This window comes from Lithobates pipiens, unplaced genomic scaffold (assembly GCF_037356315.1).
Source record: "Lithobates pipiens isolate NorthernLeopardFrog02 unplaced genomic scaffold, aLitPip1_a1.2 Scaffold_57, whole genome shotgun sequence".
Classification (NCBI taxonomy): domain Eukaryota; kingdom Metazoa; phylum Chordata; class Amphibia; order Anura; family Ranidae; genus Lithobates; species Lithobates pipiens.
The window spans coordinates 1,466,357-1,610,535 of record NW_027507879.1 but is presented as its reverse complement, the minus strand read 5'-3'; the positions used below and the strand labels follow the sequence as shown (position 1 = coordinate 1,610,535).

The 144,179-nt window shown below is 44.2% G+C and overlaps 2 protein-coding genes and 1 long non-coding RNA gene across 4 annotated transcripts; 1 reads left to right on the top strand and 2 right to left on the bottom strand.

The window, feature by feature from the left end:
- Positions 1-16,418: 16,418 nt before the first annotated feature.
- LOC143958149 (uncharacterized) lies at positions 16,419-17,791 on the bottom strand. Its single transcript, XR_013270094.1, has 3 exons — positions 17,315-17,791; positions 16,612-16,734; positions 16,419-16,508 (listed from the first exon to the last, which is right to left on the bottom strand). It is a non-coding gene; the product is annotated as an uncharacterized LOC143958149 (long non-coding RNA).
- Positions 17,792-43,015: 25,224 nt separating this feature from the next.
- On the bottom strand, positions 43,016-99,072 carry BAG5 (BAG cochaperone 5). Of its 2 annotated transcripts, none has more exons than XM_077467594.1 (2): positions 98,931-99,072; positions 43,016-46,589 (listed from the first exon to the last, which is right to left on the bottom strand). In XM_077467594.1, exon 2 carries the CDS (start codon positions 46,556-46,558, stop codon positions 45,200-45,202), a length of 1,359 nt encoding a protein of 452 aa, XP_077323720.1. In that variant the 5' UTR covers positions 46,559-46,589; positions 98,931-99,072; the 3' UTR covers positions 43,016-45,199. The 2 variants fall into 2 exon arrangements, with proteins under 2 accessions (XP_077323720.1, XP_077323721.1); XM_077467595.1 differs by lacking the exon at positions 98,931-99,072 and adding an exon at positions 84,944-85,085.
- A 14-nt stretch (positions 99,073-99,086) lies between these two features.
- COA8 (cytochrome c oxidase assembly factor 8) lies at positions 99,087-125,382 on the top strand. The gene is made up of 5 exons (XM_077467596.1): positions 99,087-99,224; positions 110,008-110,205; positions 112,214-112,277; positions 116,437-116,527; positions 125,002-125,382. Exons 1-5 carry the CDS (start codon positions 99,123-99,125, stop codon positions 125,087-125,089), a joined length of 543 nt encoding a protein of 180 aa, XP_077323722.1. The 5' UTR covers positions 99,087-99,122; the 3' UTR covers positions 125,090-125,382.
- The last annotated feature ends 18,797 nt before the right edge of the window (positions 125,383-144,179 follow it).

Sequence of the window (144,179 nt, the reverse complement as noted above, 5' to 3'; positions counted from 1 at the left end):
GCCCATCTGTGTCCAATTGGGGAGATTTCCCTTCACTTTCTTTCCAAAAGTCAAAATAGGAAGTGAGAAGAAATCCCTACAAATTAAGGGTTGCTTTTAGTTATACTTTATAGGAGCTCGTTTGGCTGTACTTCTCCTGTGGATCACATGAGTGCAATTCGTTCTGCACTCCTGTGACTCATTTTCAGCAGACAGTAGGCTGAAGCCCGCTGTCAGCTGATGTTACAGAGTTGGTCCTGGCTGGGGAAAAATCCCAACCATATGGTCAGAATCCCCCAAGGAGCCTTGACCCACACCTGGCTGAGAAACTGAGCCAGCCACGCCCACCCCCTCCACAGCCCAGCGCACCAGTGTAGCACGCGCGCGGGGGGGGTGGGTTGTCAGAGCAGACAACAGTGACTAAAAGTCACCAGCTGTCTGCTCAGAACGGCAGCCATCGCAGTTTGATCGCTCAGTTCTCACCCTTAGAAATGGCGGGGAACATAGCTCTCAACTCATCCCTGATTTTGAGGGGCTGTCCCTGATTTGGAACCCCTCTTTCCTCATCATTTGACCCTCATTTTGGTCTGATCTGATCTATATAAATAAAATGCACCACTTATTTATCAAAAAGTGTTTTTCAGTGCTAAACCTTTCATCTCATTTCTAAATTGGTGCATTTGTAAATTCCAAAAGCCAAAATTAAGGAATAGTAGTTGTAAAAAAAAAACATTTGAAGGTTTATCCATTCATATTATTTTGCACTATTCTACTTTAAGAGGGCGTGAGAGGGGGCGTGGCAGGGGCGTGCCCTATGCCTACATACTTTTGCTAATAAGTGTCCCTCGTTCTCATCTCAGAAAGTTGGGAGGTAAGTTGGGGGACAGATGCAGCATCAGATTGATACTGCATTCACCTAGGTAAGTATGGTTTAAAAAACAAACAAACAAACCCAAACTTCTCTTTTACCATCGAAAGTAAAAGAAAATCCCCCATTTTGGGTTGTCTCCAGAACAGTAAAAGAAGGGAAATCTTCCAATGGGTACACTAGAACTGGTGACAGTCTAGGATTCCCTCATGTTGGAGGGATTTTCTCTCACTTCCTGTTTTGGCTATGGGACAGGAAGTGAAGGGAGAACTCACCAATAGGACACAGATGGCAAAAAAAAGTAAGTTCTACTTTAAAGTGTTACTAAACCCACAACAGTAAAATCAGTCTGTATAAGCAGTAATGCATGCTTGTTATACTAACTGTGGAACCAAAGGTGTTAATCCTCCGCATTGTGTAAAAAGGCTGTTTGCTCCTGCCTTCTCTGATCCTCCCCTTCTTCCACTGTCCCCAATCCGTTTCTTGATAGTACAGAACCTTGGGGTCAATCTGCACATGCTCATTTTGGTGTATATTTCTAGAGCAGGGATATGCAATTAGCGGACCTCCAGCTGCTGCAGAACTACAAGTCCCATGAGGCATAGCAAGACTCTGACAGCCACAAGCATGACACCCAAAGAAAGAGGAATGATGGGACTTGTAGTTTTGCAACAGCTGGAGGTCCGCTAATTGCATTTCCCTGTTCTAGAGAGTTTTTTTTTTTGAGAGGATGCATATCATCAGCACAGGGCCAATCAGCACTGGCTAGTAGGGATGAGCTTCGTGTTCGAGTCGAACGCGAAATCCGAACAGTTGGTCCGTTCGTGTCAAAATTTGCGTGGCGCTCATGGCCCACAATGCCCTGCGATGGCGCAGTGCATTGCTGGCTCATGATTGGCCAAGCATGCACTGTGACCCTGCATGCTTGGCCAATCGCAGCGCCAGCAGCGAGGAGAGCCATGATTGTCCACAGGCAGGATGCCTGTGGCCAATCATAGCTCAGGCTGTGTAGTGCACGCCCCACACTATATAAGGCCGCCATTGAGGCGGCCTCGTGTAGTATGTTGGCATCTGAAGCAGTGGGTGTTCTGTGTACCTTCAACACAGTACACACCGATCGTTTTTGGCTGATTTCCTATCTTGCTGTTGTGTAGTGGTTATTGTCTGTGCCCTGACCGCAGTATACACCACTATATTCACCTCACCTATATAGCTAGTGATCTAGCTTTAATAATAGAGCTTGCAGTCAGTAGTGTTAGGAGATAGTGCGTGCTGTCTGCGTGCTCTGTACCCAGTACATACCGCTATAATCCACCTACATAGCTGTTCTCTATTTGAGCCCAATTGCCATCTGCAGGAGTTATTGGAAGTTGTGTGTACCTCCAGCACAGCACAGTATACATCTGTATATACCCCTTTATCTCTGGTGTTCTATAAAAAAGGCATCTGCAGGAGTTAGTGGGTGTTGTGTGCCTCCAGCACAATATAAACTACCCAACTGCTGTTTTACCCAACTCCCTTCAGGCCATTACCATGTCTGGAAGGCCAGCAAGGAGAGGCAGACAGGCGCGAGCCGATAAAAGAGGGCAAGCAGGCTCTGTGTCTAGAGACAACAGTGCTGGTCGTGGACGCGGTGCATTGTCATCAGCACGTGGCCATGGGACATGCTTGTCCTTCTTTTCGGCAGCTGGACATGTTGAACCGCAACATGCCAACGACTTGGTAGAGTGGATGACCAAGCCCTCTTCATCCTCCTCATCCTCTCTCACCCAGTCTCAGGGTAGTAGCAAAGCAGCTGCCAACGCATCGTCTTCCCTCCTCTCAATGTCATCATCAGTGACTCCTTCCCTAGACCCACCACGTCCTCCTGACGAGTCTCCTGAACTCTTTGAGCACAGTGTTGGGTACATGCTCCAGGAGGATGCCCAGTGTTTGGTGGGCTCTGATGATGACACTCAGCTAGAGGAAGGCAGTAGCGTGAGCACAGAGAGAGGGGATGCTCAAGAAGGACAGCAATCTGGCAGTCATGTTCCACAAGCTGCAGCATACTGCCAGGTTTACTACAGCGATGAAGAGGGAGGGGATGATGAGGGCACTGACTCCACGTGGGTGCCTGGAAGGAGGGAGGAGGAGAAGGAGGAGGCACATGTCCAACGAGGCAGGATGCCCTCCGGGGGCCAGCTTAGGGGCAGCACACCGACTGAATCACACCGCAGAGCTCCGCCTGTGCAGGGCGCTGCCTCTGCGCGTTATTCTAAAAGTTCTTTGGTGTGGGCCTTTTTTGAGACGAGTGCATCAGATCGCACCGCTGCTATTTGCAACATATGTCTCAAGCGTATCTCACGTGGCCAAAACATCAGCCGCTTGGGCACCACATGCTTGACCAGACATATGTTGACCTGCCATGCAGCTCGTTGGCAAGCGTACCTCAAAGACCCACACCAAAGAACAAAGCGGACCTCTCCTTGCTCCTCATCAGCTGGCATCTCCAACCCCACTAGACCTTCAGTCCTCTCTGAAACCTGCTCTGAGAGGAATGAAGGTGTAGAATTAGGTGTGTCACAGCCAAGTGCTTCCGGGAACTCTGCTAGTGGTACACCCACGTCCGATTATAGCAGGCAAATGTCCCTGCCCCAGCTGCTGGACTGGTGGAAGAAGTTTACTCCCAGCCATCCACATGCCCAGCGGTTGAATGCTAGCTTGGCTAAATTGCTAGCACTTCAACTGCTGCCTTTTCAGTTGGTAGACTCGGCCCCCTTCCGTGAGTTTGTACAATGTGCGGTTCCTCAGTGGCAGGTCCCCAAACGCCACTTTTTCTCACGGAAGGCGATTCCGGCTCTCTACCGGCATGTGGAAGGCAATGTCCTTGCCTCGCTGGACAGGGCGGTCAGCGGTAAGGTGCATATTACCGCTGACTCATGGTCCAGCAGGCATGGACAGGGACGTTACCTGTCTTTCACGGCCCATTGGGTCACTCTTCTGGCTGCTGGGAAGGATGCAGGACAAGGTGCAGTAGTGTTGGAGGTTGTTCCGCCACCACGCCTCCAAAATGCTACTATTGGTTGTGACACACCTCTCTCCTCCACCCCCTCCTCTTCTTCTTCCTCCATGGCCTCTTCCAGTGCTCTGTCCTCAGAACCAGCGGTGCTCCGTAGGCGTTCCAGGGGCTACGCAAGTACGCAGGCAAAACGATGCCATGCCGTGCTTGCGCTGGTTTGTTTGGGGGACAGGAGCCACACTGGGGCGGATGTTTTGTCAGCTCTGCAGGGGCAGGCCGAGAGGTGGTTGACGCCACGCCAGCTTAAGCCAGGAATGGTGGTTTGCGACAATGGCACCAACCTCCTCTCCGCCCTCCGACAGGGACAACTGACCCATGTGCCCTGTGTAGCTCACGTCCTTAACCTGGTGGTACAGCGGTTCTTGGGCAGGTACCCCGGCTTACAGGATGTCCTGAAGCAGGCCAGGAAAGTCTGTGTGCATTTCCGCCGATCATTTAAAATGGAAGTAAACCCTTCCAAACAACTTTGACCTACAGGTAAGCCTAGATTAAGGCTTACCTGTAGGTCCAAGTAATATCTCCTAAACCTATATGGTTTAGGAGATATTTGCCCGAAAATGGGCACCGCTGTCTACGGCGCATGCGCCGTAGACAGCGGCGCGCATGCGCACTAAATGCGGCAAGTCCAAGAATGGATTTGCCAAATTTGTCGACTCCCGTGCGCATGCGCGGGAGTGACGTCATCGCGGCCTCGCCGTATGACAGCGGCGGAGCTGCGAGGCGCGACTCCCGTGCGCATGCGCGGGAGTGACGTCATCGCGGCTTCTCCGCTGTCATTGGTCGGAGCTGCGAGATGCCACCAGCAAGATGGACGCGGCGGACTACAGGGATCAGCGGCGACTTCGCTGGCTCCTGTGTCAGGTAAGTGACACATAATGAGCTACTATGCGATGCATAGTAGTCCATTATGCTTTACCTTTGCAGGGAAAAAAAGAGGAAGTAAACCCATCAGGGTTTACTTCCTCTTTAATGCCTGTGCTCGGCTGGCTGAGCTCCAAAAGGAGTTGAACCTGCCCAAGAACCGCCTTATATGTGACATGCCCACCAGATGGAACTCAACATTGGCCATGCTGCAGCAGCTGCACACGCAGCAGAGGGCCATCAATGAGTACCTGTGTGACTACGGCACCAGGACAGGGTCAGGGGAGCTTGGTTTTTTATCACCACGCCAGTGGGGCATGATCAGGGATGCATGCACTGTCCTGTCACCGTTTGAGGAGGCCACAAGGATGGTGAGCAGTGACAGTGCATGCATCAGTGACACTGTACCTCTTGTCCACCTCTTGGAGCATACGCTGCGTGGAATAATGGACAGGGCACTTGAGGCAGAACAGAGGCAGGAAGAGGAGGACTTCCTTGCCTCTCAAGGCCCCCTTTATCCAGACAGTGTTCCTGCTGTGCCACCCATCACACAGGAAGAGGATGAGGAGGAGGAAGAGGAGGAGGAGGATGATTGTGTCAGCATGGAGGTGGAGGCTGGCACTCAGCATCAGCATCAGCAGCAGCAGCAGTCTTATAGGGATGATTTACAGTCCCAAGAAACACGTGGACTTGTACGTGGCTGGGAGGAGGTAGCTGCGGATCATGTTGTCCTTAGTGACCCAGAGGACTCCGGACCGAATGCCTCAGCTAACCTACGCTGCATGGCCTCCCTGATCCTGCAAAGCCTGCGGAAGGATCCTCGTATTCTTCGGATCAAGGAGAGGGACTATTACTGGCTGGCCACTCTCCTTGATCCACGGTACAAGGGTAAGGTTGCCGACCTTATCTTGCCATCGCAGAGGGAGCAGAGGATGAGACATCTCCGGGAGGCCTTGCAGAAAGGTCTGTGCAACGTGTTCCCAGAGACTGGGAGGTTACAAACTCCTGGTCCTGGACAACGTGTTGCTGAGGCATCGGTCAGAAGGAGCGGTGGAGAAGGTGGCCGTCTGACTGATGCTTTCAGACAATTTTTTAGTCCGCAGCCCCAAGGTATGATTGGTTCCAGCACCCATCGCCAGCGTCTGATTTACATGGTGCAGGAATACCTAGGGGCAAGGTCAGACTTGGACACCTTTCCCACCGAAAATCCTCTGGCTTACTGGGTCTTGAGGATGGATCACTGGCCAGAGCTTGCACAGTATGCAATTGAGCTACTGGCCTGTCCTGCATCCAGCGTTCTTTCGGAACGCACCTTCAGTGCTGCTGGTGGCTTTGTTACCGATCACAGGGTGCGCCTGTCCACCGATTCAGTTGATCGACTGACCTTCATCAAGATGAATCAGTCTTGGATCACCCACAGCTACCAAGCACCTGAAGCTGATGTAACCGAATAATTTTTTTTGAAATACCACATCCCTTCAAGACTGCCTATGCTGATGCTGAGTGACTGTCCTGTTATGTTGATTGTCTATCCTCTTCCTCCTCCGCTGATATGTTGGAAGAACATTTTTGGTTTTGGGTGATGCCAGCAGCCCAATTTTTCTGCCCCTGTTTAACAGGGGCGTTTAATTACAATTTTTAATGCAATGCTTTGCAGCAGGGCTAATTCCTGCAATAAAACTAGAGTATATGGCAGAGGTTGCAGTGTGGTGGCACCAGCACCAGTGCCTAAGGCCCAATTTTTCTGCCCCTGTTTAACAGGGGCGTTTAATTACAATTTTTGATGCAATGCTTTGCAGCAGGGCTAATTCCTGCAATAAAACTAGAGTATATGGCAGAGGTTGCAGTGTGGTGGCACCAGCACCAGTGCCTAAGGCCCAATTTTTCTGCCCCTGTTTAACAGGGGCGTTTAAATACAATTTTTGATGCAATGCTTTGCAGCAGGGCTAATTCCTGCAATAAAACTAGAGTATATGGCAGAGGTTGCAGTGTGGTGGCACCAGCACTAGTGCCTAAGGCCCAATTTTTCTGCTCCTGTTTAACAGGGGCGTTTAAGTACAATTTTTGATGCAATGCTTTGCAGCAGGGCTAATTCCAGCAAAAAAACTAGAGTATATGGAAGAGGTTGCAGTGTGGTGGCACCAGCAGCAGTGCCTAAGGCCAAATTTTTCTGCCCCTGTTTAACAGGGACATGTAATTACAATTCTTGATATAATATTTCACAGGAGGGCCCCTTCCTGTGCCCACCCAGAGTAACGGTGAGGACTTATAGTGTTGTGGCACCAGCACCACAACCACCAAAGGTCAATTTTTCTACCACTGTTCAACAATGGCATGTAATTACAATTCTTGATATAATCGTTCACAGCAGGGCGCTCCAGCGCCCACCCAGAGTCACTTTGAGGGCTTACAATGTTGTGGCAAAACCAACACCTTGTTCCGCCATTTCTGCAGAGCATATAGGGCAGGCCCCTACTTTCAAACATCCAACTTACAAACATCTCCTACTTGCAAACGCAAGGAGACAACAGCAAGTGAGATGAAAAAAGATGGATGACAAAACAAATTATACAGGGGTGATAACCCTTCCCTATGTTTTCCAAAAAGCTTAAAAATAGTTTTTTTGACTCGAGCTACACTTTAAAAATGTACCAGTTGAAAATTACAAACAGATTCAACTTAACACAACAAACCTACACAGTCCCTGTCTTGTTTGCACCGCCTGTATACTGCTGTTCTGAGTATATAGGGCCTGGGGGCCACACGCATTTCCTTTTTTTAATATGGGTACAGGGTTCCCCTTAATATGCGTACAAGACCCAAATAGGCTGGTAATGGGCAGGGAGGGCTACCCATGCCATTTTTCTGAATGATTTTCAACCATATTGCAGGAACCAGATATAACATTAAAACCGCAAGCAGTTTTAAATGGTGTTATTTCCGTTAAATGTCATTTTGTGCAGGGACTGTTCTAAACACGGGAAAGACGTGGCACTTCTCAGGCATACTACAGACACCCCCCAGGCACCATATTTAAAGGAATATTTCACTTTTTTTTTTTTCACTTTAATCGTCATTAAAATCAGTGCTCCCGCCAAAACGGCCGTTTTTAAAACTTTTTTTTGCATTGACCTATGTCCCCTGGGGCAGGAGCCAGGTCCCCAAACCCTTTTTAGGACACTATCTTGCATATTAGCCGTTAAAATTAGCACTTTCCATTTCGAACGTTCGAGTCCCATAGACTTCAATGGGGTTCTAACGTTCGTAACGAACGTGGGGTCCGTTCGAAAGTTCTGGTGCGAACCGAACCGGGGGGTGTTCGGCTCATCCCTACTGGCCAGACAGAAAGTCAGGGGTCCTGCAGCCTCATAAGACAGCCAGAGGAGAATGAAAACCCCTCCTACAAGCTTTAACCAGACTCTGATAGAAGTCACAAGACTGCTATATTTACTATTTTGTATTATATTTACTATTTACTAAAATTATTGCATTTCTATGTTCTGTGTACTGTGGGAGACCGGATATAGTGAATGCAGGGTCCTGGGTTTAGTAACAATTCACACAGACAGACAGAGAGGTGGTAAGAACAGAGAGTTGATCTGTGTTGTTACCTCTCACCTACAAGCAGACATAGCAGTCACTCTGGTCTGTTTATATGATGCTTACAAATGTGGCAATCTTAAAGAGGGATTCCACCTACAAAAAAAATATTAAAAGCCAGCAGCTATAAATACTACAGCTGTTGACTTTTAATAAATGGCACTCACCTGTCCCAGGGTCCAGCGATGTCGGCAGCTGAGGCCGATCGATCTCTCGACTCTCGGCTGCTGCCGCCACCATTCCAGGTGAGGGAATCAGGAAGTGAAGCGTTGCGGCTTCACTTCCCAGTTCCCTACTGCGCATGCACGAGTCACGCAGCGCAATAGGAATGGTCCGCGCTGTCTCTGGGACCCGTGTGTGTCCCAGCAGACAGCGCGCAGGGACAGGAAACAGCATAGACTCCCATGGGAGTCTATGCCCGGGAAGTGGGTGAAAATACCTGTCTTAGACAGGTATCTGCACCCCCCTCCCCCCTGAAAGGTGCCAAATGTGACACCGGAGGGGGGAGGGTTCCGATGAGCGGAAGTTCCACTTTAACTTGGTGGTCGGGTTTGACAGGCAGTGCCGCCTATTAAACTCTTCCATTACGGTTAACAGTGTGCCAAATACGGCTATAGTGCTTGCAGCGTGTTCATTCAATGGAAAATGGAAAAAATGGCATTCAGCAGTCAGCAGTATTACCTCCTATCGTTTTCAGCCAAGGCAGCCGCCATCTTTGCCTCTGTTTAATCTTCAACTGCTATGGTGCTGCACATGTGATTCATTATGACACCAGCCATTGGATGGTTTGATAGTTTGGCTGAGAGCACAGCCAATGTGCAGTTAGCATTCCCGGCATGCCTTTTTTATTTTTTTTTAACTGTTTAAATCGATGGGTTTACTTCCACTTTAAACTCTGAACCGTCTCCATCCCAGATCACTTTTCAGAGGGGTGGTAGAGCCTGCTGCTCATGTGTCCTAACGGTGACCCCCTGTCCCAACTCAGATAGGAGATATACAGTGATACAACATTACAAATCACTTTATAATTTCTATTCCTCTGTCCTAACTTCCTGGAAGGGGCCTGGATGGCTCCGCGGGAGGTCCTGGCCTTCACCCAACAACATTTACAAGACCTTGGATTACCAAATCCACTTCACAATGACATTGCATCATCCGTAGTATCCTGTTTCTTAAGCCATTATGGGTGAGTGAAGCGACAGATTTTACCACCTAAATGAAAGAAAATCGCCCCAAATACAGCGGCTAAATGTTGCCGTGCCCTTCAGCAGACAATTGTCATCCTTTGCAGGAGCTAAAATGCAATTAACGTCCTGCCCTCTGAAGACAGCTGGTCTCCATTTGCTTCTTCTGAAATGATGTGTAATATTTCCCAAGTGATTAGGCAGAAGTAGAAGACACTTCAATGAGAGCATGTGATAAGTGCTTCATCAGACGGAGCACTTCCCACGACTAACCGATGAACCAAAAGTCAAACTCCAGGCAGATATAAAAGACACATATTAATGCAGCTGTGTATTCAATAATGTATCATTACACATATTTTTTTTTTTATAACTTAAGATGCATAAGTAGCTCAGTTTAACTTGGTTTCAGCCTTTAGCAATTCCATGTACAGCAGAGCTTAGAAAGGAGAAGGCAAAAGCAGCACAAAGAGTGAATTAATTACCTGTGTTGCATTGCAAAGGGGCATGCCAATATGAGGAGAGAGCAGAGTGACGGAGCAATGGGCTCATCAGTGTGTTGCTTCTTCTTCTCTGTGCACTCGCAGGGTGGACCTGAAAGCTAAACTGCACTAGAGGAAGTTCAGGTCTTTTTTTACCGCCAGACAGGTTTTTGTGGTATAGCTGTGTAGATCTGGGCACTGACATAAATACAAATCCTTTGGCAGGTAAAACAGGTCCATTATATGTGGTTCATCTTTGTATTTAGCTGTTTGACTGGGGTGCAGCTTTTTTTTTTCTGGGGTGCAGCTTTAACCACTTCAGCACCAGAAGATTTTACCCCCCTTCCTGACCAGAGCACTTTTTGCGATTCGGCACTGTGTCGCTTTAATTGCGCGATCGTGTGACGTTGTACCCAAACAAAAATGACGTCCTTTTTTTCCCCACAAATAGAGCTTTTTTTGGTGGTATTTGATCATCTCCGCGGTTTTTATTTTTTGCGCTATAAACAAAGAAAGAGCCACAATTTTGAAAAAAAATACAATATTTTGTACTTTTTGCTATAATAAATATCCCAATTTTTTTTTTAAAAAAGCAATTATTTTCTCAGTTTAGACCGATATATATTCTTCTACATATTTTTGGTAAAACAAAACAATAAGTCTATATTGATTGGTTTGTGCAAAAGTTATATTATCTACTTAATAAGGGATATTTTTATAGCATTTTTATGATTTTTCTTTTTTTTACTAGTAATGGCGGCGATCTGCGTTTTTTATCGTGACTGTGACATTATGGCGGACACATCCAACAATTTTGACACATTTTTCGGACCATTGGCATTTATACAGCGATCAGTGCTATCAAAATGCATTGATTACTGTAAAAATGTCACTGGCAGTGAAGGGGTTAACAGTAGGGGGGCGATCAAGGGGTTAATTGTGTTCCCTAATGTGTGTTCTAACTGAAAGGGGAGGGGACTGACTAGGGGAGATGACAGATCGCTGTTCATACACTGTATGAACAGACAATCTGTCAATTCTCAACTCAGAGAATCAGGATCTGTGGATCTCTGTGTTTACACACAGAGATCCCGGTTCTCGCCGTGTTACGAGCGATCGCGGAAGCCCGGTGGTCATCAAGACTACCGGGCACTCTCATCGCCTCCAGGGGTGAGCAGCAGGAGCGCCTCCCCTAGTGTCCGCCCTAGGAACCGACGTAACATAATGGCGTTTTGCCTGCCTGTGCCATTCTGCCGCAGTACAACTGCGGCGGCTGGTCGGCAATCGGTTAAAGGATTGACCCTTTGCATGAGCTCTTATGTAAATCTGTGTTACATGTCTAATGCAACTGGAGCTAAGGATTGCAGCATACGCTGTATTGTAAACATAGCAAATGTTACTTAAACCTGGATTTCTCATTAGCATGACTGTAATGTAAAGGTATATATATATATATATTTAACAAACCTGTTCTACTCACCTGCTCTGAGTAAGGGTTTTGCACAGAGCAGCCCCGATCCTCCTCTTCTTGGGTCGCTCTAGGCCCCTCCCCTCCTGCCAAGTGCCCCCTCAGTAAGCAGCTTGCTATGGGGGCAGCCGAGCCGCTGCTCTGTGTGTGTAGTCGCACACACACAGCCATGGCTCGGCCCGCCCCCGCTCTCTCCTCATTGGCTCATTGGCTGTGACTTACAGTAGCGGGAGTATTCATATTTCACTACTATGAGGGTACAATTAGTTTGGACATCTGCAAGTTAGTGTCATAGTCAGGGCCGTTTTTAAGGCAGGGCAAAAGGGGCAGCTGCCCTGGGCCCTGTCATTGTCGTGGGGCCCAAAGCTGCTGCCTCATAATTGGCAACTATCCCAGTTTAAATTCCCTTGTTCCTTGAGGTTTTAGTCCCATGCTGTGTCCTGATATCTCAGTGTGAAGTTATGTTACTAATGCTGCCCAGCTCTGCCCTATTGTTGTGTACAGATGACTCACCTGCAGACCCTGTGCTTATATGTAAATACCGACATTGACATGTAAATAGTGACGTCATTCATGTGTAAATAGAGGCAGACCGGCAGGATTCATATGTAAATAGAGGCGGTATTCATATGTATATCCCCCCTGAAGTCATATCCACCATCACCTATACTGAATGCTGCCCACTGGGGAGGTGAAGGGGCATGCTTGAAAGTCTGCACTGCCACTGAGCCAGAGAGTCCTAAGATCCCTAGGAGTTTAATGTCTATTAATGGGCCCCCTCATCTCCCCAGTCCATGGTGTGCCGGAAGTGAGGAGATGATGTGCTGTAACCTCTAGAAACCAATCAGTAAGCAGTAAGGATGTACAGTAATCTCTAGCAACCAATCAACAAGCAGAAATGATGTGCTGTAACCTCTAACAACCAGTCAGTGAGTGGTAATGATGCACTGTAACCTCTGGCAACCAAATGCAATCGCTGTCTGATCTGATTCAGTAAACTGATTTTGAGTCTTGCTGCTTTTTATTATATGTCTCAAAGCAGGTGGAGAGCGAAACTACATGGGGGGGGGGATCCCAAAAAATTTTGTTGCCCAGGGTCCAATCAATATTAAAGATGGTCCTGGTCATAGTGACAAATGCTAGGGTAAGACGGATGTGCTGACAGCTGGTGCCACCACCCCCCCCCCCCCCACCTTTCCCTTTTGCAAAAGGTTTGCTTATATTTACAAATATAACAGGCAAAGCGAGACTCCCCCCTTGCAATTGCCACAGAAGGTAGGCAGACCTGGAACTTCGCCCTAACAAATTACAGAGGAAACAAGTAAATTAAGTAACTCTCCGGCACCTGGCAATGGCAGAAAGCCTAGTTTTCGGTTTACTGTCCCTTTAAATATTCTCCCAGTTCAGCAATTTCTTATTGAGTAACATTGGTTTCACTCTTCTATATGCACCAAGCAGATGTATCCCGCAACTCGTCTGACTTTCATTCAACTTCCTGCAAGAGGTCAAGAAAGATTTTTGCACGAATACAATTCTAACTGCAGCAGCAGATGTGAGTACGGTGCGGCCCATCAACGCTGTAGACCCAGTCCAAAAAAAAAGACTACGTTTATAAGGCTATTCCTGTCATGATTTGTCTAAAGCAGGGGAGTTCTCCGTTTAATTCCCAACATGGAAATTGTCCACATGGAGTTTGTCCTATTTGTACAGGTTTGCTCCTAAATACACACACAGGCAGGGCCGTCTTTAAGGCAGGACAAAAGGGGCAGCTGCCCTGGACACTGTCATTGTTGTGGGGCCCAAAGCAGCTGCCTCATACTTGCCAACTATCCTGGTTTACATTCCCTTATCCATTGAGGTTTTAGTCCTGTGCTGTGTCCTGATATCTCAGTGTGAAGTGCTGCTACTAATGCTGCCCAGCTCTGACCTATTGTTGTGTACAGATGACTCACCTGCAGACCCTGTGTTTACATGTAAATACTCTGCATTTATATGTAAATATCAGTGACATGCATATGTAAATAGATGAGGTCAATGGCATTGATATGTAAATAAAGGCGGCATTCATATGTATATCATGCCCCCCTGCAGTGAGGAGATGATGTGCTGTAACCTATAGCAACCAGTGAGCAGTATTACTGTACAGTAATCTTTAGCAGCCAATCAACAAGCAGAAATCATGTGCTGTAACCTCTAGAAACTAATCAGTGAGCCTTAAGGAGTGCTGTAACCTCTAGCATCCAGTCAGTAAGCAGTAATGATATGCTGTAACCTCTGGCAACCAATCGCAATCGCTGCCTGATTTGATACAGTAAACTGATTTTAAGTCTAGCTGCTATTTATTGTATGTCTCAGAGAAGGTGGAGAGTGAAATTGCATGGGGGGACTGGCGCCCTAAGAAAATTTTTGCCCAGGGCCCAATCAATATTAAAGACGGCCCTGCACACAGGTATGGGAACTCACTTCTGAAGTGTCCCTCAAGTCATATCTGCCATCCTACAGGAATGTCCTGGCTTATTTACCACAATCCCAAGGTCCCATGGATCCGGGCTGGTGTTCCGTTCCAAAAGTTTGTGCCAACACCCAGCTTCCACATCTTTGCTGCTCTTTTGGGTAAAGTCATCTCCATCCTGGCAGGAGCACTATAGTTCTGCGAAAGTGAGGCAGCGGTGCAGGAAGCAGAGTAGCAGAGTAAGCAATGTTGATGTTGAAGGTCCATCACTGACACCAACACTCCAACGTCTCCCCACCAAGCACCAGTGGCCCCTCATTTAAAACAAATTCCCCCTTTCCCTCCTTTACTTAGCACCAATACCCTTTCCCTCCCCCAGGGCCGTCTTTAAGGAAGGGCAAAAGGGGCAGCTGCATTGGGCCCTGTCATTGTTGTGGGGCCCAAAGCAGCTGCCTCATACTTGCCAACTATCCCAGTTTAAATTCCCTTGTCCCTTGAAGTTTTAGTCATGTGCTGTGTCCCGATATCTCAGTGTGAAGTGCTGGTACTAATGCTGCCCAGCTCTGCCCTATTGTTGTGTACAGATAACTTACCTGCAGACCCAGTGTTTACATGTAAATAACCGGTGTTCTGCCTAATAGAGTCCGGCCATCAATATGTGTCCGCTCCGTACTGCGCATGCGCAGTACGGAGCAGACGAAGCTTCGGAAAATCTCCGAAGCTGAACGGCGCCTGCGCCGTGAGAGGAGGTGGTAGCCCCACCATCCAAGCGGACATAGGGTTGTGAATTTTAGAGGGCCCCTCGCCACGCTTCGGGCTCGGCCTCGCTGCGCTCGGCTCTTTTTTATTCTAACTCTATGTCCACTTGGATAGTGGGGATAGAACCTGGACTCACGGCGCAGGCGCCGTTCATCCTCGGCAATTTTCGGAATCTGTGTTCCTGTGTACTGCGTATGCGCAGTACGCAGGGGACAGCATCTGATGGAGGACCCTATTTGACAAGACACCGGCATTCATAAGTAAATAGCTGTGGCCAGCGGCATTGATATGTAAATAAAGGAGGCATTCATATGTATATAATTCCCCCCCCCCCCCTGCAGAGGAGATGATGTACTGTATCCTCTAGCAACCAGTGAGCAGTATTCCTTTACAGTAGTCTCTAGCAACCAAATAACAAGCAGAAATCATTTACTGTAACCTCTAGCAACGGAAAGGTCATAAATGAACTGCGCATTATCTGGACAGAATGCTTGGGGAGATAGTGATGTGTTCCTGCTTAGGAGATGTATGTTAGCTTGGGGGAGCTGCAAACTCTGCAGGGGCTCCAACACACACTCGCTGCTATTCCAAACCTTCACATTTTTCCACATAAACTTCCCTCCTGGCTTTAAACTTTGCCAGGTATTGTGCTCAGCTTACCACCCCAAACTGATGTTCCTCTCTCAGCTCACCTCTCTCCCTGCATGTCCTGTGAGCAGAATAGCTGTGATCCTTCTCTGGGTTCTCTCATCATATGGCACTGAAGATACAGGAGGGGGGATTCAGCGGGACACACAGGGCAAGTATGCAGGAGACTGGGGGGGGGGGGATGAGGAGACAGAAAATCAGGAGGGGCCGGCGGGGAGGAACACATCACGAGAGGTCTGACTAAATACAATCTCTTAGCAGCAGGGACCTGATCTACCCATCAGCTAGCTGTGATTGACAGGTAGATCGAAGCGGAAGCTGTCATGGGGCCCCCTACTGGCAATACCTGAATGTTTAGGTGTGCGGCACTTACTATTGCGAGCTGTGTCGGTGGCTGCTGGTGTAGCACTTGCCACACAGCTCACATACTTCAAAGTCTTGCAGGACACGGCTGCTAATGGGAACTGAGTTCCTGTTGTGGAAAAAGTGCAGGAACTCCGTTCCCATGAGTTCCTGCAGGATTTGAGCCCTGCACCCACCTCTCCCCATAGAACACCCCCCCCTCTATTTTCTCCCCACTGAGCACCTATGCCCCACCCTTTCTCCCCAGTGAATGCAAATGCCCCCCCCTCCTCCCCAGTGAACACTTATCCCCCCCCTTTCTCCCCACTGAACACTAATGCCCCTTTTCTCCCCACTGAACATTAATACCGCTTTTCTCCCCACTGAACACTAATGCCCCTTTTCTCCCCACTGAACACTAATGCCCCTTTTCTCCCCACTGAACACTAATGCCCCTTTTCTCCCCACTGAACACTAATGCCCCTTTTCTCCCCACTGAACATTAATACCCCCTCCTTTCTCCCCACTGAGCACCAATTCCCCCTTTTCTCCACACTGAACACGAATACCTCCTTCCTGCCCAATGAACACAAATGCCTCCCCCCCCCCCCTAATGAACGCTAATCCCACTAAAGTTTTTTTTGTGGGATTTTTGGAGGTGCTTTTAACACAGGGTAATACCAAGAAAATATAAAAAATTGAACACATTTTATTAATACAGATGGGTAGGTGATGATATGATGTTATTATCCTGATATGTTTCGCCCCAAAAGGGCTTCCTTATGGGGTTGAATCAAAGGTTCATCACTATTCAGAAAAAAGAATAAGAAACAAATACCATAATAGAAAAACATTATGGAAAAACAATACACAATAACCAATACTTTATACATCAAATTATAATATTCACCATATCCAGCCATTCAATTGCTTACCTGGACAGAAACTCCCAAACAGCCAAAATGGAACCAAATGTATGCCGCAGAGGACACAGGACAAATCGTGTGGCCACAGAGGGCCCAAAAAGACCGAGCTACAATATACATAATTATAGGTAAGTTACTTGGGTAACATAAAGGAATATGTAATAAAAAAGATGTAAGTAATGCACCTTAAGCCGGCCATAGACAATGCGATTTTCTTTCCTGCAACTACACATTGCAGCAAAGAAAACTGCTTGATTTCCCCCATGAGGGATATCCCTCCCACCAAACTAACGTGTACTCCTGGCGGGGGGCACAGTGGGCCGTCCCTGCTGGAAAACCACAGTGATTATTTATTACCCTGTTTCCCCCGAAAATAAGACCTAGCGTGATTGTCAGTGATGGCTGCGATATAAGCCCTACCCCCCAAATAAGCACTAGTTAAAGTCCTTGTAGGTCTTATTTTCAGGGTTGGGCTTATTTTCGGGGAAACAGGGTACTAGTGGCTGTATATTTGCATGTAAATATCTCCCATGTTGGTTGTACACAAGTTGATCAATGGACCGACTTGGGTACAATCAGCTTGCCCATGGATGGTTTGAATCTTGGCCGGTCCCTGCAGAAGCGGCTGAAATTCAAACCACCTATGGGCAGCTTTTGACACCTATGGCACGATTCGTTAAAATTAACCTGTCATAAGGAATGTATAGAGGCTTCTTCTGAACGTAATAGCTGCAGTCTGATATGTCGATCCACTGGCTTCAGTATTTTCTCCTCTGATGTAGAGGAAACATGCAGATCTGCGGCTGGGACATCAGAACCTTTGTGTATGCCATTTGCTGAAATTAAAATACAGCTTGCACAGTCATTATTATACCAGTGTTAATCCAGTAACTAACAATTATTACACGTTCATGTCTGGCTTCCCCAGTCTCCTGGGCTGGTTGCTGTCTATATATGATTCATTGGTCTATGATGCTCAAGCACTTGTTTACAGCAATAATCTGGAACACCATGCATGCAATCTTCTAAAGGTAACTGACATTTATAGACGTACACTGCCTCCTGCTGCAAGAAAGGTGTTGGTGTAACTACATAGCAGAATAACTGAATATTTGGTATAAGGGAGGTTAAAAAACAAAAAAAAAACACACACACGCACACAAAAAACACACACACACAAAAAAAAAAACAAAAAAAAAACACACACACACAAAAAAAAACCCCCAAAAAAAACACACACAAAAAAAACAAAAAAAAAACAGACCTTAACCCTGGAACAGATTTTTGAAACTTTAGCATGAGGTACTAAAACTGTACACATCTTTGCAACTAGTTTGTGTATCCAGATGATTGATACCTGATTTTTTTTTTTATATACCGTATTTATCGGCGTATAACACGCACTTTTTCCCCCTTAAAATCGGGGGAAAGTCGTGGGTGCGTGTTATATGCCGATCCCCACTGTCTGCGAGTCAAAAATACCGAACGCCGCCGAAAAATACCGAGTGCCGCTGAAAAAGCCTGAGCCGACTTGCACAGTACAGTCGGCTTGGTCTTTTTCGTCAGCGCTCGCTAGAGAAACAGCAGGGAGGCGGGACTACGAGCGGAGCCGAGCAAGTCGGCTCGGTCTTTTTCGGCGGCGCTCGCTCGGTCTGTCTCGGCGGCGGGAAATTTAAACATGGGCAAGGCCACTTTGTTAAAAAAAAAAAAACATGGGCAAGGCTGCAAACGGCGCTGGCCAAGCTGCAAATGACACTGCAAAGCTGCAAACAGCGCTGGGCAAGCTGCAAATGACACTGATCATTCTGCAATTATGGACAAGGCTGCAGATGCACACTGATAAGGCTGCATTGATGGGCATTTAAATGTAAGGTTTTTTTTCCTTAAACTTCCCTCCTAAAACTTTTTTCCTTAAAATGCCCTCCTAAACTTGGGGTGCGTGTTATACCCCGATAAATACGGTATACAGTGCCTTGCGAAAGTATTCGGCCCCCTTGAACTTTTCAACCTTTTGCCACATTTCAGGCTTCAAACATAAAGATATAACATTTTTATTTTTTGTGAAGAATCACCAACAAGTGGGACACAATTGTGAAGTGGAACGAAATCTATTGGATTTTTGAAACTTTTTTTAACTAATAAAAAAATGAAAAGTGGGGCGTGCAAAATTATTCGGCCCCCTTGCGTTAATACTTTGTAGAGCCACCTTTTGCTGCGATTACAGCTGCAAGTCTCTTGGGGTATGTCTCTATCAGTTTTGCACATCGAGAGACTGAAATTCTTGCCCATTCTTCCTGGCAAAACAGCTCGAGCTCAGTGAGGTTGGATGGAGAGCGTTTGTGAACAGCAGTTTTCAGCTCTTTCCACAGATTCTCGATTGGATTCAGGTCTGGACTTTGACTTGGCCATTCTAACACCTGGATACGTTTATTTGTGAACCATTCCTTTGTAGATTTTTCTGTATGTTTGGGATCATTGTCTTGTTGGAAGATAAATCTCCGTCCCAGTTTCAGGTCTTTTGCAGACTCCAACAGGTTTTCATCCAGAATGGTCCTGTATTTGGCTGCATCCATCTTCCCCTCAATTTTATCCATCTTCCCTGTCCCTGCTGAAGAAAAGCAGGCCCAAACCATGATGCTGCCACCACCATGTTTGACAGTGGGGATGGTGTGTTGAGGGTGATGAGCTGTGTTGCTTTTACGCCAAACATATCGTTTTGCATTGTGGGCAAAAACTTGGATTTTGGTTTCATCTGACCAGAGCACCTTCTTCCACATGTTTGGTGTGTCTCCCAGGTGGCTTGTGGCAAACTTTAGACGAGACTTTTTATGGATATCTTTGAGAAATGGCTTTCTTCTTGCCACTCTTCCATAAAGGCCAGATTTGTGCCGTGTACGACTGATTGTTGTCCTATGGACAGACTATCCCACCTCAGCTGTAGTTCTCTGCAGTTCATCCAGAGTGATCATGGGCCTCTTGGCTGCATCTCTGATCAGTCTTCTCCTTGTCTGAGCTGAAAGTTTAGAGGGACGGCCAGGTCTTGGTAGATTTGCAGTGGTCTGATACTCCCATTTCAAAATGATCACTTGCACAGTGCTCCTTGGGATGTTTAAAGCTTGGGAAATCTTTTTGTATCCAAATCCGGCTTTAAACTTCTCCACAACAGTATTACAGACCTGCCTGGTGTGTTCCTTGGTCTTCATGATGCTCTCTACGCTTTCAACAGAACCCTGAGACTATCACAGAGCAGGTGCATTGATACAGAGACTTGATTACACACAGGTGGATTCTATTTATCACCATCAGTCATTTAGGACAACATTGGATCATTCAGAGATCCTCGCTGAACTTCTGGAGTGAGTTTGCTGCACTGAAAGTAAAGGGGCCGAATAATTTTGCACGCACCACTTTTCAGTTTTTTATTTGCTAAAAAAGTTTAAAATATCCAATAGATTTCGTTCCACTTCACAATTGTGTCCCACTTGTTGGTGATTCTTCACAAAAAATTAAAATTTTATATCTTTATGTTTGAAGCCTGAAATGTGGCAAAAGGTTGAAAAGTTCAAGGGGGCCGAATACTTTCGCAAGGCACACCCTTTCTTTGGCAGTCCCTATCAGATACCTTCTTTCATTGCTCTGGGAACAAGGTCAACAGCGCAGTCAAAGGACCTGTGAAGAACACATCCCACAAATCGCTATATGCAGAGGGAAGAGCAGAGGATACTGAGGTGGTGGCAACAGGAAGCCTCTTCTCTCAGGAGTGCACCGCTAAGGTAGTGGACCCTACAGCTGACTGCTGTAGATGGAACTCTGGGTGGTTCAGGAAAGCACATCCACTGGAGCACCAACACAGATCCCACTGGGAGCTAGAGCATAAGATTCCCCAGGGCATGGAGTCTAAGCCCTTGTACACACGGTCGGAGAATCCGTCGGAATGTGTCCTATCAGACCGTGTTGTCGAATAATCCGACTGTGTGTGGTATGCATCTGACTGATTCCGTCGGACCCAATTTTCCAACTTGTTGGAAATATTTCCCGACCAACTGGTTCGATCGGACATACTCCGATCATGTGTAGAGAATTTTGATCGGACCAAGTGCCACGCATGCTCAGATCAAATTCCTACATCAAAGCTATTGGCTACTAGCCTGAACGTAGTCCCATCGTAACGAAATTACGTCATCACGTTCTGAATAATCAGATTTTTCGACAACTTAGTCCGACCGTGTGTATGCAACAGTTTCGGACACAATCAGACGGACAAAATCCGACAGGTTTGGTTGTCGAAATCTCCGACCGTGTGTACAGGGGCTAAGAGCCAGCAGGTGATCACCAGAGCCTCTAGTGGTGAGGTTGGCTGCGCTGCAACTTGCTCCAGGTTGCGGCCCCCAGGGTCTCCCAGCTTATGCTGACAGTAGGCTACCGGAGGATGGAGAGGAAGCAGCAATCCAGGATGACAAGGAATAGTCAGGAGATGACCAAAGGTCAGGGCAACTAGCAGACAAGGATAGAGAAAGAACACGCCAAAGGTCGGGGTATCAAGCAGGCAGGGATTGTCAAAGAACAAGCCAAGATCAGTAAACAGAAACAGACGTAGAGCACACAGGAAGCCAAACACACAATAATGCTGGGGCAAGACGGGCTTGGAAAACAGTGTTAAATAGTGGTTCCTGTTGGAGGCTAGGGTGGAGCCACTCTGAGGGAAGATTACTTGCCATGCATGTGTGAGAGTGCAGGCCCTAAGGCTGATACACAGAGCAGAGGTAAGCAGACAGACAGGGCATGAAAGTATTACTGCAGATTTATGACTATGAGAATCTTGAATAGCCAATGATAATGAATGGTGGGGTATATAAGGCTTCAAGAAAATGGCAGCGGGTAAGCTTCCTGATGACGTGTTAATCACGAAATGCATTGAAGCTGCGCACCCACCCTTATCAATGTCACTTCTGGTTACTTGGTTCTGATCTCCGGTGTCTTGGAACGTACGCTGTGACTTGGAGAGGCGGTGAGTCTATTGAGTTGGCTGTACATGTTGGTGCTGACTTATAGCACCTGTAAATGTAAGTGGGCATATGTTATTCACTTGCTGGGATGTTTATTTTAATAAACCTACTGCACTACGATATCCAGTATGTTTCTCCCAAGCTTTTATGGTACATCAATGTAAGGAGACATCTCTGGAGCTGAGACCCATCCCCTTCAGAAATACGGCTGGTCAAGGGAATCCGATTGTCATAAGGCTTTATTAATTTGGGTTTCTGGTGAGTTTGCATTTCTCACATACTGTTGATGGTGGAGCATGGACAAAATATTGCACATATTTTTCTTTACCACAGTGATTGGAATATCCTGTCAGGATTGTTCTTCAGTGCCTTCAAAAAAATAATCTGTACGCCAAGCTGGAAAAATGTTCTTTTGAATCTTCTGAGGTCCTGTTTCTGGGATGTTTTGGCTCCAATTTTGGTCTTTGTATGGATCCTGGAAGGTCTCGGCCCTTACCAACAGGCCTCTTCCCACAGATTTTAAGGCCACACAGCGCTTTCTTGGGTTCACTAATTACAGTTCATTAGGAATTACTCCTCCTTTGCTGCGCCTATTATCGCCTTAATCAAGAAGGGTGCTAATGCCAAGGAGTGGTCCCCTGAAGCTGTCTCTGCATTTCACGATTTGAAACAGGCCTTTATGGCTGGACCTTTGTTGAGCTGGCCTGACCCTGGGGATCGATTTTATATTGAAGTGGACGCTTCCTCAACCGGAGTGGGAGCTGTGCTTCTTCAATCCTTTGAGGAAAAACGTCAACCACGTACGTTTTTCTCCAAAAAAAAAAATCTCAGGCAGAGAAGAATTACGCTATTGGTGATCAGGAACTTCTTGCAATTAAATTGTTGTTGAGGAGTGGCTTCATCTCTTGGAGGGTTTTCCACATTCTATCACAATTTTCACTGACCATAAAAATCTGCAGTACTTACAGAATGCCAAACAATTGAATCCCAGACAAGCCAGGTTAAGCCTTTTCTTTTCCCATTTTGATTTCACCATTACGTTCAAACCTGGTTCCTGCAACAGTCGGGCTGATGCACTCTCTAGGTCTTTTGACATTCAGGATGAGGAGCCTATCCCTGAACCAAAGCCGATCATCCCTACCTTATGCATGCTTGCCCATTCTAGCTAGTGGACCTGCTTTCCTGAACCACCCAGAGTTCCATCCGCAGCAGTTAGCCGTAGGGTCCACTACCTTAGCAGTGCACTCCTGATCCCAAGGGTGTGCATCTGTCACCTGGACTCAGATGTCCCGAAATCGATTTAAAATTACCCAAACATTGAAGTATTAAGATTATCAACATTAACCACTTCAGCCCCGGACCATTTTGCTGGTCAAAGACCAGACCACTTTTTGCGATTCGGCACTGCGCCGCTTTAACTGACAATTGCACGGTCATGCAACGTGGTTCCCAAACAAAATTGGCGTCCTTTTTTTTCCCACACAAATAGAGCTTTCTTTTAGTGGTATTTGATCACCCCTGCGGTTTTTATTTTTTGCGCTATAAACAAAAATAGAGCGACAATTTTGAAAAAACACATTATTTTTTACTTTTTGTTATCATAAATATACCCCAAAAATATATAAAAAAACATTTTTTTCCCTCAGTTTAGGCCGATACATATTCTTCTACATATTTTTGGTAAAAAAAAAAAAAAAAAATCGCAATAAGCGATTATTCATTGGTTTGTGCAAAAGTTATAGCGTTTACAAAATAGGGGATAGTTTATGGTATTTTTATAATAATTTTTTTTTTACTAGTAATGGCAGCGACCAGCGATTTTTATTGTGACTGCGACATTATGGCGGACACATCGGACATTTTTGACACATTTTTGGGACCATTGTCATTTATACAGCAATCAGTGCTATACAAATGCAGTGATTCCTGTGTAAATGACACTAGCAGTGAAGGGGTTAACCAGTGGGTGACAGTGTAGGGGTTAAGTGTTCCTAGGGGTGTGTTACTAACTGTTGGGGGCTGGGCTTTAATTTAGTGAACACTGATCTCTGCTCCAATCACATGGAGCAGAGATCAGCGTCACTAGTTGCTAGGCAGAACGGGGAGATGCTGTTTACAACAGCATTTCCTCGTTCAGCCGCCCCGTGAGACGATCGCGGATATGCCCGCGACCGGACTCACGGGGGTCCCGACCAGCACGTGAGCGCGCCGCCACCAGCAGGGTGGCAAATTTGAAGGAACATACAGGTATGCCTATTTGCCTGCCCGTGCCATTCTGCCGCCGTACATTGGCGTGCGCTGGTCGGGAACCGGTTAAAAAAGCCACTGTACATGTCTCACCTTTACAAGTATATACAACCATACTAAACAAAAATTAAAACCATTTATTAACAAATCCATTTAATAGTTTAAAAATGTATTTTAAAAAGATCCAAGACTCAAAGAACCCCAGACCCATAGAAAAAAGTATATACAACCATAATAACAAAACATTAAACCCATTTATTAACAAATCCATTTAATAGTTTAAAAATTTCTTTTAAAATGATTTAATTGCCAAGATCCAAGACTCAAAGAACCCCGGACCCATAGAAAAAAAATTCATAAAGTCGAATTCAAGATAAAACGGGAAAAACTAAAAAAACTAAAATAAATAATTCCCATACAATATATCTATTGTGCCATCTTGTGGTTAGATCACACATTACATTTAAATGTTCCAACCAGCAATCTCATTCAACAATATCTAGGATTTTAATGGTATAAGATTAATTTATTCTTTGTAATAAATAAAGAAATGAATGCTAGTTAATTCTCTAAATTAGGTTAATTTAAGTAAAAATAGGGGTGAGGTCTTAATAATCACACTAGGGTTAAATCATGATTGCCACGACCATTAACTTCAATATGAGGTGACTACCCTAATCTATATATCGAATAGTTAGAAATGTAGCAATTTAGATCAATAGCTATATTGAGTTCTGATGGAAACAAAGAACCAATTTCATGTATTCACCAGGTCTCGTACTGGGATATCTGTCTACGGAGATCACTTCATCTCCAATGTCTGTAGACTAGGGGTCTCAAAGTACCGGCCCGCGGATCGGTTACAAATGGCTAGCAGGCAGGGCCGATCCTGGGCAGATGGCAGTGGCCCACCCACCTGTTCTGTCGAGAAATGCCCCCATCGCATAGTGCCCCTCTGAAGGCACATGCACTGTACGTAACATCACAACAGTTGATTTTACCATCGTGACGTCAAGACGGCGCAGGCCCACAATAGCCAACAGAATTATTTTTTCTGTCAGATTGTGCTCCGCACTCACCCGCGCTCCAGTGGCGAGTTCCTGTCTATGATGGGTGGATTTCTACATGTTGTGGGCAGATTTATGGGCACTTTGGGGCGGAATTAGATGGCCAGTGCTGCAAAAAAATAAAACCTTGTGATATTCCAATCCAAAGTACCCATAAATCACCCACAAGAAATGTTAAAATCCACCCATCAGAAAGTTTTTTTTTTTTTGCAGCAGTGGCTATCTAATTCCGCCCCAATGTGCCCATAAACCCACCCACAAGAAATGTAGAAATCAGCCCATCACAAAGTTTTGTTTTGTGTCCCCTGACACCAGTGCTGGGGGTTAATATTGCGTCTGCTGACACCAGTGCTGGGGGTTAATATTGCGTCCGCTGACACCAGTGCTGGGGGTTAATATTGCGTCTGCTGACACCAGTTCTGGGGGTTAATATTGCGTCCGCTGACACCAGTGCTGGGGGTTAATATTGCGTCTGCTGACACCAGTTCTGGGGGTTAATATTGCGTCCGCTGACACCAGTGGTGGGGGTTAATATTGCGTCTGCTGACACCAGTGATGGGGGTTGATATTGCGTCCGCTGACATCAGTGCTGGGGGTTAATATTGCGTCCACTGACACCAGTGCTGGGGGTTAATATTGTGTCCGCTGACACCAGTGCTGGGGGTTAATATTGTGTCCGCTGACACCAGTGCTGGGGGTTAATATTGCGTCCGCTGACACCAGTGTTGGGGTTAATATTGCGTCCGCTGACACCAGTGTTGGGGTTAATATTGTGTCCGCTGACACCAGTGCTGGGGGTTAATATTGTGTCCGCTGACACCAGTGCTGGGGGTTAATATTGTGTCCGCTGACACCAGTGTTGGGGGTTAATATTGTGTCCGCTGACACCAGTGCTGGGGGTTAATATTGCGTCCGCTGACACCAGTGCTGGGGGTTAATATTGTGTCCGCTGACACCAGTGCTGGGGGTTAATATTGTGTCCGCTGACACCAGTGCTGGGGGTTAATATTGCTTCCACCAACACCAGTGCTGGGGGGAAAGGACAGTTTGCATGCCTCCGCCATTAGATGTGAAAATTTGTCCTGTGGCCCTCAGGTTTGAGTTTAAGACCCCTGCTGTAGACTATCTATGCCCACAAACCTTAGACCTGATGGATCCCTATTGTGCATTTTCCTAAAACGACTGGACATATGTTTGATACATCCCTTTTTTATGTTATTAACATGTTAATTTATTCTTTTAAAAAGGGATCTAGTGGTTCTACCCACATATTTTAACCCACACGGACAAGTAAGTGGATAGGTTACATGTTTAGTATGGCATTTTATACATTTATTAAGATAATAATTACTTCCTGTAACACCATGGAAATTCTCTACCTTCCTTTTTTTAGCACCAGCGGTTCTACAGGAGGTGCACCTACCACATCTAAAGAAGCCTTTTCTCTCCAAGAAGGTGGTAGGTCTTTTAGGAGGATCCAAAACATTTTTAGCAATTCTATTTTTTCCATATATAAACATTTTTTTTTTTTTTTGTGGAGTATTTTACTCAAACTAGGGTCTTTCAACAGAATCAGCCAGTGTTTACGTACAATTTTTTTTCTAAACTTTTATATTGGCTGTTATATCCTGTAATTGGCCATATCAACCTGTTTTACCTTTTTTTGTTTTTTGTGTCAAAAAATTATTCTCTCCCTTTTACCAATCTCATCTCTTATTCTTATTAGATCTTTTTCTTTTATAACCCTTCTCGCTAAACCTATGAGTTTATTTGATGCACCATTGTTTATGTTATTTGAGTCAGCGTCTTACTTTTATATCTTTTTACTCATTTGCAAGGTGGTGTCATCCACTTTTAAAGGGGCAGCTGCACTCACGTTTTTTTTTATGCGATTATCCTTCTAGTAAATATAATATAGCTTTCTACCTATTTATTTACTAATGCTATCAGCATAAGGATTAAAAGTAGTTAATTTTGATCGACAGTTTAGTTCCGCTTTCAGGATCTAGTTTACAAGGCAAAGAATGATGCAGTAATCCATAACTAACCAAAGTTTCTTTCACCCATCTGAGTGCAGAAAACTATATTATATACAGTTATATTTTATATTAGGTATATTTTTGCTAATGCTGCAATACTTATCTTTGATTGTAACCTACTGAAATTGTTATCATTTTGTTCACACAAATAGAGCTTTATTTTGGTGGCGTTTATTCACGACTTCGTTTTTAATTTTTTGTGATATAAGCACAAAAAAAGCGGAAATTTGGAAATAAAAAACAATATTTTCTTTCTATTTTAAAAGAAATCAAATTTTGTCGTAAATTTAAGCCAAAATTTATTCTGCTACATGTTTTTGGTAAAAAAAAAAATCCGTTAAGTGTATAATAATTGGTTTGTGTGATCACAGACATATGTACGCAAATGATCATGTACATATGTGTGCAGATAATCATTGGGACATGTGATTTTAGTGGGACATATGTGGGGGACATGTGTGGTGTGGGGACATGTGTGTATTACACTAGACTGATGATCAGTGAGTAAAAAGCTGTAAAAACAGCTCATATTTACTGATCACCAGCCGGCTGCAGCGATCTGCTCTCCTCTCCTCAGTGACGACTTCCGGTGAGGAGAGGAGAGCCGATTGCCTAGCAACCGGCTGTTTGTTTACATCATATGATGGCTGTGATTAGACACGGCCGTCATGTGATCAGGAGGGCGAATCACAGAGCCCTCCTGCCGATCCGAGATGCGCCATGTCTGGGTGACACGAGCGCATCGGGATCGCGTGGCTGCGTGCGATCCCCCTCCTTCTGATGGACGTTCCTGAATGTCCAGTCAGAAGGAGGCGGCTCCCACCCAGCCGTATATGTACATTGGCCGGGTGGGAAGTGGTTAAAGTGGAGTTCCAACTGGACCCGCGTTTATTAAAAAAAGTCAGCAGCTAAAAAAAGTGTAGCTGCTGACTTTTAATAAACACACACTCACCTGTCCCACGGTCCAGTAATGCAGCCACCCCAAGCCTCCATTCTCTTCCCCCCCTCCCCCATCTGTGGCGCCGCCATTGCAAGCGTAGGCACCCGGCTGTGATAGCTTGTGGCTTCACAGCAAGGTGCGCACTACACATGCACGAGTCACGCTGCACGTCCTGAATGGCCAGGCAATCTTCTGGGACCTGTGACATGTCCCAGAAGATTGCAGGGAGGGAGAGGAATAGCCACCTAGGCGGTGCAGGCAGAAGTGAGAGCTGGGTACCTGTCAAAACTAGGTACCCAAAAAAAAGATAATGACATGCCAAATGTGGCATGTTAGGGAAATAACTTAAAGTAGACGTTCAACTTTTGGGTGGAGCTCCACTTTAACTATATCTAAATCCACGCCGGTTCAAATTGGGATGTATCTGCGCCCTGTGATTCTGTAGTGTCTGGTGGCTCCTGAGACCTGAAAATTAACCCTTAACCTACACCAAAAAAGGTCACTTATCACTTAACACAGTGTTTCTCAACCTTTTTTCAGTCAAGGCACACTTTAAAATTCTGCACAAGCTTGAGGCACCACCTTGTTTTTCACATTCTAAAATGTAAATAATGAAACTAATAATTTTTTCATAACACGGCAGCATCTACACACATAGGACACCCAACATGAGAGGTTATTTATTCCTCCAAAACAAATACACCTTTGCATACTGCTACCGACTATTATTTCAGAATTATTATAAAGATAAAACCGCGCTGGTCAACACTGGGTACTGGACAGACAAAAAAACAACAAATCCAGGATGGGTACTCTATGTGCAAATAATTATAGGTTGCTGCCCCCCACAAAAAGAAAATCCCCACTAGGGGTTCTTCCACCAGTAAAAAGAATCTAATAATCGGGGTAACTGGCGCTACCTATTTAACATAAACAAATATTGACTCTTATTGATGAAACAAATGAAAAAGAGAAAATGAGAAATGCCAAGAAAAAATAGGAGTAATCTATCTCACCAGTAATAGTATTCATATGTGTAATCGTACCTAAATAAAAATGAAGCCTCCCTAAGGAAAGTCCACTTATTTCAATCCAAGCCCAAAAAAAAAAAAAAAAGACACATACAAGAGGCTACTTCCAGAGGTGACATACAATCGCACAGATTCCCTACTGCGACTCCAATGTGACAATAAGCAGTGTAATAATTTAGGACCTTATCCTGAGAACTTAGTATAATCTTGAACAAATCATATATAAATTCTGTGAAAAAACACCAGATTAATATACAAAAACTTGTACTGAGTGCGACTTTTCCTTAAAATCGCATTAGTGCCACATTATGATAAACCCACCGATCTGTCGGCTGGGAAGAGAAAAATATAAAAATCGACTCCAATTACTACATGTGAAAAAAATATATATGAATCTAAAAAATATATGAATATATAAAACAAACTCTAATAAGTATATGTGTAAGTGAGACGTGCAATTGAAAATACCGAATTAGATGACACAATTCAAATTCAAAAACAAAAAGTTCCAAACATATGTACTAGCAAAGCATCTATGAAAAAAATGATACAAATAAAAAATGTAAAAAATGTGTTATAGTGACCCTTAGAAAAATGATAAAAATAAAAATAAAAAAATAAATAAAAATAAAAGTCCAACTCTCCAAAAAGTCTTCAATAGTGCAAATTCAACATTAAATGTTCATAAAGTGACTTTTGTGCTTCTTGTGTGATCTTCAAAGTGACTTCCGTGCTCCCCCGCAAGGTACCCCACTCACCAAAAAAATTCACCCCTACAGGGGTAGTTCGCCTTTAAATCCAATCTGCCGATATCCAGCTCTTTGACCTTCTGACCTCTTTATTTATAATCGTTCGTATCCAAAAGGAGATTCCATTTGTGCCCTCACAGGAAAAAAAATAACAGTCTCCATAGTGTAATCCGTATCAGAACCAATTTATTTCCACAAAAATAGTAGTAAAAAACAGCAGTAAAAAACAATTTTCATGTAATATAAAGTAAAAATAAAAATAGAAGTAAAAAAATATATATAAATGAAAAATGTGGAAACGTAATTCACCAATAAGTCCACTTCACATAGGTTCCAATGGTCCAAGCTCCAGTATTAGACCAGAAAAGCAGACTAAAAATTATAAAATAGAGCTATGGAAAAAACGCTGATGGCTCTCTACCCTAAGAGAGACAAAACATAAAAAACACCCGTCTCCAATGTACCGATCGCTTTATGCAATGTACCGGGTTTTTTCTGTTTAGCTAGATAGCTCTAGTCTTTTTGAGTCCCCTTAGGAAAGAGCCCTTATAGCGCAAATTCCACTTAACTCGCGGGTACCGTTCGGTGGGAACGCAGCGTGCGCTCCAACTGCGTTCCAACCCCCGTAGGCAACCCTGAACTGACGTGGTAAGCGTAACTCCGTCGAACGCGTTTCGTCATTGACATCTTCAGCGGCGGCGATGTCCGATGGGTCCATGTCCGATGGGTCCCCCACAATGTCGCAGTCACAATAAAAATCGCAGATCGCCGTCATTACTAGTAAAAAAAAAAAATTATAAAAAATTATTAATAAAAATGCTATAAAACTATCCCTATTTTGTAAACGCTATAACTTTTGCGCAAACCAATCAATAATCGCTTATTGCGATTTTTCTTACCAAAAATATGTAGAAGAATACGTATCGGCCTAAACTGAGGGAAAAAATGTTTTTTTATATATTTTTGGGGGATATTTATTATAACAAAAAGTTAAAAATAATGCGTGTTTTTCAAAATTGTCGCTCTATTTTTGTTTATAGCGCAAAAAATAAAAACCGCAGAGGTGATCAAATACCACCAAAGGAAAGCTCTATTTGTGGGAAAAAAAAGGACGTCAATTTTGTTTGGGAGCCACGCTGCACGACCGCGCAATTGTCAGTTAAAGCGACGCAGTGCCGAATCGCAAAAAGTGGTCTGGTCTTTGACCAGCAAATTGGTCCGGTCTGAAAGTGGTTAATGAAGGTGCAACATTTAGCAACATTCCATTATTTCTTATGGAGAAATTTGTTTTGATATACAAGTGCTTTGGATTACAAGCATGTTTCTGGAATGAATTAAGCTCGCAAATCCAATGTTTTACTGTACACTAAAGGGGGTCAAACCCCTTTGGGGGGGCACAAACAGGGTGGATTGAGCTGGAGGAGGTATATACTTTTTTTTAAATTAAGGATAGATTTGTGCAGTTTTAGCAAACAGCGCTATTGGACATTTGCACTCTATGAAGTTTTTGAACTTTATTATTTGCATACACAATTCAATTCATGCACTAACCACTTCAGCCCTTTAGGATTTTACCCCCTTCCTGACCACAGCACTTTTTGCAATTCGGGGCTGCGTCGCTTTAACTGACAATTGCGCGGCCGTGCGACTTTGTACCCGAACAAAATTGACGTCCTTTTTTTCCCCACAAATAGAGCTTTCTTTTGGTGGTATTTGACTCTGACTCTGTGGTTTTTATTTTTTGCTTTATAAAAAAAAAAAGACAATTTTGAAAAATAAATAAATAAATAAATAATAAAAAAAAAAAAAAAATATATATATATATATATATATATATATATATATATATATATATATATATATATATATATATATAATTATTTATTTTTGCTATAATAAATATCCCCCAAAAATATATTTAAAAAAAACATTTTTTCCCTCAGTTTTCAATGTGTATTCTTCAACATATTTTTGGGGACAAAAAAATAAAAAATAAAAAAATCGCAATAAGCGTATATTGATTGGTTTGCAAAAAATGTATTGTGTCTACAAAACAGTGGATCGTTTTATGGCATATTTATTTTACATAATTTTTTTTTTTCATTAGTAATGGCGGCGATCTGCGATTTTTATTGGGACTGTGACATTATGGCGGACACATCGGAAATTTTTGACACCATTTTGGGACCGTTGTCATTTACACAGCGATGGATGCTATAAAAATGCACTGATTACTGTTTAAATGACACTGGCAGTGAAGGGGTTAAGTGTGTCCTAGAGAGTGATTCTAACTGTAAGGGGACTGGGCTTTAACACACAGGACAGTGATCATTGCTCTTGATGACAGAGAGCTGTGATCTCTGCCCTGTCACTAGGCAAAACGGGGAAATGCTTTTTTTACAAAAGCATCTCTCTCCGTTCTACCTCTCTGTGACGCGATCATGGGCACCCGGACATAGAGTCCGCGGGACCCGTGGTAGTGGTCACGGAGACTGCGGCGGGCGCGCCCCCGCAACACAGCTTCTTAAACGAGACATACCTGTGTGCCCTTTTGCCTACCAGTGTCATTTTGTCGATGTACATCGGTGTGCGCTGGTTGTCGAGCAGATTTTTTTTTGCATAATATGGTTTGTAGAGGCATATGGTTTTATTTTCTGTTTCAATGTATTTATTGTTTTTGTGCCAAAATGTAAGAAATCAGAAGCAAACATATAGGTCGCCCATGATATAGGGCCTAAAGAATGATCAGGTATTACAAAAGGAATATACGCAGGGCAATAATAGTTTAAACCTTCATGCAATTGGGATGATTTTGAAGGATAACTAATACAAAATAGGAAGGCAGGAAAAAAGGCTAAGGGGGAGTTTATACTTTATACGTCTCACTAGAAGAATAGAGGGAAAATGCAGCACTCATTTAATATATATATATATATATATATATATACACATATACACACATATATATATACACGGGTCTGTTAGGAGTCCAGAAACTCATTGACCTTCTATACACACACTAATTACAAGCAAACAGATCACAGGTGAGGATGGTTACCTTTATTAGCCATTCAAACCCCTTTGTGCCAACTTGTGTGCATGTTATCAGGCCAAAATCACCAGGGTATGTAAACTTTGATCAGGGTCACCTGGGTAGTTTCTGTTGTGATTATAATTTAAAAAGAGTAAACACAGTCGATAATAAATGGCTTCAGCCAAACCCTAACCATGAGTGAAAAATGTTTTTGTGTTATCATTCACATTCCCAGAAAAATGGCCAAGAATTCATAAATTCTGCCAGGGTATGTAAACTTATGAGCACAACTGTGTGTAAATATATATATATATATATATATATATATATATATATATATACAAAAAAAGGATGGAAGGAGAAAAACAAACTACAATAAAACAAATGTCACTTTAAAGATATTAGCCCTTGTACACACGGTCGGAGATTCCGACGGAATGTGTCCTATCGGACCGTTTTGGCGGATAATCCGACTGTGTGTTGTCTCCATCGGACTATTTCCGTTTGAGTATCTGACGGACCAAGTTTTCCAACTTGTCCGTAAAATTTTCAGACAAAATGCTCCGATCGGACATACTCCGATCATGTGTAGCCTACTCTGACGGACAAAGTGCCACGCATGCTCAGTTCCTAGACCAAAGGCTACTAGCCTGAATGTAGTCCCGTCGTAACGAAATAAAGTCATCACGTTATGTACAATCGGATTTTCCGACAACTTTGACCGTGTGTATGCAACAGTTTCAGACAAAATCCGTCGGATAAAATCTAACGGATTTGGTTGTCAGAATGTCCGACCGTGTGTACAAGGGCTAAAAGCCTACCTGGCTTCGGTGAGAAACTTGGTATTGACGTTTTGACTCTGAAGAGTAATTGGCCACCCCAAATCTGATGCAGAAGTCCATCATGACAGCAGAACAATTGGAACTGTTGGTCTGATTTCTGGACAGCTGAAATAGTATGTAGGCCATTGCCTCGAGGTCAATAGTATGTACAGCTGTGTTCACGGGTCAACAGTATGTAGGGCAGGGTACAAAGGTCAGCAAGTTGCAAGGTAGTGTACAGGGGTCAGAAGGTTGTAGCATGGTGTAGAGAGGTTTGTAGGGCAGGGTACAATGGTCATGCATTTTTTAGAGCAGATTACAGGGTCAGCAATTCGCTGTATAAGGGCATCAGAATGGCACTGCACAGGTGGGACAACAGTTTTTGCAGGGCAGACTGAAACTTCCCCCACATGCAAAGCATTGCATGGAAGTGGCAGTGACACATCACTACCTGTTCTGGTGTGCTGATCCCCGCCATCCTTCCCTTCTTGTCCAACCCATGTGATGTCACATACAATCATCTTAGATGGACGGGAAAGGAGAGCTAGTGGATTCTGAGCAGGACGCATAGCTATGCTGCTTACCTGTGCAGCTCTGTATATGGGAAAGAAGCATTTCAGGAGGGATAGTTGGCAAGATGAGGATGTGATCTGTCACCTACCAATGATGGATGAATAGATCACAATTGACAGGTTGCTGGCTCCCAATTTAAACCTATAGATTTATATTTCTGCCTATGTGTCCTGTACAAAAGGATCACTTTGTTACAACAAAAATATTAAACATCATGATAAAAAAAAAAAAAAAAGTACTTATCCTTTGATGTGCCTAGTTGAAAGCAGGCAATATTTTATTTCATACACAGAGGAAATACATTTTCAGTCCAGTAAAACATTTTATTTAATAATCCATGCCAGAGTCCAAGTAAACACAGTTGGTTTGACATTCTTCAGTAAGTACAATTTATCGTACTGGACAGTGCATCAAAATGAACATTAATTAAAGCAAAGCTTTGAGAACAGCACAAAATCAGTCATTTCAGCTGCAAGTAGCAGTTTCTGACTTTTTTTTCCCCAAAAAAAACAAACAAAAAAAAAAGATAAAAACTCTATAGTACATCTACAAAAGTATCAAATGGTCTGTTTGCATGAAATGTTAGGACAGCTGTAGGATTCAGCTCAGAGAAAATGACTACAGTCATACTGCATTATTAAAATAAGCCACACGTTAATGCAGAAAGCCATTTACAATTACTGATTTTCAGTAAGCCAAAAAGCAAGAGGACGTTCATTTCTTAACGGGATGTCACTTGAACCACGTTTGCGTGGTCCCAACACTGTCCTCAAGATAGACTGCAGGATTGAATTCAAAGCAGACCTTTTTAATAAAATAAGATCCCCTTCCGCCCCTGCATAATTATGTAAAGGGAGTATATTTGTATTTCAAGACAAAAACTGCTTAGTGAAAAAAAAAAAAAAAAAGCATCAGAATTGCCTCCTGAACGCCTGGCAACCGCTGCTCTACTACTCTTTGAACAGCGATTCACTGCGGAAAGCTTTTCAGAGGGTTGTACACACTGCACCCCATGCAAAAAAGGCCCTTAACCAGTTCCCAACCGGCTCACGTCTTTTTACAGGAGCAGAATGGCACCCCTTCGTGAAACCCCATACAGGTTTCCCTTTAAGAGCCGCCAGAGGGCGCGCACGTGCCAGCTGCACAGTGGGGGACCAAATGCAGGTGGCCGGCGGTCGCGTGCACAAGAGCCAGCATGGGGATTTGTGTATGTAAACACACAAACCCCTGTTCTGTCAGGGGAGAGGAGACATGTCGTTTGTTTCTACTAAGTAGGTACAACGATGTGTCTCCTCCCCTAGTCAGTCCTATCCCCATACAGTTAGAACACACTGAGGGAAACACAGATTTAACCCCTTGATCGCCCCCTAGCATTAACCCCTTCTCTGCCAGTGACACTGATAAAGTAATCAGCGCATATTTATAGCACTGATCGCTGTATAAATGTCAATGGTCCCAAAAATGTGTCAATCAAGTGTCCGATCTGTCCGTCGCAGTACCACAAAAAAAAAAAAAAAAAAAAACACAAAAAGAAAAAACGCAGATCACCGCCATTACTAGTAAAAAAAACAAAAAAATGTATAATAATGCCATAAATCTTTCCAATAGTTTGTAGATGCTATAACTTTTGCGCAAACCAATCAATATACGCTTATTGCGATTTTTTTTAGCAAGCATATGTAGAATAGATGAAGAAATTATTATTATTTTTTTTTTAATTTGGGGATATTATAGCAAAAATAAATAAATAATACATATACATATATATATATATATATATATATATATATATATATATATTTTTTTTTTTTTAATCGTCACTCTTTTTGTTTATGGCGCAACAAATAAAAACTGCAGAGGTGATCAAATACCACCAAAATAAAGTGCTATTTGTGGAGGGGGGGGAGGGATGCAAATTTAATTTGGGTACACGTTGCATGACCGCGCAATTGTCAGTTAAATTGGCACCATGCCGAATTGTCAAAAGTGCTCAGGTCAGGAAGGGGGTAAAATCTTCCGGGGCTGAAGTGGTTAAAGTGCAACAGAATTTTCAGATTAAAGCAGAAAGTCTTTTTTTTGTTCAAACACTGTAAAATTTTTAAAATGATGCATACATGTACACTGGCAAAACTGTGTCATGTGGCTTTTCCCAGTTGCTGTGCAGGCATAGAAACAGGGCCTGAATTCTCTGTGACCTCTTCATTTGAACTCTGCAAGCTGCACAACCCAGAGGTTGTTGGCTTTGGAGAAGTACGGCCAAATCTTGTTTGTCTGTACTTCTCTTGTGGTTCACAGCGTTCTGCACTCGTGACCTATTTGCACAGAGGCCTGAAGCCTGCTGATGTCACAAAGATGTTGGGATCTACCCAGATGCCCCACCACTGAGAGCCTAAGCTGGTCACTCCCGCCCCTCCACAGCCCAGCGCTGGGGCAGAGCAGAAAGCCAGTGACTGACAGTCACCAGGGAGCACCAAGAACTGAGCGATCAGCATGTTTGATCGCTCTGTTCTCAGCCTTCAAGCCGGTGGGGGACAGATGCAGCATCCACCTAGATTAGTGGGATTCGAAAAAGATATATAAAATCCCATACTTCTCTTCTAAACACGTCTCTTTAAGAATATTTTTTATGCTTCTATACATGCCCTTGTACACACAGTCGGACATTCCGACAACCAAATCCGTTGGACTTTGTCCGAAACTGTTGCATACACACGGTCGGACAAAGTTGTCAGAAAATCCGATCGTTCTGAACCTGATGACGTTATTTCGTTACGACGGGACTACGTTCAGGCTAGTAGCCAATAGCTTTGGTCTAGGAATTTGATCTGAGCATGCGTGGCACTTTGTCCGATCGGAATTCTCTACACACAATCGGACAAAGTCCCATCGGATCATGTCGTCGGAAAGTTTTATAGCCCAGCTCTAAAACTTTGTCCGTCGGATATTCCGACGGAAACAGTCCGATGGAGCCCACACACAGTCAGATTATCCGACAACACGGTCCGATCGGACATTTTCCATCGGAATGTCTGACCATGTGTACAGGGGCTTAGGGGTAGAGACCATACCTGCACAAAACTGTTCAATCTACAAATCTCTAGATTTAATACAAAAAAATAATTACTGGAATGAAAAAAAATAAAAAATACATGTCCTCAGTAAACTTGCACTACGCTTTCCCTTTAACATAAATATCAGCAGAATATGTAATATACGGATGTTAGCTGGAGATATGACATCCTATGGTATTTGGTCATAAGATCTTCACTTACAAGTGGACTGGCCGATCCTCGCATTCAGCAGCAAAAATCATGTGAAAAAAAATATGTCAAGGCATTTGGAGATATGGCCATCTGCAAACGGGATTCAGAAACCACGGTTTTTCCACCCAAGGTATTTCAAGCCTACTGCTACTATTCATTAGTGCAGGGGAGCAAGATAGCCAAGGGTATAGGGCAGGGGTCTCAAACTGCCAGCCCTCCAGCTGTTGCTAAACTACAAGTCCCATCATGCCTCTGGGAGTCAGGCTTGTAACTGTCAGCCTTGCAATGCCTCATGGGACTTGTAGTTTTGCAACAGCTGGAGGGCCGCCAGTTTGAGATCCCTGGTATAGGGGATCTTATATTAACAGCATGTCCACAAAAAAAAAAAAAAAAAATCGGCCCGAGCAAGCTTACAGGACATGTTAACTGCGGGGAAGGGGGCAACGTGCCTTGGTTTACATTCACTGAACTTCGTGTGCTTCCCCAGTAAAAAGAGAGTATAGTGCAGGCTGGAAAACTGAGGCAGAGCCTGGTGAACTGGCCGATAAGATATTCCCCTAATGAAAAACAAAATGTACTTATCTTGATCAGTATAGTACAAACATTTGGAGACTATGGGCTGGTTACTTGAGCTTTTTGTATCATTGGCAGTCTGGTGAGTGATTATTCCAGCTCCAAGACCCCTGAGGAATTTCACAGCATTACATAAAATACTACTCCAGTTGCATTTTGAACCACATAAAATAAATGACAATTCTAACATGGTAAATGTGTTTTTTTTTTACTTGCCAAGGCAGATGTACGGACCTGGAGCACGAGAGCAAAGAGACGGCCACTGGAATGCAGAGATGCAAGATTCTGTACCGAAAACTGGCATATTATTGGGTGGACTGCTCTTTTAGGAAATTCGATAATTAAACTAATTAAACGTCAATTCTTATCGCCCCCACTATTTTAAGTGTGGAACCAGCATTAAATAAAGAAATATGAATCAGGTGTACAGGTAACATATCTGCAAGATAAATATGAGAACTTTAGTTACTGTTAAATATACACAGGTTATGGAGATCATTACACATTGTGGTAGGACTCGATGTAAAATAAGTTTGTCTTGTGACTTAGCCCTTGTACACGCGGTCGGACATTCTGACAACCAAATCCATAGGATTTTGTCCGAAACTGGTGTTGCATACACACGGCCGGACAAAGTTGTTGGAAAATCCGATAGTTCGTAACGGGATGACGTTATTTTGTTACAACGGGACTACGTTCAGGCTAGTAGCCAATAGCTTTGGTCTAGGAATTTGATCTGAGCATGTGTGGCACATTGTCCGATTGGAATTCTCTACAAACGGATCATGTTGTTGGAAAATTTTACAGCCCAGCTCTAAAACTTTGTCGGTCGGATATTCAGACGGAAACAGTCCGATGGAGCCCACCCACAGTCGGATTATCCAACAACGCGGTCCGATCGGACATTTTCCGTCGGAACGTCTGACTGTGTGTACAAGGGCTTAGGCTATTTTAAAAAATTGTAGACTATAGATGTTACCTGCCAGGGTTTTTAGTGTTTGTGAAGCAACTGATGCTTAAAGTAAACCTGCCACTGGAGAATTATGGGGGAATAGCCATTGCTGACCTACTTCTAAAAATTCTAGTTGCCTGGCTGTCTCTGGCTTCAATTGTTCCCGATTCATTGACATGAAAAGTAAGCAATAGCAAGTACCAAAGGCAAGAGGGTCATTTAGACAGACAAGCAAATGCCATTTTAATAAGCAGAGGTCAGCCAATAGCAACTTCCACATCGCACAATGTCTCCACATGGCTTTTTTGTTTTTCTCTGTACAACCACAAAGAGCCTTTGTACTCAGGAACACAATGATCAAATTCCACAACTTGCCCAATCTTGGGTACTGTTGGTTTGTGGATGGTGGGGTGGAGTTCTAACATAGGAAGTCAATGATCTAATGCAGGCTTTACTTGAAATTGTTTCCTTGTCAACCAGGAAAGGACAATGGAACACAACAGAGGTACCTGCATAGGACATTTTCTATACCTGCTGAACTTTTACTTAGAAGGGGCCTACTCTTAGCCCTTGTACACACGGTCGGAGATTCAGACAGAATGTGTCCTATCGGACCGTTTCCGTCGGAATATCCGACGGACCAACTTTTCCAACTTGCCGGTAAAATTTTCTAACAAAATGCTCCGATCGGACATACTCCGATCATGTGTAGCCTACTCCGACGGACAAAGTGCCACGCATGCTCAGATCATATTCCTAGACCAAAGCTATTGGCTACTAGCCTGAACGTAGTCCGGTCGTAACGAAATAACGTCATCACGTTATGTACAATCGGATTTTCCGACAACTTAGTCCGACCGTGTGTATGCAACATCACTTCTGGAATTAATCCGTCGGAATTACTCGGATTTGGTTGTTGGAATCTCCGACCGTGTGTACAAGGGCTTAGGATTAACCAAGTACAGATTTTTAGGCAGCAGGTTTATTTTTTATTCTTACAAACATTGCAAACTCAAGACAGGTTTGCTTTAAAGTTATTACATTCTAATGATATTATACAAGCAGTTATTAAAATCACGAGAAGAATCACCCATTAGCCTCTTGCACTGATCAGACACACAACAGGACAAATTATCTTGATGTTTCCACCTTTCAGTTTCATTGCAGCCATTAATTACAATCATTTGAAGAATTCTTAGGAATGTAAACTAAATTGGAATCCTGCAAAGAAAATGTGATCTCCTAGTAATGGCCAAAGAAGAGAAAGGGGAGGGGGCAGCTGGGTACTAAGACACAGCCACCTGAGAAACACAAGTCAGTGGGTGACAACATATGTTTTAGGTGGGTTGACCTTTTATAGTAAACCTATGGTAAGGAGATTCATATAGTTACACATCTTAAGACAGATGGTACAAAGTGCTTTAAAACAAGCTCTCACTGTCCTCTGTAGCTATAGGCATTGTGGAGAAATGTATCCTCAAGGTTCACAAGAGAAGCTGTGAAGTCATTCAAGTTAGGTGAGCTGAGTGGCTAAAAAGGTAAAAGTGCTTTGGCTGTAGACTTTGAGGAAGCGATTTGCCACAGTGCCTGAAGGTATAGACATCAGGGAGGGCTTGTTTTAAAGCTTGTTAACTGCTTAAGAATGTGCAAATATGGAAATGTTGATAGCTTAACCACCGTTCTATTCCAAAATAAGCAAATGAAGGTGTTCAACAGGCAACACTACAAAGAAGAATAATACGAACTGTAATATCATTAAACAGCATAGCAATGATATGTTCAGGCATTTGTGGGCTAGTCGGCAGAAATACATGTAGGTTCCACACTTTTTAAATAAGTTATTATACAGATTATATTAAGTTCCCGACATACTTGTCTCTCTACTGTAGTGTGCACCAAGGGGCAGAAGGAAGACAGACGCAAAGAACAGAAAAAAACTGTCAAAGCCCTTTTCTAACACATTATCTAACCCCCTTGTGATTGAAAGTACAGATATTAAAGAAATGTAATGACAGCCAAGGAGGAGAAAGGGGGCAGGCCCCGGTCGTGGCTCCGTGTCTGAATGGACACAGGGAGATGTGACTCAGCTTGGGTGCCACCATAACAAGCTGCTTGCTATGGGGGCACTCACTAGGAGGGAGGGGCTAGTAGAGCAGAAGAGGGAACCAATAAAAGGAGGATCGGGGCTGCACTGTACAAAACCTACTGCACAGAGCTGGTAAGTATAACGTGTTATTTTTATATTTAAAAAAAAAACACTATAGACTTTACAATCACTTTAATTTATCAGGAGAACTGCAACATTTTCTGTTGAAGAGACTGGACATTCCATCTAGCCATATGTGCGCTGAGTGACCGGTCTGCTTAACACCCCACTGGTTCTTCAGAGTGCATCTTAGTGACTCAGGGGGGCCTACAGACTCCTTCCCCCTAAAGATAAAGATTAGGAACTCAGAAATGATATCACCCAGACTTCTCTCACAACAGAAGAAAGGCAAGTAATAATGGGAGGAGGAGGTGTGTGAGGGATGCTCATTTTAAAACACAGAAATAAAGCTCATAGGTTCCAATGGGTTTTCTGAAAATTTTGCTATTCTTTCTACTAAGGACAGACTCAGCCTTTTTAAGCTAATCTATAAATAATTTCAATAATCTGGTAAGTGTTTCTTTATACACATTCTATGTACTAATAATCAAGAATTAGTAGGAAGAAAACGTATTCATTCAACTACTCCTCCAGTCATATCCATGCTTTAATGTAAAGCAGCCATTAAGCTTAAAAGAAGAACGTGTCATTTAATAAACAAAAGGCAGATGCAAAAAAAGATTGATGCTGCAGCTCAGAAAGTAGTCAATCAAAACATTGATCAGTATAGTAAATGCTAATCAAAACAGGCTTTGAGATTGCATTAGAACACATCTGCAGTATTTGAACAAGTCATGCACACACGAAAATCAAGGCTTCTTTTCTAGGCATTCTCCATGACAACACCACTTAAAGTGGCTGTAAACCCTTACAAACCACTTTGACCTACAGGTAAGCCTAGATTAAGGCTTACCTGTAGGTCCAAGAAATGTCTCCTAAACCTACACGGTATAGGAGATATTTGCCAAAACAAAGGCACCGCTGTCTACGGCGATATGCTGCGAGTGGCGGCTCCCGTACGCAAATGCGGGAGTGACGTAATCGCGGCTTTGCCGAATGACAGCGCCGGAGCAACAAGACCCACTGAGAAGATGAAAACTCCGTACACAAGGGGACAGCGGTGACATCGCTGGCTCCTGTGTCAGGTAAGTGACACATAATGGACTACTATGCGATGCGATGCGATGCATAGTAGTCCATTATGCTTTACCTTTGCAGGGTTTACTTCCTCTTTAAAGGTTGCCTTGGCAGTATAAAAAGTCAGGAAGGGCACATCCTACCATATCCTGTGTTTTCTCAAACAGTTTCAGATTAACATAGAGGGCAAATAGAGAGGTTTCCAGAAAAACATTACCAATTCACTCTCCTTTAGGGTTTGTATAGCTGGGAAAATGGGGTCCAGTGCATTCAACTTATGTTTGAGAAGCTTTCGAATACCTTTATGGGAACAACTAACTTACATTTGATCTCCTAAGCTGCATCACACTGCTTTTGTATTCCTGGTGACTTGAGAAGAGCAGTTCTGAAGCAAATGAGTGTACACGGGCCCTTACAGAAGCACCAGGAATAAATTTAGCATAGGAGACATGGCAGGGTAAACAATTACTTGAAAGCATCTAAATAGGAGGTTAGTCCATAGACACGCAAAGCATGGCTCTGCCTCGACCCCTACTTACAGAATTTGATTGACAGCAGCAGGATCATCTGGGCCTCTGTGTCTTATGAGAAGAGAAAGAGAGGAGAGCAACGCTGCAGACTGGTACAGTGCTGGATCAAGGGGAGGGGCAAGACCACTGCCGGGAAATTTTTTACCTTAATACATTAGGGTAAAAAATGTCTACACCCCATCCCAATTACAGCCAGGGGGGAACAAAATGCATAAAACAGAGTTCATGAAAGCGAGGTATTTGAAAGAAATTGAAAAATGATTTTCTCAACAAAGTGAAATAATCCACAAAAACCAACAATTTATTATCTTACAACTGTTAAGTCATGAGAGGCTAGTTCTGATTGTTAGCTATGTGTTACTGCACTGTATACATCATCTTTGCTCATGCAATTCCTTAAGAAATAAATCTGGATTTTTTTTAAAGGTATTTTACGCTTTCGCTATGCTCACAGTCTTTACTTAGTTTCTCCATGAGAAAACTACCCCATTTGTGTTATACTTGGGACTTTATATTATGCTATACTGAAAAGACCTCCACTGACAGGTTGCCCCACCAGTTTAAAGGAAAACGCCAACTGGTTAAAAGCATACATAAACTATGGTAACCGATCGCTTTCTTTTAATAGTAACCTCACTATGGGTTATCTCTTGATGTGTTTGATTGCTCATTGCTATAGAGGCAATTCAATGCACTTGAGGCCAACTTACAGGGATGAGTTAATACAATATGTTCTGCTTATAGCAACAAGTCAGGATTTTACCAATGCATATTAAAGCAAACCTGTAACTGAGAAAGTCTTCCTCCAGATTGCCCTGAACCCAAGATTCTGTACAATCTGTACTTCCAAAGCTACACATTTGCTACCCCCCCACACCCCTTCTTGGTTTATTTACCAGTAGGGAAGTTCACAACATGGGCATGGTCCAACCTTAACCATCTGGCTGTAAAGTCTTTATATGCCGACAGTGTTTATGTTCTGGGGCTTCGGGATTATTGTAGAAACTAAAGCTTTGCAGGAACCTCTAGCTGCCTACTTTTAGTTTTTGTTATCATTTCAATAACTTTATTCATGTGAAAAGCGTGCTTTTAAGAAATCCAGTACTGAGACAAAATTAAGGGCTACCATTGCTGACCTCATTCTTCTTGGTTGGCTCTGGCTTCAGTGCTTTGAGACAATGACCTAGAGAAGAAGGCAAATTAGGAAAGTCAAAAATTCCAATATGCAGACTTGCTTGATGTCATTCAAAGTAATGAAACCATTGCCATAAACGTAACAGCCAGTGTTCGTATTTTCAGAAGGAGATGTAAACAATGGCAGAGTCCATACCCCCTCACCACAGGCTTTCATAAAAGCCATTCTGTCTTGATAGTGAATACCCACCTCTTAGCCCTTGTACACACGGTCAGAGATTCCGACGGAATGTGTCCGATCGGAGCGTTTTGTCGGATATTCCGACTGTGTGTGGTCTGCATCAGACTGTTTCCGTCGGAATATCCGTTGGACCAAATTTTCCAACTTGCCGGAAATATTTTCAGACAAAATGCTCCGATCGGACATACTCCGATCATGTGTAGAGAATTCCGATCGGACAAAGTGCCACGCATGCTCAGATCAAATTCCTACATCAAAGCTATTGGCTACTAGCCTGAACATAGTCCCGTTGTAACGAAATAACGTCATCACGTTCTGAGCGATCGGATTTTCCGACAACTTCGTCCGACCGTGTGTATGCAACAGTTACGGACAAGATCCGTCGGACAAAATCCGACGGACAGAAACCGACGGATTTGGTTGTCGGAATCTCCGACCGTGTGTACAAGGGCTTACACTGCCTGCGCTGCCAGTTTAGGCTACAGTGAAAAGAAACTGCTGGCTGAAAAATATTGACAATCTGACACTTTTGGGAATGTTTATTTCAAGGTCCCCCTCTGTGCTCTGTGGTTTCTTCCACGGCAATGACATAAGGGCTTGTAGAAATGAACCACTGAGTGCTGCAGGGAACTGGAAAATTGACACCCCAACAGTCGTTCTTCACTATAGCAGATATTAGTGACAGCTGGAATGGTACATTTTTTTTTTTTGCAGGAAAAACTATATTTTTAGCATCTATTTTAGAAGCACAGTCACTTTAAGAAAACCAGTATCAGCAACACAATTTTTCAGTTGTTATAAGTAAGGTTCTGAGTAATCATTTCAATTCCAACCTCTTGATACGTCAATATAAGTGATAAATAATATGAACTATAATGCAACACATTGTAACTTTTTTCGTATGGCATTATATGTATATTTCTGCCTTCTGAATGTGAACACAAAGAAAATCTGAGGCGGAAACTTAAAAACATATTTTGTACATCCTGTGTACAAATAATAAACTTAAAGCTTGATGAAACTTGATAAACGACCACAATCCACTCCCATACAATCATAAATCATGTGCGATTTTAGTTGAAGAAAAATCTAATACTCCCATTCATCGGTTTTCATGTCCAGATAACTAAGGATATTATTGGCAAACTTTACAGCTTGTTTTCTGGCTTCTTTTGAGCGGTCGTCTCCTTGGGAATCAATGGCATCTAGAGCAAGGAGTTGATTGGTGAGAAGTTCTTCCAGTCGCATGTAATTTTTATCTGCTCGGTTGCCATCAAAAGAGATGACTTCTTTCTGAAGATCTGAGAGGTTCTTAAGAACTATCCAAACATTGGTGTAAGATGGATGTTCTGGGTTGGCCTGATTACAAGCACTCTGTCTCCTTTCAAGAGCTTCCTTGAGGTCGATATAGCTGATAACAGTTTGGACTTCCACCACTGCTCTCCTTCTTGCTTCTCGTATACAAGGATTTTTCTCTACACTTACTTCATCCAGCTGGGCAATGAGAACCTGAAGCTCAGACTTAGTTCCAACATGAATGTCAGACATATTGTGCCCTCTCTCTAAAATGCTGGCTTTTATTTCTGTAGATCTTTTACGAATGGACTCAATTTTGACAATGGACTGGTTTTTGGCCAGGTCATAAGCACTGGTAAAACAAGCTTCCTCCTCAAGATCTAGATATTTCAACAAGTTGTTTATTTCCTCCACTACCTCTTTTCTATAGTTCCTTATTTCCACATGGCCAGAAACATCTAATGCATCCAGGTCTGCAATGAGTCCAGAGAGAATGCAAGATAGATGTCTGTAGGTTTCACATTCATTTACACCAGCAAGAAGTGCAATGAGGCTGCCTCGTGCTTTGTTTACCTCAAGCAGAACAGAGTTAATTTTAGAGATGGATGGATGTGCATCTGTAGAGAGAGGAAGTGCCAGGACCTGTTGTTTTAAACAATTCTCTAATATCTCTTGAATTGCAAGAACTTTAGTAAGGGTGCGATATCGGGCTTTTCTTAGGGATGCTTTGCCTTCTGTTTTGACTTGTGTAAGTCTCATCAAGATATTCTGAATACCTTCTTCAAATTCCTCTGTGATACATCTTCTACCTCCATACATAGGGGCTATTTGCTGGGCTACAAGACATTGTGCCTCCTTAAATATCTTCTCAATCGCCAATCGGCAGGGATGGTTTGCATTCTCCTCTAATTCTTTGAGAAGCCTCTCAACTTCTTCTATGGCTCTTTTACGGGCTTGTGAAATATTGGCCTTCCCTTCCGTATCAATAGACTCAATTTCAAAGAGCTGCTTGGTCAGGGCTTTTTCCAGTTTTCTGAACTCTGGGTCGCTCTGCAACCCACTGAAGGTAGCCACGCTTTGCTCAAGGTCTTTGACTTTCCGTTGGATCTCTTGAAGCGCTGTGATCGAAGGATGTTGGTTGCCCATATCCATTCTCAGAAAGACTTCCCTGTTATAGGCAAAACTGTAAAGTAAAACAAAAGTGTTAGAAACATAATTTGTTTTATATAAAAAGGCACCAGAATAAGCAAAAGCAGATTTATAATGTAGAACATAAAATTCCCCTCCCCTGATGTTCTATAAAAGTCTTTAAACTTTCTAAACAAAGGGTAGGTTTGCTGGCATTCAGAATTTAGGGGTGCTGAACTGTGGCCAGTGGGAGTAGAAAATGTCCTGGCATTAGTGGGAGTAATCAAGGGTTCATTTTTTTTTATTGAGGGAGCAATAGTCCCCATCATTGGCATCAGTGGAACAAATAGTGCCCCATTCTAGGCGTCAGTGGAAGGAATAGAGTCCAACGGGTCCCTTCACATGGGCGTTCCATACGTCCCTTTTTCCTCCATCCGCTGGTGGATGAAAACAGATATACATGTAGGACTATGGGCTAGTAGATGTCAGTGGATGATCTGCTGACATCGGCCTCTGTTAAAGTTGAAGTAAACCCATCGATTTAAACAGTTTAAAAAAACGGCATGCCGGGAATGCTAACTGCAGATTGGCTGTGCTCTCAACCAAACTGTCAAACCACCCAATGGCTGGTGTCATAACGGATCACATGTGCAGCACCGTGGCAGCTGAAGATTAAAAAGAGGCAAAGATGGCAGCTTCCGTGGATGAAAACGATAGGGGAGTTTACTTCCACTTTAAGTTCTGTTTTTTGAGATGGAGGAATACCCTATTTTTCTTCTGTTTAAAAAACAAAAACTGACAAAAACAGATTTTAGCGGACGGCATTCGCCTACATCCGATCCGCCGACATCCATTTTTTTTACCCAAAAGTATGGGCATTTCGTTTTTTACTTCAGTCCAGTCACTTTTTTTCTTTCTTTTTTAAACTGATGAAAAATGGATGTCAGCCGACATGAATACTAATGTAAAAATTGACATACATATCAGTTTTTTTTTTTACCAAAAACAAAGTGACTGAACTAAAAAAACTGAGGCCCATGTGAAAAGGCCCTTAGGTGTTAGTGGGAGGAATAATGCCTCATCATTGGTGTCAGTGAAGAAACGGTGACCCATCATTGGTGTAAATGAAGGAATAGTGCCCCATCATTGGTATCAGTATAGGAATATTTTCCCTGTTGTGGAAGCGAGAGTGTCCCAAGGGCCAGATAAAAGGTAAGCAAAGGGCTGCAGTTTGGAGAATATTGTTCTATACATTTAACACCATGATGGGATCTATTACAGCCAAATACATGCAACCATAGAGAATCAGCCAGGAATCATGTGGGACATGCGGAGCAATATTCTAGTGAGCCACGTTAACAGAAGAATCATCAAGACACAGTAGCACTCTCATAAAAATGGAACATCTTTTCTTGCCCTCTCAAAGCCCCATTGTAATTTTTTGTTTTAAAGAAACAAAGAACGAAAAACCCCTATACATACACTTTCTTGCAACTTTTAGACCAGTCCAGTGATGTCAATGGTTCTTCCGCATAACAGTCGTGGGTAGTCTCTACCCCTGGACTGATCAATAATTACATGACGACATGTGAGCTTCTCAATACAGGAGTACTGCGAGCCTCGGCTTTGTGACGACCAACCAAGAAAGTGTTTTTGACAGGATGGGCGTATATGAAGTGGGTTCAATGATGCTGGTCATCATTTAAAGTGGTTGTAAACCCTTACAACACACTTTGACCTACAGGTAAGCCTAGATTAAGGCTTACCTGTAGGTCCAAGAAATATCTCCTAAACCTACACAGTTTAGGAGATATTTGCCGAAAGACAGGTACCGCTGTCTACGGCGCATAGGCGCACGGAAAGGGCCGCCGTCAACGGCGATATGCCGTGCGCGGCAGCTCCCGTGCACATGCGCGGGAGTGACGTCATCGCGGCTTCGCCGAATGGCAGCGGCGAAGCAGCGAGACCCACCGAGAAGATGGATGCGCCGGACTACAGGGGACAGCGGTGACTTCGCTGGCTCCTGTGTCAGGTAAGTGACACATAATGGGCTACTATGCAATGAGATGCGATGCGATGCATAGTAGTCCATTATGCTTTACCTTTGCAGGGAATGAAAGAGGAAGTAAACTCATCAGGGTTTACTTCCTCTTTAACCTGAAAATGTCTGGCACCATAAGTCAGAAGAGGAAACCAGAACAGAGCTGGAGCGAGAAGTGGGCAAGTACTGCATGGACACTTTTTTTTTATTCATATGGGAGGCTATCAAAAAAAGAAAAAAAAATCATCAGCAAGCTTAGCTAATCAACAGAGCAAAGATCTGAGGGAAAAAAAAAAAAAAAGCAGTGAAACTGCTTTTTTTTTTTTTCTGCAGGGAGGACTACGTTTTTTTGGATCTAGTGCAAGTTGCTTTGAAACCACCAATTCAACATGGCAGCCAAGCAGCTTTTATTTTCAAAATGAGAGATCATGAATGGCTGTCTACATGCCGGATTAAAAAAAAAAAAAAAAAAATTATAAAAAAAATAAATAAAAATAAATCTATGAATACATTTAGTAAAGCAATTATGATATCTAACAGTGTCAGCCTTTGCTTAACTTCTAAGTAATATATCAGGAAGGTTATAAAACGTTCAATAATTCTTACATTACAGACCTTAAATGCATCTTTTTAATAACAAGGGAAGGGGATTTAAAGGGCACAATAGAGCCAACTAAAAATAGCAGTTGCAGCTTTGCCAGCAACACAGTGATGATGCAGAGAAAGCATACGCTGCTTTGAATCTGTTTGCAGGAATGTGCTTTTAACCCTTTGGCTGCCAGGCCCTGTGCTCCATTTTGTACACTCAGGTGGCCAGACCAATTTTTTGCAATATTTCCTTTGCTTTTTTTTTTTTTTTTTTCACTTATAGCTTTCAGAGTTTGTCTGAGCCCCCCAACCATATATTTTATTTTCTGAAAGCACATGATCAGTAGAATAAAAAAAGAAGGTGCTACAGATTTTTTTTAGACCCCGTGGTATTTGCGCAAATGTTTAATCAAACCGATATATTTGCAAAAAATTCACTAAAACCATTATTATCAGATAAAATCACAGTAAATTTGACAAAATTCCTACTAAGTATAAACGTAACCTGTATTGAGTTAATAAATAACAAATATTTGTAACTTTTAAATTGCGCCTTTTTGCGAAATGGTGAAAATTGAACAGACGCAAATGTGTAAATATCCAAAATTTCTCTAAAAATCTGAAGACTTTAATTTTTCCCTTACAGCTTTCAGAATTTGTGAAAGACCCCCCAAAACCTATATTTTCTGAAAGCATAGAACCTCTAGAATAAAAAAGATGCTACTGATTTATTTATTTATTTTAGACCCCGCGGTATTTGTGCAAATGTTTATCAAACCAATATAGTCGCAAAAAATACACTAAAACCCATTATTAGCTGATTAAAAACACAGCTAATTTAAATGAATGCTAAAATCCCTACTAAATATAAAAGCTTAATATGTACCGAGTTAATAAATAACAAATATTTGTAAATTTTAAATCTTTTTGAGAAATAGTGAAAATCAGAGGTATGCAAAACGTTTTAGAAAATGTGGAGGTTTTCCTTTTTCACTTACAGCTTTCAGAATTTGTAAAAGACCCCCCCCCCCCCCAAAAAAAAACATACATTCTCTGAAAGCACATGGCCAGTAGAATAAAAAGAAGGCGTTACTGATTTTTAAGGCAGCATATTTGCTTACCAAAACAATATTTTCGCTAACAATACACTAAAATCATTAGTGCACATGAACTAAACATAGCTTACAAAATTCCTGCTAAATTGCTATGAAAGCATCGTTCACATATGGCATACTATACAAGTGTACTCCCATGGAGGGCAATGTTTACCCGCACAGGAATGCAGAGGTGTTCCATGCATCCCCGTACAGGCAGTCCAAATTATGTCAACTGGGATGAAACGGCTGCACAGGCATAACTGCTGTTCCCAATCCAGAAAGCAGACAGTGTGAGCTCAGGGACATGCATGTGGACCTACATGGATGTAAAACTGGGAGAAACGGCCGTGTTCGTGCAAGTGCTACATCCCAAATTACTAGAGGTCGACCGATATATCGGCCGATATTTGCCGTTTTTTAAATAATCGGCATCGGCCGATTTGAGCTGATAAAAAGCCGATTTATAACTACAGCGGGACTTTTCTATTACAGAAGTCATTTCAGTCAGTGTGAGTTGCTGAGTCCTCATAGAAACACTTTCCTCCTCTCTGGGCAGACTGCCAAGAAAAGAACAGAAAGATACAATGTTTACACTTGAATGAAATCATCTCTGTGTGTAGAAGTTCTCAGTTTAACCATTTAAAGACTAAATCTTTTCTGACACTTGTTGCTTACAAGTAAAAATCCTGTATTTTCTGCCAGAAAATCACTTAGACCCCCCAAAAATTATATATATTTTTTTAGCAGAGATCCTAGGGAATAAAATAGCGGTTGTTGCAATATTTTATGTCACACGGCATTTGCACAGAGGTCTTTCAAATGCATTTTTTTTAGGAAAAAAATACACTATTTAAAAAATAAAACTAAAATAAAAACAGTAAAAGTTAGCCCATTTTTTTTTTTCGTACAAAAGTTTTGACTACCTGTTTTTATTTTTTTTTTATTTTTTAATCTAAATCATACATACAAGTAAACTGATTGGAGGTTTGTTTTGTTTAATAAATGTTTAAATGTAAGAAATTTTCTGTATCACTTATGAAGGCTGCTTTCACACTGGAGCGGGCAGGCGTTGATGGTAAAACGCAAGTTTTAGCGGCTCTTTACCATCATTTTAGCGGTGCTATTTGGCTGCTAGTGGGGCACATATAACCCAGCTAGCGGCCAAGGAAGAGGTTAAATGCGCCCATGAAGCACTGCTGCCAAATCGCATTGCATGCGCTTCAGCAGTGGTGCCCATTCATATCAATGGGCAGGAGTGGTGGAGGAGCGGTATACACCACTCCAAACGTGCTGCTTGCAGGACTTTTTTTTTAAGATCCTGCCAGCGCATCGCCTCAGTGTGAAAGTTTCACACAGACTGCAGGGGAGCCATTTTACAGGCGCTATTTTTAGCCCAAAAGCGCCTGAAAAACGTCCCAATGGGAAAGGTGTGTTAGATCAAGGAGGATTAAAAAATAAAATAAAAAAGGAAAAAAATAAATAAATAAAATAAAATCGGCCTAACATATCGGCCCAAAAAAAATCGGCATCATATATCGGCTATCGGCCGCCATGATTTCTAAATATCGGCATCGGCATCGGCCAGAGAAAAACCCATATCGGTCGACCTCTACAAATTACATCAATGGGACTGCCTGCACAGAGATGCAGGGAATACCTGTGCATTCCTGTAAAGGTACACTGTGTATGCCCTATGTGAACAAGGCCTTAGGCCCCTTTCACACAAACACACCAATTAGAGATGCCTGTCCGTTTTTCAGGCGGGCCCAATCACACCACCCATTGTTCTCCATGGAGAGGCGGATGTAAATGGACATGTGTCCGTTTACACCCGCCTGCATCCGATCCAGTCCAGTCCGCTAAAAACAGATGGACGGGGATTCCATTCCCCATCCATCTAGTAGATCGAAGTGGATGGTATCCGATGGAACTGGACAGGCGGTTCGTTTCCATCCAACCGCCCCATAGAGAATAGCGAGCTGTGTTCGACAGACCTGTTATCCACCTTTTCAGAAGACAGATCCCCCGCTGAGCAGGAAACCTGTTTGACAGAGTCCACTCCATGTGAAAGGGGTCTTACCAGGAGCGGCCAATCTATTAGGGGTGCTGGGGCGCTGCTCCCCTGCAGGGTGCAGGACTCATATGTTTGCATGAGTTTTAGGGCTGGCCGGCAGGAGAAGCTGAGGAAGCCGTGGAGAGGTGAGGAAACGTCACCGTGGAGGAGCGAGTGCGTGTGGACCTGGGGAGTCTTAGCCCTTGTACACACGGTCAGAGATTCAGACGGAATGTGTCCGATCGGAACGTTTTGTCGGATATTCCGACTGTGTGTAGTCTACATCGGACTGTTTCCATCGGAGTATCCAACGGACCAAGTTTTCCGACTTGTTGGTAAAATTTGCCGACAAAATGCTCCGATCGGACATACTCCGATCATGTGTAGAGAATTCTGATCGGACAAAGTGCCACGCATGCTCAGATCAAATTCCTACACCAAAGCTATTGGCTACTAGCCTGAACGTAGTCCCGTCGTAACGAAATAACGTCATCACGTCGGATTTTCCGACAACTTTGTCCGATCGTGTGTATGCAACAGTTTCGGACAAAATCCCGGAATCTCCGACCGTATGTGTACAAGGGCTTACTCTGCCTGCGTTTTAAAAATAACAATTTTTACTTTTTAAATTTATTTATTTATTGGGGGGGTAACTTTGGTGAGATATCAGAGGTCTAAACGGACCCCCATATCTCTATTTCTGAGACAGAGAAAGGGACTGAAGATAGTCCCTTCCTCTGTAGGTCTTTACTTAAAGCGGAGGTCCACCCTAAAGTGGACCTTCCGCTCATCGGAACCCTCCCCCCTCCGGCGCCACAATTGGCACCTTTCAGGGGGGAGGGGGGTGCAGATACCTGTACAGTACAGGTATCTGCACCCACTTCCGGGATAGCTCTCTGCGGAAAGGGGCGTATATTACACCCCTTTCCGCAAGTGCCCGCCCCTTTCCGCAAGTGCCCCGCTGCCTGCTGGGAAAACACACAGATCCCAGAGGCAGCGGGGACCGTCCTTATTGCGCAGCGCGGCTCGCGCATGCGCAGTAGGGAACCGGGAAATGAAGCCGAAAGGCTCCATTTCCTGATTCCCATACCCAAGATGGCGGCGGCAGCACCCGAGATACGATCTACAGATCGGCTTCGGGTGCCGACATCGCAGGCGCGCTTGGACAGGTAAGTGTCACTATTTTAAAAGTCAGCAGCTGCAGTATTTGTAGCTGCTGGCTTTTAAAAAAAAAAAAAAAACGCGGAGTCCCGGCGGACTCCCGCTTTAAATGAATGAGGAATCTATATAGAGATTCCATTTATTCAGAAAATGACCGTCTGATACATTGTAACACTCACGGTTACAATGATCAGCGGTCAGTGAATATAGGAGCAATCGCTGCCTATATTCACTGTACTGCAGTGGGGAGCTTGGTAAACACATGTTTACTAAAGCCTCCCCAATCCCCAACTTCACCTCCATCTGCATCGTTCCCCTGCGCTCTCCAAGCTGACAGATCACGGAGTTGGCCACCCGCGGGCACTTTTGTAGATTCGTACGGCGTACGGACTTGGCAGCGAAAGGGTTAATCCACAGGCTGTGAATACTGTATAGTATCATGAAAAAATGATTGGGCTGGTATAAATAGGAGGCAATTGTTTCTAATACAAGTTACAGCAAGGAGGTGTGCTGCTCTGCAGTGGCTGCATACCATAAAGTCAGCAAATACAATTCTGAAGGACAATTCTGACTGTGGCAAAGCGTGGACTCAGCAATTCTGCATCTCATCTAAAGTGGAACACCAGGGAAACGGCTAAATACTCTATTTTACATATACAGCTCTGTGCAAAAGTTTTAGGCAGATGTGAAAAAATGCTGTAAATAAGGAATGCTTTCAGAACTAAAAACGCGATAGGTTTGTTTTCATCAATTAACAAAAAAGAGTTAAAAAAAAAAAAAAAAAAAAAGAAGAGAAATCCAAATCGATATATTTGGTGACCACCTTTTGCCTTCAAAACAGCATAAATTATTTTAGGTACACTTGCACATAGTTTTTGAAGGAACTGGGCAGGTAGGTTGTTCCAAACATCTTGGAAAACTAACTACGGATCTTCTGTGGATGTAGGCTGCCTCAAATCCTTCTGTCTCTTCATGTAATTCCAGACAGACTGGATGTTCAGATCGGGGCTCTATGGGTGGCCAAACCATCACTTCAGGACTCCTTGCTCGTTTATGCTAAATATAGCTCTTAATGGCATTGGCTGTGCGTTTGGGGTTGTTGCCCTGCTGCAGAATACATTTGGGACCACTCACACGCCTCCCTGATTGTATGGCATGATGGATAAGTACAGTATCTCACAAAAGTGAGTACACCCCTCACATTTTTGTAAATATTCTATCTTTTCATGTGACAACAATGAAGAAATTAAACTTGTCTACAATTTAAAGTAGTGAGTGTACAGCTTGTATTACAGTGTCAATTTGCTGTCCCCTCAAAATAACAACCCACTGTCTAAACCGCTGGCAACAAAAGTGAGTACACCCCCAAGTGAAAATTTCCAAGTTGGGCCCAAAGTGGTCTGCTAGCGGTGAGGGGCAGGGCGTTAGTTGGGGGTTGTGATCTGCCATAGGATGGGGGGTTGTCAGTGGTGAGTGGCAGGGCAGTAGTTGGGGGGTGGGGGATCTGGTAGTAGAGGGACGTTGGTGGGGAGAGCAGAACCCCCCTGAACTCTGCATATAGCTCACCCATGGATCCTGCACTCTGTCCACAGCGCAAACCCCTGGACCCCGCACTCTCTATGGAACTCAACCTTGAACTCTGCATTCTGTACATAACGGAGCTCCCAAACCCTGCCCTCTGTACACATCACACCTCTGAACTCTGAGCTAAATATTACTTCAATTAAAAAACAGTTTTAATTAAATACAGAGGCAATTATTTAATATGATAAACAGTAGCTACATCAACCAATTTGATGCAGTGTGCATCATGTGGTCTGAGCACTGACAGGCTGACCCCCCCCCCCCCCCACCCCTTCAACCTCCGCAGCAATGCTGGCAGCACTCATACGTCTATTTCCCAAAGACAACCTCTGGATATGACGCTGAGCACGTGCACTTAACATCTTTAGTAGACCATGGTGAGGCTTGTTCTGAATTAATCTGTTATGGTCTTGGCCACCGTGCTGCAGCTCAGTTTCAGGGTCTTGGAAATCTTCTTATAGCCTAGGCCATCTTTATGTGGAGCAACAATTCTTTTTTTCAGCTCCTCAGGAGAGTTCTTTGCCATGAGGTGCCATGTTGAACTTCCAGTGACCAGTTTGAGAAAGTGAGAGCGATAACACCAAATTTAACACACCTGCTCCCCATTCATACCCGAGACCTTCTAACACTAACAAGTCACATGACACCAAGGAGGGAAAATGGCTACATCGGCCCAATTTGGACATTTTCACTTAGGGGTGTACTCCCTTTTGTTGCCAGCGGTTTAGATATTAATGGCTGTGTGTTGAGTTATTTTGAAGGGACAGCAAATTTACACTGTTATACGAGGCTGTACACTCACTACTTTACATTGTAGCAAATTGTCATTTCTTCAGTGTTGTCAAATGAAAAGATAATAAAATAAAAATGAAGGGTGTACTCACTTTTGTGAGATACTGTATCTGCCTGTATTTCTCAGCATTGAGGACAACGTTCATCCTGAACAAATCTCCAACACCATTTGCAGAAATGCAGCCACAAACTTGCAAGGAACCTCTACCATGCTTCGCTGTTGCCTGCAGACGCCGATTAATGGACCGTTATCCGCCCTTCACGAACAATATTTAAAAATTTAGACTCATCAGTCCAGAGCACCTGCTGACCTTTTTCTGCACCCCAATACCTATGTTTTTGTGTGTAGTCGCTTAGCCCTGTCTTCAAGTCAGGAGGTAAGGCTTTTGGGCCTTGACAAAGCACATGCACAAAACACGTCATTATAGCAACGTCTTGGGTCATCGTGGCGCGTTCCATCCATTACAGTTACAACTCCAGCGCGATTGGTATCTCTGACATCATTGTCGGCATTTAATGGGCGAGTGTTGCAGCCCCGCACAAAAGGAATTTACTCTTCCGGCAGATTCCCCCCCCACTAGTTTCCGTTGGTCAGAGGCTGTGGCCCGACAGTGTTTTCTATCTTCCGTAGGATGTATCCAGCGGTTACCCACTGGGGCGATTACTACAACCAAGGGTTCATTACATGATCATCATCTTCAACAGCCAGCAAGTAGCTGTACAATTTTGTACCTGATGTGACATGGATTTTGTTTTTTTTTACCACAGTATACTTTTATAAATATACCCATTGCGACCACTATTGACTTGTGCACATGCAATAGAGTTTTCTTATTCTGACAACATTACAGTGCCTTGCAAAAGTATTCACCCCCTTGGCTTTTTACCTTTGTTACATTACAGCCTTTAGCGCAATGTTTTTTTAATCTGAATTATATGTGATGGATCAGAAGAACACAACAGTCTAAACTGGTGAAGTAAAATTAGAAAAATCATATACATAAAACTATTTTTCAGAAATAAAAAGATAATTGGCATGCGCGTATGTATTCACACCTTTGTTATGAAGCCCATAAAAAGCTCTGGTGCAACCAATTACCTTCAGACGTCATACAATTAGTGAAATGATGTCCACCTGTGTGCAATCTAAGTGTCATATGATCTGTCATTACATTAGAGCTGAAACAACTAATCGATTAATCGACAACTGATCTTAGTCGATTATTAAATGAATCGATTACTATTTTCATAATCGATTAATCGGCCAGTAACAAAATGGGGTTAAATTTAATGAGTCTGATGATATTTACCAGATTGACCATTTAATAGTATATCTCTCCTCTAATAGTATATACAGCGTATATCTCTCCTCTAATAGTATATACAGTATTTCTCTCCTCTAATGGTATATACAGTATATCTCCTCTAATAGCATATATAGTATATCTCCCCTCTAATAGTGTATATAGCCTCTAATAGTATATACAGTATATCTCTTCTAACAGTATGTACAGTATATATCCCCTCTAATATATACAGTATATATCTCTTCTGTCTGTTATTCTCAGAGTGGATTAGATATTTTGCTCCCTAACCATATAGCTGGTTATTTATATTCACCACTGCATATGGAGATATTTAAGAATAAATTGCCTTTTTTTTTAAACTTTACATATTAATTAAATTATACACCACACCTTTTTTTTATGGTTAACCGATTAATTGAAACAATAAATCGGCCAACTAATCGATTATGAAAATAATCGTTAGTTGCAGCCCTACATTAGATATACACACCTTTTTGAAAGGCCCCAGAGGCTGCAACACCTAACCAAGAGGCACCACTAACCAAACACTGCCATGAAGACCAAGGAACTTTCCAAACAAGTAAGGGACAATATTGTTGAGAAGTCCAATTCAGGGTTAGGTTACAAAAAAAAATATCCAAAATCTTTCATGATCCCTAGGAGCACCATCAAATCTATCATAACCAAATAGAAAGAAAATGGCACGACAGCAAACCTGCCAAGAGACGGCCGCACACTAAAACTCACGGACCGGGCAAGGAGGGCATTAATCAGAAAGGCAGCACAGAGACCTAAGGTAACCCTGGAGGAGCTGCAGAGTTCCACAGCAGAGACTGGAGTATCTGTACATAGGACGACAATAAGCCCTATGCTCCATAGAGTTGGGCTTTATGGCAGAGTGGCCAGAATAAAACTATTACTTTCAGCAAAAAACAATGCACGTTTTGAGTTTGCGAAAAGGCATGCGGGAGACTCCCAAAACGTATGGAAAAAGGTGCTCTGGTCTGATGAGACTAAAATGGAACTTTTTGGCCATCAAAGAAAACTCCAAAGAACACCATCCCCACCATGAAACATGGTGGTGGCAGCATCATGCTGTGGGGATGATTTTCAGCAGTTGGGACTGGGAAACTGGTCAGGGTTGAGGGAAAGATGGACGATGCTAAATACAGGGATATTCTTGAGCAAAACCTGTAGCACTCTGTGTGTGATATGAGGCTAGGATGGAGGTTCACCTTCCAGCAGGACAATGACCCCAAACACACTGCTAAAGCAACACTTGAGTGGTTTAAGGGAAAACATGTAAATGTGTTGGAATGGCCTAGTCAAAGCTCAGACCTCAAACCAAAAGAAAATCTGTGGCCAGACTTAAAGATTGCTGTTCACAAGTGTAAACCATCCAACCTGAAGGAGCTGGAGCAGTTTTGCAAGAGACTTATCCAAAGCGACTTGGAGCTGTGATAGCCGCAAAAGGTGGCTCTAAAAAGTATTGAATTTAGGAGGGTGAATAGTTATGCACATTGACCTTTTCTGTTATTTTTTCCTACTTGTTTGCTTCACAATAATAAAAAAAAAATCTTCAAAGTTGTGGGCATGTGTTGTAAATTAAATGATGCAAATCCTCAAACAATCCATGTTAATTCCAGGTTGTGAGGCAACAAAACACAAAAAATGGGGGGTGAATACTTTTGCAAGGCACTGTAATTCCAGTGGAATCCATATATTTTCATGGAATGAGCACTGTAATCCACAAGCTGTGCATGGATATACAAAGTCCTAAGCGCTCTTAGCCCTTGTACACACGGTCGGAGAATCTGTCGGAATGAGTCTTATCGGACCGTGTCGTCAGATAATCCGACTGTGTGTGGTATGCATCGGACTGATTCTGTCCGAATCTCCGTCCGACCCAATTTTCCAACATGTTGGAAATATTTCCCAACCAACTGGGCCGGACGGACCTAATCCGATCATGTGTAGAGCATTTTCATCGGACCAAGTGCCACGCATGCTCAGATCAACTTCCTACATCAAAGCTATTGGCTACTAGCCTGAATGTAGTCCCATCGTAACGAAATTATGTCATCACGTTCTGAAAGATCAGATTTTTCGCCAACTTGGCCCGACCGTGTGTATGCAACAGTTTCGGACACAATCCGACGGATTTGGTTGGCAAAATCTCCGACCGTGTGTACGTGGGCTTACAGGAGGTTTTCTTGATGCGATTCTTCCATGAAGACCACTTCTGGCCAGACTTCTCCAGGGATTTGTGCACGTTCTGTGCACGTTCTGTACCGATAGCACTGCTGGACATTTACCCATGTCGAAGGGAAGTAAGCATGATGTGGCTTTCGTTTGCTGCATTAAGTTTCCTTGACCGACCACTGCGTGGTCCTCAACATTGCCCAAATCGATGGTGTCCTAAACGCTGAGAAATTCAAACAAATACTTATCCATCATGCCTTACCAGGAAGGCACGTGATTGGCTCCAAATGTATTCTGCAGCAGGACATCGACCCCAAACATGCAGCCAATGTCAAATAAGAACGATCTTCATCATAAAGAAGAACAAGGTGTCTTGAAAAAGATCGTGTGGCCCCCACAGAACCCCGATCTCAATATCATTGAGTCTGTGTAGGATTACACAAAGAGACAGAAGAATTTGAGGCAGCCTACATTCACAGCAAACCTGTGGTTTGTTCTCCAAGATTTTTGGAATAACCTACCTGTTGAGTAGTGATGGCCGAACGGTTCGCCCGGCGGTCGTTTCGCGGCGAATTTCCGACATTCGCGGTCCGCACGTTCGAACGCCTTTTTCCGTCGTTCGCCGCGGCGGACTTACGTGTTTAATGTATACAAGAACTTTAACCTTTGGTGACACGTTTATCATGTGATACAGGACAGCCAATTGAGACATGACAGCACATGGACACTTGTACATTCCCCCTAACCTATAAATACACCCGATCCGGTGGCCATTTTACATTCTTTCTTCTGTTAAGATAGGGACAGGTTCCTGTGTGGAGTAGGGAGAGATAAACCACTAGCTATTTGGTACACAAAAGTTCTTTTCAGGACTGGTATAGGTGTTAGGTGTTGATAGGTTTGCTGTGCTGCTGATTCTTGCAGCAGCCTGAGTGTCTTTTGTTAGTTTAGAGAAAGGGAAAGGACGGTGTATGCTACAGGGACAGCCAGATTAGTCTTTCATCATCATCATCATCATCATCATCATTAGCTGTTACTATCAAGGTCCACAAAAGAGCTGTTCCAGTAACCACTAATCGTTCTCTTTTTTTGCCAATTTGTATAGGGACAGGAAGGAAGCAGTGTTGTCAGGCAGTGAGGGTAATTTTAAAGACTTGCTGTTATTATTAGTTCCACAAAGGTTCTTTTCAGGACTGGTATCAGTGGTACAGTAATAGGCTTGTACATGTATAATATTCTTTCTTCCAAATATAGAAAGGATATTATACTTGACTGCTGCCCTTCTGCTGCAGTCTGCTAAACATTCACAACTCACTTGTTCCACAAAAGTTCTTATAAGGACTGGTAACTTGGTATAGGGTGCTACGGTACATAGGCTTGAGTGCGGTACAGTCTGCTGTTCTGTAAGGACCGCTATCGGTCCACAATAGATAGGGTTGACGTGCACCACTGCTGACCGCTGCCCTATACTGCAGCAGTCCTTCAGCGGTATAGGGACTGACGTACAGTCTGCTAATCACTAACACACAACCTGCTTGTTCCACAAAAGTTCTTATAAGGACTGGTAACTTGGTATAGGGTGCTACGGTACATAGGCTTGAGTGCGGTACAGTCTGCTGTTCTGTAAGGACCGCTATCGGTCCACAATAGATAGGGTTGACGTGCACCACTGCTGACCGCTGCCCTATACTGCAGCAGTCCTTCAGCGGTATAGGGACTGACGTACAGTCTGCTAAACACTAATACACAACCTGCTTGGTCCACAAAAGTTCTTATAAGGACTGGTAACTTGGTATAGGGTGCTACGGTACATAGGCTTGAGTGCGGTACAGTCTGCTGTTCTGTAAGGACCGCTATCGGTCCACAATAGATAGGGTTGACGTGCACCACTGCTGACCGCTGCCCTATACTGCAGCAGTCCTTCAGCGGTATAGGGACTGACGTACAGTCTGCTAAACACTAATACACAACCTGCTTGGTCCACAAAAGTTCTTATAAGGACTGGTAACTTGGTATAGGGTGCTACGGTACATAGGCTTGAGTGCGGTACAGTCTGCTGTTCTGTAAGGACCGCTATCGGTCCACAATAGATAGGGTTGACGTGCACCACTGCTGACCGCTCACCTATACTGCAGCAGTCCTTCAGCGGTATAGGGACTGACGTACAGTCTGCTAATCACTAACACACAACCTGCTTGTTCCACAAAAGTTCTTATAAGGACTGGTAACTTGGTATAGGGTGCTACGGTACATAGGCTTGAGTGCGGTACAGTCTGCTGTTCTGTAAGGACCGCTATCGGTCCACAATAGATAGGGTTGACGTGCACCACTGCTGACCGCTGCCCTATACTGCAGCAGTCCTTCAGCGGTATAGGGACTGACGTACAGTCTGCTAAACACTAATACACAACCTGCTTGGTCCACAAAAGTTCTTATAAGGACTGGTAACTTGGTATAGGGTGCTACGGTACATAGGCTTGAGTGCGGTACAGTCTGCTGTTCTGTAAGGACCGCTATCGGTCCACAATAGATAGGGTTGACGTGCACCACTGCTGACCGCTCACCTATACTGCAGCAGTCCTTCAGCGGTATAGGGACTGACGTACAGTCTGCTAATCACTAACACACAACCTGCTTGTTCCACAAAAGTTCTTATAAGGACTGGTAACTTGGTATAGGGTGCTACGGTACATAGGCTTGAGTGCGGTACAGTCTGCTGTTCTGTAAGGACCGCTATCGGTCCACAATAGATAGGGTTGACGTGCACCACTGCTGACCGCTGCCCTATACTGCAGCAGTCCTTCAGCGGTATAGGGACTGACGTACAGTCTGCTAAACACTAATACACAACCTGCTTGGTCCACAAAAGTTCTTATAAGGACTGGTAACTTGGTATAGGGTGCTACGGTACATAGGCTTGAGTGCGGTACAGTCTGCTGTTCTGTAAGGACCGCTATCGGTCCACAATAGATAGGGTTGACGTGCACCACTGCTGACCGCTGCCCTATACTGCAGCAGTCCTTCAGCGGTATAGGGACTGACGTACAGTCTGCTAAACACTAATACACAACCTGCTTGGTCCACAAAAGTTCTTATAAGGACTGGTAACTTGGTATAGGGTGCTACGGTACATAGGCTTGAGTGCGGTACAGTCTGCTGTTCTGTAAGGACCGCTATAGGTCCACAATAGATAGGGTTGACGTGCACCACTGCTGACCGCTCACCTATACTGCAGCAGTCCTTCAGCGGTATAGGGACTAAGAGTTTTGTCACAGGGTCATTTAAAAAATGACATGCAGAGGAAGAGGCAGGCCCTTCCGCAGGGGTGGTAGGGGTAGGGCAGGAGCAACAGGCTTGAGCCAAAGTGGGAAGTTGCAGAAGGTGCGTTCAATTACTTTAAAGGATGCACCAGACTTGGTTGAGTGGCTCGCTCAGCCTTACTCTTCTGCACCCTCCTCATCCTCTCGATCTGCACCCTCTTCTTCACTCTCTGCTATGTGCACCCCCAAAGACACTACCACCAACAACACGACCACCACCACCACCACCACATACCTTCCGCTTGAGTCACTGGAATTATTTTCCGATCCATATCAAGAGGACATTTCTGATGCGCAGCCACTCTTGGTATTGGATCAGGAAGAGGAGGTAGCAACAAGCGCTACTCAGCAGTCTGACGCCAGTACCCAGATCAGCCCAAGGAGGAGGTTGGTCCCCGGTGTTGCTGCCTACTCTACTTATAGCGGTGGGGAAGGTGACGTTGATGATGACGTGTCTAGTGATGTCACGTGGGTGCCCACAAGAGAGGAAGAGGAGGGGAGTTCAGAGGGAGATATGGACCAGCAGATAGGGAGGAGAAGCAGCAATGACTTACATTGCACAGCAGGGACAAAGCAGACTGCAAATGTATCAGGAGCGAGTCATCGACCATGTACGGTCACATCTGGCGCTCCCAGGACACCGGCACATGGCTCCGCAGTGTGGGCTTTTTTTAACGTGTCCGCTGCTGACAATAGCGTTGCCATCTGCAATCTTTGCAGTCAACGCGTTAGTCGCGGTAAGCCCAATACTCACCTAGGGACGACCGCCTTAAGAAGGCACATGAGCAGCCATCACCGAGCCCAGTGGGAGCAACGGAACACACAAAGCCACACTGCAGGCTCTCACCGTCCAGCCTCGTCTTCTACTTCTCCTTCTCCTCTCTCCTCACAATTGTCCTCCACTCCACCTTCCATCACGCCAAGCTCACATTTTTCTGCAAAAAGGCAGGCTTCCGTGGGCCTAATGTTTGAGCGTAAAAAAATGATGACGCCGGATAACCCTCTTGCCCAACAGTTGGCGGCTGGCTTGTCAGAACTCATAGCCCGCCAACTACTGCCATATAAACTGGTGGACTCGGAGGCCTTTCGCAAATTTGTGGCCATTGGAACACCACAATGGAAGGTCCCAGGAAGGAAGTATTTCTCAGAGAAGGGCATCCCAGAGCTATATGGCCATGTTCAGCGGCAAGTGAATGTATCTCTGGCACACAGTGTCGGTGCCAAGATACATCTGACCACAGACACGTGGTCTAGCAAACACGGGCAGGGAAGGTATATCAGTTTTACTGCCCACTGGGTGAACCTTCTGACGGCCGTCAAGCATGTAACCCGTGGCACCCGTGTAGATTTGGTTTTACCGCCACGGATTGCATGCAGGCCTGACTCTTCTTCTCCTCCTCCTACTCCATCCTCCTCCCTCTCCTCCTCAGCTGCCTCCTCCTTTTCCGCTGCTAGCGTCTCTTCCACTGCACCGCCCAAGCTCCCCAGAACCTATTCCACATGCCAGGTGAGACGTTGCCATGCCGTGCTGCGTCTGTTGTGCCTGGAAGCAAAGAGCCACACTGGCCCGGCACTCCTTTCAGCTTTGCGTTCACAGGCAGATGAGTGGCTAACACCGCTCAATTTGACAGTTGGTAAAGTGGTGTGTGACAACGGTGCCAATCTGCTTAGCGCATTGAAACAGGGCAAAATCACGCACGTGCCGTGCATGGCACACGTCTTAAACTTGGTCGTGCAGCGATTCCTTGTCAAATACCCTGGGGTCCAGGACATCTTGCGGCAGGCAAGGAAAATCTCGGCCCATTTCAGAAGATCTTACACGGCCATGGCTCGCCTTGCTGACATTCAGCGGCGACACCATCTGCCGGTCAGACGTCTTATTTGCGATTGCCCGACGCGATGGAACTCAACCTTCTATATGCTTGATAGGCTGCTCCAGCAGAAACGTGCAGTTAACGTCTACCTGTATGAACTCTGCGAAAGAAACGGTTCTGGGGAGCTGGGTTTTTTTTCACCGCGCCAGTGGCTGCTCATGCGCGACACATGCAGACTTCTGCGGCCATTTGAGGAGATCACCAAACTGGTCAGTCGCAGCCATGGCGCCATCAGTGACATGGTACCTTATGCCTTCTTTCTGGAGCGTGCATTGCGTCGTGTCATTGATCAGGCTGTGGAGGAGCAGGAGCGGGAAGATGAGGAAGTCGCAATGCTGGATGAATTCCCAGGGGGGGCTACTCTATCTGAGACAAGTCAACAACAGGAGTCTGATGAGGAGTCAGAGGAGGATGGTGCCGGGGCGGATGAGCAGGAGCAAGAAGAGCATGCTTTAAACCTTTCTGGGATCCCTGTTGTGCGAGGATGGGGAGAGGAGAATGAAGAGGACGACATTATCCTGGATGATGAGCAGGAGCCAGGCCACCACACCGCTTCCACTTTAGTGCAAATGGGGGCCTTCATGCTCCAGTGTTTTAATAGGGACCCCCGTATAAAAAGCATGAGGGTCAAGGACCAGTACTGGGTGGCAACGTACTTAGACCCCCGGTACAAACACAAAATGGCGGAAATGTTACCGCCGTCGCAGAGGGCTGTCAGAATGCAGCACTTCCAGGCCTTGCTTCGAGAAATGCTGCATTCTGCTTTTGCGTGCGCTGGCAGAGGAGCAATTCCCACTCCCAGAGAAGGATTTGCGGGTACCAATCCAACAGCGCCTGCAAGAAGAGGCCGGTTTGAAGATGTGTTGGTGACTTCGGATATGAGGTCATTCTTTCAGCCGACCCATCGACAGGTGTCATCCGGATCCAGCATCAGGGAACGCCTAGACCGTCAGGTGTCCGACTACATTGGGTTAACGGCCGATGTGGACGCTCTGAGGAGTGATGAACCCCTAGACTACTGGGTGGGCAGGCTTGACCTCTGGCCAGAGCTTGCCCAATTTGCAATCGAACTGTTGGCTTGCCCCTCATCCAGTGTCCTGTCCGAAAGGACGTTCAGCGCAGCAGGGGGGATTGTGACCGATAAGCGTACTCGCCTAGCTCACCACAGTGTTAACTACCTCACATTTCTAAAAATGAATGAGGCATGGATCTCGGAGGAATTCAACACATGTGATCAGTAGACCATGTATATGTCTATAAACAATTTTTGGAATCAAGCACACAGACCTTCTTAATTCATTTGGCTCACTTCCCTGACCCAAAAAAGCACACCGTACTATATGCCCCTACCCTCCTCTTTGAAGAGGTTGAGCGGTGTCATATTTCTACTGGGGCTGCTTATTATGAGGGGTTCCCACCATCCCTGTGCTGTGCTGACTTCCTCCTGGGTGTTCTTATTATGAGGGGCTCCCACCATCCCTGTGCTGTGCTGACTTCCTCCTGGGGGTTCTTATTATGAGGGGATCACACCATCCCTGTGCTGTGCTGACTTCCTCCTGGGGCTGCTTACGGTGCTGCTGTCAGCGCTGTATGTCACGGAGCTGCTGTCAGCGCTGTATGTCACGGAGCTGCTGTCAGCGCTGTATGTCACGGAGCTGCTGTCAGCGCTGTATGTCACGGAGCTGCTGTCAGCGCTGTATGTCACGGAGCTGCTGTCAGCGCTGTATGTCACGGAGCTGCTGTCAGCGCTGTATGTCACGGAGCTGCTGTCAGCGCTGTATGTCACGGAGCTGCTGTCAGCGCTGTATGTCACGGAGCTGCTGTCAGCGCTGTATGTCACGGAGCTGCTGTCAGCGCTGTATGTCACGGTGCTGCTGTCAGCGCTGTATGTCACGGAGCTGCTGTCAGCGCTGTATGTCACGGAGCTGCTGTCAGTGCTGTATGTCACGGAGCTGCTGTCAGCGCTGTATGTCACGGAGCTGCTGTCAGCGCTGTATGTCACGGAGCTGCTGTCAGCGCTGTATGTCACGGTGCTGCTGTCAGCGCTGTATGTCACGGAGCTGCTGTCAGCGCTGTATGTCACGGAGCTGCTGTCAGCGCTGTATGTCACGGAGCTGCTGTCAGCGCTGTATGTCACGGAGCTGCTGTCAGCGCTGTATGTCACGGAGCTGCTGTCAGCGCTGTATGTCACGGTGCTGATGTCAGTGCTCTGTATTACGGTGCTGCTGTCAGTGCTCTGTATCTCCTGCACCCTCTTGTTTGCCTACCCTGGTCCCTGACCTTCCCTCTCCTCCATTGCCTTCATTAGCTCCATAGTCCTGAATTGTCAGAACAATTTCCCAAATAAAAAAAAAATGCTTGTAGTTATCGATCCCAAATTCACCTCATACATGTATTATGCTATTGTCCAGGTGGTGGGACTACGTGCTACCCCCTAATAATTACCCCGTGGCCGCAAATTCGACCTAAAGGTTTGCGAAATTCGCCTCCCATTGAAGTCAATGGAGCCCGCGGCGAACGGTCGTTTTCGCGAACGTTTGTGTCCGTTCGCGTTTCGCGTTCGCGAAACGTCCCGTCGGAAGTTCGTCCATCACTACTGTTGAGTTCCTTCAAAAACTGTGTGCAAATGTACCTAGAAGAATGCTGGTCTGAAGCCAAAGGGTGGTCACACCAAATATTGATCTTGATATTTCTTCTGCATTTTGTAAATTGATAAAAAAATAACCTCTTCAGCTCTGGAAGGTTTTACCCTCTTCACGACCATGCCATTTTTTGCTAGGATCCGGTGGTGAATCCGCACGCGGGACCACCATTTTTAACAGACGCAGAACCGGCCATAGTAAAAAATTATACTGGGGATATGGCAGCGAGCTGTTGCCATAACCCCGGTATTAAATAATAAAGTACTGTACTGTAATCCACAAGCTGTGCGTGGATATACAAAGTCCTAAGCGCTCTTAGCCCTTGTACACACGGTCGGAGAATCTGTCGGAATGAGTCTTATCGGACAGTGTCGTCAGATAATCCGACTGTGTGTGGTATGCATCGGACTGATTCTGTCCGAATCTCCGTCCGACCCAATTTTCCAACATGTTGGAAATATTTCCCGACCAACTGGGCCGGACGGACCTAATCCGATCATGTGTAGAGTATTTTCATCAGACCAAGTACCACGCATGCTCAGATCAACTTCCTACATCAAAGCTATTGGCTACTAGCCTGAATGTAGTCCCATCGTAACGAAATTATGTCATCACGTTCTGAAAGATCAGATTTTTCGCCAACTTGGCCCGACCGTGTGTATGCAACAGTTTCGGACACAATCTGTCGGACTAAATCCGACGGGCAAAATCCGACGGGCAAAATCCGACGGATTTGGTTGGCAAAATCTCCGACCGTGTGTACGTGGGCTTACAGGAGGTTTTCTTGATGCGATTCTTCCATGAAGACCACTTCTGGCCAGACTTCTCCAGAGATTTCTACACGTTCTGTGCACGTTCTGTGCCGATAGCACTGCTGGACATTTACCCATGTCGAAGGGAAGTAAGCATGATGTGGCTTTCGTTTGCTGCATTAAGTTTCCTTGACCGACCACTGCGTGGTCCTCAACATTGCCCAAATCGATGGTGTCCTAAACGCTGAGAAATTCAAACAAATACTTATCCATCATGCCTTACCAGGAAGGCACGTGATTGGCTCCAAATGTATTCTGCAGCAGGACATCGACCCCAAACATGCAGCCAATGTCAAAAAAGAACGCTCTTCATCATAAAGAAGAACAAGGTGTCTTGAAAAAGATTGTGTGGCCCTCACAGAACCCCGATCTCAATATCATTGAGTCTGTGTAGGATTACACAAAGAGACAGAAGAATTTGAGGCAGCCTACATTCACAGCAAACCTGTGGTTTGTTCTCGAGGATTTTTGGAATAACCTACCTGTCGAGTTCCTTCAAAAACTGTGTGCAAATGTACCTAGAAGAATGCTGGTCTGAAGCCAAAGGGTGGTCACACCAAATATTGATCTTGATATTTCTTCTGCATTTTGTAAATTGATAAAAAAATAACCTCTTCAGCTCTGGAAGGTTTTACCCTCTTCACGACCATGCCATTTTTTGCTATGATCCGGTGGTGAATCAGCACGCGGGACCACCATTTTTAACAGACGCAGAACCGGCCATAGTAAAAAATTATACTGGGGATATGGCAGCAAGCTGTTGCCATAACCCCGGTATTAAATAATAAAGTACTTATGTATTTTTACTATGGGCCGGTCATTAAGTGGTTAAAGTAGTAAAAATAACAGAAACACGTATTTTATTAAAAATATACATGGCAACTGATTCACAGTGCTTTAACAAACTAAAACATTCAGTAGGGTTTATATCTACTATAAACTAACAAGTTGACATAAGGAGAGCAAAACAGGACATACCAATATATACAGATTGTTCTGCCAAACCGAATTTGTATCAACAGAAGAAAGTCGGAGTTATACCTTGCATAAATAAACCGTAAGAGCCAGACAACACCACTGTCCTTCAAGATTGGAGATAAAGCTGACTCACAGTTTTGGGGAGGTTATTATCCTTTATCTGCTGCAATACATCCAAAAAAAATGCTCACACAGGAAAGCATGCTGCAAAATGCAGCACAGCATTGCAGGATTGAGGAATGATAAATGAAGCAGCCTCAACCTAAATGGTGCCTAAGCATTTGGTCACATGACTAATCCCAGACGGACCACAGTATTTTCTTCAGCAAAGAGATTAAAGTGGTTGTAAACCCTTTTTAAAAAATCCTGAAAAAAATCAATCCTGCAAGACAAAGACATAATGAGCTAGTATGCATAGCATACTAGCTCATTATGAATAACTTACCTGAGAACGAAGCCCCTGAAGCGGTCCTCCGTCTTCCTCTTCACCGCTGCCATGGATCCCGGAGCGACTTCCGGGTCTTGCGGCTCCGGCGCTGTGATTCGCCGGAGCCGCGATGACGTCACTCCCGCGCACGGGAGCCAACGCTCACGGCATATCGCTGCGATCTGCAGCCTACCCCAGTGCGCCTGCGCGCCTCTGTCTACGGCGCATGCGCCGTAGACAGTGGTGGCTGTCTTCGGGCAAATATCTCCGAAACCGTGTAGGTTTAGGAGATATTTCTTGGACCTACAGGTAAGCCTTAATCTAGGTTTACCTGTAGGTCAAAGTGTGTTGTAAGGGTTTACAACCACTTTAAAAGCCCAATTGATGTCTCTCGTCTTATTTTACCCCTCTGTGCAGCCCTGCGCCACTATTAACTCTCACACTGACAGAGCAGTTTTTGCATTTCTTTGCACACGTTTAAGAAAATAGTTTTCGGCCTGAAGATTTAAGGGGTCCATAAAGTGAACTTGGTGTCAAGTTATTCACTTTACAGTCAACAAAGAGGACAAGGGGGCACTCTTTACCTCTAGAGGAAAAGAGATTTCATCTCCAAATACGGAAAGGTTTCTTCACAGTAAGAGCTGTGAAAATGTGGAATAGACTCCCTGCAGAGGTGGTTCTGGCGCCAGCTCAGTAGATAGCTTTAAGAAAGGCCTGGATTATTTCCTAAGTGTACATAATATAACTGGGTACTGACATTTATAGGTAAAGTTGATCCGGGGAAAATCCGATTGCCTTTCGGGGGATCAGGAAGGAATTTTTTCCCCTGCTTTAGCAAATTGGATCATGCTCTGCTGGGGTTTTTTGCCTTCCTCTGGATCAACTGTGGGTATAGAATTGGGTATATGGGCTGGTATATATATATATATATATATATATATATATATATATATATATATATATTTTTTTTTTTTTTTTTTTTTTTTTTGTGGTTGAACTGGATGGACTTGTGTCTTTTTTCAACCTGACTAACTATGTAACTATGATTAGATAAAACCCCCAAACATTATATATTTTCTGAAAGCATCCTAGAGAATTAAAATACGAAAAGAAACCCTGTAGAGGTGGGACAAGTTATTCAAAATATAATTTATTGGTACAAAAAGGATGTAGAACATACAGAGAATCGTACAAATGTATATGTAATATAGGGGTGTCCAAACTTTTTTCAAAGAGGGCCAGATTTGATGAAGTGAACATGCGCGAGGGCCGACCATTTTGCCTGACATTCTTTGAACCATTAAAATTCGGCCTATGTGTGTTCGTTTGAGCACTAATACACTGCCCCACAAGAATTCTCTTGCCTTTGTGGCTGTATGTGGTGAAGAGATGTATTCAGGTGTATTATTTGGATATACCGTATTTATTGGCATATAGCACGCACCTTCACTTTAAGAGGGAAGTTTCAGGAAAAAAACAAAAACTTAAAATTTTAAATAAAGAACTGTGAAGCAAAATAAGGGTCAGTGTCCATCTGCAGACCCACAATTGCCAGGAATGCAGTGCCCACCATTGCCAGGAATGCAGCCCCCACCATTGCCAGGAATGCAGCGCCCACCATTGCCAGGAATGCAGCCCCCACCATTGCCAGGAATGCAGCCCCCACCATTGCCAAGAATGCATCCACTATTGCTAAAAATTAGCTCACCATTGCCAGGAATGCAGCCCTGGAGGGCACATGGAGGGGGCAGGACGAGCGCCAAAGACATCCTTCCTGGAGAATCTCATGTTTACACAGCGGTCTCTTTAATAGAAAGTCCCGCCTCCTTTGATGGACAGAACAGTCATCCAATGGCAGTGCCGGAGATGGGACTTCCTATTACAGAGACTGCCATGTAAACAGGAAATACTAATCTTGTGTGCACGGCACTTTTCCTGCCTCCTCCCTCCGAGGAAGCCAGCCTATATATCTTTTGTGGCTCCGGCGCTGGGAGATAGTCGGGGGCCACAAAAGATATACATGTTTAGCTAACAAGGCAGGCCGTTCAAAACCGGCCCGTGGGCCGGACTTTGGACATGCCTGATGTAATAGTACAAAATGATCATAAGAAAAAATGATCATAAGAAGGTAAAGATAACTACTGTGTTTTGATGATTCTTCTTCAGAAGGTGTCAAAACACGTTGATATAGATAATTATTCTGAAAGGTTAGACCCCTTTCACACCACGCCACCCATAGCATCGGCGGTAAAATGCCGCTATTTTTAGCGACATTTTACCGCCGTATTTGTGGCGCATTTCGGCCACTAGCGGGGCGCTTTTACCCCCTGCTAGCGGCCGAGAAAGGGTTAAAACCGCCGGCAATACGCCACAACAGCGGCGTTTCGCCGGCAGTATTACAGAGCTGCCCCACTGATTTCAATGGGGAGCAGCGGTGGAGGAGCGGTAAACACACCGCTCCTTCACCGCTCCAAAGAAGCTGCTGGCAGGACTTTTCCCTGACGTCCTGCCAGCGCACCGCTTCAGTGTGAAAGCCCTCGGGGCTCGGCTTTCACCCTACAGACAATGGTGCAGCAGTTTTTGGGGCGGATTGCAGGCGCTATTTCTAACGCTATAGTGCCTGCAAAATGCCCTTACTGTGAAAGGGTCTAAGTGTAGACATAAATATGCATGGCCACAATTATATATATACAAACCGTGTACAAAAATAATACTGTACTAACCAAGTCACAGATGACATCACAGATGTATGCCACTATGTTTTAAAACCAAGACGACAGGGACCAAAGGATTGCACTGATGCTCCCACCCCACCGGGCGCCCACCGCTGGGCCACACGCCCTAACCAGGTATCACACTGCAAAAGATCCCCTAGTGATTGCTAGAGCCGAGGAACACAAGGGTCTTGTGGAGTCTGATATAAAGACAACCAGGAAGCACGGCCCAATCTATAAAAGTGCAACAAATTATATAACAATAAAAATAAGAGCAATGTCATCCGGGCATCCTATAGAAGGAGCATATGATCCACAAATACATCCACACGGGAAAGTGGAGGATCAGATAGCAAGATAAAATTGGGTCTTACGTTGTAGATGGCAATTGTAGAAGGTTGTGGGAGCTCTAGGAGGCACAGTAAATAGGAGACCACAAATGGACACAGCCCGCAATCCTATCTTACACAAATGGTAAAAATTTAAACCTAAACACTACAGAAATTGCAGGACTAAGGGGTAGGCTACATGCTCATTTGTGACTGCAATTGTTTCTAAATTGGCAAAATGCATTTTGTCAGAGAGCAGATCACTATACTCTTAGCATGAAAACTGCCAATAGCGAACTCGACATGTCATCTCCTTACATCGCAGAATTTTTCCTAAGATCCGTTTCCTAATTTTTGGACAGAAACCACCCCAATTCTTGGGGGTGAAGACTGGCATAAAAAACTTTTGCAGAGTGAACTATGATGGATATTCGAATTAAAAGCTACTACCTTTCCAGGGTTAAATGAAAACGTTATAAACCATTTTTGAAAGGTTATGTATCAGGAGGATGACACCGATTGTTGGTATTATATCTAGGTTCCACCCATTTTAATTATTGAGCCTTTTCTCCCTGTTCCACTACAGGGTGAATTATGATGTTTAGTAGCCAAGATTTATTGAAAATTCTGTTTCTCTTGTTTACAATACTGATCTGTTGATATGTTTATAAACAGACCAAAGCAGTGTTTTGGTCCTCTGTGTTTAGGACCAGTATTTGCATATGACAACCTGTTTTCCAATACATATGGCCTGCGCTGGCATTACCCTCTGCTGTCTGCCCATTGTTGCGGTCTGCTGTCCAGCATGGTGTGTATTTTCACTCTGCCCAGCACACCCAATTGGCGTGGCCGTTTTCATGCCCATCCGCTGGTGTGGTTCCATCCTCTGTTTCAGGAACCATGAATCAGACCAAGACAGAAGTGCAGTGAAAAAAATAAATAAATCACACTGTTTATTAATAATAATAAAAATAAATAATGGTAAAAGGTTAACGGAGCAAACATGGTCAAAACATGGCTAGAGTTTGGTAACCGGAACGGATAGTCAGACAAGCCAGGGCAACAGGGAGCCAGGGATCAGCATACTTCAGAACAGGCCAGGAAATCCGAGAATCAGAATAGTGGAACAGCAAGCAGGATCTGGAACCCAAAGGGACGTCAGCCAAGCAAGTCTGAACAGTAACACAGGGGAGAGTCTATTGATAGGTTGACCGGGGTGAAGGCAGAGGATCTGGACTGAACAGCTTAAGTAGCCAGCAGGACTGACGAGCAGGATATCATCACCATGTGAGGCACTGTGGAAAGATTAGAGCTGGCAATTAACCGACAGCTGAGCGGCCTGCTCGGAGAAGAAAAAAGGCTGAGTCCAGCCATGACAAATTGCTATGTCCTCAGATCACTAGTAAGGTGTCAGGGCTGGCTTAGCCCCTAATTGCCAGCTCTCTTCTCTCTCCACAGTTACCGATGACGCTCGTCTGACCTGCCTATTTAAAGCCTTCCAGCTCATTTCTCCATTGCCTTCACGTTTGGCCACATCACAAGGAACCATCTCCTGCTGTTTGTTTCGAAACTGGCTTGCTGACATCCCTCCTAGCTTCTATCCTGCTTGCAGTTGCTCTCCTTGGATCCCTGACTTCTGGACTGGCTGATTACCAGATCTGGTTTATGAACTTTGGACTGGCTGACTACCCGATCTGGCTACTGGACTCTGGCTATGCTTGACTACGCTTTTTCTATTTACATTATTAATAAACAAGTGTGATTTGATTGTACTTCTGTCTCAGTCTGTTTCATGTTTCCTGACATAAGGGTGCTGTTTGGATGTCCTGTAAGCGGGCCGTTATTGGAATTACGGAAATGACACTTTAGTACTTTGATCTGCTTTACCCTTGTAACCATGTGAATGCTTCTATATTGGGGTTTGCCCTGTCCATTTGCAGTCTCCTGTTTACTGCGCCTCCCTCTAGTTCCCTAGATTTCCATTCTGGTGTACTATATCCATCTAGAGCTCCCACGACCCTCTACAATGTAAGACCCATTTTTTTCTTGCCATCTGATCCTCCACTCTCCCTTGTGGATCATTTGCTCCTTTATAGGATGCCTAGATTACATTTCTCTTATTTTTATTGTTATATAATTTGTTGTTGCTCTTTATAGATTGGACCATGCTTCCTGGTTGTCTTCATGATAGACTCCACAGACTCTTGTGTTCCTCAGCTCTCGTAATCACGAGGGGATCACATGTGGCCCGGCGGTGGGTGTCCGGTGGGGTGTGAGCATCAGCACAATCCTTTGGCCCCTGTGGTCTTGGTTTTAAAAAGAGGGGCATACATGTGATGTAATCTCTGTGACTTGGTTAGTACAGTATTATTTTTGTACACTCATTGTCTGTATATACAATTGTGGCCATGTATATTTATGTCTACACTTACCTTTCAGAATAATTATCTGTATCATCACGTTTTGACACCTCCGAATCAAAAACGCATTAGTTAGCTTTGCCTTCTTATGATCATTTGGCACTATTGCATATACATTTGTATGATTCTCTGTATATTCTACAAAGTTTTTAATACTTTTTGTAATGATAAATGACATTTTAAAACACATTATGTCTATTCAGTGCCTAAACAGTCCCATAAAATAGTGGTAGTTCCAATTTTTTAATGTCACTTGGTATTACCGCAAGAGGTCAAACACACTAAAGTGATTTTTGCGTAAACAAACGCAAGGACTACACTCATTTTGGTCAAATATAAAAAGACGAGGTTGCACCGAATAAATAGATACTTAACACGTCAAACCTTAAATTTCAGTGCGTCTGTGAAATGGCGACAAACTATTGTCCCCTATATTTTCTACAGGCAGCTCTTCGAAAACCCCTATAGTTTAGTGTTACCGAGGCGGTATTGCTCTCACTCCAGCGTGCATAGTAACATGTGTATTGCAATTGACGTTTTCCCGCATAGACACCCTGCCGCATGCGTTTTGGTTTATATGTGTGTATATGTGGGGGACCTCAATTTTTATTGGGGGGGGCAGAATTTATGTGCTTGGGTGTAACTTTATTTTATGCAAAAAGAAAAATTGTTTTGCTTAACTTTTTTTTTATTTTTTTCCCATCACAAAGAGGACTTTGAGGCCCCCCCACCCCCATATTTATGCATGATTTTAGGGTCACATGTACACTTTAATGAGACCCTGCATGTCTATTTTGGGCTCCACTGAATGTATTGCAATGTAAATCGCATTGCAATACATCCCTTCCCCGCTCTGCTAGCCAGGGACACAGAGGCTGACCCAGAAGTGACATCATACACATCACATTACTTCATATGAGTAAAAAGTAAACATGAATTTGAATTTCACATGACTGCATAACTGAAATTAATATTTGCACATGTAAAGGCAGAAGTTTTTTTTATCTTAAAGCGGGATTCCACCCTAAAGTGGAACCTCCGCTGAACGGAACCCCCCCCCCCTCCGGTGTCACAATTGACACCTTTCAGGGGGGAGGGGGGTGGAGATACCTGTCAAAGACAGGTATTTTCACCCACTTCCGGGCATAGACTCCCACGGGAGTCTACGCCATTTCCTGCCCTGCCGCGCTGTCTGCTGGGACACACACGGGTCCCAGTGACAGCGCGGAGATTTCCTATTACGCGGTGCGGCTCGCGCATGCGCAGTAGGGAACCGGGAAGTGAAGCCGATTCGCTTCACTTCCTGATTCCCTCACCCAGAATGGCGGCGGCAGCAGCGGAGGCCCATGGCATCAATATCTAGTAAGTAACTTTGCTACATGTATTGAACTGGATGGACTTGTGTCTTTTTTTCAACCTAACTAGGGTGTGATAGATGGACAGATGGTTTTTAAAAGATTAGTGAGAACGTATATGTCTTTGACACACTCTTCTTGGAATCATGTCTATCTGTATCCCTGCATTCATCCACTATCTTCAGTGTTCGTATAAAAATATGCATGTAATGTGTTTTATGTATGGTTTAATGCATACCTACACCCAATTGAATGGGTTATTACCACGGTCATGAGGTTAATGACTGTGATATTGGGTTGCTTATAATTACCTGGTCCTTTGGTTATCGGGTTTACAACAGCCTTCTTTGCTGTACTGTGCGACGCGTTTCCTGTCTGCCTGTGGGTGCTTTTGACGGAAAATGGCTTTACCTACCTGTGTGAGCGGGAGAGCAATATCTCCTTTTTCACATTTTTTCTTATATACACATTTGTATGAAGACTCTCATGCTTAGTACACAGGTGTTTCTGCCAAAAATAACGCCACGGGTATTTTACCAAAGCACATACACACGCGTTTACATTTATTGAAAGCTTTTAAAATGACTTTGTTCTTAAAAGATTTTCCTGGGTGGGATTTTTTTTTATGAGTCTAGGTTCTCATTGTGTTACATACGTATCACCGTTAAAACATCTGGTTTCTGATCTTTATGGGATTGCTTTATCCCTTTTTTCTAAAGAGTTAACTTTGGGTTCACGTGAAGGAGAAGTCTGGCTGACTCACCTTAATATCAATCTAGAACATCGTGTCACCTGTAATGGGTGTTCACGATTCTCAATTAAGCCAATTTATGGTCTTATTTGCTTGCATAAGTCTTTGTCATTCTTTTAAAACTTAGCTATAAATAAGCACCTGCCTTAACGGTGTGAAACGCGTCAGTGGTTTTATCCTTGCTGTATGGATTTATAACAATAAATCGTTTTTCATTGGAGTGCGGCCATCTGGACCTTTTTGTTTTGTTCTCATATATGGTTGCGTTTTGAGCGGCAACCACACCTGAAGAGGGGAGAGATCACTGGAAACAGATATCTGGAGCGGGTTCTCTTTGTTACAGGAGGTTTTGTGTTCTGCCTGTAGAAGCAGCTCAATGTTGTCCTATGTGTCCATACACATTAGGACGATTACAGGCATATTTTGAGCTCAACGTTTAGAGGCAGGAAAATAAAGAACCCCTATGGATTTGCGTTTCTGATTGTAGCTCATTGCAGAAAAAAAAATTTGTAAAGCTCTCCTAAACGGGTCTAGACTTTGTACAAAAAAAAAATACTCTATATGAGCGTTTTTTGCTACCAAGAGAACGGACATTTTTTTTTAAGGCCAGCGTGCCTGGAGCCTTAATGTGACCTATAAACTTGACAACTCCGTTGAACAACAAACTGAAATCTGTTAGGTGGAGGGAAGTAAAAATAAAAAACAAATATGGTTGCATAAGTGTGCACCCCCTTAACCACTAGAGATCCGCGCTATAGCCGAATGACGGCTACAGCGCGGACCTGCTTTGCCGGGACTACGTCTATTGACGTCGTCCCGTGCACGAGCGGCCTGCGTGCCCCCTGAGGGGCGCGCGCAGCGCGCTCTGTGATCGGCAAATCTATGAGACTCGCCTGATCACGGATCCGAGCAAGGGGTCGATTCCGACCCCTTACCACGTGATCAGCTGTCAGCCAATGACAGCTGATGATGTGACAAAACAGAGCCGGTAATCGGCTATTTTTCCTCCGATCACGGCCAACTTATCAGTGCCCACCTGCCCCAGCCAGTACCAGCCAGATATTAATAAAAGTGCCACCCAGCAGTGCCATACATCAGTACCCACAGTGCCACCTATCAGTGCCCACAATCTGCCTCAACAACAGTGCTGCACCTCAGTGCCACATATCCGTGCCCATCAGTGTCATCTACCAGTGCCCAGTAGTGCCACCTATCAGAGCCACCTATCAGTGCCACCTATCAGTACCCATCAGTCCCATCTATCAGTGGTACCTATCAGTGCCCCTTAGTGCCACCCATCCGTGCCACCTATCAGTGCCATCTTATCTGTGCCCATCTTTGCCCATCAGTGCCGCCTTATCTGTGCTCATCAGTACTGCCTTATCTGTGCCTATCGGTGCCAATTTATCTGTGCCTATCAGTGCCGCCTATCAGTGGCCACCAGTGCTGCCTCATTACCGCATTTCAATGAAGGAGAAAAATGACTATTATTAAACGTGATTTTTTATTTTGTATCTTTTTTTGTTTGTTTAGCAAAAAATAAAACTCCCAGCTGTAATTAACCACTTGCCGACCGCCGCACGACGATATACGTCGGCAGAATGGCACGGGCAGGCATATGGGCGTATATATAAGTCCCTGCCTGCCCGCGGGTGGGGGGCCCGATCGGGCCCCCCCCCGGTGCCTGCGGCGGTCGGCATTTCTTCGAGAGCGATCCGGGATGAGGGGGCGGCCATTCATTCATGGCCACCCCCTCGCGATCGCTCTCGACGAATGGAAATCCCCCGTGACATCACTTCCTCTCCTGTAATGTAAACACAGGAGAGGAAGTGATGTATTCTCTCCTCCGTGTCGGTATTTTCCGTTCCGACACGGAGGAGAGCGGATCGGTGAGTTGCACCAACACTCTACACACACAGTAGAACATGCCAGGCACACTCACACCCCCCCTTTACCCCCCGATCACCCCCCCAATTACCCCTGCCCCCCAGTCACAGTGACACCAATGTCATTTTTTTTTTTTTTTTTTGCATTGGTGTCATTTGTGACTGTAATAACTGTTAGGGCAGTTAGAGTTAGCCCCCTTTAGTTCTAATGTACCCCCCTAACCCCCCCAATAAAGGTTTAACCCCGTGATCACCCCCCGTCGCCAGTGTCACTAAGGCTGGGTTCACATTGCAGCGGTTTATGAGAACGAATGTGATTCGCACCGCACTGCAGTGCAAATCACATCCGATCTCTGTGCGATTCGAGTTCAGCCATTCGCCGCACCCGCCACACCCGCCGCACCCGCCGCAAATTCGCACGGGACCCTTTTTTTGGCCCGCAGCAGAATCGGATCGCATGGGTGTTCACACCATGCGATCCGAGTTTGCAGATCGCACTGCGATATGCGAACTGATCTGGGGGTGTCAGTAACATTTCACTGACACTCCCAGCAGTTCGCATAGGGCAGTGTGAACTGCCGCCGGGAGGCATGCGATGCGGGAACCCGCCGCGGATTCGCGGCGTTTCCGCATCGCTCCAGTGTGAACCCAGCCTAATAAGCGATCATTTTTCTGATCGCCGTATTAGTGTCACAGGTGACGCTAGTTAGGCAGGTAGGTATTTAGGTTCGCCGCAGCTTTTTATAGCGCCAGGGACCCCCATATACTACCGCATAAAGCCCCCTGATTGCCCCCTAGTTAACCCTTTCACCAGTGATCACCATATAACTGTTACAGGTGACGCTGGTTGGTTAGTTATTTTTTTATAGTTTCAGGGCACCCGCCATTTATTACCTAATAAAGGTTTAACCCCCTGATCACCCGGCGGGTGTCATTTGTGACTAATAACTGTTAGGGCAGTTAGGGTTAGCCCCCTTTAGTTCTAAGGTACCCCCCTAACCCCCCCAATAAAGGTTTAACCCCGTGATCACCCCCCGTCGCCAGTGTCACTAAGGCTGGGTTCAGATTGCAGCGGTTTGAGAACGGATGTGATTCGCACCGCACTGCAGTGCAAATCACATCCGATCTCTGTGCGATTCGAGTTCAGCCATTCGCCGCACCCGCCGCAAATTCGCACGGGACCCTTTTTTTGGCCCGCAGCAGAATCGGATCGCATGGGTGTTCACACCATGCGATCCGAGTTTGCAGATCGCACTGCGATATGCGAACTGATCTGGGGGTGTCTGTAACATTTCACTGACACTCCCAGCAGTTCGCATAGGGCAGTGTGAACTGCCGCCGGGAGGCATGCGATGCGGGAACCCGCCGCGCATTCGTGGCGTTCCCGCATCGCTCCAGTGTGAACCCAGCCTAATAAGCGATCGTTTTTCTGATCGCTGTATTAGTGTCACAGGTGACGCTAGTTAGGCAGGTAGGTATTTAGGTTCGCCGCAGCTTTTTATAGCGCCAGGGACCCCCATATACTACCGCATAAAGCCCCCTGATTGCCCCCTAGTTAACCCTTTCACCAGTGATCACCATATAACTGTTACAGGTGACGCTGGTTGGTTAGTTATTTTTTTATAGTTTCAGGGCACCCGCCATTTATTACCTAGTCTCACTAGTGTACCCCTAAATTTAGGGGTGTCTACTTTCCAAAATGGGGTCATTTGGGGGGGGTTTGTGCCATCTTGGCATTTTATGGCCTTCAAAACTGTAACGCCCTTAGAAAGCCTGAAGGCGGTGCTTGGTTTTCGGGGCCCCGTACGCGGCTAGGCTCCCAAAAAGTCCCACATATGTGGTATCCCCGTACTCAGGAGAAGCAGCAGAATTTATTTTGGGGTGTCATTTCACATATGCCCATGGCATGCGTGAGCAATATATCATTTAGTGACAACTTTGTGAAAAAAAAAAAAAAAAAAAAAAAGTTTGTAATTTTCCCGCAACTTGTGGCAAAATATAAAATATTCCATGGACTCAACATGCCTCTCAGCAAATAGCTTGGGGTGTCTACTTTCTAAAATGGGGTCATTTGTGGGGGTGGGTTTTGTGCCATCTTGGCATTTTATGGCCTTCAAAACTGTAATAGGTAGTGAGGAGTGAAGTCAAATATTTACGCCCTTAGAAAGCCTGAAGGCGGTGCTTGGTTTTCGGGGCCCCGTACGCGGCTAGGCTCCCAAAAAGTCCCACATATGTGGTATCCCCGTACTCAGGAGAAGCAGCAGAATTTATTTTGGGGTGTCATTTCACATACGCCCATAGCATGTGTGAGCAATATATCATTTAGTGACAACTTTGTGTAAAAAAAAAAAAAAAATTTTTTTTTTGTCATTATTCAATCGCTTGAGGCAAAAAAATAAAATATTCAATGGGCTCAACATGCCTCTTATCAATTTCCTTAGGGGGTCTACTTTCCAAAATGGGGTCATTTGGGGGGGTTTTGTACTGCCCTGCCATTTTAGCACCTCAAGAAATGAGATAGGCAGTCGTAAACTAAAAGCTGCGTAAATTCCAGAAAACGTACCTTAGTTTGTAGATGTGACAACTTTTGCGCAAACCAATAAATATACAATTATTGACTTTTTTTTTACCAAAGACATGTGGCTGAATACATTTTGGCCTAAATGTATGACTAAAATTGAGTTTATTGGATTTTTCTAATAACAAAAAGTAGAAAATATCATTTTTTTTCAAAATTTGCGGTCTTTTTACGTTTATATCGCAAAAAATAAAAATCGCAGAGGCAATCAAATACCATCAAAAGAAAGCTCTATTTGTGGGAAGAAAAGGACGCAAATTTTGTTTGGGTACAACATTGCATGACCGCGCAATTACCAGTTAAAGCAGCGCAGTGCCAAAGTGTAAAAAGACCTCTGGTCATTTACCAGCAAAATGGTCCGGTCTGAAAGTGGTTAAATACCACCAAAAGAAAGCTCTATTTGTGGGAAAAAAATGATAAAAATGTCATTTGGGTACAGTGTTGTATGACCGCGCAATTGTCATTCAAAGTGCATCAGCGCTGAAAGCTGAAAATTGGTCTGGGCAGAGAGGGGGTTTAAGTGCCCAGTAAGCAAGTGGTTCAACTAATACTTTGCTGAAGCGCCTTTTGATTTTATTACAGCACTCGGTCTTTTTGGGTAGGAGTCTCTCTAGACTTGGCAATATTTGCCCACTTTTCTTTGCAAAAATACTCCAAATCTGTCAGATTGCGAGGGCATCTCTTGTGCACAGCCCTCTTCACATCACCCCACAGATTTTCAATCGGATTCATGTCTGGGCCATTCCAAAACTTTAATCTTCCAGTGAAGCCATTCCTTCGTTGATTTGGACGAATTCTTTGGGTCGTTGTCATGCTGAAAGATGAAGTTCCTCTTCATGTTCAACTTTCTAGCAGAAGCCTGAAGGTTTTGTGCCAATATTGAGTGGTATTTGTAACGGTTCATAATTACCTCTATCTTGACTAAAGCCCCTGTTCCAGCTGATGAAAAAGAGCCCCAAAGCATGATGCTGACACCACCATGCTTCACTGTGGGTATGGTGTTCTTTTGGTGATGTGCAGTGTTAATTTTTGCACCAAACGTATCTTTTGGAATTATGGCCAAAAAGTCAACCTTTGTTTCATCAGACCAGAGCATATTTGTCCACATGCTTTTGGGAGACTTCAGGTGTGTTTTTGCAAAATTTAGCCAGGTTTGGCTTCCGACTGGCCACTCTACCCCATAGCCCAGACATACGAAAAATATGGGAGATTGTTGTCACATGTATCACACGGCCAGTACTTGCCAGATATTCCTGCAGCTCCTTGCTGTAGGCCTCTTGGCAGCCTCCCTGATCAGTTTTCTTCTTGTCTTTTCATCAATTTTGGAGGGACGTCCAGTTTTTGGTAACATCACTATTGGGCCATATTTTCTCCACTTGACGATGTCTGTGTTCCATGGTATATCTAATGCCTTGGAAATTATTTTGTACCCTTCTCCTGACTGATACCTTTTAACAATGAGATCACTCCGATGCTTTGGAAGTTCTCTGTGGACCATGGCTTTTGCTGTAGGATTCGACCAAAAAAATGTCAGGAAAGACCTACTAGAACAGCTGAATGTTATTTGGGGTTAATCAGAGGCACTTTAAATGATGGCAGGTGTGTACTGACTCCTATTTCACACGAGGTTGAATGTGATTGCTTAACTCCGAGCACAGCTACACCCCCCAGTTTTAAAGAGGTTGTGCACACTTATGCAACCACATTATTTTATTTATTTTTACTCCCCCCACCCCTAAAAAATTTGTTTGTTTTTCAATTGAGTTGTACAATTTATAGGTCCAATTAAAAGGTGGAAAAAGTTCTGAAAGGATTTGTCTTCGTCTCATATTTTTACATCACAGAAACCTGACATTTTAACAGGGGTGTGTAGACTTTTTATATCCACTGTAGCAGTCTTGTAACTTCTATCAGTGTCCGGTCGAGCACTGGTTAAAGCTTGTAGGAGTCGTTTTCATTCTCTTCTCACTGTTCTATGATGCTGAATGACCCCCTGGCCCTCTGTCTGGCCCTGTGCTGATCACATGCACCCTCCCAAGAAAAAAAAATAAAAATAAATAAATAAAAGCAGCTCTCTAGCAATACACACCAAACTGAGCATGTGCGGAGTGCCTCCTAGGACTGATCAGCAGATGGATTGCGGACAGTAAAAGAAGGGGAGGATCAGAGAAGACAGGATCAAACAGCCTTTTTACATAATGCGCAGGATCAACCCCTCAGGTCAGAGAGTAAGTATACCAAACATGAATTTACTGATTATACTGTTGTGGGTTTAGTAACACTTTAATGTTTATTTTTACCTTAATGTATTCTGTGCATTAAGGAAAAAAATAAAAACACATTTGCATGGTCAGCTCCCTCCCTAAATGCTTACCCGAGCCGGATCTCGACCCACTGCTGTGCCCGAGGGCATTGTTGCTGCTCTCTTCTTCCTCACTGGGCATGTTGGCAGCAGTGGGAGCGATTAGCTTCTGCTGCTGTCAATCAAATCCTTTGGTGAGGGAGCAGCAGGGCATGGGTCAAGCCGCACTGTGTGTCAGTAGATACACACAACCTGGCTCAGAATCGAGCCCATAAGTCTGCACCCCCCCCCCCCCCGAGCAATCAGCTTGCTAGGGGGGCAGACACACAAGTAAAAGCGGACAGTGCCAGTGAGGGAACCCAGAAGAGGAGCTTCAAGAGGAAGTAAAGGCTATATATAAAAAAAAGGCAACCTGCAAGGCAAAGGCATAATGAGCTAGTATGCATAGCATACTAGCTCATTATGAAGTACTTACCTGAGAACGAAGCCCCCGAAGCAGTCCTCCGTCTTCAACGCTGCCATATATCCCGGAGCGACTTCTGGGTCTCGCTGCTCCGGCGAATCACAGCTGATTCGCCGGAGCCGCGACGACGTCACTCCCGCGCATGCGCACGGGAACCGACACGAGCGGCATATCGCAGTGATCTGCGGTCGGCTTGGCGCGCCTGCGCATCGCAGTGCCTGTCTTTTTCTAAATATCTCCTAAACCGTTTAGGTTTAGGAGATATTTCTTGGACCTACAGGTAAACCTTAATCTAGGCTTACCTGTAGGCCAAAGTGGTTTGTAAGGGTTTACAACCACTTTCGGGGGCTGCTCTGTGCAAAACCATTGCACAGAGCAGGCAAGTATAACATGTTTGTAAAGTTAAACATTTTTGTTTAAATAACAATCACTTTAAATGTACCAAGGCACTGGAGTTTAAAACCCTTTCTTCATTATTGGGGTAAATTTCCACACCGAATCGGAAACTCACATATGATGCTTACTGAAAGCTTTACCTACAGAATGCACTCTCCAATATTAAGTATAATCTCCTGTCCTTTAATAAGGATTAGTATACACATCATCTCTGCAAAGCTTTAACATGTCAGCACTAGCCGTGGAATGTACCACGTTCAATTTTATCATTAAAAAAAAAAAACTGCTTTCTTACATACATATTCAGCTCTCCCTACAGAGGTTATTCCTTACCTACCTGTAAAAACAGGTATCTCCGTATGTGTGACAGGGTACTGCCTTGGTGCGGAGGTGTATCCCCGATTGTGCTATCGGTACAGCTAAACAGGACCTGTCAGTGAAGCTTGTGCCACACTCAAGGAGATGCTTCCTCCAAGAGCCTATGTGCTGCAAGGCAAGCGTGCGCTCTACTAAGAATATAAATAGATCTTTGTCCGGATTCCACCTGAAAGAGGCTGAGCTTGTTCTGTGAGAGTTGGGTAAGGTGTTGATCAGGGTGGAGCACAGCATTGTTTTTGGAGCAGGATCTGTCAAGCTGCTCAGGTAGGAATAATGACTTTTGGCTCATGTTAAATTCCAATGAAATCAGATATTGATTGCTCACAGATGATTATTTGCTAAACTAATTATTTGGAAGCATCCTTGGAGAGAAAGATAAAAGATGAATAAACAAGTCTGCAATTGCCTCTTCTCTGAACTTAGGTCTCACAAGCACTAACGACCCCTGACCTTTACCTTTACCTTTTACATAAGGGCAGCTGTTGCAGCTCTGTCCTGCCTTGCTCTGCAGCAACAGATCACTAAATAAAAAAGAAAAACGATTCCCTTCCCAGATTAAAGTCGTTCTAAAGGCTGAAGGTTTTTTTTACCTTTACGCATTAAGGTAAAAATACCTTCGGCGCCAGGGCCGTCTTTAAGGCAGGGCAAAAGGGGGCAGCTGCCCTGGGCCCTGTCATTGTTGTGGGGCCCAAAGCAGCTGCCTCATACTTGCCAACTATCCCAGTTCACATCCCCTTGTCCATTGAGGTTTTAGTCATGTGCTGTGTCCTGATAACTCAGTGTGAAGTGCTGCTACTAATGCTGCCCAGCTCTGACCTATTGTTGTGTAGATGACTCACCTGCAGACCCTGTGTTTACATGTAAATACTCGGCATTCATATGTAAATATCAGTGACATGCATATGTAAATAACCGAGGCCAATGGCATTGATATGTAAATAAAGGTAGCATTCATATGTATATCATGCCCCCCCTGCAGTGAGGAGATGATGTGCTGTAACCTATAGAAACCAGTGAGCAGTATTACTGTACAGTAATCTCTAGCAGCCAATCAACAAGCAGAAATCATGTGCTGTAACCTCTAGCAACTAATCAGTGAACCTTAAAGAGTGCTGTAACCTCTAGCATCCAGTCAGTAAGCAGTAATGATATGCTGTAACCTCTGGCAACCAATCGCAATTGCTGCCTGATCTGATACAGTAAACTGATTTTAAGTCTAGCTGCTATTTATTGTATGTCTCAGAGAAGGTGGAGAGTGAAATTGCATGGGGGGAGGGGGGCCCTAAGAAAATGTTTGCCCAGGGCCCAATCAATATTAAAGATGGCCCTGTTCGGCGTGCAGTGCCCCCCCCCCCCCCCCAATTCTTACCTGAGCTTCCTCCGATTCAGCCATGTTCACAATAGCCTTGGCTGTCCCGAGACTCTCCCTCCTCATTAGCTGAGAAAGCAGCGGGAGCCCATTGATTCCCAATGCTGTCAATCACAGCCAGTGAGCCAATGAGGAGAGAGCAGGGGGTGGGGCCGAGCCACGTCTTTGTGTGTCTTATGGACGGATAGAGCAGCAGCTCAGGAGCGAGAATGCAGCAGTGCCCCCAGTGCAGGTGGCTTTCTCTGGGGGGCACTGCTTGAAGGGGAGGAGCGCCTGCAGGGAACCGACAAGAAGGAGGATTTGGAGCTGCTCAAAGCAGGTAGGTATAACATATTTGTGATTTTCAAAAAAAAAACGAAGCTTTAATACCACTTTAATCCCCAGGTCCCAAAGCTGAAGTTAAAACAAACCAGTTGCGGTATCAGCGAGTACTAAAAAAGGAGGGAGAAAGGAGGAAAGAAAGAAGGAAGGAAGCGAAGGAATCGGTACTCTGATGCCGCGTACACACGACCGGACTTTCCGGCAGACTAAGTCTGACGGGATCAGTCCGTCGGACAATCCAATCGTGTGTGGGATAGTCTGATCGTTTTTCGGAAACAAAAACAGACGGACCTAGAAATGGAACATGTTTCAAATCTATCCGACGGACTCAATTCCGACGGACTAAAAGTCAGGGAAAACCGTTTGTCTGTGCGCTGGTCTGACGGACCAAATACGGATGCAAGGGCAGCTATTGGCTATTGAACTTCCTTGTTTAGTCCTGTTTACGTCATCACGTTCAAAACGAACAGACTTTCAAAACGGACTTAGTCCGTTCCTCTGTGGCCAAGTCCGTTCGTTCAGAAAATCAGTTGGAACTCTGCCGCAAACCCATTGGACCTAGTCTGCCGGAAAGACCGGTCGTGTGTATGCGGCATTGCTCGTAAAAAAAAAAAAAAAAATGGTGCATCCCTATATTATTATTTTTTTAAATAACAAAGACGAGGGTTTAGTAACCCTTTAACTACAACCCCTTACCCTAAAAAAAAAAAAAAAAAGAAGAAGAAGTATTAAGAAAATGAATAATATGAATAAAGAAAAAAAAAGCTGAAATACCTAGCAACAAAAGGATGCAATGGATAATTATTATTTCTATTGACTAATAAAAAAATAAAAAAATAAAACACCAAAGCTCAAAAATGCGCAGTTGTACATAATAACGCATCAAAATTGTGTTACAAAACACTGAAAAAAAAAAAACACTCAAAAAGGTGCTACGCTAAGGTGTGAATGCAGCCTAAATTTCCTACTGGATACTTCTTCAGGGTATTTTGCATTTCCTGCAGAGTGCTGCAACTTAGAAGTATGAGAGAAATAGCTAAAAGCTTTTTTGGTCATACTCTTCTTTTTTTTTTTTTTTTTTTTCAATTCCTTTATGTGTTGCAATTCACAGTTTAACAGAAACATGAAAGGACGAGGCATGCTCAGCATTTAGCAGATACATTGAACCTCCCTCAGTAAAATTGTTGGTCAAAAGACCCATCAACACAGCCTGAATAGTCAAATATGAGAATGCAATATGTTTAAACAGGTATATGCAACAGATAGAGTAACAATGTGCAAGACCACACACACCAATTTGGATATGTAAAGCCATGAAACTAGGTTTTAATCGAGACCGTAAATTGTTCCCGAGGAATGAGCTTCCCAGGGACCAGCGGGCCCAGAATGGGAATTAGGTAACGGAGTTAATGTATAATAGGATAATCAGTTGGATATCTGGAAAAAGAATGTACCCAGAACTGGGTTTATAGAAAGGGAAGGGTTGGGATCACGGGGGAAAGGGGAGAAGAAGGCGTTGGGAAATAATGGGGGGAAAGGAGAAAAAAAGTTGGGTATCTCAGATGCGAGACAAAAGGAACTCAGGTAGAAAGGGGGGGGGGGGCTTCGCCAAGGGAGCAGGGCACCTTGAAGGTAGGCATCCAAGTGTCTCGGAAGGTGTCCTCTCGGTTATGCAGGGCAGCAGTGAGATCCTCCATGTCCCCAAGTACATTAACCTTGGAAAACCACAAGGATTTTGGGGGGCAGGCTTTCAGATCTCCAACATAAGGGTATGCATGCTTTAGCCGCATTCAGTAACTGGATCGTGAGGGAAGCCTTATACTTCTTGATTGTACGGTTAGAGAGATGTAAGCAGACAAGCAGCGGGGTTCCCCTCTGGGTCTACGTTAGTCAATTGCATGATGATACCGATCACCTCTTGCCAAAAGGGTCTAAGTTTGGGGCAATCACAAAAGATGTGGAGCATCATTCTGTCTGCATTACCACATGTCATACATCTGACATCACAGAGCTGAACCAGCCACTCCAACCCTCTCAACAGCCCAGCGGTCCAGTGAACACTGGGGGGGCAGGCAGAGCAGAGAGCAATGACTGACAGTCACCACTCTCTGCTCAGTGAATATTAGGGGTTGGGGGGTCATGTGATTGCTCAGTTCTCAGTCTTAAAGCCAGCAGGGCATAGCTGCAGTATCAGACAATGATGCAACCACATAGACGAGTACAGTGCCTTGAAATAGTATTCATACCCCTTCCACGTTTCGTCATGTTGCAACCGGAAATGTAAAATGGATTTTATGTAATAGATCAACACAAAGTGGCACATAATAGTGAAGTGGAAGGAAAATTATAAATGTTTTTTGATTTTTTTTTACAAATAAATGTGAAAAGTGTGGCATGCATTTGTGTTCAGCCCTTTGGAGAAACACCTGTTGCTGCAACTACAGCTGAAAGCCTTTTTGGGATGTCTCTACCAGCTTTGCACACCCAGAGAGTGACACTTTTGCCCATTATTCTTTGCAAAATAGCTCAAGCTATGTCACATTGGAGAGTGTCTGTGAACAGCAATTTTCAAGTTTTGCCACAGATTCTCAATTGGATTTAGGTCTGGACTGGGCCATTTTAATACATGAATATGCTTTGATCTAAACCATTCCATTGTCGCTCTGGCTGTATGTTTAGGATCGTTGTCCTGCTGGAAGGTGAACCTCTTAGTCTGCCCTAGTCTCAAGTCTTTTGCAGACTCCAACAGGTTTTCTTCTAAGATTGCCTTGTATTTGGCTCCATCCATCTTCCCATCAACTCTGACCAACTTCCCTGTCCTTGCTGAAAAAGTGGTGTGCTCAGGGAGGGTGATGTGCAGTGTTAGTTTTCCGCCACACATAGCATTTTGCTTTTAGGCAAAAAAAAAACAGTTTTGGTCTCATCTGACCAAAGCACCTTCTTCCACGTGTTTGCTGTGTTCCCACATGGCTTTTAGAAAACTGAAAATGGGACTTCTTTTGGCTTTCTTTCAACAATGGCTTTTCTTCTTGCCACTCTTCCATAAAGGTCAGATTTGTGGATTGCAGTAGTTGTCCTGTGGACAGATTTTCCCACCTGAGCTTTGAATCTCTGCAGCTCCTCCAGAGTTACTATGGCCTTCTTAGCTACTTCTCTGATTAAAGAGGAAGTAAACCCTGATGAGTTTACTTCCTCTTTCATTCCCTGCAAAGGCAAAGCATAATGGACTACTATACATCGCATCGTAGCCCATTATGTGTCACTTACCTGACACAGGAGCCAGCGATGTCACCACTGTCCCCTGTAGTTCGGCGCATCCATCTTCTCGGTGGGTCTCGCAGCTCCGCCGCTGTCATTCGGTGAAGCCGCAATGATGTCACTCCCTTGCAATGCGCACGATAGGCGAGACGCGAGGCATCTTCGTCATCGAGGATGCCATGCTCAGTGCGCCTGCGCGCCGCTGTCTACGGCGCATGCGCCGTAGACAGCGGTGCCCGTTTTCGGGCAAATATCTCCTAAACCGTATAGGTTTGGGAGATATTTCTTGGACCTACAGGTAAGCCTTTATCTAGGCTTACCTGTAGGTCAAAGTGGTTTGTAAGGGTTTACAACCACTTTAATGCCCTCCTTGCCCGGCCTGTCTGTCAGTTTAGGTCAGGGATCCTCAAACTACGGCCCTCCAGCTGTTGCAAAACTACACATCCCATGCGGCATTGTAAAAACTCCGACATTCACAGACATGACTAGGCATGGTGGGAATTGCAGTTCCTGAACAACTGGAGGGCCATAGTTTGAAGACCCATTGTTTAGATGGACAGCCATGTCTTGGTAGGTTTGCAGTTGTGCCATACTCTTTCCATTTTTGGAATGAACAGTGTTCTGCAAGATGTTCGATGCTTGGGAATTTTTTTTTTTTTTAGAACTTAACCCTACTTTAAAGTGGTTGTAAACCCTGTACAACCACTTTTACCTACAGGTAAGCCTATATTAAGGCTTACTTGTAGGTGCTGGAAATATCTCCTAAACCTCCTTGGTTTAGGAGATATTTACAATAAAGCTATGTGCCGTGCATACTACGGCGCATGCACACTTTAGAAAAGGCAGATCGTGCCGTTTGTAAAGGGGGTCATGCTGTGACTGCCGGCTCCCGCGCACATGTGACTCCGACCAGTCACAGAGCCCGGAGTTCGCGGCCCTGGAAGGAAGAGGGGTGAAGATGGACGCTTGCTGCTAGTGGGGACAGCGGTGACATCGTAGGCTTCCGTTTCAGGTAAGTGACACATAATGGGCTACTATGCATCTGCTTGACCTTTGCAGGGAAATAAGAGAGGAAGTAAAACACACCAGGGTTTACTTCCTCTGTAAACTTCTTCACATTTTTATCCCCGACTTGTCTGGTGTGTTCCTTGGCCTTCATGATGCGGTCTGTTCACTGAAATTCTCTAATAAATCTCCGAGGGCTTCACAGAACAGCTGTATTTATACTGAGATTGAATTACACACAGGTGGACTCTATTTATTATTTAGTTGACTTCTGAAGGCAATTGGTTCCACTAGATTTTAGTTAGGGGTATCAGTGTAAAGGGGGCTGAATACAAATGCCCCCCACACTTTTATATTTATTTGCAAAAAAAATAAAAAATGAAAACCATTTATCTTCCACTTCACAATTACGTGCCAATTTGTGTTGGTCTATCACATAAAATCCCAATAAAACACATTTACATTTTTGATTTAACAAAATGTGGAAAATTTCAAGGGGTATGAATACTTTTCAAGGCACTGTATATGTATGTTTGTTTTTATTAAAGCGGGAGTCCGCCGTTTTTTTTTTAAAAAGCCAGCAGCTACAAATACTGCAGCTGCTGACTTTTAAAATAATGACACTTACCCACCCAGCGCGCCCGATCTCTCGATCGTCTCTCAGGTGCTGCTGCCGCCATCTTGGGTGTGGGAATCAGGAAGTGGAGCCTTGTGGCTTCATTTCCCGGTTCCCTACTGCGCATGCACAATAAGGATGGTCCCCGCTGTCTCTGCAATCCGTGTGTTTCCCAGCAGATAGCGGGGGACCTTCGGAAAGGGCGTAGATTCTGCGGAAAGGGGTGTACCTTCTGCAGATATCTATGCCGGAAGTGGGTGCAGATACCTGTACTGTACAGGTACCTGCACCCCCCTCCCCCCTGAAAGGTGCCAATTGTGGCGCCGGAGGGGGGGGAGGGTTCCAATGAGCGGAAGCTCCACTTTAGGGTGGACCTCCGCTTTAATATCCCATACTTCTCTTTGATCCTAATGATTTAACCTCCAAGCCATGACCCCAAGCTGCTGTGTGCGCTGTATAAATTGTATGTAGTATCAGTTACATACAGTATACAGTGTCCTGGCACAGGGAGACGAGGACTTCCCATCCTACTCCCAAAAGGAAATTAAATTGGGCTTAGCGCTGCTGCCATTCATAGGAAGCTTTGCATTTCATGAATAAATAAAAAAGAAAAAAAAAAAAAGAAAAGCTTCCTCTGATTGGCAGAGGCCACAACGTCATCCTACCGCCTCAGCCAATCATAAAAAGCTCTGGCCACAACACAAAAGGCTTCATCATATCCAGTAAGATGTACAAATAATTAATCTTTTTTTAGACGATATGGGGGTTCCATAAGGAATAGGAGCATATCACCTTACCCAAACTAACATCTGCTTTGGAGGAATTCCAGGTACTAATGAAAAAATAAACGACTCCAAATCGTTTGTACTACATTTTGGATATTCCCCAAGCAACAGTGGCACTATGCCCACAGAACGTCATATTCGTAGGGAAATCTAACACGGTTACATATTTAGGCATTCAGCTCCCTTCCAACCTAAGAGCCCTTTCAGCGCACCTGCATCAGTGGTAAAGTGCCGCTAATGGGTGGCCATTGATTTCAATGGGGAGGGGCGCTTTAGGAGCGGGGTATTTTTTTTAACGTCCTGCCAGCGCAGTGCCCCAGTGTGAACACACTCAGGGAGCATTGAGATGTTTTTCAGGCGCTTTACATGCACTATTTTTAGCCAAAAATTGCCAGAAAACCGCCTCAGTGTGAAAGGGGTCTAACTGAGCTCTGCTCTCATAACTGCACCCCTCTCCTTAGAAATATCTAACAAGACTTGAAAGCATGGGACAAAATATTGCTCTCATGGTTTTAAAGGGCAGCAGTTCTGAAACATGTACATCCCTCCCATGTCTCATGTATGGCTTCCAAACTATCCCAATGCTTCTGCCAAGTTCTTTGTTACCATAAAAGCAAGTTCAGGGCCTTCATTTGGATAAATGCCACCCTTGGATAAGCCTTACACAGTTATTACTGCCCAAAACCAAGGGGCAATAGTTATTTTTGGGTGTGCCAGCTCACAAGAATAGTGGACTGGAAAAATGAACTCAGCCTACAAAGGTGTGGGTGGGTCTTAAACAAGCTTTAATAGCCAAACCTATACCGTCAATGCCTTGATTCAAAACTCAAACATAACCAGGGTTGGATCTGGGAAAATCCTCCTATAGCTAACACCTTGAGATGTTTTGGGATAATTGTAAGTTCCTTGGTGTTTCTTTAGCCATGGGTCCGCCTACCCCACTTCGCTTGAACCCTGATTTTGAACTAGTGATGCCAAACTTTCCAAAGGGCTGGTGGCTGCACACCCAACCTTTTGCAAAAGATCTGCTTTAACTGATCACATACAACCCAACTAAATACACCCGTGGCCATATCTTTAAAGTGGTTGTAAACCCTTACAACCAACTTTGACCTACAGGTAAGCCTAGATTAACCACTTCAATACCAGGCACTTAAACACCTTCCTGCCCAGACCAATTTTGAGCTTTCAGCGCTGTCGCACTTTGAATGACAATTGCGCGGTCATGCTACACTGTACCCAAATGACATTTTTATCATTTTTTTCCCACAAATAGAGCTTTCTTTTGGTGGTATTTGATCACCTCTGCGGTTTTTATTTTTTGCTAAACAAATAAAAAAATACAGAAAATTTTGAAAAAAAATATGTTTTTTTTGTTTCAGTTTCAAATCTTTGTAAATAAGTTTTCTCCTTCACTGATGGGCACTGATAAGGAGGTACTGATGGGCACCAATAAGGTGGCACCAATGAAGTGGCACTGATGAGGTGGCATTGATGGACACTGATATGTGGCACTGATGGGTGGCACTGATGGGCGACACGGATGGGCACTGATAGGTGGCATAAATTGGCACTGATAGCTGCCACGGATGGGCGGCATGGATGGGTATGGATAGTCGGTACAGATGGGCATGGATAGGCGGCACAGATGGACACTGATAGGCAGCATTGTATTATGTTATACTGTACTAATGGATGCCAAGCAGTGCCAAACAATAATGCATGCCAATCAGTGATGCCCATTGTGGGCACTGATTGGCATCCATTATGGGCACTGATTGGCATCCATTGTGGGCACTGACTGGCATCCCTGGTGGTCTAGGGAGGATTACCTTGTGCTGGGCATCCCTGGTGGTCTAGTGACGTCCCTGGCGGTCCAGTGTGGGCATCCTTAGGGGGCTGTGCTGATAATCGATCCGCACACACACCCCGTCAGAGGAGCAGCCGATCGTCTCTCCTCTACTTGCGTCTGACAGACGCGAGTGAGGAAAAGCCGATCACCGGCTTTTCCTATTTACACTGTGATCAGCTGTGATTGGACACGGCTGATCACGTGGTAAAGAGTCTCCGTCGGAGACTCTTTACCGAGATCGTAGTTGCAGGGTGTCAGACTGACACCCGCAACAACGATTGCCACGATGCGCACCCCCGGGGGCGCGCAGCGGCTCAAAATCCTGATCACGTCATATGACGTCCGGTCAGGATTTTGAAACCACTTTGCCGCCGTGTATCTGCTATAGGGCGGGCGGCAAGTGGTTAAGGCTTACCTGTAGGCCCAAGAAATATCTCCTAAACCTACATGGTTTAGTGACGTCATCGCGGCTTCGCCGAATGACAGCGGCGGAGCGGCGAGACCCACCAAGAAGGTGGAGGCTCTGTACTCTGTACTACAGGGGACAGCGGTGACTTCGCTGGCTCCTGTGTCAGGTAAGTGACACATAATGGACTACTATGCGATGCGATGCGATGCATAGTAGTCCATTATGCTTTACCTTTGCAGGGAATGAAAGAGGAAGTAAACTCATCATTATCGGAATGATCCAAGAACTCAACACCTTTTTCTTGACACCAACCTTGGCTCAGATTAAGAAAGTATATCCTTCAAAAAAAAAAATTTTAAAAATAAAGCATCAGCCAGTTAAGAACCCGGTGAGATCACCCTTTTTTTTTAATTATTATTATTCATTTATATATTAAGATCATTCTTACTAGCATTTCTTCACACCTACCTAAAACTTTAAAAACCTAAAACTGTACAGTAATGTATATTCGCGATGGTACAAGGTACAGTCCATGCTGCACAATGCGTTTCCCCGACAGGGTACCTACCGGCCATGTTACACAGCCCAAGTTTCTGTAACATTGTCCAACCACTGCATGGTAATGTTTCTAGGTAGAAGGCACTCTCTTACACATCTGGTGGTCCTGCACATCCATCTCCAGCTACTGGACGAATGTGTATAGCAGTGATGGCGAACCTTGGCACCCCAGATGTTTTGGAACTACATTTCCCATGATGCTCAACTACACTGCAGAATGCATGAGCATCATGGGAAATCTAGTTCCAAAACATCTGGGGTGCCAAGGTTCGCCATCACTGATCTACAGCATCATATTGGCTGTACTGGGCAACACTCCTGAAATTATTCCCAACCAATACCTATTTAATTTCTCCACCCTTTTCAGGAAACATAATATGAAATCATTAAGCATGCACATGATCAATACAGCAATAAGGTGTATACCAGTGCATTGGCTGTCCAAACAATCACCAAGCTTGAAAAAAGCAGTTCATGAAATTGAACAAAATTGTGGAAATGGAGGAACTTCCACATCTAGAACAGGATAGGCTGGACAAACGCATTCAAATCTGGGCTTGTCGGCTGCAATATAAGACCAAAGAAGCCTATAAATGGATTATGGCTCAAAATCGCACTGTAAAGAATCGCATGGGATTTGAACAGAAATATGGCGCAATTTTGATGATGCGATTTGAAGCATTCATTTTTTTTTCCATATCGCACCCACAAGAAAGCCCTTTTTTTCCCCCCACAATGGATTTGGATCGCAAGGGTGTTCACACCTATATGAGCTGATTCAGCCAATTACACTGTGTTTTACCATTTTTGCGGCGTCACTAACTGAAAGCAGAGTCCCAATCAAAAATGGAACTTCCCCTTTTCCGGTTCCTCCTCCCCCCCCCTCCGGTGTCACATTTGGCACCTTTCACCTAGCAGCAATAGGGTCGCTGGTTCAAATCCCGACCACGACACTACCTGCCTGGAGTTTGCATGTTCTCCCTGTGCCTGTGTGGGTTTCCTCCGGGTACTCCGGTTTCCTCCCACACTCCAAAGACATGCAGGTAGGTTAATTAGATCTTGTCTAAAAAAAAAAAAAAAAAAATTAGCCTTAATATGTGTATGTCAATGTTGTATGTGTTTGTAAGCGTGTCAGGACCATACGGGGTAAAGGACCATGCAAAGCCGCAGATGGACTCTGGTGGCAAGAAAGCGCCCTGAGGCGATTCAGTTCGCATAGGTAGCGCTATACAAGTCACTCACTCACCTTTGGGGGGGGGGGGGGTTGGGGGAAGCAGATACCTGTTTAATACAGGTATTTTGCTCACACTTCCGGGCATAGATACCACCCATGGGTATCTTCGCCACTTTCCGTCTGCCCCCTGCTGTCTTCTGGGATACAAACGGGTCCCAGAACACAGCAGGGACCAGTGGGATAGCGCAGCACGAGTCGTGTAAGCGCAGTAGGGAACCAGGAAGTGAAGCCGCAAGGCTTCACTTCCTAAATTCCCTTACCGAGGATGGCAGGGGCAGCACCCGACAGCCAAGGGATAGATCGGCTTTGGTTTCCGACATCGTGGGCACCATGGGCAGGTAAGTGTCCTTATTTTAAAAAAAGTCAGCAGCTGCAGTATTTGTAGCTGCTGACTTAAAAAAAAAAAAATAATAATAATTGGTGTAACTCTGCTTTAACATAGAAAGCCACAGAGGTTTGCATGAACAGAGTGCGATTGTGATGTGGGAAACGCACAGGAATCGCTGCAAATCCTGCACCGCATCAGTGGGAACCGGCACTAAATATAATGATCTTTGTAAAGCCCTAATAAAAATGTACTATGAAAAAAGCAGACATTGTGATCGGGATAAGTACACTAAATGTGGGAACCAGGGACCTTTAGCACAAACCTAATAACCTCTTCTCAGGTGCTCTCCTGGTAAGTGATTAGCTCTTCCACCTAGCAGCACTGGGGTCATTGGTTCAAATACCAACCACGGAACTACCCGCCTGGAGAGTTTGCATGTTCTCCCTGTGCGGATTTCCTCCGGGTACTCCGGATTCCTCCCAAAACTCCAAAGACATGCTGATAGTTTAACTGGATCCGGTCTCAGTTGGCGCTGGTATGTGTATGCGAGTTAGGGACCTTAGATTGTAAGCTCCTTGAGAGCAGGGACTGATGCAAATGTACAAAATATATGCAAAGCACTGTGTAAACTGATGGCGCTATAAAAGTACCTGTAATAAATATGCAAACTCTGACTTGGACAAGAAAAGTCAATAATTGGCTGGTCTCCTCCCACCTCACTATTGACCCTTGAATGCAACAACCATGCTCACCAAAGACAGAGAAATAGACACCCCTTTCACACTGAGGCGCTTTACAGGCTCTAGAGCGCTAAAAATCGCACCCGCAAAGCGCCCTGAAAGAGCCGCTGCTGTGTCTCCAATGTGAAAGCCCCGGGGGGGGGGGGGGAGGGGGCGGTGCGATGGCAGGACATTTAAAAAAGAAAAAGAAAAGAAAAAAGTCCTGCTAGCAGCGTCTTTGGAGCGGTGAAGGAGCCCTGCCCATTGAAATCAATGGGGCAAGCGTGGCTATACCTCCGGCTAAGGGTGAGCTCCGGCGTGTTGGCATGCTCCACGTGCAGAGCGCGCCAGGAAGTCGGCGCAGCGCTGCGCTAATCACAGGCAGTGAGACATCGAGCAGCTGCAGAGATCGGGGCAAAGTCTCACTGCCTGTGATTAGCGCAGCGCTGCGCCGACTTCCTAGCGGGCTCTGCACGCAGAGCGTGCGAACGTGCCGGACCTCATCCTTACCGCCGGCATAGAGCTGCACAATTCTGGCCAAGATGAGAATCGCAATTTTTTTTTTGCTTAGGATAAAAAGCGATCATGATTCTCGCAACGTAAAATCTTTCACATTATACAAAAAAAAAAAAAAAAAGGGGACAGCTTTAATGTTTTTTTTTTTTTTTTTGTGCTAAAACCGAAATTTTAATGCTAAAACCAAAAATGTGGGATGGATTTAGCCGAAAATGACAGATATATATATATATATATATATATATACACGCACGTATATATACACAAACACATATATATAAAAATTGTATTATATTTGACTTTTTAATTAATATCAATTTGTTTTGGGGGGGGGGGGGGGGGGTTATAAGTCATTTCCGAGCAAAACGTGCCTGGGCCCCCGGGAACCCCCCGGGCTCCTGCTTCTCCTTCCTCTTGCAGCTTTATCCATTGGTTTACCTTACTGCCCGGTGTGATGGAGACAACTGCTGTAAAATCACATCCCCCCTCCCCCCAGCGCCTCCATGGCCACATTTATTATGGAATTCCGTCAGATTGCGTAGTCCGACGCCAACACAAACGCTGCTGGCGATGTTAAGCAAACCTCGGACTGCTCCGCCCATCTGAGCCCACCGACGTGAACCTAGAAACGCGTTGGACACCCCGCTGGAACACCCACACAAAGGGGGGCGGAGGGTCCCATTCTTCATGGGATTCATCCATTGTTTTTATTGGCTCTGGCGCTCTCTGCAGAAAAACCGCACGACCGCGGCAGCAGGAGGGGGTTCTGGGTCCAAACCTCTACAGAGGCCACCATGGGAGCAAAACAAGCCTGTGTGACGCAAAGCGAACGCGACAAACAGCGTTAATCAAACCTGTGCTTGGTGGGCACACGGGGGCGTTCGGAGTGCGATTAAACGCCTGCACGCTCGCCAAGCCTGCCCTCAGCTCCATGCCCCCCCCCATCTCTGACGTATTAGAAGCGGCCTGCACTCACCTCACACCCAGTCAGGGTCGCTGGAAGCGCCGGCCACGCCCCTCCTCGGGCTCCCAGGCACACCGCTCAGCGGCGGCTCACCGGGGCCCAACCGTCTGGCATGCAGGCTGCGGACGTCTGCGCAGTTGGCGTTGCCATGGCGACCCCGGAGGTGACGTCCTGCCGTAAAGCCGCGCAGTGCGGCGCTGGAACATGGCGGCGCCCTGCGCGCGTGTGACCTGCCTCCGTCCCCGGCTCGTCCTACTCTGCCGGTACCGGCACCACGGAGACACGTCCGAGCGGAGCGCCCCGCAGGTGACGTCACCGGGCTCACCCACAGTGCTCGGTTGTGTTTGGGGTGGAGGAGGGGGGTCAGAATGGCGGACTTAGGAGGGACTGTGCTGGGACTTATCAAGGACTAAACCCATTAGAGGAGACAGACCGATCTAGGTTTATTATATATCCACCCGCATGGGCGCTAAAGCTTTTTTCTTTATTCATTTTTGGCTGTAACATTAAAAACCCCAAAATATTCAATACTTTCTGACGTCGGGCGACCAGTAGAATAAAAAATAGATATAAGATGCCATTTTTTTTGACGTTGTATAATATCTGTACAAATGTTTAACAAATCTAGATTTTCCGTGGGAAAAAAAAAAAAAAAAATACTGAAATTAATTTTTGGTTAGAAGTAGGGATGCACCCCTACCATATTATTTAATTTTTATTTTTTAACCACTTGCTTACCGGGCACTTAAAGTGGTTGTAAACCCTTACAACACACTTTGACCTACAGGTAAGCCTAGATTAAGGCTTACCTGTAGGCCCAAGAAATATCTCCTAAACCTATACGGTTTAGGACATATTTGCTGAAAGGCACTGCTGTCTACGGCGCACTGAGCGACATCATTGCCGAATGACAGCGGCGGAGCAGCGAGACCCACCAAGAAGATGGATGCGCCGGACTACAGGGGACAGCGGTGACTTCGCTGGTTCCTGTGTCAGGTAAGTGACACATAATGAACTACTATGCGATGCGATGCATAGTAGTCCATTATGCTTTACCTTTGCAGGGAATCAAAGAGGAAGTAAACTCATCAGGGTTTACTTCCTCTTTTAACCCTCTTCCTAACCAGACCAATTTTCAGCCTTCGGTGCTCTCACATTTTGAATGACAATTACTCAGTCATACAACACTGTACCCATATGAAATTCTAGTACTTTTTTCACACAAATAGAGCTTTCTTTTGGTGGTATTTAATCAGCGCTGGGTTTTTTATTTTTTGCGATATAAAAGAAAAAACACTAAAAATAAATTTTTTGTTGTTTCTGTTATAAAATTTAGCAAATTTAGTAATTTTTTAAAAAAAAAATTCATAAATTTTGGCCAAAATTTATACCTCTAACATATCTTCAGTTAAAAAATAAAGTACAAATTGGTGGATATTATTTGGTCTTTGTGAAAGTTATAGAGTCCACAAGCTGTGGTGCCAATATCTGAAAATTGATCACACCTGAAGGACTGATGGCCTATCTCATTTGTTGAGACCCCTAACATGCCAGAAAAGTACAAATACCCCCCCCCCCCAAATGACCCTTTTTTGGTTAAGAAGACATTCCAAGGTATTTAGTAAGAGGCATGGTGAGGTTTTTGAAGTTGTCATTTATTTATTTTTTCCGAACAGTTCATTGCAAAATCAATTTTTTTTTTGTTATATGATTATTTTCATAATCGATTAGTTGGCCGATTATTGTTTCGATTAATTGGTTAATAACCTTAAAAAAAAAAAAAAAAAGAGATAATTTTGCTGCGATTTGCATTTTTACATATTTTTTTTGGCCAATTTCTTGTTTGGCAGATTAAAAAACACAAATTGCCGCAAAAACACATTATTACATGCTTTTCTGCAGATTCCCCATTGAAGTATATTAAACCAAAAAAAAAAAAAAATGCCACCATTTTGCGTTAAAAAAAAAAAGTCCTTGTCTTTTCCAGATACGCAGCAGCTGAAAAAATCATTGATGTGAACGTGTCCCATCGGAAACCATGTAAATTAACTGTAGTGCGTTTCTGCAAAAAGCACCAAAAAACACATAGATGTGACCCAGGCCTGAGATGTTTAGTACAAAAAGAGCAAATAATCACTACTGTAAGTGGGTTCATTTTTTACTATGGGACAGGGAAAGTAATATTTACAGTAGTGATTTGCTCTTTTTGTACTATAAAGGGCTAATTTTAGTTTTTTTTAACCCGATTATGTTAGTGGCCGATTAATCGATTCATTTCATAATCGATTAGTTGTTTCGGCCCTAATATATATAAATACTTTTTTTTCACAAAATTGTCACATTATCAGGTTATTTCTCACACACAGCATATGCACACCACAAATTACACCCCCAAAACACATTCTGCTATTACTCCAGAGTATGGCGATACCACATGTGTGAGACTTTTACACAGTGTGGCCACATACAGAGGCCCAACATGCAGGGAGCGCCGTCAGGCGTTCTGACTACATGTTAAAATCATCATTTATTTGCTAGAAAATTACATAGAACCCCAAAACATTATAAATGTTTTTTTTTTTTTCAGCAAAGACCCTAGAGAATACAATGGCGGTCGTTGCAACTTTTTATCTCGCACTGTATTTGCGCAGCAATTTTTCGAACGCGTTTTATTTATTTTTTTGATGTGTCGGGTCCAGAGTTATCTAACCACCCTGTAGCCATCATTCTGCTATGGGCCGGTTGGTAAGTGGTTAAAAATAAGTATAAGTACCGATACCTTTTATTTTTTTTAAGTACTTGCCAATACCAATTACTGATACCTACCGCAACTGTTTTGTTTTAACTTCAGCTGTCAGCAATGGTACAAAGCATTGAAAAGTTTACAAATGAAATTAATAGTTTTTTATTTAGCGCTTTTTCCATGTGAGATGTGTAAATATGTGTTAATATATAGGTGTAAAAATATTCACTAACAAAGCAAAAAAAAATTAAATTTTTTTTATCGTTTATAAAATAGACGTGAACAAAAGGAAAAAAGCAGGAAAATAATAATTAAATGGAGAATAGAGAGTTAATTAAGGCTGATTAGAGTAAATGAAGGGTTATTAAGGGGTTAAACAGAGGAATATTTGTTCATCCCTTTGATCTGCAGATAAAGAAACACAAATATACAAAAGTAAACAATGTTTCTTTTTATTTTAGTGTTTCAGGGCTGAGCAATGTTGTTAATAAACATTGCTGGCTGCTTTTTTTTTTTTTTTTTGACAGCTCCAATTACCGGACTTCTTTAGCACTGGGGAGACCCCCTGACAGCTCAAAGAACCAAGCCTGAAAGTATCGATACTTATGCAAATACTCGGTATCGGTACCGATATTAGTATCGTGCAACCCTAGAAGTGCACCGAATGGAAATTTTGGTGCAGAGACTGACATTTTCATGTAGCGCTACCCCCGGAGGAGCCACTTGACCGTTTCAGCCCCGGAAGAATTTACCCCCTTCCTGACCAGAGCACTTTTTGCGATTCAGCGCTGCGTCGCTTTAACTGACAATTGCGTGGTCGTGCGACGTGGCTCACAAACAAAATTGAAGTCCATTCTTTCCCACAAATAGAGCTTTCTTTTGGTGGTATTTGATCACCTCTGCATTTTATTTATTTTTTTGCGCTATAAACAAAAAAAAGAGCAACAATTTTGAAAAAAAAAGCAATGTTTTTTTTTACTTTTTGCTATAATATCCCCAAAAAATGTCTTTCTCAGTTTAGGCCGCTTTTTATTCTTCTACATATTTTTGGTAAAAAAGCGCAATAAGCGTATATTGATTAGGTTGTGCAAAAGTTATAGCATCTACTAAATATGGGAAAGATTTATGACGTTTTTATTATTCATTTTTATTTTTATCGAGACTGCTACATTATGGCGGACACATCGGACACTATTTTGGGACCAGTGTCATTTATACAGCGATCAGTGCTATAAAAATGCACTGATTACTGTATAAACGACACTGGCAGGATAGGCTTATACCAAGGGTCTCAAACTGCCGGGCCTCCAGCTGTTGCAAAACTACAAGTCCCATGAGTCATTGCAAGGCTGACAGTTACAAGCAAAACTCCCCCATGCAGAGGCATGATGAGACTTGTAGTTTTGCAACAGCTGGAGGGCCGCCAGTTTGAGACTCCTGGGTTAAACACTAGGGGGTGATCAAGGGGTTAAGTGTGTCCTAGGGAGTGAATCTAACTGTGGGGGGGGGGGGCTTTCACTGACCATGACAGTGATTACTGCTCCTGATGGCGGGGAGCAGTAGATTCGTGTCATGTCACTAGGCCGAACAGGGAAATGCCTTGTTCATATAGGCATCTCCCCATTCTACCTCTCCCCGACACCAACGTGGGACACCAGCGGACATCGAGTCCACAGGCACGGTCACAGAGTACGCAGCGGGCGCATGCACCCACAATGCCATGTCTTAAAGGGGACGTACAGGTACGCTCATTTGCGCAGCCGTGTCATTGTGCCGACTTGTATTGTCATGCACTGGTCGACAAACAGTTAAAGGGGAAGTCCAGCCTGAGCCAGTTTGGCTGTGCTACTCCTATGGGTCACGTGAGTGCAATGCGTTTTGCACTCCTGTGATGACCCGTTCTTTTTTTTTTTTTTTTTTTTTTTTAACAGAGTGGTCTGAAGTCCGCTCTCCGCTGATGTCGCACAGATCAGTGCAGGCACCGCATCATCCCGACTTCGCAAGTCTGGATCCGCCGGGTGCCTGGACTGACACCCAGCTCAGCCTCTCAGCGAGCCGATGAGACGTCCGCTCCCCACCCCTCCACAGCTCAGCACTCCAATGAGCGTAGATGGAGCAGGGCAGGAGAGCTGCTGATCAGCAGGCAGCAGCTGTCTCCTCGGGGAGCTGAGAGAACCAAGCCATCTGTGATGTTCAATCACTCGGCTCTCAGTGAAGAGGTGCCAGGGGACAGATGCAGCATCCACCTAGGTAAGTATGATTCTATAATAACCCCCAAACCCTTTTAAGTTTGTTCAGTCTGACTTGGCCTCTGGCACACCTGGCAATAGTGTAAAATCAAGGACCAATGAAACCACACACGTTATGATAAAACACAGAAATTATCTTTACTGCAATATTTCTGTGGAAAAGAGTAACCTACAGTAACCATATATGTTTAAGTAATGCAATTTGAGAGCAGTAACTGAGATTAAGAGCAATATAGCTCAATACCATAGTCAGGCTGCTTTCAGGGAATTCAAGCCCTGAGAATAACCCCAAGAGCAGAGGCAAACACTTCACTATAGATAAACAGGTTAGTGTCCACAGGAAAGTGAACTACTTGCATTTTCATAACTACCTGGCAGAGGAACCTCCCATCAATAAACATAGGATGGAAGGTTGTCCTGCCTACAGGTCACCTTAATTGCAATGGCCCAGCTAGTTGTGCCAGGGGGTTAGGGGTGCCCTTCACTAAAACTGTGGTGAGAAGGGTCCGTTGAGGGGTGAGGATAATTTCTCACCCAACACATCACGGGTCGGTCTCTTGAGAGGATGCTTAAAGTGGTTGTAAACCTTTACAAACCACTTTGACCTACAGGTAAGGCTAGATTAAGGCTTACCTGTAGGTCCAAGAAATATCTCCCAAACCTACACGGTTTAGGAGATATTTACCCGAAGACAGCCACTGCTGTCTACGGCGCATGCGCCGTAGACAGTGGCACGCAGGCGCACTGAGCGTGGCATCCTCGATGACGAAGATGCCTCGCAATGCCGCGTGTCTCGGCTCCCGTGCGCGGGAGTGACGTCATCGCGGCTCCGCCGAATGACAGCGGCGGAGCTGCAAGACCCCACCGAGAAGATGGATGCGCCGAACTACAGGGGACAGCGGTGACATCGCTGGCTCCTGTGTCAGGTAAGTGACACATAATGGAATGTGATGCGATGCATAGTAGTCCATTATGCTTTACCTTTGCAGGGAATGAAAGAGGAAGTAAACTCATCAGGGTTTACTTCCTCTTTAACTCTTCGCTTTCTCTTTTCCACTGGCTCAGGCTCAGTAGGCTCGCTAGCCTCTTCTTCCTGTTTAACTGCTTCTGCCTCCTGCAGATCAGTTTCTATTGCTTCTGCTGTGGATGCTTCTCCATCCACTGTGGAAGAGGGAGACCCCTCTGGCCCTCCTGCTGGCAGGGAAGGTTAAGGATCCCATCAGAGGACAACAGGGGCTAACAGCCACTTCACCAGATCTGTGATGGTCCCTACAATTATAAAACTTCCTGTAGATCCTGGTAATCAAGGACACGCAATGGCCAGCGTCTCAAAATTCTGAGGCTTTCCAGCCCTCAATGGATCTCATGATTACCTGACCCATAGGTATACATCACAAGGGTAATCCTCCGCTTGAATACCCTGCATCACTATATATTCCAACTTTTGCAGGGGCATGCACCACAAATACCTCTTGTAAAAGTCTCTGGTCAGCAAAGTCACCTGAGCACCCGAATCAAGAATGGCTCTTGTATACATTCCTTCCAACAAAACAGGCAGAGGGCCTACCGACTTGGTGGAAACATCTGGAACAGCAGGTTAACGTTACTTGACTTGTGCTTACTTTGTCTTCCAGCACAGAGAATGCTGTTTCTGGTGACATTTTGGAGGCCGATGGCATTCCTCACTGAAACAGTGAAGGTTCTTCTTGAAGACCCAGGCCTTCTCTCCATCCTTGGGTGACTTCTCTGTGGTCCACGCCAGTCTTCTGTCTGCCTTGGTGGACTAGGACGTTCTTGCTGGTAGTGACCTACACCTCCAGAGTTTAGACAGAGGTCTGGATTCATTGTCCACTTGCCAGGCGCTGTAGATAAAGCCAGAGGCACATTAGGCCCTGCGGCCCCCTCACCATACAACTCCGTGAATTTCGCTGTCGGCGTGTTGATCATCTCCATCATCTTGGATACCTGCATCTTCAGTGCGACTACCTCAGGCTTGCCGTCCAACGATCCGGTTATCATCTCTACTAGCTGTGACACCCGAGTCTTCAAAACCCTGATCTCCAGATCACTATTAGCTGTGCTGGCCTCTCTGACTCTGACAGCAGATTGCGACCCCTGTCTTTTGTGTTTGTTCTCCAGAATGGCTTCTTCCTCTCTCACTAATTTAATGAGTTTAGGATACTTCATGGACATGGCATCGGCTAAGGTCTGCAGCCGAATTCAACCTGGGTCAGAGTGTGAAGCACCTCTCGGGCTCCGCTGCATTCTAGCTTGATCTATGGCAGAAGGTTGCATCCACTTCTTTAATGCAATCTGATGCAACATCCTATTCAATCATCTGTTATATTCGGACAGGCGTTCCCCTTGGTGTTGGGCATGCTCAAATCAATAAATTAAATCTGCCGCTGTCTCCATCTGCCCAAAATCCTCCTATAGAATATTCAAGTAATCTTGAGTGACGCAGTCTTTCTTACTAAACTTTAGATTGTGGATAGCTTCTGAGGCAGGGCCCCTTTAGATTCTCTGCTAATTGAGAGTCTCAGGTTCCATTTATCCAAGGCTTGTGTGGCCTAGTCCAGCCACTCTTCAAAGTTGTCCTCCCCTATAAGCGCTGGATTTCTTCCAGGAAAGGGCCTGAGTTTCTGGTACTTACTTCCAGAGCACGTCAAAGTGTCCCTTTGACACACAGTCTCCCATAACCTTGGGCATGGAGTTCACCAGAGCTTCACAGGTTGCCACTGTAGTCCTCTTCCACTCCTCAATGAGGACATAATGTAGCTGGTGGATGTTGGAGACCTTGGGCTCCTCCACCTTCCATTTGAGGATGCCCTACAGGTGCTCAATAGGGTTTAGGTCTGGAGACATGCTTGGCCAGTCCATTACCTTTACCCTCAGCTTCTTTAGCAAGGCAGAGGTTGTCTTGGAGGTGTGTTTGGGTTCGTTATCATGTTGGAATACTTCCCTGTGGTCCAGTCTCCAAAGGGAGATGATCATGCTCTGCTTCAGTATGTCACAGTACATGTTGGCATTCATGGTCCCCTCAATGATCTGTAGCTCCCCAGTGCCGGCAGCACTCATGCAGTCCCAGACCATGACACTCTCACCACCATGCTGGACTGTATGCAAGACACGCTTGTCTTTTTACTCCTCACCTGGTTGCCGCCGCACTTTCTTGATACCATCTGAACCAAATACGTTTACCTTGGCCTCATCAGACTACAGGACATGGTTCCAGTAATCCATGTCCTTAGTCTGCAAACTGTTTGCAGGTTTTCTTGCGCATCATCGTTTTGTGGGGCTACAGAACACTACAGTGGGGGGGGGTGGTGATGTGAAGGGGGCAGAAGACACTGTTTTGGGGGGTACAGGACATTACAGAGGGAGGGGAGATTTGAAGGGGGGCAGAAGACACTGTTTTGGGGGTACAGGATATTACAAAGGAGGTGATTTGAAAGGAGGCAGAAGGCACTGTTTTGGGGGATACAGAACACTACAGTGGGGGGATCTGAAGGGGGGCAGAGGACACTTTTAGATGTACAGGACACTACAGTATGGGGGGTGATGTGAAGGGGGCAGAGGACACTGCTTGGGGGGGCAGAGGACACTAAAGTGTGGGGGGAGGGGCGGGTGATGTGAAGGGGGCAGAGGACACTACATTTATAGCTTTTGATTGGGAGCTTAATAAAAAAAAAAAAAAAAACTTTTTATTAAGGGTGCCACCTGGTACCCTCCTCCTGCCAAGGGATCTTTGCTTTCCTCCATGTTGTCCACGTAGATCTCAACCTCTGAAAAGTTGCTGCAAGGCTTCCAGGACAGACCAGAGCTATTGCTGTCCTTTTTCTTTTTAGGAAACTAAAGACGTCAGCAATTGCAGTCTCCTTTTTACATCTCTGGCTGACTGTAGTTCCTCTATGATAAGAACAATAGATGCTGCTCTAATACAGTAAAGATATGTTACAAACTGTCTTTGCTTCTTTGTTATAGCACCCAATTTCCAGCAGATGTCGCTGTTGCTATAGATGATTCTAAAAATGTTTACATAATGGCTGTACTGCACTTTCTCCATATATTATACATATGCTATATAATACTCCGTCTATAAAATTATGCCCTGTACACGCGGTCAGACTTTCCGACAGAAAAATGTGCGATCGGACTGTGTTGTCGGAAATTCTGATCATGTGTGGGCTCCATCAGACTTTTTCCGTCGGACACACAAAGTTTGAGAGCTGGATCTAACATTTTGCGACAACAAAATCCGATCGCGTTTAGACAATTCCGACGCACAAAGTGCCACGCATGCTCAGAATAAATTACGAGGCGAAAGCTATTGGCTACTGGCCTCTATATAGTCCCGCCATACGTGTTTTACGCACACCTCGTTCCAAACGATCGGATTTTCCGACAACTTTGTGCGACCGTGTGTATGCAACACAAGTTTGGGCCAAAATCCGTCGTAAAAAAATCTGATGGATTTTGTCGTCGGAATGTCCGACCCGGTGTACAGGGCATTAGTGTTATTAAAATACATTAAAGGTGATGCCCTTAAGGCAACCCTCGCTCGGTGTGGCGCCCCCCCCCCCCCTCCCAAAACATGCATCCCAACTAAAGCCAAACCACGAGCGAACGCAAATTTTTCAAGCTACCTACCAGAGCCACCATCTCACTGTCTTGTCATACAGATAAAAGCCGTTGTTGATATGGAATATGCTACCTTATTGTTATGTTATGTTTGAAACAAATAAAATACTATTTACAAAAAAAATACATTAAGGCCGGGTTCACACTGCTGCGGGGGGAGATCCGGATGTGATTCGCACTGCAGTGCAAATCACATCCGATCTCCGTAGCGATGCGAGTTCAGCCATACAGATAGTATGGCTGAATTCGCATCGCTCCCGCAGCAAACTCGCACGGGAACCTTTTTTTGGTCCGCAACAGAATTGGATCGCATGGGTGTTCACACCATGCGATCCGATTCCTGTGCGAGTCTGCAGATTGCACTGCGATATGCGGACGGATCTGGAGGTGTCATTAACATTTCATTGACGCTCCCAGCCGTTCGCATAGGGCAGTGTGAACTGCCGGCGGGAGTCATGCGATGCGGGAAAACGCAGCGGATTCGTGGCGTTCCCGCATCGCTGTGGTGTGAACCTAGCCTAAAGGTTATGTATAGGCATTTGTTTCACTTAAGAATCACTAGTAAGTCACTAGAACCCACGTCATTTATTGCTGACTGTCCCGGTTGGGTAGCATTGCCTTAATTATTAGTCCAGGTGACCTGCGGTAAAGAATAAATGCACGCTTTTTACTTGCACAAACTAGCATTTTATTATTTTTTTGAACAAAGGTGAGACTTTAAAAGGTAACTGCATTATGTTGGGGAAAAAAATATAGCAAAAAAAAAAAAAATATAGCATATACAATTGCTACACAAGCCATATTCTACTTTGATGTTATTAAAAATTACCTTTTTTACTTTTCAATCTCCAGTTCTGTAAAATTTCAATGCAATATGGCAACCTGGAGGCATTCTGTACACAGTTGGTGTGCAGAACTTCCCCAGAAATTTCCTCCCACCTGCAACAAAAATCGCATGTTTTGTGAGATACCCCCTAAGGCTGGATTCACACCTATGGCATTTTTGGTGCATTTTACAGATTTGCACTACAGAACGTGTTCCATAGGAAACCATGTTAAATGGACTGTAGTGCAAATCTGCAAAATGCAAAAAGCACTAAAACTGCCATAGGTGTGAATCCATCCAAAGTGTTAATTACTTCTAAAGGGATTCAGACCCTGCAGCCTTCCTAATTAGAACTCTGAAAGTGCATCAGCTGATCCAGGCCCCCTTCACAAGGGTGATCTGTTCAGGTCTGCCTGTCAGTTTTTCATGCAGACCTAATCAGAAGGTCAATGCATTCCTATGGACACTCGCCTTGCCCTGAATGGATGGAGTGACCATGCCTTTTAACACACTGTAAAAATACCAGCTTTGGTGCGACCCATAACACAATGCAGCTTAGGCTTCTTTTTTTTTTTATGTGAAATTAGTTTTGAATTGTACCAAGCTATATTTTGTATGTTTGTGTTTCAGGCCATCACCTTCTGTCCTCCAGCACAATCTAAAAATGACTGGATTGGCCCTCCTGATCGATACTCCAATCTGCGGCCTATAAAATACTTTATTCCTAACGATGAGTCCGATCTGGAAAGAAAACTCAGAGAATTGAGACAGGAAACGCACGAATGGAATCAAAGGTTTTGGGAAAACCAGAATCTTTCATTTTTTAAGGTGATTGTAATAATTGTTTGGAGGTCGGCTTTATTGGTAATAACAATTCAGAAATTCATTTTTATGCACTCTAATATGAGCACTTGAATTTGAATTCACCTTACCCTCTTCTACCACCTGTACAGTGGCTGGGGGGGGGGATGCAGCACTAGGGTCTAGGGAAGAGATAAAACAGATGACCTTATCCTTGGGCTGCTGCTTCTTCTTCTTTACTGTCCTATAAGACCCCTTTCACACCAGAGCATTTTGCAGGCGCTATTTCTAACGCTATAGCAATCCGCCCTAAAAAAGCTGCACCATTGTTTGTAGTGTGAAAGCCCGAGGGCTTTCACACTACAGCGGTGCTCTGGCAGGATGTCAGGGAAAAGTCCTGCCAGCAGCTTCTTTGGAGCGGTGTGTTTACCGCTCCTCCACCGCTGCTCCCCATTGAAATCAATGGGGCAGCGCTGTAATACCGCCGGCAAAACGCCGCTATTGCGGCATATTGCCGGCGATTTTAACCCTTTCTCGGCCGCAAGCGAGGGGTAAAAGCGCCCCGCTAGCGGCCAAAATGCGCTGCAAATCCGGTGGTAAAACACCGCTAAAAATAGCAGCGTTTTACCGCCCACGCTATGGGCGGTGTGGTGTGAAAGGGGTCTAAAAAGTTTAGTTAGTTTACTTGGCTGTACTAGATAATTGCCACAGAGAAGAGTCGAGTTGCAAACCGGCAGGCCTCTTGACAGGTAGCTCAGCTTGGATTTTAACGGTGAAAAGACTGATATTTGTGCCCCTGGAAGACGTTACCTTTAGGCTAGGTTCACACCACAGTCATGCGGGAACGCCGCGAATCCACGGCGTTTTCCCGCATCGCACACCTCCCGCCGGCAGTTCACACTGCCCTATGCGGACGGCTGGGAGTGTCAATGATATGTTAATGACACCCCCAGATCCGTCCGCATATCACAGTGCGATCTGCCGACTCGCACAGGAATCGGATCGCATGGTGTGAACACCCATGCGATCCGATTCTGTTGCGGACCAAAAAAAGGGTCCCGTGCGAGTTTGCTGCGGGAGCGATGCGAATTCAGCCATACTATCTGTATGGCTGAACTCGCATCGCTATGGAGATCGGATGTGATTTGCACTGCAGTGCGGTGCGAATCGCATCCGGATCTCCCCCCGCAGCAGTGTGAACCCGGCCTTAAAGAAACACTGTAGGGAGGAGTGGCGTGCTGACGTCACCGCGATTCTGCGCTGATCCCGGAAGCAACGGGCAGCGATATTGCGGCCGGCTGGAGTTTTTATTATAGATGCTTTTATATGCAAGAGACATGTAAGTGCAACCTGTATTCGTTTATTAAATTATTTGACAGTATTACACTATGGTGGTTCCTTCCTGTTTTTATCTATATGGTGGGAAATGAGCGGTTTGGCCATAGGAGTATAGCATTGCCAGAGTGGAGCGTTTTTTTTTAAAGGATTTATCCTCCAGGCAGTTTAAACCTTGACTGGGTGACAAGTCATTGGCGATGGTTGATCTCACTTAAGGGATCAAAGCAGCTGGTAAGCGGCAGTATTGTTGGTGGTGAAGGATCCTTTCTCTCCATTTGGTGACACTTCTTCATCGGTGTTGTGTGTAATATCACAGTGGAGATCACATGGAAAACTGTTCCCTTCGGAAACGGACTAAATAATTGTTTGCACCTAGGGACAAAATCTTGATTTTAGTGGTGCACGGGTTTATATTTTAAATAATTCTAGTTGCAATTAATTTTATATTATTTGCATTTCACCTTAATATGTGTAAATGGTTAATCACTGACCTTTTTTCTAGCTATATGTATTTCGTTATTATATAGTTGTTCACTATAGCGCAGCTTTTTGGAAAATTTATATTTATGCACATGCCTTTTCTTGACTCTGCAAAGTCAAACTTTTAGCTAGCTTTTAAAAAAAAATTACCAAAACCACTGTCTGCCCTTCAATTTGTATAATGCAATTGCACTGAGATTTTCTTTTGTGTTTTCAGGAAAAGGAAGCATTTATAATTTCAAAACTTAGCGCTTTAGGTCTGGGGCTGAAAGATGAACAAGGTAAGATGTGCTAACTTAAAGAGGAAGTAAACTCTCCCACTCTGCTGCTTTTCATTTAGTCCATTATAATAAGTAATTATCAGACTATAGCCACTGTAATCCAGCCCAAAATCGCATATTACTTACTGTTTAAAGAAACTTTAAAAAACTTGTTTCCAGGGGTTAGGCAGCGCCATCTTAAGTATTCTTTTCTGAGTCCACAGTGGAGTGTATTTCTGCCCTTACATTGAGCACTTCCTGTACTGTTAACCAAGCCTCCTTCTCAATCCAACGTTTCTATGGCAACCCTACTTCCCTGTTCATAGCTGACTTGTTTATTTCATAGTATTTACTTGTGTTGATGTCTAATGTTTGCCTTTGTCAGACTTATCAGCTTCAGCTGATAAGACTGCAGTAATGGCCAAGTTTAGACTGTATGTGAGGTCACATGGTGTGTAGGAGGAAGCTCTGAGTGATTAGCAGAGTTCAGAGCTGTGCAGTAGGAAGTCCTGATAAGATAGATAAGCACATAGTGTGCCTTAAATCGGGGGAGATCTGGGCATGCTCAGTGACTTCATTCTACAGAACAACAAGGATTACAGCAATACTAAGCAAGTAAGGAGATATCTACAAGCAGTGTTCATTAGGGTTTTTTATGCTGATTTACACGGGACAAAGTTGTGGGGGAGGGTTTACAACCACTTTAAAACAGGAAGCCGTTTCATAATATCATCATTATATGAAGCACTGTAGTCTACCACTTAGGACTTGCTTTACACGTGAAAAGTTTTTATTGCATTTTAAGTTAAGACAAGTAAGGGATACGGAATGTATAAAAGAAGGGGAGAGGAGTTGATGAAAATATGTATTCTATAAGAGAATCACATTTCTGAAGCGAGAGGCAGGCTTGAATTTCCAGCCCATGACAACCTTTTTGGAAGAGTGCAGCAGAAGACAATGGCTTGGATTAGAGAAATCATTTGTGCTGTGAGAGTCCTGTAGAAGAAGGCTCCCAAATAGGGTAGGTAGAGACGATATATCCTGCTTGCTCAAGAGTCTAATTTAGTGACCCACTCCAGAAAGGTAAGTGGGGCAAAAAAGTATTTGGTCAGCCACCAGTTGTGCAAGTTCTCCCACTTAAAAAGATGAGAGGCCTGTAATTGTCATCGTAGGTATTACCTCAACTATGAGAGACAAAATGTGGAAACAAATCCAGACAATCGCATTGTCTGATTTTTGAATTATGGTGGAAAATAAGTATTTGGTCACCTACAAACGAGCAGGATTTCTGGCTCTCACAGACCTGTATCTTCTTTTTTAAGAGGCTCCTCTGTACTCCACTCATTACCTGTAATAATGGCACCCGTTTGAACTTATCAGTATAAAAGACACCTGTCCACAACCTCAAACAGTCACACTCCAAACTCCACTATGGTGAAGACCAAAGAGCTGTCGAAGGAAACCAGAAACAAAATTGTAGACCTGCACTAGTCTGGGAAGACTGAATCTGCAATAGGCAAGCAGCTTGGTGTGAAGAAATCAACGGTGTGAGCAATAATTGGGGGGGGAAAAAAAATGGAAGACATACAAGACCACTGATAATCTCCCTCGATCTGGGAGTCCACGCAAGATCTCGCCCCGTGGGGTCAAAATGATCACAAGAATGGTGAACAAAAATCCCAGAATCACACAGGGGGACCTTGTGAATGACCTACAGGGAGTAGGGACCAACGTAACAAAGGCTACCATCAGTAGCACACTACGCCGCCAGGGACTCAGATCCTGCAGCGCCAGACATGTCCCCTGCTTAAGCCAGTACATGTCCGGGCCTGTCTGAGATTTGTTAGAGAGCATTTGGATTGTCCAGAAGAGGATTGGGAGAATGTCATATGGTCTGATGAAACCAAAGTAGAACTGTTTGGTAGAAACACAACTCGTCGTGTTTGGAGGAGAGAGAATGCTGAGTTACAACCAAAGAACACCATACCTACTGTGAAGCATGGGGTGGCAACATCATGCTTTGGGGCTGTTTTTCTGCAAAGGGAACAGGACTTTATCTCCAAAATTGATCTAAAACGGAATTAGAAGCTGACAGCTTCGGTCAGAGCCGCTGTACTTGCAATACAACGGTGGTACTGCGATCTCCCCTGCTGCGCTGTTGTGTTCAGGACACTCCGATCAGCGCTCTTTGCCATTGGCTGAGAGCGCTGATCGGGAGCCGGTCAGCTGTTTGTTTTCCAGCATGCTCGTCTGTCAGAAGCTGGCTTCTGTTGGACCGGCTGATTACACATGGGCCGCATGGGGCTTTAGATGGAATTAAGCTGTTCATATGGGTGCCATTGTAGTAGTGATTGAATAGTGTGTGACAGGAGGGTCTCTAGAGAAGGAAAGTATTTCCAACGCCAGATCAGGGGAAAACGCTGGAGTGTATTAAAAGAAAAAACTGAGCTAAGTGCCAAAATCATATGAAAACATATGACCGCTGTCATAAGTGCTCGCTGTTACACAAAACCTCAATAAAGGTTACAATCACCACGTGTGACAAATTAAATCAATCATCCTTTAAAATCATGTGTAAAACAGTGTCCTTAAATTAATCCATGTTCTATCTAATCGGAAATGCCACCAGTGAATCTCTCCAGCTTATTACACACAGCCCCTTACCGGAACAAAAACCCCAAATTATAAGTGGTCTATCTAGGCTCAGAGGTGCATGGAGCTTTTTGTGGTAACGGATCATTCTCCATAGGGAAACATGAGGCACATCCACTGGAGACTCCAATGTAGATCTCCTTCGCTCCAAAATTGGCAGTCCGGCAAAGGAATCAAATGACAGCCTCCGATAGCGTAAAACTTGCGATGTGTCCATTACAATGTGCATATCAAACCAATGTACAGCGCCGCTCATACTGGCTACAGCCTGTGCAGTGAGACCTCAGCACAGACTCTGCCTCGATATACATTTCATCTGAACAGACATTCTCAGGGGGGAACGGCTTGATGCACTTGAGAGCGTCCATCTTATGGACACATACAGTGGGGCTCAGGAGCTAGCATGCACGGTGGAGGGGGTAGCAAACCAAAAGTGTCGGCGGGGAACCAAATAGGAAGAGGATTGGGGCAGCTCTGTGCAAAACCACTGCACAGAGCAGGCAAGTATGACATGCTTGTTGTGTTTAAAAAAAAAGAAGACTGTTGATCCACATTGGTGAGAGGACCAAGTAATCTTGTAAATGTTTGGAGGATGCGGGCAGGGGGAACACTATTTTATCCAGGGGATTTTTAATTGTAAGGATGTAAATGCGGGGATGGAGAGACTTTGCAAGAGACCGGTCACGTCATGTATTTTAGGTTATTTCCATGTTTAACTTTTGGAGCCCTTTTTTATAAGCCTTTTTGCAGTTTGTTCGATGTCTGCTCATATGTTTTTGTGTTATTAAATATGGACATTTTTGTAGAATAGCCCCTAAAGAAAGCGCTGTGGCCTAGAGTGTCATTCTGCTTTCAGCATAAAGGAGGCCTCCGATGAGAGAAATATGGAGGCTGCTATTGCTGAGCTTTGTTTCTCTAAATTTCATTTCCTTAAGTAAAAATTATATTCTGAAATAAAGGCCTGTTAAAGTGTTCAATTCTCAGGAATCATAAACTTAAAATGGTTGTAAACCCTTTTAAAAAATTCAAAAAAAAAAAACCCTGCAAGACAAAGGCATAATGAGCTAGTGTGCATAGCATACTAGCTCATTATGAATTACTTGCCTGAGTTTGAAGCCCCCACAGCAGTCCTCGTTCACCGCTCCGGCGGCTGACATCTCTCCGTAGGGGTTACTTCCGGATGTCGCGGCTTCAGTGCTGTGATTGGCTAGAGCCGTGATGACCTCACTCCCATGCATGAGCGTGGGAGCCGCTGGTAATGGCACAGTACAACTGTTTGCTTAAGTGCGCATGTGCCGATGACGTCGGCACATGCAAATACAGGGATATCTCCTAAACCGTGCAGGTTTAGGAGATATCCAATGTAGCTAAAGGGAAGCCTAATTAGGCTTCCCTGTAGTATAAAGTGGTTATAATGGGTTTACAACCATTTTAACACACATCTCTGCTATAGCTTCCCTTAATGCAAGCGATGTCTTGTAACTGTTTAGTGAATACATACTGAGAACATCCCAACTTTCCTTCACAGGACGCAAAAGGACATTAGATGCAGACGTAATGGCAGATTTTTATCAGGATTTCCTAAGCAAAAACTTTGAGAAGCATACACGCTATAACAGGTAATGGTCACATCTCTTGTTTTCTTTTTTTTTTTTTTTTTTTTTTTTTTTTTTTTTTATGTAATTTTCCAGGTAGAGGAGTTGGAATAGCCGCAGGGCCTTCCACATTCAGCAAGTTACAATAAGAAGCTAAATGACTTAAAATTACAGGGCCTAAACTAAACAGGGCCTAAACTACAGTTTTAAAAATGTATTGCTATACAGTGAGAATTTGGGATTTAAATGAATCCCCAAAAAATGCTTATTTCTCTTTTTGGCAAAATATCTGATCTGATTTTCTTTCTATGCAAAGAGACTGTGGACCTGGACAGTATGGATTTAGAATGCTGTGCCTGGGTTTCCTTCTGCCTGACACCCGGACACCTGTGCTGCTTACAGGAGGTACCATGGGGCCTCCTGTAGGGGGGCCAGAACACAGGGCGACCTGGACAGCGGGGGGATCAGAGCGGCGGGCGGGAGGGACAATTACAGAATCGTCAAAACATAAGGGAGAGAGAGAGGCGACAGGCAGCTGCTGGTGCGGAAGTTTTTTAATAAATTGTTTAAAAACAACCCACTCGCTCTCCATGTCAAAGCTGTAGGCATGTCAGTCTGTAGTCCGCTGTCCCATTCTCCCGATCCATGCTGTTGTTTCACTGAATCGCTGGAGGAAGCCAAGGATAGAGAGCCACAGGGAAACTGCAGTGAGCTGTCAGCCTGGGATGCTGTGACCAATCAGAGCGTTCCGGAGGCTTAACCACACCTCCATCATCAGAGGCTGACCGCTCACATGAGTTTCCTGTGGCTCTCTGTTTTCTCCAGCAATTCAATGACAACAGCGGCGTGGATCAGGAGAATGGGACAGCAGACTTCACAGGCTGACATGCCTACAGCTTTTACATGGAGAGTGAGTGGATTGTTTTTAAACATTTATTTTATTAAAAACTAACGCACCAGCAGCTCCCTCTCTGTCTCCCTTATGTTTTGATACCTCCTGTAATTGCCACCTGCCGCTCTGATCCCCCTGCTGTCCGGGCCCCCCTGTGTGCTGGGGCCCTGTCATACCCCCTGTCGGCTGCCATAGGGGTATTATATAGGGAGGAGTATTTGTGCTGGTAGGGGGAGAAGATTTGTAATAAGAGGGGATGGGGATAATGGCACCAAAATCCCGAAACTTCTTTTGGATGACAGGCATCCCACGATTCCGTTAAGGTGCTTTTGCCACGATTTGTCGGAAGACAATTGCGGCAAAATTATGCCGCGGTTGGGGTGCCATGCCGTGCGCCGCTGAAATGTTAGGGTTTGGCTTGAAGAAAAGGTGGCAAGCCTATCCCCAACCCCCGGGCCTCTGTGTTTTGGGTTTGGCTTTAAGAAAAGGTGGCAACCCTAAAACAGAGATTGACTAATCTCCCAACAAAACTCAGTAGAGGGGTCTCTTGTGGACAGATATGTTCTTGGTCTGATGAATGGACATGTTGGTATTCTATTACCGTGATAGGCTCTGCAATGAAATCTCTAGAGGAAGAGCAAATTAAAAACGGCTGTAAAAATTTCTTTGAGGTTTATAGCATGTCAGCATGTTCTATTGGAAATGGTATAAAGATCACATTGGAACAGGCTCATTAATCATGGTTTTGCAAACAGATTTCATGCAGCCTGAGAGCCCTAAGGCTAGGTTCACATATATGAAGTTTCCATGTGGCCACGTTTGCGCTGGCACAGCAGCCCATTCACTTGAACTGGCCTGCTGTACCTGCAGGAAGCACAGGGAAAAGGTCCTAGCGCCTTTTCTAAAACTGCAGCCGCAGTGCAATGTGTTTCAGCGCACGGAAAATGCGTCATGGTGATGCCATTAAGAATAGCATTCCCACACCCATTTGTGAAGTGGGTGCAGGAACATGTGCGAGTCGCATGCAGTGCCGCAGCCACATACATCTGAACCTAGTCTAAAGCACAATGTGCGACATTTCTAATTTTAACTGGACCTCGTCTTCCCTGCAGAATTTATTGTGTAGCTAGCATTTTCAACTTTCCTGCAAAATAGAGGAAAACTAGTATTGATTAAGGATGAGCTCAGGTGTGTTCGCATGTTCCACGTGCAGAGCCTGCCAGGAAGTCGGAGCAGCGCTGCGCTAATCACAGGCAGTGAGACATTGCCCCAATGTGTGGCTGCAGAGATCGGGCAATTTCTCACTGCCTGTGATTAGGGCAGTGCTGCGCCAACTTCCTAGCGGGCTCTGCGCGTGTGTCATGGTTATGCAGTGATCTTGCTCTGTTTGCTTACCTCCCCTCATGTGTTCTGACTAAGAGGCCAGCCACTTCCACCTGGTGGTTTTTATAACCTCTCCTCTAAGCATGGCTTCACCCCAGGCCCTATCAGGGAGCCCTATATTAACCTGTGCACTGCAAGCCAGCGGTGCTGATCAACAATTGTGTGTTTGGCTTCCTGTTTCCTGCTTGCCGTGTGCTCTACGTTTGTCTCTGTTACCGACCTTGGCGTGTTCTCAACGATTCCTGTCTGCTTGTGACCTTGACCTTTTGCATGTCCCTGACCATCCCTGTCTGCCTGTGACCCTGAACCTTTGGCATGTACTCTGTTGTTCCTGTCTGCTAGTTGCCCTGACCTCTGCCGTATCCCCTTACTATCCTTGTCGTTCCAGCCTGCTGCTTCCTTCTCCTATGCTGTGAGCTTGAGCTGTGAGACCCTAGGGGCCGCGACCTGGAGCCAGACTGCAGCGAAGTCCATCTTCACCACTGGAGGCTCTGGCGAACAACTGCTGGCTCTTAGACTCCGCGCCCTGGGGAATCTATGCTCCAGCTCCCATTGGGATCTGCATTAGTGATCCTGTAGACCTGTGTCCTGAATCTCCCTGGGTACAATCCGCAGCTGTCAGTCCTAAGGTCCACTACCTAGCGGTGCACTTTCGACTCCTATGGAGTGCATCGGTGACCTGACAGCGTGGAGCATGCGAACACGCCTGAGCTCATCCTTAGTATTGATAGCACATAACACCTGCTTTGTTTCATTATGGTCCTCAAAGTTCTTTGATGTATTTACTATGTCCATGGAAGTGTATCCACAATTGTTTTTTTTACCATTGAACAAATATATACACAAATGTTTTTCTTGTCATTTACAAAGTGCATTTTTTTCATTATATAAATCTTGAAAGTTTTAGAATTAAATTTTTTTTTGTGTGTGTGTGTTGCATGTCCTAAGGCAGTCCTCAAGGCGCCCCAACAGGTCATATTTTCAGGATTTCTCTCAGATGAAAACGGCTGTTGTAGTTACTATGGCAGTGAAACTGATCACATCACCTTTGCAAAATAATGGAAAGCCTGAAAACATGACCTGTTGAGGACTGGAGTTGAGAAACACTGTCCTAAGGGGTAAGTGGTCTTGGTGTTCCCTGCTGTTCTCCCCCCAGCAGTGCTACCAGTGCTCATACTTGCCTGTCTCTACCTAGCCCAGATCTGTGCTTTGTAGGATGCTCAAATGCTGTACAGCTTAATTTTTTTAAGCAAATATGTTAGGATTTTGCACAGAGCAGCCCCGGTCCTCCTCTAATCGGGTCTGCTGCTGTGGTGCTCCTGGCTCCTCCCTCCTGCCAAGTTCCCCCAGAGCAAACAGCTTGCTGTGGGGGCACCCAAGCTGGCTCGCTCCCAAGCCGCTGCTCTGCATGTCCATTCAGACACAAAGCTGCAGCTTGGCCCCGCCTCCTTTCTTCCCATTTGGCTCACTGGCTTTTTTGGAGGGATGAGTCCCCAGAGAGCCTAGGCTCTCATGTATATCACTTGCATAGATTGCATTTAGGTAAAAAAAACCTTGATCCTTTAGATCCACTTTAAATCCGCACAGTCAGACCCTGCATCTTCCAAGCATGTGCACTGCAGACTCCTTTTATTACAGTAAAAGCTATATACAGATACTCCTCATTTAATGACCACTCGGACTTACGACCAGCTCTCCCCACCCAAATGATGAGCTATACATCATTGTATTGTACAATACAGTACAGAATATTTGTTTGTGTTCTGTACTTCTACAAAACGTTGTTGAGCTGGAGTTGTGTGTTTTTAAGACCTTCTTTTTTTTTTTTTTTTTTTTTTTTTTTTTTTTTCTCACAGTCAAGAATGCTTCAAATATTGATTACTTGTGACTCCTCGTTTAGCAACCAATTCGTTTAGCGTTCTGGTCGTTGGAACAAAACCTGGTCGTTAAGTGAGGAGTACCTTTTTATATTGCCTAGATGAGAGAAAAGCGTGGATGGCAAAACCTAAATGGAAAAGCCACCTTTATTGAAAACAATGTATCAAAACAGGTGAAAACATCAAAGATAAGCAGGAGGAGTGAGGTAACATGTTAACGCATTTCGCATTATATTATCTCTTACTCATATAAACCCATACCGGCGCCATGTATCCTACTACACAAACATACAGACAAATCAAATGCTGGCCCAAAAAGACAGCCCTCTAAAAGTAATTGGGCAAACATAACTCCTAAAAATAAGTGACATCCTACTTAAAGTTAAAACCTGCAGGGTGTCTTGTTTGCATATGGAAGATCCAATATACCCCCATTTGCACAGAAGTCTAAAAAACAGATCACCCCCTCTTTTTGGACACCTCATTCTTTCAATAGCCTAGACCCGAATAGCTGTGAGATCACCACCATGACAATCATTAAAATATTTAGCAACATTAGTCAGATGCTTTTTTATTTTTTTTATTTTTCAGTTTCATATAGTTCATACATTGCCTGGGAAAAGTTGGTGAAAAGGGGATAAAGTAAAGTTTGTGCATGGACAGAACTATGCTGGGACTTGGGGAAAATTGCATGGAATTACTTTAACCACTTAAGGACCGAGCCTCTTTCTGAGATTTGTTGTGTACAAGTTAAAAACTTTGTCATGCTTCAAAATTGCGCAGCTCGTGGAATGGTGACGTTTAAAAAATTCTACAGGTTGCATATTTTAAGTTACAGAGGAGGTCTAGGGCTAAAATTCTTGCTCTCGCCCTACCGATCGCTGCGATACCTCACATGTGTGGTTTGAGCACCGTTTTCATATGCGGGCGCTACTCACATGTGTTCGCTTCTACACGCAAGCTCAACAGGGCGGGGCGCGTTTAAAAAAAGAATAATTTTTTTTTTTTTTTTTTACACTTTTTATTTTTTTAATTGTCACTTTTATTCCTATTACAGGGAAGGTAAGCATCCGTCGTAATAGAAAAAAAGCATGGCAGGACCTCTTAACACTTGAATGCAAAAAAAAATAAAAAATTTGTCATTTAAAAAAAAAAATCATTTAAAAAATAAAAGGCCTCTTTAAGAGCTGTGGGCAGAAGTGCCTTTTTGACGTCGCTTCCACCCTGCATTGCTATGGAGATGGGTGGAGGCCATCTTCCCCTCACTCGTCTCCATCAATGGGAGACAGGACGCGATCACCTCCGCCGCTGCCGACAGCTCCGGTAAGTGGCGGCGGGAGGGGGGGGGGTCCCTCTCCCGCCGCAGTCCATAAGTAGTTAAAGGTCAGAGAGGAGGTCAGTAAATATCCACTGCTGAGATTTGTCAGACAAATTGCATTTTGTAATATAAACCAACTGAGTTTTGGTTATTTTGTAAAACAAACTTTTCACTTTTTTAACTGCAGTTTAACCCCTTGCTTCTCATAATTTAGTATTATGACCCATTCAAACCACAGTGCACTGCAGTAACTAATTTTGCTGCAGTGCACTTTTTGTGCTTTGAGGTGTGTGTGGTACTGAGTCAAAATGTCTCCTGCAATATTTTTTCATGTTACTGCAGAACATATCGTGGTGTTGGGAGTCATTCAGAATGCCAGTAATATGCATGCTGCCACACAACAGACTAAATTGCACTAAATGTGATCAAGCCCCTAGATGTCCTGCTGCTGCCCCAGACCTTTCTGCGATCTCATTTAAAAACACAATACCTCTAGGTATGGGATACACTAACTTGTTTTTGTTTAAAAAAAAAAAAATAACAAACATGTCGTACTTGCCTGCTCTGTGCAGTGGATTTGCATAGAGCAGCCAAGATCCTCTTCTTCATGGGTCCCTCGCCAGCGCTCCTGGCCCGTCCATCCAAGTCACTACCCTGTGTGTCCATTCATACATGGAGCTGCAGCGGCTCGGCCCTGCCCTCTCTCCTCACTGGCTCACTGACTTTGACAGCAGTGGCAGTCAATGTTGCCCACTGCTGGGTCTCAGCCAGTCAGGATGGGTAGTCCCGGACAGCCAAGGCTCTCTTGCAGCATTGCTGGATCAAGATTGGGCTCAGGTAAGTATTAGGGAGGCTGCTGCACACAAGGTTTTATTTTTTATTTTAATGCATTAAAGAGGAAGTAAACCCTGATGAGTTTACTTCCTCTTTGATTCCCTGCAAAGGTAAAGCATAATGGGCTACTATGCATTGCATAGTAGTCCATTATGTGTCGCTTACCTGACACAGGAGCCAGCGAAGTCACCGCTGTCCCCTGTAGTTCTGAGCGTCCATCTTCTTGGTGGGTCTCACTGCTCCGGCGCTGTGATTTGCCGGAGCAGCGATGACGTCACACATGCGCACGGGAGCTGACACTCGCGACATATCGCCGCAATATGTGGCTTACCCAGTGTGCCTGCGCGCCGCTGTCTACGGCGCATGCGCCGTAGACAGCGGTGGCTGTCTTCCGGTAAATATCTCCTAAACCGTGTAGGTTTAGGAGATATTTCTTGGACCTACAGGTAAGCCTTAATCTAGGCTTACCTGTAGGTCAAAGTGGTTTGTAAGGGTTTACAACCACTTTAACTTTATTGCTATGAGAAGAGGGGCTAAAAAGCAATAGCAAGCGACAAGTTCCTTTTAAGGGGATAGCAGGGCACTCAAAGGCCCCTTTCACATGGGGTGGACTCGATTATGGTCAGCAGGGGATCTGAATGGGGGAGGGGGGGTGGGGGGTTTGACAGGTCTGTGTCCGCTCAGTTTATGCAAAGTGGACATGAACAGAGCCTGCTCTGCTCTATAGGCGACCAGGTATAAACAAACTCCGCTGTTCGTTTACACCGACGTGGAGGACAGCATATTCCTTTACTTTTTGTTTTTAGAGGACTGGATCAGATTGGCGGTAGGCGTCTGTAAACAGATGCTGGTTTGTAGGGGGGAATGGAGGGGTCTGATCAGGTCGACCTGAAAAACAGACAGGACAGGTGGACCTGATCTGAACGGTCTTGTGAAATGGGCCTAAAAGTGATCACTTTAAGAAAAAAGATACCAAGTTCACGACAGCTGCTGCTTTAAGTTTGTTTTAACCACTTGACCTTAAATCTACGCCATTGTAGTTCAAAGAGTAAATTCTTCTGTGAATTTTCCCCTTAACCCAGGTGTGTGTGTTTTGCATTAGAATCTGTAAAACGAACCAAATGTATTGATTGCAGGGATGAATAAATAACTGGTGGCGCCTATTTCTATTGTTAAAAGAAATATGAGGCGCTACCACACTTGCCTATAAAATACAATTAATAATTAATACGTGAAAAAATTAAATGGGTAAAAAAATTACTATGTGCAAACAACTGATGTGCAAATACGCAAAACAATAAAAATATTATATAAAATATAACCACAGATAATAAATAATAAACCTGTGCAATAACGCAAAAAGTGCAGTCAATAAAGTGCAAATGCAATATAGATAAACACATTAAATAAAGTGCAGAAAGTCCACCTAGCACACAAATAATCCGTGCAGTGCAAACTCAAATCAGCAGTAGTGTTTGTAAAAAAAAATGCAATAGATAAATATACACTAAATAAAGTGCAGTAAAGTGAAGCACACAGATGATGAGTGCAGTGCAGACTCCAATACAAAGCTGTGATCTATTTCCTATTTCTATTCTTTCTATGTGACAAAGGATTGATTAGATTGGCTACCTAAAGGCTGCACAAGCATAACTGAGCATTCTATGTAATCAGGAGTGGACTGACCATTTGGCCACTCGGGCACTGGGCCACTAGGGGGGGGGCCCATCAGGGTTGCCAGCCTCAGTAAAACCAGGGACAGTATGTAAAAACCTGTGTTTTTTTTTTTTTTTTTTTTTTTTTTTTTTTTTTTACATCTGTCTCTGAATTGTCCCTTACCGACATCCTTTTGGTCTAAAAATCCTGAGATTATAGCTGCCCCACCTCTCCAGTACCTTCTCAGCCAATAGAAACATGTCTGTGTATACTGTGTACACTATGTTATTTGTTTACTGTGTGGCCCCATAATCTCTGATTGCCTGGGGGCCCCATAATCTCCTATTGCCCGGGGGCCCCATGAGTTGTCAGTCCGCCCCTGTATGTAATGGATGCTATTTGCAAGGTGCTTTGTTGCATTGCTGTGCTTTACAATACCAGATTCAGTTGGAGCTTTGAGGAAACATTTTGAATAAGTTATGCGGAAGGATTATATTACTTACACTAATAATATTACTTTCTTGCTTCTTACTTTCAGAGAGTGGTATAGAAAGAATTTAGAAATCACATTTCTTATGGGAAAAGTCAAACTGCAGAGAGCATTGAGAAAGATCGGCTGGGAATAGACAAAACAAGAAAATTGACAATATTTAAGTGGGGGGAAAAAAATCGCCATCATTTACAAGAATACAGCCGAGTCTACAGACGTCATCCCTGCTGGCCGGACGGTTTATTTTTCCTAACAGTGTCTCAGATTACCTCACATTGACATTCGGCTGATCGGACAAGCGTTCAGAATCAGAAAATATCTATATTTGTAAAACCTCAACTCAAGGATGCCAAATCCGTTCTGTATCCAGGGAGAGCTGTATACTAAAAGGTGTATATTTCTAATTATTAAAAGACTTTAAATATTTAATTCTGTGATCTGTGTTCATTCATGGCTGCTAATGTTGGCTGCGTTGAAGCTCATTAGTCATTTCCTTCTTTTCAATCGTTTTTAAAAACGGAGATGCTGCTAAGGAACAGTTGGCAGCATTATTTTATGTTTGTTGTGCCAGTGGATTGGTAAGAGATGGCTACTTTAAAGGGAAAGTATAGTGTAATTACACTGAGCTTGTATTTAGTTAAGTGTTTTTTCCCTAAAGAGACCCTGTCACCAGAACAGTCATCTCAAGAAAAAATGTTCCTAAAGAATTATATATGTGCATTTCACCATATTTCAGCCATGTTATATACCTATAAAAGCCTCCCTTGTGTAGTTGTCCAAAATATTTGCCACTGCTGCTGGGTGCCACCATCTTGGATGTGATCCTAGCAGAGTCAGAGGTAGCATTCAAGTGACATTCTATAGCAGGAATAAGCAATTAGCGGACCCCCAGCTGTTGCAGAACTACAAATCCCATGAGGCATAGCAAGACTCTGACAGCCACAAGCATGACACCCAGAGGCAGAGGAATGATGGGATTTGTAGTTTTGCAACAGCTGGAGATCCGCTAATTGCAGATTCCTGTTCTATAGCATTCCCCTGACACCCCATCTTCCACAGCAGCTACATCAAAGGTTATATATGGAGGTGACAGGGGAGCGAATAACCTTGGCCAGCACTGACAGTAATCGGATAACCCCAGAACAGGAGGTGGTTGGGCCAGGCAATTTCTTCTTGAAGTTTTGGCATTTGCTGGTAAGTTCAGAAGCACATTGCAAGTGAATAAAAAAATAATTTATGGAAAGTAAAACATTTCATTTTTTTTTATTTTTTTTTTGGCTGGGTATAGGCTCTCTTTAAAGAGGAAGTAAACTCTCCCACTCTGATGCTTCTCTTCATTTAGTCCATTATAATAGGTCATTATCAGACTATAGCCACTGTAATCCAGCCCAAATCGCATATTACTTACTGTTTAAAGAAACTTTAAAAAACTTGTTTCCAGGGGTTAGGCAGCGCCATCTTAAGTATTATTTTTTGAGTCCACAGTGGAGTGCATTTCCGCCCTTACATTGAGCACTTCCTGTACTGTTAACCAAGCCTCCTTCTCAATCCAACATTTCTATGGCAACCCTGCTTCCCTGTTCATAGCCGACTTGTTTATTTCATAGTATTTACTTGTGCCGATGTCTAATTTGTCAGACTTATCAGCTTCAGCTAATAAGACTGCAGTAATGGCAAAGTTTAGACTGTATGTGAGGTCACATGGTGTGTAGGAAGAAGCTCTGAGTGATTAGCAGAGTTCAGTGTTGTGCCGTAGGAAGTCCTGATAACAGATAAGACATAGAACGTGTGCCTTAAATCAGGGGAGATCTGGGCATGCTCAGTGACTTCATTCTACAGAACAACAAGGATTACAACAATACTAAGCAAGTAAGGAGATATCTACAAGCAGTGTTCATTAGGGTTTTTTATGCTGATTTACATGGGACAAAGTTGTGGGGGAGGGTTTACAACCACGTTAAAGTGACCAATTATTTTGCCCATTCAAGGCCTCCTGAAGCTGCGCATATTCCCCTTTTCTTCAGCCCCCTGATGGTCTATTTAGCCTCCAGGAGTGAAGAAAATACTCAGTACTTCTGAATATGGGTGAGCATTACTTGCTTTCCTTAACCCCAACATGACAGCATTGGTGCCTGGTGATTGGATCACCACATGATGGCAAGAGGAAACTCCTCAGTTCTGTATAAGCTCAGACAAGTTTGTTTGAAGCTTACACAGGAGTTTGTTTTTTTTTCTTCTTCCCAACAGGCAACATCATGGTTGATTGAAGGTCAGCTTGGTATATGCTGCTGGTGAGGAGGAAAGTAATGAGTTACTTTAAAGCCTGTTACCAATTTATCAAAGAAAACATTGGTTGTTCGAGTCCAACATCGTGGCACCTCTTTCCGTATATGAGATAGAAGCTGCATCCAGGACCACCAACTGATCTTTTTTCCTGCCTTCTATGTCCTAATGCCACGACTTTTGGGAAGTGTTCATGTTACCAGGATCAACATGGGCAACGAAGAACCCTCCACAGACTTCATTCCATTTAAAAAAAAATAAAAAATAGAAACATGCCTATTGTATATCCTACAATTTGGGTTAGAACGTTTCTTTAAAGTTTCTTAATTTTTATTTTTTATTTTTTCTGCTCTATGCACACTATAAATCCCCAAATTCCTAGTCTCTAGTCCATCTCAGGAAAGAGCAAGAGAGTAGGGGCTATAGAGAACAGATGTAGCCAGAAAGTTGGATCACCACAGCAAAAAAAAGACACAAGTTCATCAAGTCCAACCTATGTGTGTGATTATATGTCAGTATTACATTGTATATCCCTGTATGTTGTGGTCGTTCAGGTGCTTATCTAATAGTTTTTTAAACTGTCGATGCTCCCCACTGAGACCACCGCCTAACAAAGGAAATTCCACATCCTTGCTGCTCTTACAGTAAAGAACCCTCTACGCCAGCCATTCTCAACCAAGGTACCGTGGAACCCTGGGGTTCCTTGAGCTGTGGCTGATGTACCACCTATTTGATGATGCCTACAGAGTTCAAGGTTCAGCACCACTTAGCAAAGCCAGCAGCATGACACCAAATATCTTTTTAGCTGTCTTTAAGTATGGCATTCTAAACACCACTTTAAGGGGGACATTCTTCTTATTGACCACTAATATAAGGAGCATCATTCCTACTGATCCCTGATTTGGTTTTAGGGTCCCTTGAGACATGGAAATAATTTTTGGGGTTCCTCTAGGGTTAAAAGGTAGAGAAAGCCTGCTCTACACAGTTTGAGGTTAAATCTAATTTCTACAAATTTTAATGAGTGGCCACCTGTTTTATTAAACTCTCTTCTTCAGAAATATTTTATCCTTACTGTGGGGGTCACCAGTGTGGTATTTGTAAATTGAAATCGTATCCCCTCTCAAGCATCTCTTCTCCAGAGAGAATAAGTTCAGCGCTCGCAACTTTTCTTCATAACTAATATCCTCCAGTCCCTTTATTAGCTTTGTTGCCTTTCCAGTACATCCTTCCTGAGAACTGGTGCCCAGAACTGAACAGCATACTTCAGGTGCGGTTGGACCAGATTCTTGTAGAGTGGGAGAATTATCGCTTTATCTCTGGAGTTAATCCCTTTTTAATGTATGCCAATATTCTGTTTGCTTTGTTAGCAGCAGCTTGGCATTGCTGAGCCTATCATCTACTAGGACCCCCAGGTCCTCCTCCATCCTAGATCCCCCAGAGGTTCTCCCCCCCCCAGTGTATAGATTGCATTCATATTTTTGCCACCCAAATGCATTATTTTACATTTTTCCACATTAAACCTAGTTTGCCATGTAGTTGCCCACCCAATTAATTCGTTCAGATCTTCTTGCAAGGTTTCCACATCCTGCAGAGAAGTTATTGCCCTGCTTAACTTAGTATCATCTGCAAATACAGAGATTGAACTGTTTATCCCATCCCCATCCTCCAGGTAGTTTATGAACACATTAAATAGGATTGGTCGCAGCACAGAACCCTGGGGGATCCTACTTTCCACCCCTGACCATTCCAAGTACTCCCTATTTATCTCTACCCTCTGAACTCGCCCTTGTAGCCAGTTTTCAATCCACTTACTCTATGGTCCATGCCAACGGACCTTACTGTGTACCGTAAACCTTTATGGGGAACTGTGTCTAATGCTTTTGCAAAATCCAGATACACCACATCTACGGGCCTTCTTTTATCTAGATGGCAGCTCACCTCCTCCTTAATAGAGTGATTTGGCAAGAACGATTCGTCATGAATCCATGCTGATGACTGCTAATTATACAGTTTTCTTTACTAAAATCTTGTATATAGTCCCTTATCATCCCCTCCAGGAGCTTGCATACTATTGACAGGCTAACTGGTCTGTAATCCCCAGGGATGTATTTTGGCCCTTTTTTAAATATTGGTGCTACATTGGCTTTTCTCCAATCAGCTGGTACCATTTTCGTTAGTAGACTGTCAGTAAAAATTAGAAACAATGGTTACTTGACTGAGTTCCCTAAGGACCCTCGGGTGCAAGCCATCTGGTCCCGGTGACTTATTAATGGTAGACTTGGAAAACGTATCTCTAATTCTGTCCTCTTTTAGCCATGAGGGTGCTTCCTGTGATGCGTCATGAGGATAAACACTGCAGTTTTGGTTACTGAAGCCCCCTTGATTCCTTTGTGAAGACTGAAGAGAAGAATAAATTCAATACCTTTGCCATCACCCCATCCTTTGTAACCAGATTTCCTTTCTCATTCTTTATGGGGCCAATATAGTCTGTCCACCCTTTTTTACTCTTTAAATACTTAAAGAATTTCTTGGGTTTTTGTTTTTGCTCTCCTCCGCTATGTGTCTCTGTCAGAAACTATAAATCAGGCTGAGACAGAAGTACATTTAAATCACACTTGTTTAATAATAAAAAAAAGGTAGAGTGTAAACGTAGTAAAAACATAGCCAGCGTTCAGGAACCGGAACGGTTAGTCAGACAAGCCAAAACATCAGGGAGCCAGAGATGAGCGCAGTAGAATAGCAAGCAGGATCTGGAGCCAGAAGGAATGTCAGCCAAGCAAGTCTTTAACAGGAACACATGAGAGGGTCTCTAGAGATGTGACCAAGGCGAAGGCAGGGATCATCTGGACTGGATGGCTTAAGTAGGCAGGACTGACGAGCAGGTTGTCAACAACAGGAGAGCCACTGTGGAGAGATAGGAGCTGGCAATTAGCTGACAGCTGAGCGTCCAGCTTTGAGACGAAAGGGCTGAGCACAGCCCTGACACTTTCGTGTTCTATCTTAGCTGCCCTAATTGCACCCTTACATTTCTTGTTGCGTTATTTGTAAAGTCTGAATGCTGATGATGATTCCTCGGCCTTTTATTTTTTTTAAGGCCTTCTTTGCTTTGCAATTTGGCAGTGACTAAAGGCATAAAAAGTACTTTTCTGAGTTATTACGTGCTTTAAAAAAAATTTACAGACAGAGTTTAGTGTAATTTTACCAACTGTTGACATAAGATTTAGCATGGGGAGTCATTTTTTTTCAGTTCATCAGGTTAAGCTGGCCATACCTGGATTGACATTTGGCTAGTTCAGCAGGGACCAGACGAATTTCAATCCATGTATGGGCAGGAGTGGCTGTACAGAAGTCAATCCACCAATCGACTTCTGTACAACCTCCTTGTTGGATGTTTGCCACTCGATCAGCGCTGACAGCTATAGCCCATAGTGCTGATCCGTGTATTCTCATGGCAGAGAAGTCTTTCCACCTTCAGAATACAAAGGCTCAGCGGGGAGTATTCCCCCCACTCACCTTGAATGTGTGGCTGGGGATTTGAGTAATTTTGTTTTGTTCAACTCGCTGGTTGAACGACAAACAATGATTCCTGTATGGGCTGCCTAACTCATAGTATGCACAGTATATTGTAAAGAGGAGCAATAAAGCACAACCATTGTGTAGAGCTGCACAGCAGAAAAAAAATGTCTCAGGCCGGGTTCACACTGGGACAACATGACAGTCGTACCACTTTGGATCCAACTTTGCCCTGCAGCTTAAAGTCCGACTTCAGTGAACAGGGATCCGACTTTGATCCCTGACAATACCAGGCACTGTCTGGTATGAATCTTTAGGGGGAACCCTGTTAAAAAAAAAAAAAAAAAAGCATGGGTTCCCCCTCCAAGAGCATACCAGGACCTTCGGTCTGGCATGGATTTTAAGGGGAACCCCCACAGGGAAAAAACAGCATTGGGGTCCCCAAAAAATCCATACCAGACCCTTATCCAAGTACACAGCCCGGAAGGTCAGGAAAGGCGGTGGGGACGAGCGCGCTCCCCCCACCCCAAAGCACCTTGTGCTTGGACAAGGGCCTGGCCGTGTGCTGTCGGGGTCTGTGGGCGGGGTCTTATCACAATCCGGAAGCCCCCTTTAACAAGGGCCCCCAGATCCCGGCCCCCCCACCCTATGTGAATGCATATGGGGCACATTGTACCCCTACCCATTCACCTAAAAAAAGTGTCAAAAATAAAACACAGTACAGGGGTTTTTAAAGTAATTTATTAAGGCAGCTCCGGCATCTCTTCCGAATTCACCCCTCCCTGGCTCGTCCCCACCCCCTTTCCTGACTTGTCGGGATGTGTGCTCGAATAAAGGTCTGGTATGGATTTTAGGGGGGACCCCAACGCCGTTTTTTCTGCGTGGGGGTTCCCCTTAAAATCCATACTAGACCAAAGGGCCTGGTATGCTCTTGGAGGGGGAACCCATGCTGTTCTTTTTTTTATTTTATTTGGCTTGCAGTTCCCATTCTAGATCATCAGAGCACAAGTGGCATGCCAGAGTCGGAGCAGTTAGGACAGCGATCTGACTTTGATCCAACTTCAGTGATATTCAATGGGCTGAAGTAGGATCAAAGTTGGACCAAAGAAGTGCAGGGAGCATTTTCAAAGTCGGACTGACTTGTGTCGGATCAGTTAAGACGGCTTCCATAGAGAAACATTTATTTTCACACATCATGCGACATGCGCTCCTAATGTCGGAGCGTTTGGCGTACCAGTGTGAACCCGGCATTATGAGCAAATAAAGTTGCTCCCATATGTAGTTGATCAAAGGAGTATCCAATTGCCTTCTGGGCGATCAGAAAGGAAGTTTGAATCATGCTTTATTGAAGTTTGTTTGCCTTCTTCTGGATCAACTAAGGTAGTGTAGTAGTAGTGTAATGTATATGCAAGTTTTCCTTTTTATTTTTATCTTAGTTGAACTAGATGTACTCCGTGTTTTTTATTTCTATTTTTTTAACCTGGCTGTGTAAGTATTTGTGCATTTTATAATTACAAACTCTATACAGAAACCTTTTTTTTTTTTTGTCAACACCAATTGATAACCTTAATGTGAACGCTAAAAAAAAAAAAAAAAAAAGCAAAGTCTACACATTTTATTTAGGCTACATTCATATGGGTGATTAGTGGCATACATTGGATTCCTACAGTAAGAATTGCTGATTATTGCGGTTGGAACCACAGGTGTAAGCAAACAGCTGCAGCCCAGAAGCCTGTACAAAGCAATGATGGGGTGGCAGGTGCTGTGGCTGTTTGCTCGTATTTGCACAAGCAGCAGTTACTTGCCGTTAAAGACAGATGTCTGACCCTGGCTCCAATCTTTCTGAGTCCAGGGTTGCTCATAGAGTAAGTGAGGCCACCTCCAAGACACCTTCACTCTTTCTGAGACAGTCACGTGTCACTACTGTTTGCAATATCGGCATTAAAAGGTTGGCTAGAGATGGACATGAGGGCTTAGCTGATGGCATTTCATAAAAAGACTACATTTATGAATCTGTAACAGGGCTGTTCAAGCTGCATGTTTTGAAGAGAGGTGAATCTGAAAGACAAGATGGATCATATTGTTAAATTTCCACTATATCAGTGGTCTCCAAACTGGGGTCCGATGTGGCCCTTTCCTTGCCTCTATCTGGCCCTTGGGGCACTATTCCATCCACAACTGACACTAATGAAGGGGCACTATTCCTCCCACTGACATCAAGGATGAGATGCTATTCCTTCCACTGATATTAACAGTGAGGCACTATTCCTTCCACTAAAACCAATGACGGGGAATTTTCTACTCCCACTGGCCAGTCTGGCCCCCCTGAAGTCTGAAGGACAGTAAACTGGCCTTGTTGTTTTAATTTGGAGACACATTTGGAAAAAAAAAAAGAAGCACTTTAAACACTGTACTGTATAGACCGGTAGAACTGCTCCAACAGTCTGTAGAGGAAGTCTTTGGCAAGGAGACATTTCCCATCAGGCCTTCCATTGCCACTGGGCTCCATAGTGGCTGGTGGGCTTCTTAGCGAAAGTTCTGCTTTAGCTCTGTAACCAAAACATAATGAATATTTTAAGACCTTTGTCTTTTACGTGGCCTAGTGAAGAGTAGATTCTGCCTTTTTCTTTTGTTTAAATATTAATGGAAGGGTGCTTGGAAAGGAAGGGCTGTTTTATATACAGCGGAATTAAAGACACATTTTACAATAGGAGGGGATAAAAAGGAGTTGACTTTGAAAATGTGACGTCTAAAATATGTGGGAAGCAGTTTTTAAATCATTCTTACATAGCAATGTTAACAAATTGCACATAATGAGACCTGTTACATTCAGCAGTGCTGTACTCATGAACTATTCATGAACTATATCTGAAGCTCTGTTCGATGTCTAGATTTTCTTGTATCTGAAATAAAAAGTCAATGTTGGTTTCTTGACTTTCATCTTGTATTGTAGAGAATGTAACTCTATGACAGGCAAGGTGACTAATACAAGCATCAGTTGCTTGCATTGATCTGACGGTGAGGCTCTATTATTGTGAACTTGGATGTATTCATTTTCCCTTCTCCACATGTAAGTAGCACCACAGGGGTTCTGCTATTAGGAGACAATTATCTTTTCCAGAAATTGTAAATACACATTAACAGGTCAAAGTACGAGGTATTCTGGAAAATTATAAGTGGAATGGGAAGTCTAAAATAGAAGCCTCATCTAGCGTCAGCTGGAGATCAACCACATCAAAGGGCCTGTTTTTGTGATACCCTACTCATCCCTCATGGAGTTTACATATGCCACAGTGATATTGGCAGAGGTTAAAAAGTTTGCTGCAAATGGGTAGACATGGGAGTAAAGGCCTCTTTAGGTCACTTTTTTTTGGGACAAATAAGGGCTGGTTCTATAATTGCCTGTATAGGCATTAATGGACAGTTGAGGAATGATTTGGCATCAATAATATTTTCTTTTCTTGCTTGTACAGGACACAGGCAGATTCGGAGACCATTGGGTTAGGCAAGCACCTCAGGTAATTGGTCACTGGCACATAAAACTGCGTGGACTCCTGATCCAGCAAGCCATAGTTACTTTCTAGAGTCTTAAGGCGGTTGTATTACCCACGTGGCAAGGCTTACCTGTAGGTAAAATAAATATCTCCTAAACCTACTCGGTTTAGGAGATATTCACCCTTCATGCAGCCGCTGATGGCTTGAGTGGGAGTGACGTCATTGTGGCTCCAGTCACTCACAGCGCCAGAGCCTGTGAACCCTGTAGAAATGCAGAGGAAACATGTCAGCCCCCTCAGCGGTGAGGGGCGAGCTGCGGGAGCTTCATTCTAAGGTAAGTATTTTATAGTGTGCTAGTATGCGATGCATACTAGCACATTATGCTATTGCGTTGCAGGGTTTTTTTCTTTGGGGGAGAGGGGGGGGTCTCATGATCACTGCTCCATGCTCAGTGCCTCTGTTCCACATTCCAGTACCCTGGTGTTGTCTGTTGCTTTTCCTCCCTGTCTGTGTTCACCTATTAACTGATGGATCTGGTCAGCCACCTGATTAAAGCAAATCAAACACTCTGTCCCTTGCTTGTGATAGAGACAGACTTATCTGCATTGTTCTAGATCTAGCCTCCCGTTAGTCTGCCTTACTTGTTGTTGGATCTCCTGTGTATGACCCGGATTGGATACTGGATTATCCCCTGAACTCAGCCTGCCTTTTACCCATAACAAATACTGGATTATCCCCTGAACTCAGCCTGCCTTATTACCTGAACTGCCTTTGAACCACACTACCTGTCTGCTAACTGCAAGTACCTGTTTGCTTTGCTCAGTTCGCATCTGCCCTGGCATGGTGGCCAGACTCTATAGCATTAAGTATAATTCCTGGGGGCAACCAAGTACCGGTAGGCCTGCTTGTCTTAAGGGAAAGGGGCTGCTATAGGTGAAGTGCACAGTAGCCAGCGATAGTGTCTGACCACCTGGGTTGGGGTAGACGTGACAGGGTTTGGAGGTTTACTACCACTTTAAGGCATTGGATGTCTCCTCTTTTTCCATCTACTGGCAGATGTTCTGTGGCAGATACCACACTGGCTTTGACAGCCTGGATGTTGAGGGTTACCTCTTTAGAGATAGGGATCTGGCTGATTCAGTCAGTGGAAGGTTAATCCTCAACAGTATTCTGTGGCACGTCTTGGCCTTCCTTCAATTGGGGCTGGATAAGAGTTTGGCCCTGAGTGGAATCAAGGGCCAGATTTTGGCTTTGGTCATTCTCTTTCAACAGCTGCTGGCATCTGACTCACTGGTAAAGTCTTTTATGAAAGAGGTCACTAATATCATTCCCCCTAGATGGCCTCTGGTGGTGAATACGGACTTGAACTAGGTGCTACAGGCTCCTCCTTTTGAGCCATCAGAGATATCCCCTTGTCTGGCCTCACTGGTAAAGTAAGATAAGTTTCTGATTGTCATTACCTCTTCTAGAAGGTAATCTGAGTTGGTTGTCTTAACTTGTTGGGAGCTGATACTGGTGGTTCACAAGGATAAGGCCATCCATCAACCTAAGGTCTTCTTTCTGCCGAAGGTGGTGTCTTCCATTCACCTTAATCAGGGCATAGTTCTTCCGTTCTTTTGACCCCTCCAAAGAGGTGGTACTTCACACCTGGATGTGGTTCAAGCTGTTAGTCTACCAAGCAGCCTTCCTCCCTGAGACAATCTGACTACCCTTTTGATGCTGGCTTTGGCTTGCAAGGTGCTTCAGGCTGCTATTTTAGTTGGATCCCTGACCCTTATGGTTGTTGCAGGGGGCCTGTTGGCGTTGTCTTGTTGCTGCCTTGCCCTCGCTTCATTGGTATTGCTTTAGGACAAGAAGCTTTTTAAAAGCTTTTTAAGTGGACGTAAAGCTTGGTAGTGGGGGTGGCCAGCATTTGCCATAATGTGCAAATATACACAGCATACTTGCACATTACGACACATTTCCCTCTGGGTGTGTTATGTCTCTTCTGTAACAAAGCAAACTTGCCTGCCTGTTCATATTGTTCATTAGAATGTACACAGAGCTGCGCATGCAGTGCTATGCTCGCTTACTTACAATGTATCTATGGAGGGAGCCATGGCTATCACTGGTCTAGTCCCCTGATTTGGACTGCAAACACCTCTTCATCGCTATTATGTGGAAGAATTAGTCATTTACAGTAGATAGCTTGGAAGCTATGCAAATGTACAAAGTAAAGCCCATGTGTACAAGGCCTAACATACATGCCTAAGCATGCATGTTGCCAAATTGCCCAAGCATGCATGTTACATCTAAAGATGGTAATACACTCAGATTTTTTTTTTTTCTTACAGGCTTGAACAAAAGAAATCTTAAGATTCCTTCATCCACGCTACAAACAAGGGTGGATAAATTCCCCTTGCCAGGCTATTTTATTCCGAGAACCACCGCCAGTGGTTGCATATGTGGATGGAGTTGTTTTTATTTTTTTTTCAAATCGAAGGATGTTAATTGGGAGGGGGCCGACAGGGTCACCCATGAAGCGAACTTAGGCCCGTTCCTGAAATTCACACAGTGTATTGACAAGTTACAAATCTGAAAAGGGAAATCTCATCTAGACATTTCTGAAGTTGGGAAACATTAGTGTCTGAAGGTCTCAAACGAAGAACATTTTTTTTCTATTTTTGCTATCCTTCATTTTTATAGTACCCATATATTATGCAGCACTGTATAGAGATAAAAGGGTGTAGCGTGTCACTTACAGGCTGGATTAAAATATAAAGACATGGTGCAAGAAGAGAAGAGCGCTCTACCCATACAAGCTTACAGACCATGGTTGAACCCAACGAACAATAAATCAAAGTGGAATGTTCTTAGTATAAATAACATAAAAAAAGTAGACATATGCATGGTTGTCTTGCAGGAGTATGAACATGCTGAGCCACCATGGCTGCTATCTCTGTGTTTTTCTTCCTATTCACACAAGCCCTTTACAGTGTAATATGTCTTTCCTTCCTATGTAATGTCATCTGAATGTCTAAATTTATAGCACAGAAATTTATTTTTATTAACTTTGTTCCCTGTAAGAATATGTCCTTATCATCAATTTGCTTCGTCCATAATTTTAATTAAACAGGACTTTCCAAAAGCTTTGATTAATACATTCATTAATAGGCTCGGCACATCCTTCAAAAAAATTGTTAATTAACAGACTCGGCACATCCTTCAAACAAATGGAACCCTTCCTGGGAACGTCATTAAGAGTTGGAGATGGGAATAGGATATGCACATATCATATTTAAAGCATTTCTGGCTTATATTGTCGAGAAATGGTACGTATCATTTTTCTTTGGGGCAGTTAGCTTGGTAATAGCGAAGTCCTTTTAATTATTAATACTTATTACTTATGTTACTACAGTAGAATGGTGCTGAAAGCTGGCCCCATATGGCCAAATTTTCTTTTAGGTCCCGTTTACATTCTGTATTATGGTAACTAGTGTTTTTATGCTTTCAGGTATACTGCATTAAGGTAGCCCATTCATTTTGAGTGGGGGACTGGCAGCGCAACATACAATTTTACTTCAGCGTAGTGCACCATAATGGATCGTCAGGATTACTTCTGTGACATATCATTGCGTTGCTTTGTCTTTTATGGTCATTTTGCAGTAAAAGCAAGGAAGCATAAAAACTTCTGTAATGTATTAAAGAGGAAGTAAACCCTGATGGGTTTACTTCCTCTTTGATTCCCTGCAAAGGTAAAGCATAATGGACTACTGTGCATCACGTAGTAGTCCATTATGTGTCACTTACCTGACACAGGAGTCACTGAAGTCACCGCTGTCCCCTGTAGTCCAGAGCGTCCATCTTCTTGGCGGGTCTCGCTGCTCCGGCGAAGCCGCGATGACGTCCCTCCCGCGCATGCGCACTGGAGCCGCCACTCGCGGCATATTGCCGTTGACAGTGGCGCACTCAGTGCGCCTGCGTGCTGCTGTCTACGGTGCATGCGCCGTAGACAGCGGTGCCTGTCTTTTTTGTAAATATCTCCTAAACCGTATAGGTTTATGAGATATTTCTTGGACCTACAGGTAAGCCTTAATCTAGGCTTATCTGTAGGTCAAAGTTGGTTGTAAGGGTTTACAACCACTTTAATGCTCTTTACTAAACAAAATGCTATACCTACAAACTATGCATACAAGTATTACAAAATATGCATACAATAAACACATGCTATCTATTCTTCCTAGAAAATGAGCATGGACGATGTATGCATTTACATTAAACAGCTACTTAACTTTTTTTTTTCCGTGGTGATGGAGTCTTCTTCTAAACTGTTCCTTGTTTCTTATGTCGCGTATACACGACCGGACTTTTCGACAGCGTCTGTCAATTCGATCGTGTGTGGGCTCCATCAGACCATTACTGTCCAAAAATCTGACAGACTTCAGAAATAGTTTAAAAATTTTCCGCCGGACCCGGTTCCTATGGAGAAATCCGCCCATCTGTATGCTAGTCTGACGGACTATAACAGACGCTAGGGCAGCTATTGGCTACTGGCTATGAACTTCCTTATACCTAGTCTGGTCGTACGTCATCACGTTAGAATCCATCGGACTTTGGTGTGATTGTGTGTGGCCAAGTCCGTTCATTTGGAGAGTCCGCCGAAAGTCCATCGGGAAGACCGTCGGACCTATTCTGCCGGAAAGTTCGGTTGCGTGTTCGCGGCATTAGAGTCCTGCAAATCTTCCTCCTTTGTTCCCTTCCCCTACTTCCTACCAACACAATTTCCTGTTCTGAACTTCATGAATAAGTCCAACGAGTTCATTAGTATATGAATAGGGGAAACCCATTTACACATGTCAAGTCAATTGCAATTAATGCATGCTTGTTAACGCACATTGATAACTGTTGCATTTCTTCTTTCACAGTGCACTGCAATGCCTGGTTATAGTCTACCTTGCGTTGTGCTGAAGCATAGGTAAGTTGGGGCTCCATTCAAAATGAATGGCACTGTATCACACCAAGACATTGAACTGCATTAAAGAGGAAGTAAAGGCAAAGGTAAAGGCAAAGGCATAATGAGCTAGTATGCATAGCATACTAGCTCATTATGAATAACTTACCTGAGAATGAAGCCCCCGAAGCGGTCCTCCGTCTTCATCTTCGCCGCTGCCATGTATCCCAGAGTGACTTCTGGGTCTCGCTGCTCTGGCGCTATTATTCGCCGGAGCCGCGATGACGTCACTCTCGCGCATGCGCATGGGAGCCGACCCGAGCGGCATATCGCAGTGATCTGTGGCTTGCTCAGTGCGCCTGCGCGCCGCTGTCTACGGTGCATGCGCCGTAGACAGCGGTGCCTGTCTTTTTTGTAAATATCTCCTAAACCGTATAGGTTTAGGAGATATTTCTTGGACCTACAGGTAAGCCTTAATCTAGGTTTACCTGTAGGTCAAAGTGGTTTGTAAGGGTTTACAACCACTTTAATACACATGCATTACAGCGACACAGTGTTGTGAATAGGCCCTTGGACTCCATTGACAGAAAGTCAGCTGAATATAAACTTTTTCGGAGTGCAGTCACTATAGTGATCGTGGGCTTCTGTGGGGGCACAAAAAGGCATTAGCTCTTTCCTAAATAATTTAAGGGATTTTATATAAAATAAACATCATCACACTAATGTAAAAATTACCCCTAAACAGTATCTTGAATGTTTAGCATTATCCTTTGACTTTTACAGGGATCTCTAAGGCTGGATTCACACCTATGCATTTTTAGTGCTTTTTGCATTTTGCAGATTTGTACTACAGTCCATTTACCATGGTTTCCTATGGAACACGTTCTGTAGTGCAAATCTGCAAAATGCAAAAAGCACTAAAAATGCCATAGGTGTGAATCCAGCCTAAAACAGCCCTTTTCAACCAGGGTTCCTTCTGTGGTTTCTAGGGATTAAATTAGCTGTGAGCCATGTTGAAATGAACTTCCACCTACAAATCCAGGCAAAGCAACAGGGTAATTTTCCCATTTTTCTTTAATGCTATCATTATTCATTTCTTTTTAAAATGTAAACTGAAAAAACAATGTAATCGTATATAGCAGGGGTTGTTGAAACAAATATTTGTCCTCGGTGTTAAATACTCTAGGTATGTCATTTTCTTAATTCTTTTATTTAAAATGTTTTATAACTTTTTATGATCAAGTGTAAAAGACCAAAATGTGATAAGGGATTTTCGGGCACCACAACTGGAAACATACGCCAATATTTTATAAAAGAAAAATTTTTTTTTTTATATTTTATTGAAAAAATGTCTTTATCATGGTAAGAATATGTGAGTCTTTGCATAGAATGAAGTATGCATTTGCCGCTGCATACTTTATGCTACTCTATGATTTTCAGTAAACAGATTAAACAGAATAAAGTTTATATAACAGATTTAGTTAACAGATCTTCATTTTGTCGCGCGACGTGGCTCCCAAACAAAATTGACGTCCTTTTTTTTCCCCACAAATAGAGCTTTCTTTTGGTGGTATTTGATTTTTTACTTTTTGCTATAATAAATATCCCCCAAAAATATTTTTAAAAAAAACATTTTTTTTCCTCAGTTTAGGCCGATACGTATTCTTCTACATATTTTTGGTAAAACACAAACGCAATAAGCGATTATTGATTGGTTTGCGCAAAATTTATAGCGTTTACAAAATAGGGGATATTTTTATGGCATTTTTATTAATAATTTTTTTTTTAACTAGTTATGGCGGCGATCAGCAATTTTTATTGTGATTGCGACATCATGGCGGACAAATCGGACATTTTTTACACATTTTTGGGGCCATTGTCATTTATTCAGCAATCGGTGCTATACAAATGCACTGATTCCTTTGCAAATGACTCTGGCAGTGAAGAGGTTAACTTGGGGGTGGCAATGTAGGGGTTAAATGTGTCTTAGGGGTATGTTACTAACTGTGGGGGGCGTGGCTGTGTGTTAGTGAACACTGATCTCTGCTCCAATCACAGGGAGCAGAGATCAGTGTCACTTGTTGCTAGGTAGAACGGGGAGATGCTGTTTACTTCCGCATCTCCCCGTTCAGCTTCCCCGTGAGACGATCGTGGGTATCCCTGTGGCGATTGAGTCTGCGGGACCCACGACCGGACTCACGGGGGTCCCGACCAGGCGGCATTCTTAAAGGGACGTACATGTACGCCCATATGCCTGTCCATGCCATTCTGCCGACATACATCATCGCGCGCTGGTTGGGAAGTGGTTAAAGGTGATTGTCTCTACGTGTTTCATGGCCAATGATGCAGTTTCTTAGAAGGGTAGTATGGAGGGATACCAGCTTAGATGGGGCCTGCAAAGCTTCAGAGGCCAAATGTGGGCCCTCAGACCCCTCAATCCCCCCACATTCGAGCCACTGGGTTACACCAGAGGGCAGAAACCACCCACTGGCACACAGCCAAATTGCAGCCAGATCAAAAAAGGGGACCTTCCAGTCCGGTGTAACTATATAAACTGGTCCACAGGGCAGTACCACAATGATCTGACGGGCTACTCTTGGAAATCCAAAGTCATCTGCTCTCTCCAATACCACCATAGCCTTAATCTTCCTGTCCTACAGGGGTTACTACCAGTGCTTGACCATCATTGTGGGGCCCAGATCAGCTGCCTCATGCTTGCCAACTATCCCAGTTAAAATTTCCTTGTCCCCTCAAGTTTTAGTCCCGTGCTGTATCCTGATATCTCCGTGTGAATTTCTGTTATAAAGCTGCCCAGCTCTGCCCTATTGCTTTGTACAGATGACTCACCTGCAGACCCTGTGTTTTCATGTAAATAACCTTCATTGATATGTAAATAGCTGTGGCGTTAATATGTAAATAGCCATGAACCAGCTGCATTGATATGTAAATAGATATATCATGCCCCCTGAGGTCATATCTACCATCTCTTCTGCAGAATGCTGCCCAATGGGGAGGTAAAGGGGCATGCTGGAAAGTTTTGCCTACAACTGTGGTCATTAACCTTTTTTCAAAATAACATGGTACTACAGCACCCTGAAATTTGGCGCATGTGAATACGCACATTTCAATAGATGCGTGAGGGTGTAATTAACAATTAATGGCACTGCTGTGTATCTGCTAAAGCGCAGCACATTTCTGTGGTGTCAGGAAAGCGATTTTCCATGCATTCTTGATACATCTCTCTCCTTACATTGGTGGTTATTGTGACTGCTCCTATGGCATTTGGGGTCAGTGTAAATCCCCATTACATTTGTGGTCAGTGTAAATCCTCATTACATTAGTGGTCAGTGTAGAAACTCCTCTTTATATTGGTAATGAGTTAAAAAGATCAGTTTTGAATCCTCCCTTACATTGGTGGCCCATGTGGAAGCCCCCTTTATATTAGTGGTGAGTGTAAATCCCCCTTTACATTCGTGGTCCGTGTTAATCCCTCTTAACATGGTGGTCAATACAAATCTCCTCAACAATGGTTGTCAGTGTAAATTCCCCCTTACATGGGGGTCATTGTATATTCCCCCTTACACTGGTGGTTGGTGTAAATGCTTCTATTACATTGGTTTCAGTGTAGAAATCCCTTTTTATATTGGTGGGTGGCGTAAAATTCCCCATTATATAGTGGTCAGTGCAAATTCCCCCTAATATTGGTGGTCAGTGTAAATCCCCTCTCACGTTGGTGGTCATTGTAAATTTCCCATTACATTGGTGATCAGTGTAGAATCCACCACTATATACTTTCCAAAGATTTCCAGCTTTGCTGTACATGATTCAGAATTTGCCACAGTGAACTGCCTCCTAACTAATCCCACCCCCCCCACCACTGACACTGATCCCATCAACCCCCCAGCAGTACCACTGATCCCAGGAGTTCTAGGAGCCCTAGGACTTTTCGGTCTAATGATTGGTCCTCTCACCTCCCCAGTACATGGTGTGCAGGCAGTGAGGAGATGATGTGCTGTAACCTTTAGCAACCAATCAGTGAGCAGTAATGACGTGCACTAACTTCTTGCAACCAATCATTGTGCGGTAAGGATATGCAGTAACCTCAAGCAACCAATCAGTGAGCAGTAGTAATGTGCAGTAACCTCTAGCAACCAATTAGTGAGTAGTAAGGATGTCCAGTAACCTCTAACAACCAATCAGTGAGCAGTATTGATGTACAGTAATCTCTAGTAACCAATCAACAAGCAGAAGTCATGTGCTGTAACCTCTAGCAAATAATCAGTGAGCCATAATGGTTGCTGTAACCTCTAGCAGCCAGTCAGTGAGCAATAATGATACACTGTAACCTCTGGCAACCAATTGCAATCACTGCCTGTTCTAATTCAGGAAACTGATTTTGTGTCTAGCTGCTATCTATTGTATGTTTAGAGCAGGTGGAAAGCGAAATTGCATGGAAGGGGGGGGGGCAAGAACATTTTTGCCCAGGATCCAATTAATATTTTAGAAGCCTAGCTTGACCTGTGGCAGGCATTTATCAAGATTACTGGCTTTGCCCATCCTTTCCACCCCATTCCTCCATTATTAAAAGCTTTACTACAGCTTCCATGAATGAAAGCGCTCTATGAAGGGAGGATGGGCAGATTAATGAAAGGTCTGGACCTTGTGTTGATAAAAAAAACCAAAAAACAAAAAAAAAACCTTAGGCTTTAAGGAGCTTGAGTCACGGATTTAATTTAGGGGTTGTAGCTGCGGGCGGCTGTCAGGTGGCAGGTTCGGCATCACTTGGGAGGTTGGGCGTTGATGTCAGCAAGAGCATTTTGGCCACACCCACTGTTTGCCACCACGTGCTATGCGAACCACATAACTACATCCTTGGGCACCCAAAGTTATCCCACATCTTTTATAATCCTACAGCAGGGGTGCCCAACCTTTTGAAGAGCGAGAGCCACTTAAGTAAATTGGTAACTGGTCACGGGCCACAATGAGCGGAGCGGGAGGATGACAG

Bases quoted from the DNA above. Each gene is read 5' to 3' on its own strand.
- COA8 (XM_077467596.1), top strand. From the start codon at position 99,123: ATGGCGGCGCCCTGCGCGCGTGTGACCTGCCTCCGTCCCCGGCTCGTC. The intron at 99,225-110,007 runs GTGACGTCACCG...TTTGTGTTTCAG, and splicing joins CCGAGCGGAGCGCCCCGCAG to GCCATCACCTTCTGTCCTCC. The intron at 112,278-116,436 runs GTAAGATGTGCT...TTTCCTTCACAG, and splicing joins GGGGCTGAAAGATGAACAAG to GACGCAAAAGGACATTAGAT.
- BAG5 (XM_077467594.1), bottom strand. From the start codon at position 46,558: ATGGATATGGGCAACCAACATCCTTCGATCACAGCGCTTCAAGAGATC.